Here is a 127,003-nt window from a genome sequence, read left to right on the forward strand (position 1 = left end):
CTAAGCCCCCTCCGCGCCTGCCGGTGCCCGCCTCTTAAAGCGCACGCGCAGCGCGCCAAGAGACCCCTCCCACCCCCGCCTGCGGGGCGCGCGAGATGACGATGTTGCGCTTTCCTTGCGTCTCCCCCATGCGGTCACATCCGGTAGGTGAGGTCAGGGCAGGGGCCGCCATTTTGGGTGGCAGGGTTGGGCGCGGAGCGGGGTACTGCGGCCGGCGGCGGCCCGCGGTGGGGGGGCAGTGAGTGCGGCCTGCGGGCGGGCGGCCCCCATGGCCGGGCAGTTCGACTCCGAGGACCGGGCGAGCTGGTACTGGGGGCGGCTGAGCCGGGCCGATGCGGTGTCGATGCTACAGGGGCAGCGCCACGGGACCTTCCTGGTGCGCGACTCGGGCACCATCCCCGGCGACTTCGTACTCTCGGTGTCCGAGAGCTCCCGCGTCTCACACTACATCGTCAACAGCCTGGGGCCGGCGGGAGGCCGGCGGTCTGGCGGCGAGGGCCCTGGGGCCCCGGGTGAGTGACCCCCAGGGCTAGTGGTGCGCCCCCAGCCCCTGCCGCCCCGGGGAGGGCAGCTGGGGCAGCCGAACTCCGGTGTGAGCTTCCCTGCGGGCGGCTCCGCTCTCCTCCCGGGCGATGTTTCAAGTCGTGAAGCTCTGTAGCGGAATTAAGTCGTGTTTTGCAGCAGGGACTACTGACTGAGCTGAGCCGTGTATCTCCACCTGACTTGCAGCGACCTAGTTGAAGATACACTGGAGCTGAGCGCTTATTGCAGCCCCCCCCGAAAGGCCCTGCAGCTGTAGCCCTCGCACGTTTTTTGTTTTCACAAACCAATTAACTATAGTTAATATATTTTGTATGTCATCCCAGCCAGGGGACAGTTCTGTGGAAGTGTCATCTAGAAGTCTGAATTCAAGCAAGTTAGTTTTGCTGTAGACGGCAGGGTGTCAGGCTATGTTTCAGGTCTCTAATCGGCTGTTAATGTGGGCAGTTTCGAATACTGGGAAGTCTTGAAGAAAGTACGAGCAAGTGTTCCTTGAAATCAGATGGGAAGTTGGATTTTATTTTTCCCCTGTGTGTTGAGAGGGAGGGTTTGATCTTCCTCATCAACCTGCCATCTACTATGAAAACTGTTAATGCATATCGAGCAGAAGACACTGGTTGTGTCAGATGGAAAACTGTACCATGTGAAGCAGCGTTTCTGCTGCTAAATGAACAAGAGCTCTCAGCAATGAAGTGTCCTTAGATGTGTTTGAACATCTCATACAAAAGCAGCAGTATCCCTGCTGGGGGCATTGCTGAAGTTGGTAGCAGAACTGCTCAAGTTTGGATATCAATGCTTGCAAAATGATGTGGGTGTGTTGGTGGCATCTCAGAAAGGAACTGCTACATCATTTTGAAGTGTGTGTAACAAATCCGTGTAATAAGAGATTTGGTGAACTTATTTGGCAGCAAAGTCAACGGTGTATGAATTGTTACAGAGACAGTCACTTCCTGACGGTAGGTCTATGGTTGGAATAAGAGGGATTTTTTTTCAGTCTCTGCAGAAACTGCAGTTGACTAAGAAGGAGATATTGTAAGAAAAAGCACAGCTGTTGTCAGTAAGGTTGTATTGTTACACGGTAATTTCCCCTGCTCAGGGGAACATTTCACATTGGCAAATTTGGGAAAGCCCGAAGTCATTGTGTTTATCCCAGGAACCTACTGCAGCTGCAAAGTGCTCTCAAGTCACAAAAAGCTCCTCGAGGTAGAAGTTAAAGGTGGCTGAAGTAAAGCGGAAGTCATTACTGCCATGGGTAATAAAATGGTTTGCCACAAGACCTGGTGGATTCCCCATGGCTTGATATCTGTGAAGACGGTTTTATTGCCACACGTAGAGCATGCAGAGGCTTGGTGCATGAGTTGTTGAAATGCATGACTGGTGATACACAGAGCAGGATAAGTTACCAGGATGGTTTGTTGTGGACTCCACCCTGATAGGATTTTAAAGACAGTAGTGAAGAAACCCACTGATACATGTGCCTGTCACTTCTGGGCAGTTTTTCTAGAGGGCAACTCACCTCTGGAAAAACTATTCTCTTGTGGTATGACTTTAGTGCATAGCCCTCCTCACTTTTTGTGTTACCTTTATAAGGTCACTGATGCTTTGTGGCATTCTGTAGGGCTGGTTGATGTTATGGATATTAAGTTTTGGTGTTCTTTTCCAAAATCACTAAATGCCCTTTAGGTAATTCTTATCTGTTTTAAATGTTTATGTATTTCAGAAGAGTAGCTACTGTTGTAGCTGTGTAGGCTGTTGGTGCAGTAGGTGTAATATATGCTAAAAAGCATAATTATGTTTGGGTTGATCTCATTTTTTTTTCCCCTGGATGTTATGAGGGTAGATGATGCATCATTCCTGTACCACAGACACTCCTGTACTGAGATTTTAGTAGTTTTAAGTAAATTATGCCCCCATGCTGACACTGCTCTCTCTTCACACTCAAACCAAAGGAGGTGTGGGGGTGTGTGTATATTAAATGAAACTAGAAGGGTAATTAAATTATTCTTTCAGTAAAAAGTAGGTGGGGGGATATTCTGCAGTGGGAGGGAGATGGAAACATTGGTAGAAGATTCAAGATGTTTGTGTAGGGGAACTAATGCAGTAAAATGAAGTAAATGTTTGCAAGTTGTTATGTGTGTTTATTGTGGTCAAGCTAAAACATTAGGCAGAACGACTTCATGTTTTTTAGCAGGTTTTTTTAGCAATTGATTGTTTGGTAAATGCCCACTTCTCTCTGGGAAATCTGAATATGTCAGATCAGGTTCTTAGGTTCATTTTTGTTAGTCTCAAGTAAGTGTGTGTCCATGTGCAGGGGATACTAGGAACTGAGCTTCATACAGGATGAATGAGGGGAGGAACTTTGGCTTCCCCTATATAAAAAGTCCCAGTGTCACAAACCTGTGATACTTTCTTCCATTATGAAGTATAAAATAAACTTGCTAACTCTTTGTTAAATTCACTTTTTGAGTGATGTGCTGCAGGTGATTTTTCTACCCAAGGGGAAAAAAAAATAACAGAAGTGCTTAAAACAGCTACCTCTGCCTGAAATGTTTTAAGGCCATTAAAAGAAAACAGGATGAATCACTGAATTGTGGGAAAGCAAAACACTCTGTTGGCAGTGGAGGTAAAGATTAATGGAATTGGAATTAGGGTAGCATTTGTGGAAAAATGTCACCAGTCACAGGCTAAAGAAATCCCAAACAAGATCAAGTGCTCCATGCAGGTGTTAGCATGGTCATGGACAGTAAAGCAAATCTGTGTCAAATTGCAGATTTCTGATGTATTTGACTGAGTCTATAGTAGAAATGCACAACATGCACTGCAACACAATGCCCAAAATACCCAAAGAGAGATATGCTTTCTATTCTAAGTGCAAAGTAATAAAACCAAAAGCCTTATAATGGTGTAAAACATGTCTCTAAAGTGGGGAAGTGTGACACAGAGAGGTGGTGTTTTCACTAAGTATGCATTTTAAGAACATGCTGCTTAACTTAAGGCTTTCAAGTCACTTCCATTGTGATTTTTAATAACTCAAACTGTACTTCCTGGGATCATATACATGCTATCCATACTCATCTCAGTATGAAACAACTTTAGATACTTGTATGATTTAACTCTTGACACTTGGCTGAGATTTTTGTTTGGTTTTTCTTTTCTATTAAGGCCTTAAAGTGAAAACTATTGGAAGCTTGAAAGGCGTGTGCATTAGACATCTGCTTTTCTCTCATTCCCTGATTATCTGCAGGAATGATAATATGTAACTTCTGTAAGAATATTTTCCTGGTGTGCTTAGAGCTCTTCTCAGGAGCCAGTGTGTGGAGTTTTACTGGTTTTAGAGGGCGTTCATGGGTGCTTGTTTGTTCAGCTCAGGCAAGAGTTGGGAGGTGCTTAAGAACAAGGATAAAAGGTGTCCCTATGCGGAAGGGTGGGACAGACACACAGGCTGGAATGAGCTGCCTTCATAGCAGAGTTCCCACATGCTCCAGGAGGGAGCTGCTCTACATCAACGTGATGTCTTTGAGATGAGAGCCAGTCTCAGTACCCTGCATGATAAGAACAACTTTTCTTGCCCCAAATGTGCTTTTAAGTTGGGGGGTGGTAAAGAATGCAGCATTACAGACTATGTCCAGAAACAAAAAGGAAAACGTGTATTTCCTGTAACCTGCTTCATTGGGAAGTCTTCCCTGCCCTGAAAAAAAAAGTTTATAGCTTAGGAGTGAAGAGGAAAAACTGCCTGGTGGCACTAACACAATTGGAGAGAAATGTGAAACCCCTGTGATGCCCAAGAAAGTGAGAAATTGTGCCCACACTCTCAAGAAGTAGAATATTTGGTGGTTTATGCCTTTACTTCCCCAGTACCTGTACAATATTTAAAACACATATAAGCAATCCTTTCCAGACTGACATGAAGCCAACACAGTGTGAAAGGGTTTTGTCAGAAAGGAATGAGCATCCTGAGCAGAGAACTGACAGGGTCCAGGTTTGAAACTTTCTTCAATTTTGGGACACTTTGGATTTTAACCTCTCCTGACCTTCCTGAAAACAGAGGTTTCATTAGCTGTCCTGACAAGCTGAAATGGATGGAATCAGGTGAAGTCCTAGCACACACAGAGCTAGGGTGGAGTAAGTAAGAAAGATGATACTCAGCCCTTTGTGCTTCTCATTCAAAGGACTCATCTTACAGAAGTGCCAGCTGATTGGGTTATTTTTCCTTCTGCTCTGCGGAGCTGGGGAGCAGGGAAGATAATTTCCAGTGCTTTGGTTGTCCAGCTTTAATGGGAAGTGACTAAAGTTCCTCCAGTAGCTAGATTTACCTTTGCACACCTGCTTTCTTCCTGAGAGCCCAGAGAAGATGCAGACCATGTGCTGCTCAGACTTGTGCCTTCAAGAAAACTGTTCCAGAATCATGAAGGAAAAGAACTCCACTTCTCAAAATAACCCAATTGCTTTGTTGCTGCCATTTTTTCTTGAGGTAGATCTTTCCTGAATTTTTCCATTGGCCTGCAAGTGTTTGTCCCATCAAGGATTGCATTGATCTTTCCAAACCTAGAACATGTTTGGAGTGTGTTTGCTCTCTCATTCTTCTTCACTTGTGCAAAATGTCTTTTAGAATAAGATTTTCCAAGCTACAGGACAGATTTCAGTCACTCCTTCCCCAATACCTAAGATTTCAATAGACTTTCCTCTTAGAGTCCAACTATGGTTTTATTCAGATACATTTGGCAGCTACTTCAGGCTGTTGGGCATTAATTCAAGAGAGTGAACCTGTTAAAAAATAAATAAAATATAAATGAAAACAAACAACAAAACTCAAGAAAATGTTCATTCTAGTGGTGATTCTGGTCCTGACCAAGGCTGATGAACATTACTAATGAACTGCTCATTTCCTATGAGTTTTAAGGTTTTTCTGTGCACACGTTGCTAGACACAGAGATCTCAGCCTCCTGGCTGAGTCAATTTGTAGCAGGTTTTACAGAGATGATTGTTTCAGGCTCTACATTTCTGTCATGGAAAATAAGTTCCATGTCAGTCAACTTCCCTGAGATTGTCTTCTCCATATGACTTCAAGGGTCTTTGCTTCCCTGGCCCTTTTGAAGTGTCTGACTTTTTCTGGTGTCTGTATAAGCTTGAAAGGTTCACATCTAAAGTATTAGAAGATGTAAGCTCATGGTTCTGTCACCAAATTTGTCTGAAACTTGGTGTCTATACCACTTGTTGTGAAGCATGGTTTCCCACTTCCAGCACTACTGAAGTGCAGCATTCCTAGGTTGTCTTACATGGTTATGTAGTGCCCTGAAACTGGTTTGAAGTGGTGTAGGGGTGCTGCCTGTGTGGCCAGAAGTCATCTCCTGTGAGACCACAAAGCTAAGAAGAGCCATTGAGATGAAATTCCAGAGTTCTTGCTAAGTCTAGAGCTGTTATATCTCATCAACAAAAGTTGAGGAGATCTTGCATCTTTTTAACTTTGTGCTTTAGGAAAATAAGGTAGAATCTTACTTCTGCTTTCATGCTGTATTCTTATTTCGTAATACTTATTTTAGCTTCCTTTCCTAATACTTATTTTAGCTTCCTTTCCTAATACTTATTTTAGCTTCCTTTCCTAATACTTATTTTAGCTTCCTTAGATACTGATCATGTTGATTTCTGGGGGTTTTTGTAACTTTTTTTTTTAGTTTTGCTTTTGGATTTAGTCTCACTGCATTTGTGCTCATTTATTTTGAAAGTCTTTTGGGGCTGTTAATCCATGCAAATGTGCATTGCCCTATGACTTGGTTCTTTAAATTTCCTGTAACCAGCTTCAGTAATGTTTGGGTTCCTTCAGAATATTTTAAAACTTAGTTACTGAGTATTTGTCTATGTTGATCTTACGAGTCTGCCCTTTTCTGCAGTGGAACCCCTTTTTACTCTCTTGAAAGAACTTCTTACAATGTTAGCTTTCCATGCTGACAGTGCTACTTTGAAAGGAGTTTTGGATCAGTGACAGCTTGAAGAACTCTGCTAGCTTTGTACTCCAGAGCTAAGTCTTAGAACTGTTAGATATTCCCTGCAGAGAAACAGACTTGCAAAGTAAGCATGTCTTTCTTGCTAAAAAGAGTTACTCATTAAAGCATGAATCCTTTCCTCTCCACTACCCTCCCCCAGCCTTCCACAGTTCTTCCCATTACTGATTACACAGCCTATGGTACATGGTGGAAATAGAACATCATGTGTATATTTTTGCCCAGCTAAGCTTGAAGAACATAAGTTGGAAAATGTGCAGCACACAGACTGAAAACTGCAATGGATATCTTCACTTTGGTACTTCTGGTGACTTGAATATGAACATCATCTGTGTTTTCACGTGTTTGAGGTTCAGATTTATAGCTTAGGCTGTATCTGACAAATGGCAAAGAAACAACAAGGCTTGAGATGAGAAGAGGGAATTATCCTCATTATGAAAACATATTGTTGCCTTGAACTGCATAAAACAGACATTTTCTCTAACTGTACCTCATATCAAAGTGAAAAATAACTTCATTTGCTCATTCATGTAATTTGTTTGCTGCTGTTCTAAGGGCCTTTCTGTCGTGTCCAAGATACATTACAACAGGTAAAAAACCATTATTGCAGTGCTGTCCTGTTGAAATAAATTCAAACTGCAAAAGAGAGTTCCACTTCCTTGAAATTGTGCCAAAATTTCATTTGATTCCTAGATTTAGAGTGTAAAACAGGAGAAAAGGAATTGTCTGTGGCTGAAAATTGTATAGCCTCCTGAGAGACTTGGATGTAGTGAACGTTTCAATCTTGTTTGGTCCATATAACGTTCAAGGAAGCAAGGCATTTTTTTCCTAATTCAGGAAATTTGGCAGTGCCAAACAATTTCTTTTTTCCGTCTTTGCCAAAACCTTTAAAAATAATACTCCATGCTCACAATCATGGTAGTGCTGTCTTTCATTAGAAATACACAGAAGAGCTGAATATTATGCATGTTGATCTAAAGATGCCCAAATTCAGTATCAAATGACTTAGCTGTGTGTTTGTCTTCTCACATGTTTAATTTGCAGGTTTAGCTGTGGCACGCTCTCTTTGACATGTTGCCTTCTTCTTTCAGGGTTGAGTCCCACCAGATTTCGAATAGGTGACCAAGAGTTTGATTCTTTGCCAGCTTTACTGGAATTCTACAAAATACACTATTTGGACACTACAACCTTGATAGAACCAGTTTCCCGATCCAGGCAGAGTAGTGGTGTTATCCTCAGGACGGATGAAACTGAGTATGTGCGAGCTCTCTTTGACTTTAATGGCAATGATGAAGAAGATCTTCCGTTTAAGAAAGGAGACATACTGAAAATCCGGGATAAACCTGAAGAGCAATGGTGGAATGCAGAAGACAGCGAAGGAAAGAGGGGAATGATACCTGTTCCTTACGTCGAGAAGTATAGACCTTCCTCTCCCACAGTATCTACTCTGATTGGAGGTAACCAGGATAGTTCCCACCCACAACCACTGGGTGGGCCGGAGCCAGGGCCCTATGCCCAGCCCAGCATCAACACTCCGCTCCCTAACCTTCAGAATGGCCCTATTTATGCCCGGGTTATCCAGAAGCGAGTCCCTAATGCCTACGACAAGACAGCCTTGGCTTTGGAGGTACATAATGGGCAAAACATAGCAAGAAGAGATCTGTTCAATGGATTTCCCTTTCACATTGTAGTTTTGTAGGAATGAGAAAGGGAAAAGCGTTGTAATACTGGTTTTGCATCATGATTAATGAGCTTTAAAAAAAAAAAAAAAGTGACTAGAGTCACTCATAGACTAGAATTTGATTATAGCATGTTTAGGCTACTGAACCAATATCATGTCTTTTGTCAAACATCACTAACATAGCTGTTTTCCCATCCTTGTTTTCACTTCTGAAGTCTTTGAGTTTTAGGGGGGAGGGAGGGGGAGCACTTCATAAGTTGTGTGTCTGAACCTGTCTTTACTGTTGTTTGCCTCACCCCAGTCTTTCAAAGGTGTGCTGGTTGGTTGTTGTTTTTTATTCCCAATCCGTTTAAAAGCAATCAGTGGAAACATTGAGAGTCACTTCAAAATGACACAGACTGAAATGATGATGATGATCACACACAGGGTTTTGTTGTAACAGCTGAACTTCAAGCAGATTACTTTGGTTTTTCGTTTGTGAAGCAGAACATAGATGACAATTCATTCAGGAGGTCTCGTGTAAAGCAGTGATTGATGGGGTATGATTTATAATAAAGCAGTGAGTTTCCTGAAGGTTGATTCACTTCCTGATATCAAGTACTTGTACATACCCTTTTTGATTGTTCTCCCTCTTAAAAAAGAGATTAGAGTGCTCTATCTCTGTATCAGATAGTTATCCCCTAAGTTACATTTGAGGAAATTGAGACTAAGGTACTCTCAGTAGCAGACCTTTGCCTTAGGATGATATGTAAATAGTATCCTTTAATCTAGGCTTTCTTTGAGCTAGAGGCTCTGGAATTTCCTGATACCTAATTGACTTCCTGTTTATATAACATTTTAAGTACTTGGGAAAAAACAGCGTCTGTGCTGAGTCAGAGCATCTCCTCTTCATTCTGAAATATTTTATTTAATTGTGCAGAGCACACAGTGCACTTCAGTGATGTGGCAACTATAGTATGTGTCTTTAGTACAGAACTGGTAAATGCAGCACAGGATTCTATAGGTCTGATAGCTGACATGCAACTTGGGAGATGTGATTTTTTTCCCCATTGTGGGTAAGAATTATAGGGAAGCAATGTGAGTATAATCTGAGTTACTCGATGTTCTATTGCATTTCTGAATCAAAGGAGAGCCAGGATATAAAATGTAAATTTTTAGGTTGAAAAACATATAGAAATTCATGCCAACTCACCAGATTTCAGGGAAACCTGCAAAAATTTTAACCTTCAGCCTTTCATGCAGCCTAAAATGCTGTCTGTCTTTCCCCTTTTTTCCCCACTCTCTCCACCCAACCACCTCCTGGAGCTTGGAAATATTCCTGAATGTCATTATGGACTGCTGCAGTTACCAGATACTAGATTTTCTTCAAGCCACTGGATATTATGTTGTATCATATTTACCAGAACCCTTTTTGGTTTGTTTTCTGGATTTTGTTTTTAAGCTTTTATTTATTAGTGTGCTACTAGTGCTCTCTTAAGCTAAACTTTGCATTTATTTTCACTTAAAGCACAACCCCACAGCACTGCCCAACTCACAGTTTGGTAGCATGGAGTGAAACAGAGAGTGGGGAAAATACTGACAATCCAGACCATCTTAAAGTAACTTTGAGGGAAAGCAAAATGCTTTACCCACTGAAACACAGGTTGTGAATGCCATAGTTCAGTCCTCTTCACTAAAACTCATGTGCTCTGTCAAGTATACTGTGCTTTAGAAAGTGTAGATTGATGGAGAGTATCTCCTGAGCTAGCTTGCACCACTAGTGTCTTTTACTAACTTATGGTAATAGGCTAGAAAGCTGAAGTGTGTGGGAGGGGGGGGACTGAGAAGAGTGTAGGCTCCTCTCCTATGCAAGGGTGTAAGGTTTAGATTGGCTTCCTACCTTTGTGTTACAATGGCTTTTGTAGGCCTTGTAAACTTAATTAAATACTAGGTGACACGTTGAACCTCTTGGTTAGGATGATATATTCCTGTCTTGCTACAGCTGTAAGGTTAAGAAAAGCAATAGCAGTGGTGTTTCTTTATTCTGTATATAATACTGGGAATTTTAGATTTAAAACATGAACCATATATCACTGCTTCCAGTAGGCCTTCCTGGCTTCTGTGCAGCTCTTACCATTTCGAACCACAATGTTGCTGAGTTGCTTTCAATGTCTGTACAGGAGAAAATAAGAATATACACTTTCTCCCAAGTTTTGTTTTTTTTTTTTCATCCTGTCTATTGTTTCTTGTTGTCTCCTTTTTTTGCACTCCCTTTCGCTTCGTGGTGTTCCTTCTCTGTTTATTTAGAGATCTCTTCTTAGATAACTTAGTAGAAAGCATTATGTAAATCTTACCAGTCCGTTTTTGCCCAGACCTCTTAATAACTACAAATATAGAAAGTGGAGTTCTTTCCAAATGAAAACTCTTATCCTTAAATCTGGCAATGTTCATGGCTGGGGGCGGCTCCCACTGCTTCTCTCAGGAAAAGAGATTCTTCTTAAGTTCAAACATTTTTGGCCCAAACTGCAAACAGAATATCTGTACTGTTCTGTTATTTTAAAACTGACATGGGTTTGAAGAGCTCAGGGGAGGAGGATCAGAGCAGATGATGTTCTAATAAAGGCTGTGCTGTATTATGGAAAAAAAGATTGAGGAGAAGGTAATTTTTATGTTGCTTGTCACTAGATTTACTCAAGGAGTTGTCAGTCTGTATTAAGAGAATAGGGAAGCTGTGTGTGGTGAATGACTCTGAGATCGATCGATTTATTTTTTTTCTTTGTAACAGTAGCAGAACTCTGCCATCTTGACCTCACCAAAGAGGAGTACTTGGAATAAAACCACAACATACAGAAGTCTTCACATGAACCTTCAGTTTTGCTTTGAAGCATATGGGATATATTTAGTTGTAAACCTTCTGATGAAGACTGAAACAAATCTGGCTTTATAGCAGGGTACAGTGTTGTTTGTGAGGTGTTGTGCTTGGTGGGATGATGCACAATAAACTCGTGATACCATAAGTAAATGTAAAAAAGTGAAGAGAATTCAGAGAGAACATCCACTTCTAGTCTGAATGGTTTAGAAGTCCAGCACTTGTAATAATAATTTTTTTAAAGGTTCTCCTTCAGATTAATATGCAGAGTTTCAAAGTAATGTCTTAAGTTATTAAGGAACTATTTAAGCCATTTTATCAAGCCAGCATTTATGAAATGACCCATGCTTGCTTAGCTCTGCTTTGATAGGTGAAAAAAAAAATCAGTGAGAAGGTACATATAGATGAAATGTGGATGAATGATTGCATCAGAGAGAGTAGTTGCTAAATGAAATTACCACAATGATAAATAAGGAGTATTTAAGCTCAGAGGTCTTTCCTATTTTAACAGTTACTGAAATGCAAATTTTAAGTGTAGCTTCTTGTGGTAAAAATGGGTGTCCCTTTGCTGCAATGACACAGAGACACCCCTGAAAAGCAAGCAGCTGCAGGATGCTTCTGAGAGAGAGGGAGTGTCCTAAGCATCTCATGTTCTAGCTTACTGTTTGCCCTGTTGAACCCACCTTTTGCAGGTGAGTTTCTCGCAAGTTACCCAAGGTAAACTCCATTTGAACATAGTGTGTGATGTTCAGTGAAAGCAGAGGCCATCAGTTCAAGAAAAATATCTTAGCGTTAGCAAGATCAAGAGCAACTTGTGCTTTTTCTTTCTGAGCAGCTTGGAGGTTGCATACTGTTGTGCTGCAGCCTGATAGGTAGATTATAGCCAGGTCTGAAGCAATTTAAAGTTATCTGGGATAGTGTTCTTGTAATGGCTATGATTAGGAAATAAGATTTTCTGCTTCTAGTATTGTCACATCTAATCTTACCCTTGTTAAATTAGAGCTGATGTATTGTTTTGGTCAACAGAGTACTTTTATTGGGACAAGCCCCCAGTGATTATTAGCAGTAGCAAAATTAGACATACTGCATGATTAAATTCCTAAAGAGCTGAAACTAGCATCCAGTACTCAAGGACAGCTTCCTTTTGCCTGTAGCAAATACATAAGATGATTTTCTTCAAAATACAATTCATTAAAATGTCTATACTAATGACTACAAAAGGCAAAAATAAAGCTACAGCAAGAGTCCCAAGTGTGCCTCTCATTACAAGATAAGTAATCATCAGAGGTATGGGAAGCTTAATTAAATGTCCATGTAGTGGTTTGAATTTATGAACTGTTAAAAGCTGTTCTGGCAAAAGGTTCCAACCGTTTAAAACCTGTAAAGTTAATGGGTTGGTAACATTTTAACATTTTAAATTGATTTCTTTGTTCTTTCTTCACTGCTTAGAAAGTGAGAATAATGAGGTTCTGGTTTAGATGACTGTGAAACACAGTAATGAGCACTTCTGGAGACCAGTTGCTGTATGTTCAGGGCATTTCTGGAATATAATGCAGAAAGGCTCATGGCCATGCCATGAGAGTTTGTTTACAGGTTTAGTGAAAGAAAATCCTGCACAAAGGGCTGTAAATGGGTAGACTGCTTTTCAGTCTCATTTATTAACTGTCCAGTGACTTTGCAGTGTAAATCGTGCTTTCTTAGGTTGTTGAAGTGCTACTTAAAGTACTCTTCAAAACTGAGATTGATTAGACCTCGACTGGTGGCCTTGACTTACATGACTGCACACCTTGGGAAAGTGCCTGCTGTTCAGTTTTCCACCTTTGTCAAAGGGAGACAATACCTTTAGAGCTGGTTATGTGAAGATTAGGTTGATTAGAATCTGAGCTGTATTCCTGTGCTCTTACTTAGTGTAGTACCTTAGAAGCAGATCCTTTTAAACTGCAACAGGTTGTTTCATTGGTCCATAGGAACTTACTTTTCCAGTCAAACAATTTGTGTATAAGAGGGAGAGGGCATCAATTGTCTTTACCCATGGAATTTATTTATGTGAGAAATCCATGATGGGTAAGACCTGAAATACCATCTGGCCTTGCCTCTGGTACTGGCTAATTGTGGATGCTCAGAGTAGGAATGGAATGGCACTATTTACTCCCTCATATTTTCCTAATGTTTTATAATCTGTGGCTATATATATGTGCACACATAGAGACCCCACTTATCCAGAACTTTCTCAATACCACCTGAAAAGCATTTAGTGGAATTTCTTGCCACTCTGTAGAGCTTCAAGCCTCCCCTCCCTGAGGGAGGGTGTGGATGGAGTGTAAGCAGAGTGCGAGCCTCTGTCAGTTCAGCAAGATGCAGGTCCTGTGATAGCAGCCAATGTCAAGTCCCAGGAGTGCTCTGGAAGATCGGTGTAGGACTACAGGCTCTTCAGTTTAGGCAGTTCACACCTAATCTAGGTAGGCTTCTTTCTCTCTGTGCTTTCTTCAGGAATGAGTAAAGGGTGGCAGGCTGATGTATCAGAAATGGTCAAGACTAAAACTGCTTTTTGTAGAAGTGTATCTGGTACCCTTGGGTGCTATCACACCAGAGGGCTGGGGCAGCAGCTCATCCTCTGTTTTTATGAATTCTAACACTTCCTTATTTCTAATCCTGCAGGTCGGTGAGCTGGTAAAGGTCACAAAGATTAACGTGAGTGGTCAGTGGGAAGGAGAATGCAATGGCAGACGTGGTCACTTTCCATTCACACATGTCCGCATCCTGGATCAACAGAATCCTGACGAGGACTTCAGCTGAGTGTGGCTCAACAGTTGCGCTTACAGATGGGAACAATCTCAACTTGTTTTTATTGCAGATGCCATCAAGACTATGTTCTGACAGATGTTGAAAGCAGTATTGCTTGTATAAGCATTCTGATAACCTGCAAACCCCTGGGACTGAACACCACCATTCCTTAATCAAGGGTCATGTAATTCAGGGTACGACGGTAGATAACTTCTGTGTCAAGTGGCAGAACTAGTACATGATTTTAGGTTGTAATGCCTGCTTATGTCCATGTGCACAGCAGACTGGACCTTGCCAGCAGCAGCAGTTGGAGAAAGCAGTGCTGTAGATGTTACGATAACATTTATAGCTCTCTCCAGTCCTATTGCTTATGTTGCTTCTTCCTCAGGCAATGAACATCAACCTTAGACAATTCAATATATAGATAGAAATCTCATAAATTTATCCTGGAGCTTTCTCCATATTTTTTTTTCCCTATCCTGAATTCTCTGTCCTACAAGGGCTAGATAGTACTTTGCATGGTCAGTTAACTGTGCATAGTACAGAGCCCACTGGGGACAGCCTTACGATTTAGAGATGCTTACCATTTGAATGGTAAATGACAGATCAAATCAACCTCAGAATTCTAGAAGTTTGTGAACACTAGATTGATTTTTTTTTCTATTTTTTCCAGTACTGTTGATGCTTCAAACGTAGCAGCTGATTTTAAATTAAGAATTTCTATTAACACACCAATTTTTTTTGTTTTAAATCCACAAATACAAGGCTTACGGAAGTGTAAACATCCATATCAGTGCTGAAAAATATGTGCATAGCACTTTAATGCATAGCTTTAAAGCAGTGTTTGATTCACTAAATATACTAAAATATTGACACTGCTTTCCAATAAAATTTAATTATGTAGGGCCATTTTAATTTTTCTAGAATTCTTCAATACTCTATTGTACAATACTCTTACAATATAAATCAGTGTCAAACATGGTGAACTGACAAACCAAATATTACTTTTATTTTAAGGTTACTCTGGGGACTCTTCTGGTCTAATTCCCATCTGTAAAATATTTGATAGTGAAATCATGAGGATTTTATTTTTAATAAACTAATGGAAAATATTTGTGTGCTTCTGGATTGATTCTCAAAAGTCATAATAGAGTAAATATGGCTTCCTAGCTCATGAAAATCAGTGCATTGAACAGGTGGTATTATGCACTGCTTGGGTTGTTTTGTTTTTTAGTTTGTCCTTCTGTTTCTCTGGTTTTCTCTAACATAAATCAGAATGGATTCAGTAAGTTTTGTAAACTGAAATTAAACACTGAAGTAACTATCCCTTGCCTGTATCCTGGATTGTTTTCCAAGCACAGTGCTCTAGTGACCAAACTTAAGCAAATAAATTTTGTAACTTTGACTACAGTGTGATCCATACAGAGCAGTTTTTTCTAGATAGCATCAACTTTGAAAATGTTCTTTTATTTGATACAAAACCATGTGACTAGAATGGCTCATGGGCTGTAAATGCTGCGAGGGCTAGTTCCCACTGCAAAGGCTATTGCTGCAAGGCACCGACCCGTACAACAGAAGACTGGTAACACTTTACCTCAGAACTGTGTAACATGCTGGAAATGATAATATTTCTGTTATATTTAAGTACTAGTTGTTTTACTTCAAAACTAATCATCAGCGAGTCTGACTAATTTTCAGGTAATGGGCGCTCATTAACTCTGTAGACTAACGCCAATGTACGTTACTCATAGTTCTCCGTCACCAATCTCATAAGCACTACTGAAGATTATTAGGAAACTGACAGTTGTGACAGTGGTGTAAGAAGAATGGTAGCAAAGGAACTGCAGACCTATTCTAGCTTGGATTGCTACTCTGGTTAGCGTGACAGGCCAGTGATTGTGGGATCTCTTCTAGCTTAGTACAAAATTGAGAGAAACAATGAGCAACTAACTCTATGTTCTGTAACACACTGATTTCTTTAAGGCAAATTTGTATTTTTTTTTTCCTCTGATACCTACTATGACTGATTTTATTGTTTTTTCCAATAGCTGTACTCTAATGGACTTAATACTGAGTTTATCAGTTGCCCACATATGCTGATATTTTTCTTCAGGTATTGTGAAAGAAACATAATGAACTGTGTGTCTTTAGAGTAACACAGTTGTTCTAAAGTATTTTTTCCAGTGGCAGTTAATGAAAGCCCAAATGTTTGTACCTTTACAATCAGTGATTATTATTAAGATACCAAAAGAAAATTCTTCTTAAACGTTTTATTATGCAAATCTTGCCTTTTTAATATGAAAGGCATAAATTGAATTAACTAGCAAATACCCTGGAGATTTTGTAGATGTGTTTTTAAGACTGCATAAACTGCAAATATTTGTACACTTTGAAGGAGAAAAAAACAAAAAACAACTAGAGGAGTCTTAATAGCTGCTGTTGCACTAGAATCCTAAGTTCTTGTCAAGCAGTTTTTCTTAGTCAACTGATCCCTTAATGCAACTGTTTTTCCACTATTCAGTTCTAAGCCAAAATGTGATCTCGTTTCATAGGTGATAGAAGTTAATTATGTTTGCATTTGGATGAAAGACATTTCAACTTGTCAAGCTCTTAACGGACGATAGGTAGAAGATATGTTCATGGACATGTAGATTGAATCCTTTTGTGGCCTTTGTTTATCCTTTTCTATTTGTTCCCTCCCTTCTTCCCAATGCGTGCAAAAAATCATTGCTAAGAATATTGGTCACAATCTTTTGTCTCTACTTGGCTGTGGTTTTGGTCTCTTGTGCATAGGCAGGTGTTAGAACTAGAATAATCATTTCTAGAAATACACCATGAAAGCAGAATGCTCAATTACACTGTGTTCTTCTGGTGCATTTACACATTATATCACACTAAAAAAAAAAATACAACTGGCTGCTATGTTTTTTTATATATATTTCATTTTGGTAAACCCCAGCCTTTTTACTAATATTTGACCTGGTTAAATCTTGTTAATCTGTTTGAGTTGTATTTGTTAATAATGCAAATATTTCTAATCATCTTAAGAGTAAAACACTTCATTTTTGTTAATGGTTTTGGGGAAAGGATTCTAACCAAACCAGTTTGAAGAAAAATATGAACATGTGCCATTGTATTATAACACTATCCACTTTCTTGACAGTTAAAGTCTTTTTTTTTTTTTAATTATTTTTTTTGTAGCATGTAATGTATATGTTCATAGTACGTGAAGTAAATAAAAGTATACCCAAACCTTTGACTGGGTGTCATTCTCAATCAGCTGTCATTGCAATACTTGAATTTAATAACCTCAACCCAGAGCTGTGGGTATGGCCATTTTTAATGAGCCATGCTCCTCTGAAAGCAATGAACCTAACACCTGCAGAAGTTAGACAAACCAAGCTAAATGAAAGAACACCAGTGAGTGAAATACGGGGTTTTTCAAACAGGGTGACCTTCTGTAATCAGATGAGTTGCTTGAGTGGAGGGGATGGGGGAACAATTATATTCTTTCTGCAAAAGAGGACCCTTGAGAAGTGCTAGGATGACACTTTGTTGCTGTTTGTCTGACTTCTACTGACACAAGGGTCTCAGGAAGTAGTTTAGGGAGTCTTTGGATGGTCTGTGTCTGTTGGGAAATGTAAAAGGGTGTTTATTCGTTCTTGGAATTGTCAGTAAAAACAAACATTATAGAAATGAAAACTAGCAAGAATGGTTGGACTCTATGATCTCAAAGGTATTTTTCAACCAAACCAGTTCCATGATTCTAATAATCTGAGAGAGGAGTCCACTAATGGTTCAGAAGGACTCTGTACATGTGCTAGTGGGAGAGCAGTATGTCAGTGAAAAGCTGAGATGTGCAGTGTACTGTCAAGGGATGAAGCACAGAAAGGACAGACTAGAATGTCTGTATCCCACAGGAGTGAATGTTGTAACATGACTTTGCATTAGACCTACTTTTGCCATCGTAATCTTTAAAACGAGCTCCACACCAGTGGTTCCTCAGCTCAAGAAGATGTGGCATAGTTAATTATGGGTCAAATCCTCGAAGCATTCAAAAATCCCTCAAAGCATTTGGCCTTCTGGAGGTGCTCTCTAGTTCCACATGCTCTTGCTGTGTGGAAAAGGCCATGCTGTACATTCCCAGTTGAAACACAACTTCCTTGACTGGGTGTTGTTTCCAAAAGTATACAAGGATCAGTCTTGATAATATTAATACTGCTGCAATCATTTTTCTTTGCTGGTGGGGGCAAGGGCAACGTTTGTTTTCTTAATCACTCTGTTCCAGTGATGGTTCCTCATATTTTAGTTCATATGTATTCAGTTGGCTGCTTGCTACAGATCTGGGTCAATAGTGTTTCATGGAGTATTCAAGTGGGATGTTAATTGTAAATGAATGACTGCATTTAAGTGCACTGAGATGCCAGCCAAGTTTTCCCTGCTATGTCTCCACACAATAAAGATGGGGGGGGGGGGGGGCTGAAATAAATTCATAGGTAAAAATACTGCCCCCCAGCTTTGCTCCAGTGTTCATACAACTGGGCTGCAGCAGAGCTGCATGCAATCCAAGAGTGCCTTTTAATGAGATTACCCTAGATACTTTAAGAGCTCACTGCAGCCAAAGGGAAGAGGCTCTGTAAGCCTTTCCACACTGCCCTGATAGCCATGTCCTCCTGCTGCTTAACCTCAGGCTGGCATTTGCAGAATTCTCTGTGAGCTGATGTAACACAGGGCTTATGCAGAAGGCTATTGCCCCTCCTATCCTTTTCCCCTCCTTCCAAAAATGGGTTTTGGCTGCAGTGGTGATTTAATCAACTCTTTATAAAAGTCTGAGGGTGCAAGGAACAAAGACTGCATCAGCAAATTATGCTTTGAGTGTTTCCCTGCATTAAGCTCTTCATTCCTCCTGCTTTGCCAAATCTCTGACCAATTTCCAAATGTTTGTGTGCCATCTGTAACAAGCACATTCAAAACTATTTGAAATATTTGGACAATATGCTATAATTCAGTAAGAGTATCAAGCATGCAAATAAGTATGCCTAAAGTGGTCTGGTTTATTTATATTGTTGAGCTTCTGTACAAGTTGAGTGCCTGCTGAACACGAGGATCACAGAAAAGTTCCTAAATTGATGAAAATCTAATTTATTGTACACGGCTCCCATATGAAACTAAGCCTCAGTTGCTGAAAAATAGACTCATGGTAAAGATTTATGAAGTGCAAAGAATACTTGGAAGCGTCACAACCAGTTTTAATGTATTTACACAAATACATATTGTCTGTATATGCTGCTGGAATCTTTTGGGTGCATAACCAGAATTGTCTTGGTAATGGTAGCATGTATTTATAAACAATTCAGAGGTAAAGGTATAAAATGATTCTCAATTTCAACAAAATATGCATTTTATGGTGATATTTTGGCTAAATTTAACATTATTGTTGTTATTATCATTATTATTATTTGACCTTATAATATTTGAGCTTATCATATTTTCACCTTATTCCAGGCATGGCAATGTATTTATCATTTATGCAATTCTGATTAGATAATCCTAAAATCTGAAAAAGACTTGAGGCACAATTGTTTTTTTGTGGTAGGCAGTGATATAACCATGATTATTTTGTATTTTTAGATTTATTTGTAAGAAAACTACAAGGTTATGATAATTCTACATACCCTAAAGCTCTTGTTCACCAGCTGAAATACTGTGCTAAAATGAATCAGGGAACAACAAATCATTCTCATTTAAAAAGTGTTTTAAATGGTGCTTTAGGTGTGTACCCGCAGTCATATGAGGAACCCAGTAAGTGAGCACAGAAAGATAAACAGAAGGATACCTGACACTGTGACCAAGATGTGCCAGGGCCTGCACAATCTCTGCTGTTTATCAAAAGCTGCAAAGGTCTTTGTGCACTTCTACACCTTTAGGCTGCTCATCCAAGGAGACACTGGGAGGAAAAAAAAAAAAAAAAGATACAAGACTTCATTCACAGCTACCCTGAGCAAATCTTTGAGGATTAAATTTATGCCAGCCAAGCATAATCTCTTGTAGTTTTCTCAAACCATTCTGCTTTTGTGTGCTCCGTTTTGTCAGAAGTACTCTGTGAAGAGCTTGTGAAACATTCAGTTTTAATTTGTAGTTCTTCTAGCCTCTTGAAACTGAAATTATGTCCTAGGTCAGGCAGCATTGGAGGTGATGCTTTTTGCCTGAGTAAACGCCCTGGAGAGATTGCAAGGAACCTGCTAAATCGGACCGCCTGCCTTTCACCATTATGTATGTATGGAGCATACCCGGGGATTTGTACAGAAGGACACGGCGAGGCATTCAAACTGTATTGTCAGCCTCTGAGGGCAGCAGAAACACGTTCCCCGAGAGAAAGCGATGCATTGAGGGAAATGCCATTCTCCCCGAGCACCCCCCAGCCCGCGGCGCCTGGGCCTGGCTGCCGGCCCGCCCTCACGCCAGGCTGGGCCCCCCGCCAGCAGCCCGGCGGCGACCCGCCGCCTGGCCCCACCCCGCTGCCAGCGGCCCCGCACTTCGCCCCTCCGCGTCCCCCCTACAACGGCGTCTTCTCGGCTGCGACCCCACCACAATCGGGCGGATAGGACATGGTGGTGGGCGCTCCGGCTCCGCTACCCCCGGGGCTGCCGCCTGCCGCCTCCCGCCGCGCCCCCGGCCCCCGCCTCCCTCCCGTTGCCATGGAGCCGCCGTTGCCATGGTAGGCGGCACGGCGCATGCGCGCAGTTGCGGAAGTGCCCGGATGCAGCGGGAGGAGGTGCTGCCGCCATATTTGCCCGGAGAGCAGCGAGCTGGTAGCTGCTGAGCCCCCCAGACCCATCGGCTTCCATCCGCCCCGTGCAGTCCCCGACGCCGCCCCGCCTGCAGGACATGGACGATCGGGAGGACCTCGTCTATCAGGCCAAGTTGGCTGAGCAGGCTGAGCGCTACGATGGTGAGCGCTGGCTGGGAAGGCCGTGCAAGGCCAAGGGGAGAGGGAGGGAGCGGCCACAAAATGGCGGCTGGGCGGGGGAGGGGGGGCAGGGTCGGAGGAGGGGGGCACAGACAAAATGGCGACTGGGAGCGCCCCAAGGGGCTGGTAGAGCTGGGGATGGGGGGCCTGAACGAGTGGGTGTCTTGGGCCGGGGCGGGGCCCGGTTCGGGGGGCGGTGGCGGCAGAAGCCGGGAATAAAATGGCGGCCGCGAAGGGCGAGTCCCAGGGGGGGCAGGGGAGCCGCCCCCTCTTCGGGGGGCTCGACAAAGAGACCCCACTGCCTCTCTTGGTGCCTCTGGCTGGCGCGGCTTGAGGCGGTTCTGTCCGGCCAGGGCCTTGCTCACCTTCGGGCTTGGCCTCGCGGAGCTCGGCGGTGTGGGGCTGAGGTCGACTCGCCGCAGACAACGCCCAGTGCCGTGCTCTCCGGAAGGTGGGTGCCCGGCTCTCTCGGCCCCTCGGGAGGCGATGCTGGGGCAGAAGCTCGCTCTCTGTATTGGGCCCCGGGGGAGCGTGCTAGCGCTTTTCTTTCTCTTCCTTTGCCTTCTGTTGGAGATACAGCTGCCCCTGGCTAGCCCAGAGAGAGAGAGAGCTCTCACCCTGGAGAGGTCGAGTACACGATACTTCATTGCCTAAAGAAAATGCATGCGCTTTCATGATGTGGTAGAAATTATTACAGATAATTTTCCTTTTACAGCATCGTCTTTTCATTTTTTTTCTCCTGTAAGTTTGTATGCTATGCCTGATCATTTTATACGTGGGCAAAAGGGGGGAGAGGAGAGGCAACCCTGGATGGTGCCTCTTGCCCCAAAAATGTCTGTCTTGTGACTGCTTCTTTAAACCTGCTTCCCTTGCCTTTCATTTTTTTCGATGATGTTACTTTTCGGGGACTGACACCTTTGCCTTAAGACCATATGTTTATTCATTTAAAATGAAATAAATATCCTTGTATCTAAAAAGTGTGAATGCAGATACGCTTCATTTAGAAGTAGGGAAACACTCCCAATATTTTATGCTCATAAAATTTCTATACAAGATGACCAGATTATTACCAGACAACATATTTTTACTGAGTTATGCTTTGCCTCTGATTGCACTGCTGCAACATGTCTGAAAAATGCATGTTTTGGGGAGGAAAATACCAAGTAAAACAAACAAGGAAAGGCCTTAATAAGGCTGATTTCTGTGACAGTTCCAGTAGGGAAGTAAAGTAGAAATGAGAATTACATTAAATGAGAGGAGTCAGTCTCCACAATAACCGTAAGGGCTTAAAGAAAAAATGCTTCCCATTCCCCCTCAAAAAGCAGATGTTGGGGTACAGCTTAATTGGGCAGAGAGAAATATGCAATTCCATATTTTACAGTGAGTTTGCAACTTCTGGTGGGGGTTGGGTATTTTTACAGTATCTTATTGTCTGCCCTAAAGGGTATGAGATGGGAAGGCACTTTTTCTTATCTGTGACCCCAATTCCAATTCCAGCAGCATTCTTAAAGGTGGTTTGGGAAGTAGGGAGGAAAGGGTTTTCCACTTGGTATGGATGAGTCAATGTAACTGAAAGTGCTGGCTTTGGTTTGAGTGGAAACTGGAGTTGGATGCTTGACCAATATCCTGGAGGATTCATTATCTTTGGGAGCTTTTGAGGCATGTCTCTTTCTGATGTTTCCTTAAATCAGTGGTAAATCAGCTCTTCAGAAAACAATTGGTTTCTACCCCATTGTAGAGATCTGCAATGCATAAGAATCAGACTTCTTGTCAACTAATAAAAATCGGTTAGTAGGAATTGCTTTAGTGCATCACTTCCCTCCTTTGACTTTGTTCTACCAGTACCATGATGGTCTGCAAATCAAGCTGGCTAGATCAAAATGCAAAGTACTTACATCACTTCTGAATGGTGATGAGACTGCTATCGTTTAAGAGAGAGCACTAAACCTAAAGGTGTCCTGTTTAAATGGATGCTGTGGTTTTTAGACTTCCAAAGCTTGTTGGAGTAAAGATGCATAAACAAATTGAAGGTGCAGTCTGTAATTCTGCTAGCTGTTCTAAAGGCATCCTCATGTCTCATATCCATGGCCTGGAAGAGTATGTATTATAGATGTTTTAGCATCTAGTTCTGTGTTCTAGTTAAGCAGAAAATTAAAATTTATTGGCATAATTTGTTTTTGTTTATATGAAATACTGCAGCTCTGCCAAGATTGTAGCTGAGGCTGCTAAGAAATTCTGTGAACAAAATTGTTTGGGAAGCAGTATGGTGACAGTGTAAGCTAGTCTTAATTTTAGTCTTCCGTTTGATCTTTGAGATCCATGAACATAAGGTCACAGTTATTAGTTGGCACATGTAAAATGGTGTGATGGTAAGTATTGGCTACAAATATCTATGAGTATGAATCTCTTGTGTAACTTGAATAGAGCATGGAATGACAATATTTGTGTTTAGTGTTAGGATAGCAGTAAGATCTGTCCCTTTGTCTTTCTCCTTAAGACTTTGGTGTGTAGTCCATGGCACTTAGAGCAGCACTTAAGGACATCTGGCTGTAGTTTCTTTGGTGTTGTTTACCTGACCCACTTAAAGAATTTATCAAGTCTTCAAAGCTGTATTTATGAACTGTTGCAAATCCAGTCCTGTGTCCATACTGTCCTCAGTATGTTGACCCAGATTAAGGGGACAACTTTCTAGGTATTTCTGCAGTATAAGTAGCACATAAGTCCTGATCTTTAGAGATAGTAAGAGATTTTGATGTCTGAGTATCTTCACAGATTTGCTTAGGCATGTCATGACAAATCACAAAATGCCAGAAAGCTTACTTATAATACAGGAAGCTCTGTGAGAAATCTCACCTACTGCTGTTCCTACAGAAAGACTATTACTAATGGAATAATATATAACTCTACATTCTTTTTTGGGAGAACAATTGGAGTAGGTAACATGTTGGTTTGTGAAATTACCATGCTAACATCTGAGCTCTTTACATCAAGAGAATGGATTCCTATAGACTTGCTGAATGTCAAAACCAGTTCCTCTTTGTGGAAGCCAAGTGACATCTTTTTTTTTAATCAAGTGAGAAACCTGCTATGGCACAAGGTGGACTGTAAGCAGATACTTAGTGTAAGCAGTAGTTTTGTACTGTAGGTCTTGAAGCGTGTGACTTAAAATTTACAGAAGAGCGTAACATAGATGAGGTAAAATGGGTGTATTCCTTTTTTTCTACTGAAAACCATATAATAAGGTACAGGTAAGGAAAAAAAGCCAGCAGAAAAACAACAAAGACAAACCTACTTGACCCCTAATACAGCAAGCTAACAGCTGACTCCTGTGTTTTATGAAGTGTTTATCAGGAATATGTGTCCTCCTACTGAAGGCAGTAAGGGGTGCAGCAGTGGGCTCAAGATCTGAACCCTTTATAGAAGTCTTGAACTTACAGCTTAGTGAAGAATGAATAGACTAAGTCATAAATTAGAATTAAGTTGCATGTTGATTTTCAGGTTGCAGAGGACCTTTAGCTTTCAAGCAGATGTCAAGCACACTTAAGTTGTTTTTATGCTTTTCTCAAGGGTGACTACTTAAACCTAATCTAGCATATGGCTGCTCTGTTTTCGCTGAATTAGGTAGATGTGAAAGTGCGAAAAGGCTGAAAAAAAAAAATCTGTATATCCCGAAGAAATTTAGAAACCCAGGAGAGAGAGTATGGCCAAGATGGTGTTGAAGGAATTGGGTTGTTAATTATTTTAAGTTACAATTGTTTACATATTGGCCATAAAAAACTGACTTGTGATCTTGAGGAGTTGTATAAAGGCCTTTTTCTGTGATAGCCTTTTTGAATCTCCTGAGGTACCAATAACAACCAAAGGATACAATTAGACGATTTGGTTCTCTGCAGGGATTCCAAAAGCTGAGCTGATGTCCATTAAGTTCCTTGAGTACCTGTAGTAGAAGATCCTTAGTAACATGTTGTCCTCAAGCAGAGAAATGATCGATGAGACTCAGTTGTTGTATTTGCATATAGTTGTTTTTAAATTAACAGTTCTGTTACAAATACAGGAGAAACCTTCCTCTTCTGTTTAGAAAAGCATATGCTCAATGCATGGAGAAATGATAGCATTTCTTGTTACAAGAAGGTATTGTGATCATTTGTAGGATCAGTTATGTAGAAAATAACCACTGTTGATTGGATAATTTGGGCTTAACTCATCAATTTTTCCAAGTGCATAAAAGTGTGCTTTGTAGATCTGGGTGTTACAGACTTTGCAATCAAATGTTGGCTGCACCAGCTGTTACAAACCTTACACAAAGAACAGAAGCATAACCTCTTGCTTTCTTCACAAGATCATGGTCTAAGCCTAAGCCACTCTATGGAGTGGATATTCTTTGGCATTTTCCTCCTCCTGCATGTTAGTTGCCTTAACTTCTGGGAATAGTTGCCTGCTGTGCTCTAGATGGGGAGCTTAAGATAGGATTATCAATTTTTAGTACCACAGTAGTTGCACCTTGCTTTGACTTGCCTGTAATAATCTACTTGAGGTCGTCCATGCATGTGAAGACCTTTGAGGAAGAATTACAACAATTTATGTAGAGTGTAAGGATAAATATTGTGTTCATGCTTTTAAAACTAAAAGTGCAGTGCTGCAAGTGGGGTGAGCTAATTTGACAATGGAGGAATGACCTATTTTTCATGTTTACTTGGATTCTAGTCTGACCTTTTAGGGCCAGTTCAGTTCTCTAAATTATAAGCAAGAGGGGTTTTTGGTTTTGTTTCTGTTTTTTGTCCTGAGTAATTATTTTCTGAGCTGATGACCTGAATCAGCCAGTTGAGAGGTCAAAGTAGTGTTAAACTGGCATGATGGAATTGATATGGCTAGGGGAGAAAGCCACCTACCTCCCTCTGTGCAAGCTGCTGAACTGGTTTATCCATCTCTGAAGTCTTCCTTGCCAAATGCTGGATTTCTTAACAGGAAAAAAATTGGATGTGGGCAGTGTTGCAGTGTGTTCAGAGGACTTCCTAATGGGTGACAAGATGAGCCCTACCTTCTCTTGACTTTGGAGTTCATTGTTGGTAGTGATACCAGGTGGAGTTCTGCAGTTTGGGGTGGGGTGAAAATGCAATTTATGGGAATTGATCACCACAGTTACTCATCACTTAAGAAAATAGCTTTCCCCTGTTTCTTCAGCTCTTTTGTCTTTCTGTGTATTCTTAGCAGTTTGCTGCTGCTACTGAGTTAGTATTTAGTATTTGCTTCCATGCTTCCCAGCACAGATCACTGTGTGATTCCACTGGTGGTCATTCCACCTATTCTGAGCACTTGAGTCCTATATTCATACCCTGTTTCCTGTCTTTTCAGCAAAGTGTTTATCCATGTGAGGACTTTCCTTCCCATGGCAGTTGAGTTCCTTAAAGAACCTTGGGTGAGGGACCTTGTCAAATGCCTTTGGGAAATCCAGGTAGACTATATCAATCATGTCTTCCTTGTCCATATGCTTGATTCATTCAAAGCATCACAGATTTGTGAGGCATTACTTGTGTAAAGTTTACAGAAGGCCATGATCTGCAATATAGTGTTGATGCATATACCCTCTCATTCAGGCTTTTTAAATGTAATTCCTGTTAACCCTTTGTGAGTGTCAGGTTAATGGATTTGTAGTTCCTCTTGAGTGCCTGCTGGAACCCTTCTTAAAAATGGACATAGCAGTAGCAAACACCAAGTGGCTAACACTACTAAAGTCTTACCAGAGAAGTTATACACAACAATTCAGGATCAGAGATTTTATTTTGAGTTCTTGTGACTTGTTACAGATCATCTTTTGTTCATTCCAAGAATGAACAAGTACAAGACTAGTACTTGTGCCAAGTCTTATCTGAATACTGGTTATGGTGCATGGTCTTGTGTGGTGAACCTATGTGTTTGTTTGTTCTGCTTTATTTTTCACACTGGATGCTCACTTTCAGCTTTTACCTCCCGAAATGCTGAAATAGATACTGAATAGCTGCTTTAGAAGCTTGAAGATCTCGGTCTGTTTATTCCCCTCAGTAAGGGGAACAGAAATTACTTAAAACACAATTCAACTTTCTGAAGGGCTATGCTTCTGCTACTGTTAACTTCATAGCATTGAAGAATGCCACCTTTGGCTTTTCCTAAGGTTCATTTAGATTGGAGCCTTCAGTATTATGACCTTTAAGTCATCTCCACCCCACCTTTACTCAACAAGCTCTTTGTCTGTATTTAACAAGCTTTCTCATTTAAGTAGGTTTTCCTTTGGAAGTTAAACATGCCACTAATAGATTTTCTAGTTCTTTTTCTTCCTGCAGTAGTATTGAACCAGAGTGTGGTGACAAGAGATTGTTACTTCAGCAGGATGGTAGAAGTAGAATCCGTGAATTATGAAAATCACAAAGAGAGCCCTGATGTACACTAAATAATTAGATGCGTCATAAACCAAAAAAGTTACAGTGCAGCGTCATGGTTAGTGAGAGTCAAGCACTGTATGATACCTGAACTAGAGGTTGCCCCAGGTTTCCCTTCAGTGCATCAGCCTTAGCTTAGGTCAAGTGGTTTCTGTTCCAACCACAAGCATTTGGTAGGAGGTGTCAGATATTGGCTACTCCTTTTGTGTGGTCTGCTGTTGAAGTTTTGTATTCTATATTGGGAAGATTTTTGTCTTTCCACTAAATCTGTAGTTGATCACCTGTTTCCACATTTCCTTACACAGAGATGTTCCAATTCCCCTGAGTTGATTCCTGGTTTAAAAGGCAAAAAATAAGTTTCTCATCTTTATCTGGTAGAAAGGCATTTGTTACTTCCATGACATAGTAACTTCAGGTATTACCTGTGCCCTGCATACAAATTCTGTGGGTCAGTCCCTAGGGGATGGTTATCAAACAGAAGCAATGCTTGTAAACTTCCCCATTACTTTTTAGCTTACATTAAGGCATCATTCTTCAGTGTCAAAACAAACACACATACCCCCGATCCCAAGCCACATACCAGGCTGTCTTAAAATCTGTTGTAGGTAGCGCTCAGTCTAATGGCCAACACTGTCCAAATCCTTTGTGCTTTGCCAGCTATGTATATGTGTCCCTGCTGTTACTCCACAGTGGCCAGAGGTGAGTCAGCAATGTTTGCAGTTAGGAGCCAAGCATCTTCATCGTAGTAGTAAATGTAGTAACCTAAAAAATGGCATGGAAATTATTATGGTTTTGTAATATCTTGGGCAGTCTTTTTGAGTCTCAGTTAAGTGCTGCCTTTTACCTAAGAATATACAAACCTGATCAGGCCAAATATCTGTTTGTGATACTTCTTAGAATAACCAACAGCAGATGCCTGGGAAAGGACCTAAATCTAGGGCAGGTGTGTCATTCTCCAGAACATTCCCCTATCATCCCACTTTTGGGATTTCCTCTGATGGTGGCATCATCTGATGGTAGCATAAGATGACAGCCACAATCAACTAAAAGGTTCAGACTTAACCACTTAAGCTACAGTCTTTCTGAATCTGCATAACACTGCTTTTTTCATAACGCAATGTAAGCACCTCTGGTTTGTGTATGCAGTAAGTTGCCATTACTGCTGTAATCCTTCTTAAAAAAATGTAATCTCAGACTTGCATTTTGTCCTGAATGGTCTCTGAGCTTTTTACCTCCTTGTGGAATCTTCCAGATAGGTAAAGCTGCTCTTAGAATATGAAATACTTGTTCTCTTGGCAGGCATAGATGGCTTTATTTTTGTAGAGAATTAGTCTTCTAGTGGAGAGGATACACATAGGCTGTCCTCTTGTTTGTTTATTGCCTGAGTTCTTAACATTATTCATTAGTCTTAAACTTTCAAGGCTGGTTTATGGTTTTACTGTGGAAGACCAAGGTATATGCATAATATTACTGCATCTTGTTGAAATACCAGCCCATATTTTTGTATTATAAGTAAAAATTGGGCTCTTCAGTAAACTGGAATCCATTTTCTCCAACTGCTTTGTAGGTAGGTTGATAATGTTCTATCTTCTAGGTAAAATAATTGTTTATGGGTGGAATTCTAATCTATGGCTGTGTATTTAACTAGTAACAGGATTAAGATTTTGGAGATTTTTCTGTTCCTTTCATCGGTGTATTAAGAGAGGTTGTGTGAAGAGTTGGTGAAGCTTGAGGGTTTTGAGCTTTGGCACAAATAAAGACAACCTCGGATGCCTCCCCCTACCCTTAGCATCTTGATGACTGACTGTGACTTGGCAGAAGTGCTTCTTGTCTTAACTCATGGCTGTAAAACATCTTGGGGTGACAAGGCCTGGTAGTAATTCTGTGCAGCTGACTTTTTTGTCACCCTTGTTTGGTGGTTATGGTGGTTCTACAAGATGATGGTGACCTTTGCAGAAGACTGAAGTGATGCAGCAAGTCTAATTCTGTACCTGCAGAGGCTGTGATTCCTGTAGGACTGGGTCTTGGGTATCCTCTGTAAAAGCCATTGCTCAGCTTGCTTTTGATTTGGCCAGCAATGGATAAAATTCTGCAGAAGCTAAGCAATTTGAGTGAATTCTTTGAGCATGCTTGGAGAATCAGATACTCATTCACAGGGAAGAGCAAGCTTTGTATAGTGTTATCTTTTAAATTTCCACATTACACAAACTTGTTTCTAGGGAGGAGATTGTGAAGAAAACTGTAGTACGGTTAATAAAGCTTGCACTTTTTTTTTTTTCCCCTCAGTTGTTGCAGTTCTGTTACAGACCAGGAGATCTTGGAAACTGTTACTGTACAGGTTTTCAACCTCCACAAAAGTCTTGTAGTACATCTAACTGTAGTATGATTGAAGTGCTCTGTAGTTAATGCCAGTGGATAAAGCACGGAATATAAATACTCTATTTTAAAGACAAGTCAGATCTTCTCTAATCTGTGGTGTTGCATGACAGGTTACCAGCAGGCTGCATGAGGTTGTGACTGAAAAAGATGTGATGTACTTCAGAGAAGATAATAGAGTTACTCAGCTTCCTCTGGTTTTCATAACTTCAGAGAAGATGTAATGGGACGGTTAATGTGATCTTGGTTAGTTTAGTTTGCCCTATATCTAAATGTATCTGTATTTGATTAAAGCATAATGGTCAGACTGGGTCAAACCAAAGATCTTCAAAGTGATGGTTGATGTCTGGAAATGAGCATCACAGATGGCATGACTAACCCTTCCCTTTTCTACACTTGAAATCATTTGTATTTACATAACAAACTCTTCAGCTCATGAACTTCTGTAACTGATGATTGGAGGGCTCTGCATTCACAAGTAGTGATTAATTTCTTAAACTGCAGATGCAGTGCAGTTCCAATTAACTCCTCTTATCTGAGGATAGTTAAAGACCAGCCATGCATATCTTGCTGCAGCTTGGCAAAGATTCTCAAGTCACAGAGCCTGCAAGTCTTATTTCCCATTTGTCACCTTTGTTCACAAAAATCAGCAGTGTCAGACACGTTATGTTGGGGGTAGTTCTGCTGTTTAAATGGACTATAGGATATGAGATGACAGGAAATGTCAGTGCTTGCAATGTTTCAGTAGCGTATTCCAAGTATTGTACTGCCTTTAACAAGACTGCATGCTTAATGTTAACTGTACCTGTGTGGAGTGGTTTAGGAAAACCCTTGAGGTCTTCTGCAGTAGTAGGGTGGTGTTTTGTTAAAGTTTTACCAAATCCTTGGTGGATTTTATTATTACTCTCTGATGTGAAGAAGCAAAATGCTGGTAAGAATAGAGGCACTACAAAATTTGCCCTACACATGTGGAGACCTATTGGAGACTGATAACATTGTTCCTATCAGGAAAAAAAATTGAGCCTACAGTTTCCATAGCTGAAATAGCTTCTGGTGTTAAGGCTGTGAGGTTTGGCACCAGAGGAAAAAATTGACAGTTAAGCTTCATTAGTTTCCCATTGCATGAGGTAAAATGGTGGGTGGGCAAGGTAAATAGGCCACAGAACAGCAACAGCTAATATTATGGGATGCATAGCCTAATCATGTCGTCGTGCTTCTGGCGGAAGCCAAATATGTCGTTCTAGTTTTCCCTCTACCTGGCAGATAGCTATGAAACAGTTGTCCTGAGCAGATGGGGTGGTTGTCTTAGTCCTGTTCAGTAGTGGCCTTATTTTCTTATTGTGGTTTTCTACAACTTTTGGAAGCTGGAAGGCAAACGGTAGATAAACTGAAGCACTGTGTGGCAGGACAAAACCTGTGATTCTTGGATGTCTCCTGCTAGCTCTCAATTAGTGTGTATTTAACACTTTGGCTTTTGTTCTAATATGTCACAAGCAATCATAATGTGGTTAGGTAATGAAAGGATTATAACCTTCCTTAAGTAGTGCAAGCAATTGCTTCCACCTGAGTGTAGGAAAGCTGTGTTTAGTAATAGGTTTAGAAATACTTTTCAAAAGATGTAAGCTATAAATTTATATTTATATGTTGTGTATTACTTTTCAGTGTAAACAGCTGCTTGGCATGGGTAGATACAGTTACTATGTGTATCCTGAGCATGACTTTGTTACTTCTCCAAGCACCTAATTTTTCTCCTGATGATTTCCTTTTGGAACTTTGACTTGTTTCCCCAGTAATAGTACTTGCACTTCTCTACATCTGTTCACATCTGGATTTTTTGTGTGTGTTATTTGTCAACTGGAATACAGAGTAACATGGTAATCATTGGAGCATTCTGTAATGCTTCAGTTTATTCTTACTGTGCTGAAAGCCAGCTTACATTTGCTCATGCTTTTCTCACTATTCACTGCCTTTGAAGCACTTTAAATAACACATTCCTGTAGGATTGGACTGATAACTATTATCCATTGCGCAGAACGTGCTTGCTGCTAATGCTAAATCCTTTTTGTCTCTCTTAACAATTCTTGAGATTTTTTTTTTTTTTGAGACGCTTGTTAGATACAAAAGAGCATCAGGTACTTCTTTGTGTACCTGCTCATCGATTTGTTTGGAACACAGCAGTATAAAAGTGACTAATGACTGTGTGTGAAAGGAGCAGGAAGGCTGTTATCATAAGCTATCATTAACATGCAGCTTCTATTGAATGATTTGAAGGATGCTTTAGCTATGAGAATAATGGTCTAATGCATTCTTCCTAGAAATGGTTGAATCAATGAAGAAAGTGGCTGGAATGGATGTGGAGTTGACAGTGGAAGAAAGAAACCTGCTTTCTGTTGCGTATAAAAACGTGATTGGAGCCAGAAGAGCTTCCTGGAGAATAATCAGCAGCATTGAACAGAAAGAAGAAAACAAAGGTGGAGAAGATAAATTAAAAATGATTCGGGAATATCGGCAAATGGTAAGATATAGTTGGTGTTATGGCATAATGCCGCTTAGTTAAGGTCCAGTTTTGTTACTCTTGTCATAAAATGCCCAGATATTCTGGATTGCCTGCAGTATGGTGACCTGTTACAAGGTAATAATCATGAAAGGATGAAGTATGATCCTTGCCTGGAGAATAAATACACTTGGTGGAGAGGAGAGGTTGAGTGTTTTTGTGTAAACACTCTAAAGGTCAGTAGACTCCAAGGAGAAAGGCAAGGCTTTTCCTTCCGTGCATCTACATACTTGCTAGGCTTTTGAACTGTGCTGGCACTTTTCTTCCCTACTTAGTCAAATATGAGGCTGCACATATTCGGGCCTTACTCGTTCCCTTCCATCCTGGCATATCCCAAGCAATTTTTTTAGAAAATCAACCATGCCAAAGGAAATGTTTGGCTGTTAAGCTTCTACTGCTGATAAAGGTTGCTTTGGATCATACAGAGTTTGACACTTTATGCTATTGCAGTACTGTGTCCTATGGAGTTCAAAATACTAACGCTGGTAGTTGAAATTTCACTGGGGAAGGGTCTTCACTGTCCTAGGCATAAAGACAGGTAGTATAAAGCCAAATGGCCACTTTGCCTCCTTTACTTTTTCTTCTTAGCATTGTGAGAGTTGCATTTCATGTATATTAACTTTTTTCTTTTTTCCACTTTTTGCCCAAAAAAGAAAACTTGGCAGGAGTTGCTGTAAACTGTTCAGCAGTTGGGTAACAATGAAGAACAGTTGCCCAGTTAGCCTTGTACAGTTGAACTGGCAGACTTCTTATTAGCTCAAACAGCTATATCTGTGTTAAAATGACTGTAGAGAGAATATGGATTTTCTGACAACATCTAGTTCTCAGTGTAGTTTTTAAATTTTTTTTTTCCTTGTCCCTAAGCTGATCATTTACACTGCTTGCAGTTAAAGCAGCCAATTTGTGATGAAGCACTCCATGTTCCTGCGGTGAGGGTGTTAAGATGTCATGGTCCTCTCAAACTAGCATGTGTAATAACCTCAAGGGCCCTGCTATTTTCTCTCACTTGAGAGAGGGAAAAATTGATCCACATAACTTTATGCTGAGTCTAGTCAGTCTGTGCAACTTTACCTAAAATGGAGAACTTGGAGAGCAAGCTTTGACTTTCATCAGTGAGGGCTAATGAAACTTTCAGCTATTAGAACAGGGAGTTGTTGTTCCTCCCCTCCTCCCCCTTCCTTTAAATGATGCTTTAGCATGGAGAAGGCATGCTCCCGTACTATTTAAATCCCACACATTTCTGCAGAGACTTAAATCTCCATTATCTGAGGACAAGTGCCTCCACATGGTTCAGATCTTCACTGCCAGAGAAACAGTGGAGTCTATTATGTCACCTGGCACTGATTCATATACCACCAATGGAAATGATGTTGGCTTGGAAATCTTTTCTTGGGAATGGCTCTAGACTACGTTCTGTTGACTCACAGGGTTTCTGTTGCTCCATGGAATTGTTAAAGTTGTGAGTTTCTAATTTTATGCTGGCATGCTGATGGGATGAGGCTCTGCCAGTTACATACAGTCCCAAATACCATTTCTTGATGGGTTAATTTAAACTGTTTGTTACAGAACATATATAAGACAATAGCTTCTGAATGTTTAAATTTGTCTTAGAATCCGTACTTCCAGGTACTTTTGCACAACGTTTTCAGGTAGTCGCTATCTTATGCCAAAGATTCTTCAGTAGTGAAAGGACTTTCTTGGGTTTGAAGGGACTGTAAAAAAGGTGGTGTTCTGCATCTCTCCTTGCAAAGAGTAAAGGTACTATGGTGTGCAAGAAATGAATTTACATAGTCCTTGAAGTATTTGTCTAAGAGAGGCATGTGAAGTGCAATGCCATGCCAGCAGTGTCTTCAGCTGTTAAATCCTTACAGGGAGTAGTTGATACAGTTGCTTTAGGTGGAAGAGTGCTGTGGGAACTGTAATGTAAGTTTCCTGTACTGGAGACTCCAGTGTCTACTTGATTCTAGCCTGAGTTTACTACAAGGCTTTTGTGTTGTCTGCAGCTGAAGACCAGATCCTGTTTGTAGCTGCTGAGAGACTTACTATGAGCTAGCATCTGCTATAAGGAGCATTAATGGGTTTGGTAAGATAGCATGGGAGCAGTAAGGGGCTGAAGAATATGGTGTTAAGGTTTGTATGATGCTTCTCGCTGTCAGGCTCTGAAGAATGAAAAACAAACAAAAAGCCCCAAACACCAACATCTCAGACAAAACCCCAAACAAAATGCTGTTCTGGGACTGACAGGGCAAGTTTAAAGCCCTGAGGAGTTGGAGAGAACCAACATCTCTTAGAAGAACATCTCTTGCCTACCACCAGAACTCTTTCAGCTTTATAGTGCTGCTTGAATTGAAATAGAAGGTGTGCTTTGTGTAAAAGTAATCAATGATTTTGGTCTACATAAATATTTATCGTAATTTAGTACATGGCTTTTAAATGTTTAGAGCTACCAGCCAGTGTGACTTGGGGCAGATCTCAAGGGATGATGGTGTTGTCAGAGTAGGGCTGGACAGGTTTTGTCTGAGGCAAATGCTAGGCAATACTGAGAGATGATGGAAAGTATCAGGTTGTGCCTTTACTCGGACCACATAATATAAATGTAGCAAATCATATGTATAGCCACAGGGGGAAATACCACTTACTTGCTTCCTTTGTAGACAAGCTGCTTTTCTGGGTCCTGTGGCCATTTGGATACACAAAAGTAGAGCCTGTAGCTTTCTCATCTGGCTGCATCTCTGTAGATGAGAACATACTGAGGCTTGTGCTCTTGAGGAGCATCCTTGAGGATGAAGTAGGGTATGGCTGCACATGATGCAGTTCACTTCATTGCAGCAAGCCCAAATCCCTTCCCTAATGGCATAGGACAAGTTTTCACCTTCCTCTTACTGGTCTGGATTTGTGGTGCTTGAGAATGTGCTTCTGTTTCTCTGATTTACAACCTGGGTTGTGTTCCAGGTGGCTGCAAGGCTCTCTTCTTGGGAAGCTTAGGCTGTCAGTTGGCATAAATGTGGGTGGCCTGTCAGTTTGTTTCGTTGGGGATGGCTTTAGCAACTATTCCCTATTGTTCCAGTTTGGTGTTGCATCTCAGTTGTGAGGTGCAGCTGTTTTGGGGGCTACATATTAAAACAGGTCAAAGAACTAATACAGGCTCCCCTTCCTCTGGTTGTTTCTAATAGGTTCCCTTATTTAGATCACCAGGTGGTTTACAAGCTTTTGTATCTGCAGAGCTAAGGACAGTCTAGAATTTGATTAAGCCAGCACTGCCATTAAAGTAAGAGGGGCAGGGGGGACTGAGTGAGCAGTCTTCCCTTGCTGGTCAGAGCCTGCAGTACCATATGATGTTGTATTTGGAGCTAGAATGGTGATAGACCCTAAACCTGCCTTTTCCAAATGCTCCAAACAGGCTTAGTCTGGGCTCTTGTGCTGGTTTGCTGCTTTGTAGAGCTCATTGAGCCACTCTGTCTAGAGCAGATCCTTTTCATAAAAGAGCTTTGAGGATTTTGTTGTGGGTGGGTTTTTTTTTGTTTTGTTTTTAATCAACTTGATGTGTATTAAATCTTTTTAAAACTAAGCTTGGTCAGGACATTTACATTGCCCTGGACAGCAGCTGATCTCTGATAACTTGTGTGACTGATCCTTTAAGCAGAGTTGAAAAAGGCCTGTTTGCGATGAAATAGAAGTTTGTACATGTATGGTTATTTAACAAAAGAGGATTAGAAACTGATTTAATTCTTTGCAGTTTTGCTGAAGATCTCTCTGCAAAAGAAGTCATTGAGAAAGAGGATCAAGAGGAAAGAAGTTTGCAGGAACTGACTGCTGGCCAAAGGTTTTATAGCTTTTGTAGCCCAAGAATATATGAAATAGATTCTTTTCAAGTGACCATATTTCAGCAACCTCCTTAAATATTTGTCACATAACTTTAAGTACAGCATCTAATGCTTCCTCTGAATGTTAGGGTGTTCTGACATTGTTTGTACATGAAATTTGCTGTAAATTAATTTGTCTAAAGGAACTTCTGCAGATCTGTTCAGTCATTTTGTACAGATTGGGTGTGTATCTGTGCCAGTTCAACATTTATTTTGAATCTGTAACAGCTTTTGAGGATAGCTGTTGTGTTTACAAACTCTTAATAGTCTGGCATCTGTATGGTGATAAAAATACTACATGGTAAGAAAAAGTGTTTCAAGAAAAAAGGAAAGATGTGTGGGTGAAGGATAAGAAGGGATAGCACAGGGCTGCCCCTGTGATCCAAGACATGCAATTTCTAGTAGTTTCTTGTAATTGATGTTGATGCCTTTGCTTGAAAATCTCTCTTTTATAGTAGATAAAAGTAGCTTGAGCAGGAGTAGCCTTGAGCTGGAGCTGTGAAAGTTACTGTGAGATCGTGAAAGAGCAGCAATAGGTTGCGATCCGCATTTAAACAACCACTCCTACTGTGAACGACATGGGATGCTCAGAGCACATCTGGTTTTGGCAATGTTAACACCAAAACCCAGCTATAGCTTTTTCTTGGATGTGCTTAGGGTTTGTTTGGGTTTTTTTTCTTTTTTTTTTCTTTTTTTTTTTCTTTTTTTTTTTGCTTTCAGGTATGAAACTTCTTTTGGCAAAACCTGATTTTTATATGGAAGATTAGAAGAAAGGCAGATGATGTTCCCATGTTTGGAATTTTGGCTACTAAAATGCAGTTTGTTTCTAAATAGGGCTTTATACAATGGTTTTCTTTGACCATGGGTCTCAGTGTTAAAGTTGATTATTTCTAGTTGTGTATTTTGGTTTGTTTTGGGTGTATTGTGGGTTTTGTTTGGTTTTGTGGGTTTTTTTTTGTTTGTTTGTTTGTTTTTTTTGTTCTTGCAAGTTGCTGCATTTTGCCCCTTTTGTCTGCTTCTGAAGTCTGTCTTTTGGAATTTGCTTTCCTCTTGTGTCTGACCTTTGTGTTTGTGTGGCACATCTTTATTCGCTTCTGATACTCCGTGATTTTTGTCTTAACGCTCTTCTGTTAGAGCCAAATAATCACTAGAAACTTGTTCTGAAGGTGCCATTTAACTCAGAGGTGTAATGGCACTTAGCAGATTGGAGTTATTTGCCTTCAAATTGTTTCCTTCACTGTTTCTACTTTCAGGGCAGCCTTCAGGAACAAAAATGTAAAGAATCAGTTGTGCAAGTCTTGCAGATTTGTATCCTGAGACAAACTTAAGTGCAACTGCCTAGCAGGATGCCTTTCAGGGAATTCATAATTCCATTATTCAGTTACATATTTCATCATCCATCAGCCTGTGCCTGTGTTGTGTGCCAGATACTGACACAGACCTGTTTGGCTTAAAGCACCTGTGGAGCTGCTGAATTGTGTTTTGCTTCTGTCCTTTCCCTATTTGGATTTTTATGGTGGTGCCTGTTTGATATTTGGATATTTTTTAAATGGCTTCATGTGCTAACTTAGTAGCCTCTTTTCATTTTGGGTTTGTTTTTTCTTAGGTTGAAACTGAACTGAAGTTAATCTGTTGTGACATTCTGGATGTACTGGACAAACACCTCATTCCAGCAGCTAACACTGGCGAGTCCAAGGTTTTCTATTACAAAATGTAAGTATCTCCTTGTGAGGACAGGACCTCTTGCTGTATCTGAACCAGAGACAAAGCAGCAATCTGTTTTCTGCCCACTCAACCACAGTAACTCCTTTAGGAAATGGGCGGTTCAGTCATATCTAACTAATACCCTTTTTTGGCTACTTTTTAATTTGTTAATGTCCTGATGGTGTGGTTTTTGGTAGATGTTGCTTGGTATAAGATCGTGAGAACTTCACGTAAGATGTGCAGCTCTTAGATACAAGAAACAACCATTTTCTTTAATTGACATAATGTAGAAATCACATCCCTGCTTTGGTGTTTTCTTGTGTGAGCTGTACGCTCTCGAAGAAAATGAGGTAGATGGATAACCATCATGGAGTGTCAGCTTCAGAACTGCATTATGAAATGAAACTTGGCCTTGGAGTATGTTGCTGCAGGCACTAGTTGGATGCATGATTTGTACTTTCTGAAGCATTGTTGAAATCGTGAAATGATCAGAGTACTTTCCCCCATACCTAAATGATTGGTATCCTTCAGACAGAAAACTCATCTAGTTTTGCTGAGAAAAGAGTTTTCACAGACAGTTGGGTGGTGGCAAAGGTAGTACTGTAATTTCATATCCTGATGCACTGTTACGTAGGCAGTAATTCAGCAGCAGTGTCCTTTGTGAATATGTAAACACCAGGTTTGGAACCAAGCTGTTGATTTAGGAACTGGTAGGGGAATAGTCTAATGACTTCTTTCTGTTTCTGCTTTCAGGAAGGGAGACTACCATAGGTATCTGGCTGAGTTTGCCACAGGAAATGACAGGAAGGAGGCTGCAGAGAATAGCTTGGTGGCTTACAAAGCTGCTAGTGATATTGCAATGACAGAACTCCCACCAACACATCCTATCCGCTTAGGACTTGCGCTCAACTTCTCCGTATTCTACTATGAAATTCTTAATTCTCCTGATCGTGCCTGCAGGTAGGTAGTGATGGAGAAGGTAGGAATCTTATGTGAATACCAAAGAAGGCAGAAGTGGTTGGTACTTGGGTAACTGCTTTTCCTCAATGGGAACACTGGCTGGCTTTCTCCTGCTAGGATTTGGTGGCTTGCTCTATTTGAGGTCTGATCACTGGAAAGGTTTTCAACTTCAGCCACAGAAGCTGATGATGTCTTGTATCCAAACTGCAGGTGTTCTGAGGCACAGCATTAACTTGTGTGCTTCTGGGATCTGTTGAGCAGTGTATGTTAAACCTGATCTCTTCTGTGCTCACAGGTTGGCAAAAGCAGCTTTTGATGATGCTATTGCAGAACTGGATACACTGAGTGAAGAAAGCTATAAGGACTCTACGCTTATCATGCAGTTGTTACGTGATAATCTGACACTATGGACTTCAGACATGCAGGGTGATGGTGAGTAAACTTCTCTGATGTGCTGCTCGTCCTCAACCTCTGCCCAGAAAAGAGTGCATGGAAATGTACATTGGTTTGGTGTTTTACTTTCTTTTCTGATTGACTTTCCTGAACGTCTTTCTTGACACCAGAAAAGTTAACAGGGGTGGCACTAGCTAGCTGGTTTTGGGAAGCTTTTCAGCTCTCACATGAAGGAAGGAGACATGCAGTTAGTTACAATTATTGTTTTTCCTCCCCACCTGGCTGTTTAGGTATCTGTGATTATTTCATTTGGTTCAGCTTTTCTTTCTTATAGGTTGTCATGTTCATCTGTGATTGTCATGCCAACTAGACATGAATTTCCAATGCAGGAGGAAGCATTGCAAATGATGTAGTTTCCCCTCCTTCCCCCCCTTCTTTTTTTTTTTTAGGTCATTCAATATTTCTATTGACTTTTCAGTGGAAAACTTCTTGCCATCATACTAATCACTTCATCCTGCAGCACTTTCTGTGTCTTCTACCCTTGTTAAAAAGAACTGAGTACAAAGAGGAAGTACAAAAGGAAAAGGGCTTTTGTCAAATATTTGCTGTTAGAGACATTTGAAGTATTTTCTTCTAATGTTCCAAAAAATGCCAGGCTGTGACTCCTGAGGTAGGCTGTTATGAGAGCAAATACCTAAAATCATGAGTGCAGTTCTTCAGGTCCACAACCCCCAGGGTGTTTAGGCATAGGTGCTAAGTTAAGTTTTCTCATTTCCTCATACCACGCTGAGTGCATTTAAAACTGCTCCTACTTTCTAAAATGGGAAACCCTTTAGAGATTGGTAAAGGTTGCTGGTGGCACCAAGGTCACCACAGTTCCCAGTTCCTGAGGGGTGGGGAGACTTGCCAAAGGCTTGTTCTGTTATGTTAAGCTTGTGCCTGCTTTGATTTCAGTTGTGTAGGCTGTAGGGAATGAGTTTGTAAAATCAGTGTTACTCAGCTGCTACACTCTTCCATCTCATTGACTGTATCTTTTAACCGTGCCATGGACAAGCTGATTAGTTTATTTTCACGCTTGTAATGTTGTCTTCATGATTCCTGTTTTCCCCTTCTTTCCTGCTGTATAGATTCCTAAAGGAAAGTCCAACTGTTCATTTCCTAAAACTCTACTTTGTAAGTCTTCGTCATGGCTTAATGAACTTTGCAGCGCCAGTTTTTTCCTGATCACTAATCATGCTTGCCTCTGTCACTCTTGCTGCTGATAAATGGCTTGTATCTCTGACTCCATTCCAGAGCTAAGCAATGTTCTACCACTTTGTGACCTGTTCCCCCTTGCCTGGGTCCAATACGCTTGACTAAGATCTAAAGTAACTTGTTTGAGGATTGAGCTGCATACCTGGATGAATATTAAGAATATTTGGGCATGAAAAGTACTTTCCTAGTCGCCTGTTAACAGGAGTATTTGCTTCAGTGCATTAGCTAGAGCATGCTCAGATCTTTTTAATCATCTTCCTGGGTTTGGGCCTTTGCTTTCCTCTCTTCAATGATCTCTTCTGTCATTTTTCATTTAAGTTTTATTGTTGGATATCGGATGTCTTGTGTTCCTAGGCCACCTCTTCCAAAAGTTATCTTCTGTTGTACCTGCTGGTAATTCTGAATCTGGACATGCTCTGAACAAGCATTATATGCTGGAAGTCATTAGTTTCATTGGATTTTATTGCCAATTATTTTGCTTGAATGGGTAGTGTTTGCTTATTGCCCTTAGGAGAAAACTGTCTCACATGGTTAAGTCTAATTGTAAACAAAGCACTTCAGTTTCTCTTCTCAATTAGCATTAATCATGCATGTGTTATAGCAGTAGCTGATGGACCTTCAACTTTTCCCTGTTGAAGCAGGAATTGGGCAGAGAGGTGCAGAAGGTGTTGCATGTATGTCACCCAGGGCAGCTGAAGTATGAGCAGACACCTCCTGCAGAAGTCTTTCTGGACAGGCTCCACTACAGTCTGTGTCAGAGCCTGGTTGAATAGGTCCGAATGGGATGGTTTTTATTTGAGAGAAATAAAGGAAACCATTTTGTGGAAATTAATAACCTCAAGCCTAGAGTTTCTTACTATATTGGACTTGAAGGAGGGACATCTTTTGATGCTTGTTTTGGTACCTTTAATAATCCATTCCATCACTGTTAGTTTATAAAATTGACTGCAGACCTTGGCTGTCACTGAGACCTGAGTGGACTTAGAAAAATGTTTAATTTCTGAAAGCTTTTTGGTTTCATCTGTTCACTAGCAGAGTGTCCTTAGTTCCTTTCTGGAGCAGAGGTTAAGTTTTTTGGGAAGGTATTTTCTGATTTAAGGTGGTTGATCAGCAGCCCTTTTGATGAACTGTTTTGTCTTGGCTATTCAGCTCTTGATCAACAGGAGCAATCCCACGTGCAGTCTGTTCTCAGAACTGGTGGTTGGTTTGTCTTTCTGACAGAGTACATCTCTAATAGGCTATGCTCTGGTTTTGTGTGAGATGTGGTGAGGTGGTTCTGAGGCTTAATTTCCATGGAAATGCTTCACTCCAGAACTGGCTGTGTGGGGGGTGTGTGATTTATGCAAGCGAGTGAGTGTGTGTACTTGCATGAGACTATTAATCTCTAGATGATTGTTAAGCCATTCTGCAGGTCTCATTTTTAAAAGCTAACCTATTCCTTGCTTTCCAACTTTATAGGTGAAGAACAGAATAAAGAAGCGCTGCAGGATGTGGAAGATGAAAACCAGTGAGACACAAAGGCCAACAAGAGAACCCATCTCTGACCACCCTTCCCCCTCCCCACAAAAACCCTCAGTGTCACTCTGAGAACCACCAAATCTGACTTTTACATTGGGTCTCAGAATTTAGGTTCCTGCCCTGTTGGGTTTCTTTATTTTTATTTTTTTTACACAGTTTAAAAGTTCTTAAAAGGCAAGAGTGAATTTCTGTGGATTTTACTGGTGCCAGCTTATAGGTTCTTTAAGACACTAACAGGACTGGGTCAAGGCTCTTTCAGCATTACTGTCTTGTCTCCTGCCAGCTGTGGCAAGGTTGCCATTAGCAGTGGATGTTACACCCAAAGGCTGTTAGACTGGTAGAGGAGAGATTTGTTCTGGCCAGGTAGTGAGCATGTGGTGGCATTTTTTTTCTTTTTCTTTTTTTTTTTATAACTGTTTAAACTGAATTTTATACCAATGTTTAAACTTAGTTGGGTGTTTAGCTTGAAGTTACAGGTTGCATTGGGACATATATTGTAGTGGTTTTACTGTATAAAAAAAAAAAAAACACACAAAAAGTTTCCAAACTGCTGAAATGTTGCTGAAAATCATGGTGCTGGTAACAGTTCAACAATCCGTGGCTGCTCATTCTTGCCTATTCTTTACTCTTCCTCAAAGCAGGTTAGCATTGAAGGTGGCATTGATAAGCCTGCATGCGTGTTCAATATTTTTTCTTTCTCCCTCCCCTCTCCCCATCTCCCTTCGCTCGCTCAACCTCTTTTGTTCAGTATGTGTAACTTGAAGCTAATTTGTACTACTGGATATCTGACTGGAGCCACAGATACAGAATCTGTATTGTTCTTACTGAAACACAGCATGGAATTAACATTAAACTTAAATAAAACAAACCTAAATTAAAAACGCCAAATATTGCAATGACTTTCTTTGACATTTTTCTTTATTTTTCAGCAAGAATAACTTTCCTTTGTTGCTTGTAATAGGAGCATGTGGAGGGGGAGAGAGAAGTGACAGCCCTGTTCTTCACACACCAGATAGAGTAAGATCCTGGTCTTGCGTGTAAGTAGTGTAGCTGAGAGCAGCCTCCCAGCCCCCAGCCTGCCTTGCAGACTCAGCTCTTTGACACCATTTATTCAGCCTTTTCTCTGCCCAGATGCACAAAACACCATTATCTGGTTGGTGCATTCCTGTCACTTGCCCTCACAGCTCTCATCATCCAGGCAGGGGGTTGTTCAGCCTTCAGAAGAGGAGGCTGAGGGGAGGGAGGCCTAGTCACCCTCTACAGCTACTTCAGAGGAGGTTGGAGTAAGGTGGGGGTTGATCTAATCTCACATGTAACAAGTGACAGGATAAGAGGAAATGGCCTCAGTTTATGCCAAGGGAGGTTCAGATTGGGTATTAGGAAAAATTCCTTCCCAGAAAGCTTTAAGGCCTGGAACAGACTGCCCAGGGAGGTATGTGGATGTGGTACTGAGGGATGTGGTTTAGTGCTAGGCGCTTAGCAGTAGTGGTGGGATTGTGAGCTTTAGGTGAGCAGTTTGGACTTAATGATCTCAAAGGTCTCTTCCACCCTCACTTGGAGGATTCTAAGATTGAGCAGGGCTGTGAGATAAAGGAGGAAATGAAAAAAAAAAAAAAAACCATCCCCTCCCTTGCTGAAGTTAGCAACATGATGAAAGTTTGTACAACAGAGACAAGGGTGAGTGTTTTGTAAAAATTTATTGAGCGTAGTCTTGAGGTTATAGAGGAGCATACACAGCATTGTATAGCGTCTACACTGCAGCAGAGGCAGTGGCAGGCTGCAGCTGCACTACAGTGTATACAGCGTTGCAGGCATCATGTCAGAAATCAACAGGGAGACTGAGCTGGTCCTGTGTGAGTGGCAACGAGGTTGGCTATCTTTTGTTTAGGGCTTGCTGCAACTGGTGGTGCTACTGCTTCAGGATAGAGGTGGAACACGCAGGATTTGTAAGGCAAGTGGAGTGCAAAGTGCACTTTTTGAGGTCTAGAACATGGAAATGGAAGCTGGAGCTGGGACTGCAGTCAGCAGTTGTTTGACACAGAGCTGTCCACCCTGTAGCTGTTTGGGTTGTTAAGGGAAGGTGCTTACTATGAACCTCTGTGACACAGACCAGTTAGCATTTGGAACAGGTGTCACTTCCAGCTGTGGGTTAGAACTGGAGTGACACAGCTTGCTTAGGAAGATGTTTCCATGCAAAGGAGCTGTCAGCAGTTGGTCAGTGATGGAGGCACTCTCTTCCTCTTTAAGGCAGTTCTAAGAGGCATTTAGATAAACATTGTGGAGCTTCACTGTGGGAACTCAAACTTCCAGTTATGGCTAAAAACAAGGGGAAATGCACTTTTTTTTCCCTGAAGGTGCTGCTCTGAGCCTGGTGAGCCATGTGGGGAAAGGGCAGTGGTGTCTCCCAGACAGGTACAAGGTGGGAGGGAAAGCTCATGTGCACATTCTGTGGCCAAGGACTACAGGTTTCATTTCCAGCCTAGAGCAGCATCCAAGCTGTGATAACCTCTGCAGTTGGTATTAACTTGTTTTGTCTGGACGTGTGGATATGAAAAAGTTCCTACAGTATAAAAATATCACTATAGAGCAAGATACGGGACAGGTGCCTTCAAAAAAAGCTAAGTCTCTGAATCCAGATCAGTGAAGCAGTTATATGATAGGTTTTTTTCCTCAGGTTAATAACCTTAATAATCATAACCTTAATAACAAAAAAAAAAATCCAAATCTAAAACATAAAAAGTTTCCACATCAACTCCATTTCTTGTAGTGCATCTCTCATAGTCAGCTATAAAGTATTTACAGGGTTTTACTCATTTACACAATATGGCTTCAATCTATCATAACACAAGAGCATCAAAACATCTCAGAGCAGAATTCTTCATCGTCAAACATTAAGATAAAAGTTTGGCATTTTCACCATTTGGCTGACGAGGCAGCAGAGTTACTTGGCTTCTGATTGTGCTTTTTGGATGATGGCAAGCACAAAATTTTGGTCGTTTCCATCAGGCTTTTTTAAACTCAGCAACAAGAGTCAGAGCTACCTCTCCCTCAAAGCCCAGCTGAATGTTTCATCAGCCACGGTTCCACAGACGTTGGACCCATGCGTTTGCCACTAAGGTAAGGAAGAGAAGGCCTTGCTTTTGGAACTTTTTGTATTAAGACAAGAAAGCAAAATGTATTTTGTGTTTTTTCTGAAAGTGCAGGTCTTTGGTAACAATAAACAAAATGAGCAAAGCGAGGAAGGAGGGGGAGTTGTGCTGGGAATGATGTCCAGCCAGTTTAGAGGGTACAGTCAGAAGACAGAGGAGAAGGTCTTGCTGTGGCACGTTTTATCACCGAGAATTCAAACGAGGAGCAACCTGCAGGAGAAGGATGACAAGCTAAAAAATGTTGGAAGCAAAGATGCCACAACAGTGTCAGGTCCTGAACACCTCTAAAGCACTCAATAGACTGGCTTGTAGAACTGTTCACGCAGCCTGTGAAGATTGTTCTGCTGAAACCTCAGCAGGGAACAACAGCAGGTAGCTGGCACCTGGGTAAGTTGGAGAGGCCACAGTGTTCCTACACCAAGTGCCTCTTGTATTGAGACATTCTCCCTACGTCAGCTCAAGTGACTTTCCTTTCCAGGGTCCCTTCCAACCCTTTCCATTCTGTGATTCTGTCAAGGAGCAGGGGACAAAACTGGAAGAATGTTCCTAGGGATGTTTTGAAAAGGTACAAGGTAGAAAAATGTGCTATGGTTCTTCATAGTCCCAAGGAGTTGGTTTGCTGTTACTCATGGCAAACAAAGCAGCTTGATCCCCATTTGAGCCTGCTCGCGCACGTGGACAGGAGAAAGAAATCCTGTGGCAGTGCTGCTCTGGTGGCTTTTGTAGGATGGACTGTTTGGAGAACAGAGCAGAAATGATTGATTGCTGTGCCCAGGCTAGTCAGGTTGCAGCAGGCTAGGGAAGCTCACTGTTTGCTCTGGTGGTGGTAAGGGAGTCCGAGCAGTCTCGAATGTGTTCTGGGTTTAGTTCTTAATAACCTTTACTCTGACAAGGCTTAAAACCAGCTGCATGACTCTATCCAGCTCACAAGGAAACTACAAAGGGAAGAGTGTTCCTTTTTCTTCCTGTCTTTTTCCATATCTTTTTAAATTTTGATTTGTAACAGTATGGCAGTAGCCTGGGTTGAGCAAACCTGGCAGTTACTGGAGACTGCAGGAGAAGGGGGAAAAAGCTGAGAGAGCAGCAGGAAAAGGCAGTGGACAGTGTCCATCTGCTGCAGACAGGGTTTAAGGCCAAACCGGGGTTTGGATCCACTGAGGGAACTGTGATTCTTTCCCACCTTCAGCCTCTACTCACCACTGTTAGATGGCCGTTCTTGGCTTTGGCTATGAGCAGTTCTGATCCTGATACGAAGTCAATGATGCCTTCTTTGCCTTGCCCAACTGTGAATTTTATGCTGCAAGGAGAAAGAGGCAAGAACACATTTGAGTTGTGACCTCTCCCACTAGCTTAGTTTTACCCTTGTCCTGTGTAAGTGGCTGCTTTGGATGCTGAGCTCGTCCAAGGCAGTGGAACCTTGGCTCAGCTGAATTATGTGCATTTTGGTGTCTTGTAGGTGTGGTTCTGTAGCTGTGGGCTGCTGAAGCAGAGCTCTCTTCAGAACCAACAGAAGGAAAGATGAGCAGCTCCCCAGAGGGGCTTGGCTTGACTCACCTGCCCTGGTTGATGTTGACATTGTTGACTTTGTCTGCCTGCATGGCTGTTTTGGTTAGTGTCTCGATCACATGGTCACTTTGGAGCACAACATCTCCCTGGGAGGAGAGAAAGAGGCAGTGCTGTCAGTCTGCCAAAGTGATGATGCTGTAATTAACTATCTCTGTAGGTTAGCATGGAAAAGCACTTCTCTAAGCAGACCAGGGCTTGGTAGAGGTCTCTGGGGCCTCTGCTGTGGGTCACACTGCATCTATGGCAGGTAAGTCATAGGGGGCAAGAGATGGCACCAGTCCTGCCAGGGAATGAGTCACTGTAAGCACAAGTGAAATGCTCTCAGAGCTGTCACAGAGTTAATGAAACACAAGTCCTTGTGTGCCCTCCCCTCAGCTGGGTCTTCTGCTCTTTGTGCCTTTAACACTTCTAGAGGTGGGAGGGGAAGTGGTGGCCGAGCCTCATTACCTTCTGTTTGTTATCCTCACAGTGCACATGCAGCACGAAGAGGTTATCGCTGAGGCTGCTGACGGAGATGCCTGCAATGGAGAACGGTCATTTGACACCCAACACAACGCTGCAGGAGTCTTGGCTGCATCTCAGAACCTCTCCCAGGAGCCCAGCAACTCTTGTTCCCACACCAAGAAACCCAACAGCTCAACCCACACCCTGTGGCTGGGGTGTTGGTCCTTGCAGGGTAAGTCTTGAGCTTCTGCAGCTTCTCAAATTCAGGCTCTGGATTCAGTGTTCCATAGCCTGAGTGAGAGGCTTTGCCTCTGCCATGAGTGGCTCATATTTGCAAGATGAAAAAATTCTCTCTCTGGGTAGGTGGGCAGGGATTAGAAAAGGAGCACTGTGCTGTGTCTCAAGGGTGTCTGTTTGTTTGTAGATTGTTGTTGGACTTCAGTGTCCTGACACTGATACAAACTGGATTCTCTATTTCAGTTGAGCTGGCCCAGCCCTAGCATAGATGATCGGACATCTCTTAGAGGAGGGGAGTCACAGAAACCCAAAGCAGTGTTGCCCCTGGACAGCACTTCAAATAGTGACAGTTAAAAATGCAGGAGACAGTTGCATCAAGCTAATGCTGAGAGATTAGAATCAAAACTTGCTGTAGCAGAGCTGGATTTGAGGCTGTGAGGTGAGGGGTTGCAAACAGAGCCGAACAGTGACTGTAATGTACCCAACAGACTCAGCAGTTTGTCTCTGACAAACATTGTAGATAGTTAGAGGGCTGAAAGCTGTCCCAGTGTCCCAAGCAGCTTCTCTGTCACAGAGGTGTGCAACTGGGAAACTGCTTTGAAGAAGGGGACTTGGGAAGATGACTTGAGTCCTTTTTATGACAATTTGATTGAGTTACATTTAGAAAAGCTCTTACAAGGTATTAGAGACTTAAACTGCTTGTATCTGGTACCCAGTCTTGTCCAGGGCAAGGATAAATCAGTTATTATTACTTACTACTTTGTAGCCAAGCGAAGCCTGGGGTTTGGCTCACTTGACTGAGGTCATTCACAGCCCCTCTCACCTGTCAGGTTGGCGTAGTCGATCCTCTGCTTGATTTTGGAGTCCTCAACGATGATGGCTGCGTTCTGGGTGAGGAGCAGCTGCCGTGACCTTGCTTTGTATCCTTTCCGGTCGTACTTGACCACAGGAACTGCATACTGAAGGAAGGGTTAGTAGGGCTGAGAGTGCTACCTCCCCTCTCGCCTGGAGAGCATGCAGGAGGCACTGACCAGTGGTTGGTAAGATAGGAATGGAAACAGCTCTTAAGTCCTACTCCCAGTTCTGCCACAGCCTAGAGAGGTTCTGAACAATAACCTGATGACTACATCTCTTTGGCTGGGGTCTTGTCAAATCCACAGCTGAGGTAGGCTTCTCCTTTCTTCTCCAGCCATGCCAGCTGCAACCCTTCTCAGTTCTGAACTGACATAATTAAACTTGCCCCTAACTCCAAATGCTGTTTCTGAGCCCCCAGCCCTTCTTCTGCTATCTTGTGAGGCACCACAGGCTCAATACTATGTAACATTCTTGCTGCATTTCCTTCAGAAATATCTTCTGATATTCTGCTGAATTAACTCTAGAAGGTTGACAAAAGTCTTAGGCCACATATCTCACCTTAATTGCTTCATTTTCTAAAGCCTGAAGGATTTTAGCATTTATCTCTTCATTACCTACATTAAAACCAAAGAGGTGAGGGTCAGAAAGACGTTCCTAGCAGAAAAGAAGTAGATTAATCTCCCCCCTTCCCATTAATCTTTGCAGCAGCTACTCACCAAGTCGAGTGTTGATGAAGAGCCTAGGAACACTCTGAGGGTAATTGTCTTTTTTACCCTTAAAAAGCTCACTGGCAATTACTTTTTGTTCCATCTGCAAGGACAAAAGAGGTCTGATTGTTCAGTATGAAATTTCTCCTTAATAAAATGAGAGGTTTGTCTTAAAAAGAGATGTCCCCTCTTTGGCTTTTTTTAAGCAGTTGTTTAGCTCTGAGTCTTCTGCATCATACTAGTCATGGGGTTACCCCAAATATTCCTTCTGTCCTGTTTTCAACAGCTACCCCTTCAGGGAGGAAAAGAAGTTCCTTTTCTCTTTTCTCCCCTTTAAGCTCAGAAGTGTGCATCATCAGGTTGGACTTGATGATCCTTGAGGTCCCTTCCAACCTTCTTGATGCTATGATTCCCTCTTTCCCTTTTAATCTGGACATGGCACCTAGTCCCTGGATTTCAGTAATGCTCATGGTTAAAAAGTCTGCAGCAATTCCTCAGGAGGAAGAGGTGAAGCCAAACAGTTGGGTTCTCCTGCTCTGCCCCATTTGGGTTTGGTCCTGTTTCAGATTAGTTCCCCTCCCACTCTGAAGCCTTTCAGCTGGTCAGTATCTGAAGCTCTGATACAGTCATGTCCTTATTAGCACTGACACACTGCAGCTCTCTGATCTCCTTAACCTTCTCTGCCTTATCCTCTGGCAGCACAACTCAGTTCAGCTGCTGTGCTGCCCTGGGAGTTCCTGTTGAGACAAATTAGTCACCATCAACCTTTGGGCCCTTTGACAGTGGCAGCATTCCAGGGTACAGTCACCCTGCACTGTAACTGTGACCTGTGCTCTTGGCTCCTAACTTGTGCTCCTGGAGAACAAAAGCAGTGAATGGAGCAAACAAGACAGCCTGTGCTTTATTTTGGGCAAATCCAAAGTTCTGGGTGCTGTTCCATGGTGTGAAGTACCTGAGGTGATTTACAGGCTCAAATGTGGACAGGAGCTCCTGTTATTGGTGAGTCTGGTTTGCTGGGGAAAGTGTTCTGCTGAGTCTCTGCCAAGGGTGGGATTATTCCTGTGTCCCTAATCACAGGCTCAGCCACTAGGCTCAGCTACAGCCTTTCCCTGCATGTGCTTAAGGCTGTGCAGGCCTTCCCAGTGAATACAGAAAGCTTAATGGCAGCTATCACTGTGCTCACTTGTTCCATGCTTACATTTCCTATTCTGTCCCTTCACTAAGCCTTTTTTAATGTAAAACCCCCCCCTTCCCTACCTTTCCATGGACTAAGATGAATCATCTCTCAGTATCATTTTCATTCTTTTTAGCTAGAGCAGCAGCTCTCACTGTTAGTGTAATATCTCTGTTTGGAAAATGACTGGTTCTGTGTTTGCAGAGTTCTTACTGCACTGGAATAAGGCAGCTTTTGACATTTTTCTCTCTCATGGAAAGAATAACAGGGCCTTGCAGTACAGAAATTACACAGGGGCATGGCTCTACAGGACTATTTAAGTAGTATGTATTGAAATAGGGATAGAAGGGGGTTGTTTTAGACACATTCTAATATTTTAGGGTTTTGGTTTTAATCTAACAGATAAATAAATCAGTGTTCTTAATTCAGTGAAGAACGCAGTGATTCAAGAGCTCCTCTACCTCCCCACTGCCTCTGTGACTCCCCTTGTAGCAGCACCCTTGTTCCTCCCACCCAACTCCTCCTTTCCTTCGTTTCTTACAAGAGACTCTCCCTCCAGTGCTTTCTAAAATCATGTCAAGTTGCCTCCTACCTGCTGCTTCCACTCAGGGCTGATTCTCTTGCAGTAGGTCCAGACCATGTTCTGCATGAAGAGCTGTCGCAGGAGCTCAGAGGTCTGAAGAGGAAACAGCAGAGAAAAAGAAAATGACCCAAAATGCCAAACAGACCAAGTGCTGCTTTCAAGTATTGTTTCATTACTGAGAGTTGCTTTTAAAATGAAATAATGGAAAGTTTACTTTTGCCCCACAACATTCTCCCAACTGCTTTAGAATGGAGAAAGAAAACTCCATTTTACCCTGCTGTACCCTTCCTTGCTTCCAGCTGTACCTGCAATCCAAACAAACAAGGATCCTGGGATAAGAGAACTCTGGGACTTGCTGCAATATTTTGTATTGCTCAGGTAGAAAAAACCCACTGCTGCCAGATGCAGAGAAATAAGAGAAGGAAGGTCAGAATGTTCTTCATGACGTCACTACAGCCAGCTCAGCCAGCCAGAGGGAAATTAAATTGTTCAGAGAAAAAGGGAAGAGAATTTCAGAAAACCTGTAGAAACTGGTGCTGCAGCAGCACCACACACTGAGGAGCTTCTGTGCTGCAGCTTTAATAATTTTACAGATATGCTAATTAACACCTGTTTGATGTTTGGAACCTGAACCAGAACCTACTTTATTCTTCCCTAATAGGAGGTGGCTCCCATCAGGCTTTGGGTGGCCCTGTGGTCTTTTGTCCTGCCCTGAGCCTCATCCACCCTGCATGTCATCCACCTGCTGCCCTTGTGCCTACCTGACGGAGTGATGGAGGAGGAGTTGGCCATGATTTGTCCAAAACATTTTTTGGTAAATTCCTCTTGAGGTTCATGAGGAAGGAGAACCTGATGTGATCAAGGAAGTACTCATTCTCTGGGCAGCGAGGCCTGTCCCGCCACATAAATCCTTTAATGAACCTGAGGGAGAAGAAAATTAGGTTAGAATATTAGAAAAGTGATCAAACTGAGTGATATTTAGAGATCCTATAGTGGTATTAGGGGATCTTCCAGCTGGCCTTCCAATACCTGGAGGGATCCTACAGGAAGGCTGGAGAGGGACTTTTCATAAGGGTGTCTGGCAGTATAGGGCAAGGAGGAATGGTTTGAAGCTGAGGTTTAGAGGGCATCTTAGGAAGAAGTTCTTCAGTATGAGGGTGGTGAGAGTCTGGAACAGGCAGCCCCAGGAGCTTGTGGATGCCTCCTCCCTGAGAGCATTCTGACTTGGCCTTCAGCAGCCAAGTCCAGTTGAGAGGTGTCCCAGCCCATACTGGGGAGGTTGGAGGAGATGATCTCTGAGGTCCCTTCCAACCTAAGCTATTCTATGATCTCTTCCAGTACAACCATTATCTGGGGTTAACAGTAATGAAGTATATTCTTCTCATCTCAGTGATGAGAATTAAGTCCCCATCTGATGGTTGGGTCGTTCTTTACACACCTTCTGATGGTCTCTACTGCCCACTTCTTCTTGGCTGCTTTTCGGCGCCCGAGGGTTCCCCGCCACCAGGACTGGATGGCTATTGCTGGACAGAACACAGAGATTGAGCACTCAGTGAGCCTCTCCACACCAACCCTGACTCCTACAGACCTGGCAGCACAGAGAGCTCAAGAAAGGCCGCTCTGGAAATAGGCAGCCTTCAGCAGGCCATATGGGGATGGTCCTCTTTTAGTTCTTAGCAATATGATAGAGAGGCTGAAGGTCAATGAAAAGCAGCAGCAGCTGGAAACTGGTGCCTGGAGGCTGCTGGGTGAACAGGAGTGAGGGCTGCTGCTCTTCCTCAAGACTCACACACACTAAAGGTGGAAGGAGGGGGAGCCACACCAACATCTTCCACTCTACTTCCAGCAAAGCTTTGACAACATTTCTTTGCACATCAAAATCATCTCTGACAACAAGGCTGCTTCAGACCAGGCAGTGCCCCAGCCCTGCAGTTCCCTTACTCCTACCTGAGTGTTTCATGTGCAGGAATTTCTTCCGGCGGTAGAAGCCTCTCCACGTGGCCTGCATTTTTGTTGCTGAAAGGGCAAGAAAAGCAGCAATTTGAGATTGTGACCCAGCAGAGCTTGGTAGAAAAAAAGCTCAAACTTCTTCAACAGAAGCCCTTCCTGAACAAACAGCAAAAAAAGTAATAATAAAATTGGAAAACAGGCAGCTGACTGTCCATGAAGCTCCTGCAGTCTGGGTGACTCACCCAGACTCTGCTTCCTCACTTCCAGGGCATCTTCCGTTGCAAACAAGGTCTTGGGAAATCGGATAAAAATCTTTGTTCTAGAAATAGAAACGCAGAATTACGTGTAACAGGCTGGAGAAGTTTGCTTCCTGCCCTTAGCATCCCCTTGGGGATCTCTAATCTTTTCCTCACCCAGCAGACAGAGGAGGATTATTTAAAAGCAGTGACATGGATGTCCAATGATTCATAAGCTCAAAGAGAAAAGAGAAGTCCTCACCTTCCCATTTTGTATTCTTCCTGTTTGTAGCCCAGGTGCTTCACCAGCACAGCCACCCCATCGTAGGGCCGCCCGTCCCACGTGGGCCACGTTTCTGGACACAGAGACTTGTACCTGTCAAGGGACAGCACAGAAAACCTCAGGGAGAGCAGTCCAGCCCCCACAGGGCCATGCTTCTCACTCCCACAAGAAAATAAGTGTTTCAGGGCTCAAACAGCTCCCCAGCCTCACCATCTCTGGGACCAAGACCATGGGCAGGGAGCAGCAGAGAGAGAAGTCCAGGGCCCTCCTACCTCTGCAGGAAGACTTCATATTTTCTTCGATAGGCAAAGCCAGCTCTGCGCACTCTGAGGTTCTCCATCAGCCCCAAGTATTTCACTTGGTGTCGGATTATGACTTCATCAAATCGATCTTGAGAGAGCACCACAGGAGAGGCCATGGTCAGTGGGTGGCTGTCCCTCAGCATGCTCAGTTCTTGGCTATACCTTACACAGTCAGCTTTCAGCTCTCACCCATTCTCACAGTGTGAGTCCCACACCACTCTGTGTCTCCTGTCTCCCTCCCCCTGTACTAAACATTTTTATTTAGTTCCCAAAAAGAAGTTCCCCTTTAGGATGTTCTATGTGCACAGGAGGAAGAAATGGGGGAGAATTAAAGGTCATTAAAAGGAAGTTAGATTAATTAAAGATTACTCCACCCAAGACCAGGGCTTCCATTCTGAGTCCTGGCTGTTGGTACTGCCACCACCTCCCTACAGGAAGCTCTGGCACAGACCCAAAATGAAAAGATCTTGCAGGATCATTTGGGCTCCTTGCTGTGCCTCACTGGCTGGGATCTGGTCAGCTCTAGATATAGCTGGCATAGGGGGGAAAAAAGAAAAAAAAAAAAAAAAGAGGAAGAGTGCCCAGGGCCTTACCAGCCTGTTTGGCATCGTTGGGTTTAATGCAGCGAATGTAGGAAGGTTCTTTGGACATCAGGATCTCCATGAGCTTGGCGAGGCTGTTTTTAAACTGAGTTGCTGCCTAGGAGCAAAGAAAGGAAACCCTGTAAGAAGCAATGGCTCAGGGCTGATGCTTGTGACTGCAGGACAAACAACCTGTCTCCCAGCTTTAAACGTGAGAGCCTTGTGTTCAGATGATGGTGTTAGACAGGACATTGTCTTTGAAAGAGAGGAAATGGTCCTCCTCCCACCCAGCTCTGCTGTTCTTACCGTTTCTGGTCTCTTTTTGTCTGTCAGCTCTGTCCTGTCAAAACACTGATTTATGATGGGATTCTCGGAGTTGCACATGGTCTGCAGAGAGAGAGGTTGTCAGAGAAAGTACAGGGCACTCTTCAGAGAACTACCCAAGAAACATGGGACAAAACTCTGTAGGGTAGGGGGGGAAGGGGTGGTTTTTTCCCTTTGCTGTTTAATAATAAAATGAACTTTGGCACCTCAATTTGTCTTTTCATAGTGCAGCCCCATGGACACACATTCTCCAGGAGCCTAGAAGAATCTTTTCCCTCAGGTGCCACCACCCCATTTTAAACCAGACTCTTTGTTCTGCTGAGTATCCTTTACCCACACACTCACCTCCTTCAGGTTCCGAAAGAGAAGGTCATTGTTTTTATCTAGGAAACCTGGAATAGAAAGAAACCACTCAGGCTGCCACTGCTGCTCTACAGGAGCGTCACAGCAAGGCAGAAATGGAGATGGGAAACTCATATCCTTAATCAAATGATGTGTGGACATAGTCTGTGCCCAGAGCTTGCTTTACTGCATAGGGAGCTGCTGTAATTCAAAGGGCAGAGGCAGCAGAGCTGATGACTCACTCACCTGCCACACTGTAGGTGACATCCCCAGCATAGTGCAGAAGCCGAAACTCCTCCCGCCCCAGGGACTTGCGAGTTTTTTGGTCAGCAAGTTTGTGCCTGGAAAGAGAGAGGAAATTTCCTGACAAACCAACAGTTTGTTTCATGAGGAGATTCGCTTCAAAAAGCACTCCAGGATTTGATCCCAGAGCAGGACTGTGTGAGCACAGAGGCAAGGCAGGGAATAAGTCTGACTTGCTGACTTCCAAGGCCAAAAACCAAACAAAGTTATCAACAAGCAAATCATAAAAATGCCATAAAATGTATTTGTGTTTATTTCACTTTATCTTCCTGCTGAGGTGATGGAAGGGTTGTGTGCATAGGAAATTAGAGGCAGCAAGCAAGAGGGCACTGAAAGGCTGGCAGGAGGCTGGCACACTCATGAGACACCACACGGATCCTGATCCGAGCACAAATGGGCATGCAGTAAGTTATCTGAAGCTCCAAAACTGCAGTGAACAACCTGTGAGGTGAAAGATGGAATGCACACCCACTGGGCTGGAGGGGTGGCAATAGGGGCAGGTTGCCAAGGTCAGAGGAGGATATTCATACCCTCTGGGCAGCAAACGGGCACAGAGGTGAGTTAGTGCAACATGAACCTCCCCATTTGGACAGCACCAGCGCTGCTGGTGTCACTCTAATGCACACACACCTCTGAACACACTCCAGTTCTGCTCTGTGTTCTGGTTACTCCCAGACCTCAGCTGAGTCAGCAGTTGCCTCGTCAGCAGCCTCATAAAGCAGGAGTCTGACACACCTGAAGTACTGAGCCAGGCCTTGGAAGAGCCAAGAAGCCACAAGCCTGCAAATTCCTTGGATTTATTAGCAGTAGGAAGCCAGCAAAAGACAAACTTGCTTATTCTGTATCACCTTTAACTCACAATCTGATCTCTGGCAAAAGAAACCACAATCACCTTTTCAGTAGGATGCTACAGCCACACACGCAGTGAGTTGCAAGGTTCTCTGGGAATAAAGCTCTAGGCTCTGTGCCACACACGGCACCCACCAGAGGAACTGCCCTCAGCTATGGGAGCACTCACGTGACAAAATGAGGGTGGTTCTTCACAGTTTCCTCCAGTTTCTCCAAGAAGGTTGTATCTGTGGCATCCCCAGGCCTCAGGCACTCTTCATCCTACAACACACATCACAGTATGGAGTTCTTGCTCAGTAGGCAAGAACTCAGCACACAGGCCCCAGCTCCAGTTCTGTCTCACTGAACACTTCCCCAAGTTGACCCTTTGGCCTTTAACAGGTAGAGCAGCTCCTAGGCCAACAAAGCAAGAATATTGAGCTGAAAAAGAAAACATTTTGCTCTTTCCAGACTGACTGGACTGGAAGCTTCCTTCCCAAGAGCAAACGGAGGTGCTACAAGATGACTTTTAACAGTGTCACTGTTCAGGGCATCGCAGCGCTTCCCACCTTCCCAAACAATCCAAGGAGAAGCTTGGACCTTTTTTCCCTTGTTCTTGCCCTTGTTTTCCACTGCACTGCCCCAGTTTTTTTAAACCATGTAAAAAGGTGGTGTCAACTCACCAGAATAGAAATGATGCCTTTGAATTTCTCTTCCACCAAATCACAAATTATTTTGTTATTGAAATACTGAACTGGTTCCCACTACAAAGACAAGAAATCACACTTGGGTGAAAGCCTGGAAAAACACAGGAACACTTGAGAACATTTCAGATAGCACCTCCCTTAAACACAATGTTCCTGTCAGATTGCAAACCAAGCTTTCTCACTCATCAATTTCGCTTTCCAAACATTCCCTTTACAAAGGCAATTTTTTCCATCAGAGACTGGTATGGCATGACTCACTGCCAGCTCTATCACCAGAGTGTGTCAAACCAAGGGCAAAGGAAAGCTCTTCAATTTGTTTGCTTTGCAGACCATTAGCACCTCTTTTTCTAATTATCTGTCCCCTGGCCTGCAGGAGGTGCTACAAAGGAGACAGTGGAAGTGATCATAGGATGCTAGGGGTTGGAAGGGACCTCTGGAGAACCCCTCCCCGCCAGAGCAGGGCCTTATCTAGCACAGGTCGCAAGGGAACACATCCAGAGGGGGCTTGAAAGTCTCCAGAGGGGAATCCCTTTCTGGGGAGCCTGCTTCTGTGACCCTTACAGTAAAGTTCTTCCTCATGTTGAGGTGGAACTTCCTGTGCTGTAGTTTCCATCCTCTGCCCCTTGTCCTATCACAGGGCACAAGTGAGCAGAGGCTGTCCCTGTCCCTTCCTGACCCCCCCAGCCTTCAGGTATTTATAGACATTGCTCAGATCCCCTCTCAGTCTTCTCCGCTCCAGACTAAACAGCCCCAGGTCTCCCAGCCTTTCCTCACAATGCAGTGCTCCAGTCCCTTAATCATCCTTGTAGCCCTCTGTTGGGCTCTCAAGTAGATCCCTGTTCCTCCTGGGGAGCCCAGAGGAGACGAGAGTGGCTCTTACCGCGATTCCTTCTGACTCGTACTCCTCCTGCTCTGACTTCAAGGTCAGCTCGATGAAGAGCTGCTGCAATTTTTCATTACAATAATTAATACAAAACTGCTCAAAGCTGCAAACAAACAAACAAAAAAAAAATCAGATAGATAATCACTCACACTGTACCACAGGTCAAAGAAGCTATAATCAGTTGGGCAGTGGCATGAACAGATCTCTGTGCAAATCAGGAGCTTTTGTGAAAGGTTTCTTTACTGAATGCATATATCTACTAAGTTTATTATTTAGAGTTCCAGGAGGGAAACAAATGGACATGAAACGTGGAACACAGAAACTTTTAAGCAGGGCCAAATAACACTGCAAATTTGAGAGTCCCAGTTCGTTACACTCTACCAGTCAGGGTCCAGGCTCTGACACAGCTGAACTTTCATAGCTGTGCTTTCCCAGCCACACCAATGTGGCCAGATGCCACAACAGCCACCACTGTGCCAGAGAACTGGACAAAGGCATAGTTCAAACTGCTGCATGAACATGCCCCCCAAAAGACAGCAGGCTCTTTAAAATACCAGGAATGCTAAATGTTAGCTGGATGCCCTGAGCCTGAGGAGCCCCAAGTTATTCAACCCATTTCCCAAAGCAGAAATGTCATCTCTTTAGCTAGCTAAGAGCACCAGACATGGAATAAAGTCTTGTTTCACAAGAAAGAGAAAACAGCATCATGAGTTTACTTCACAGACACTGAAGCAAACCAACCTGTTGTGCTGGAAAACTTCAAACCCATAGATATCAAGCAGTCCTAGGACTGTTGTACTTCTCCAGCCTGGAAACTCTCCTTCCTGCAATAGGGCAAAAGAAATCTATCACAGGCCCTTAGTCGTTTAATTCCCTCCTTATCCTCTTCTTAAAGGAAACCAAATCAATTTAGGAATCACCATGCCGCATGGAGCTTGCTCTTTCTCTGCTTCACAGCTAGATGATTTTAAAACTGCTTTTCACACAGCAAGCCAAAGGTTCACTTACCTTGTAAGCAAGAGACTTGTTAACCTTGTTCACCAGCCAGGAGAACGTGCGGCCGTATATCGCCTTAGCCAGCGCGTCCCTGGCGTAGGCTGCCTGCTCCAGGTTCAGAGGGCTGATGAGCTGCATGCAAAGGACAGAAAAGCCACTCAGCAGCCTTTCCCCTCAGGGATTAAATTTCCCCAGTCCATACTTAATCAAGAGCTGCTCAACAGCACCCTGTCTGCCTCAGCTCACATCACTGTCTCCCAGCTGTCCAGGCAGCCAGTTGTCATTAGGCTGTGGGACTCCTGCTCTGACAACTTCCAGTGACAAGTGAGAAGTGAAGAGGCTACTTTTGGAGACAGTTGATGATGTATCACTGTTTGGTTTAATCCCACATGCCTCCAGATCCCCAGTCCATGTTCTTACCTCTTCCCCTTTTGCTATGATCTTCTTGTGGATCAGCGCATCTCGAAGAACAGAGCCCTCGACTGCTAGGAGCTGCAAAGCAGCAGAATATTAATTTCTGAAGCTGTAGGTTCAACTTATTCTTAATAAAGACATCAGAAAGGCTAACTGCTGAAATGCAGTCCAGTGAAACAACCCTTCATTTCCCACTGACACTTCAGGAATTGCAGCATCAGTCCTTCCCTTCCTCCTTCCTGGCAGTGATAACCTACCAGATAAGCTGCCTGGGTTGTTGTGGCACAAAGAACTGACAAAGCAAAGCCACAAAGGTTCTTCCCTGCAAACCTTTCTCTGGAGCAGCTCTATTCCCACCACACTGACTGAAGGTGAAAATCTTAAGCCAGTGGTGGATCAAGTGGCAAATCAAGAAGTTGTCAAAGAGTTTTGATGTTAACATTTGCATTTTATTTAGGTCAAATAAAACAAATGTATGAAAACCTCTAAATCATATTCCAGTATTATATGATGTTCAAAACAGGGAAACCTCTCTAATTCATAGAATGGCCTAGGTTGGGAGGGTTCTCGGAGATCATCTACTCCAACCTCCCCACTATGGGCAGGGACACCTCTCAACTAGACTCAGCTGCTGAAGGCCTCATCCAACCTGGCCTTGAACACCCCCAGGAGGATGCATCCACAACCTCCCTGGGCAGCCTATTCCAGAGACTCACTACCCTCATACTGAAGAACTTCTTCCTAAAATCCAGTCTAACCCTGTTCTCCCTCAGCTTCAGACCATTCCCCCTTGTCCTGTCACTAGACACCCTTATGAAAAGTCTCTCTCCAGCCTTCCTGTAGGATCCCTTCAGGATCAGGATTCATCTAATTCCTCAGGTAATGCATCTCCAGCTGGTGATACTCACCCTGGCCAGGTATTTGATCTGATTCTCCGTGGTGACCTGAGCATTTCCTTGTTCATCAGCAGCAAACTGAACATTGCCCAGATGCAGCACACTCGCCACAATGCTCAGCAAATCCTAGGATGGAAGCAAGAGGCAGAAACCAGGATAATGAAACCAATGCCCAGAGACAAAAAGCAGTGAGATTTTTATGGGAAGTAACATTTTGTGAGAGTAACTTGGGGCAGGGGGGGTTTCAGGATTTTGGCACAAAATGCAATCATTCAGGCTTTGGCCAGAAAAATTCCTTTGGTGTAAGAAAATCATCTGTGCAAAAGAAACCTCACCTCCACCTCGCTGTCGTTGAAGCTGATAATGGACAGGGCTCTTCGCACTACCTTCCAATCATTTTTATCATTTATGGAACTGACCCTTGCACAGTGACCCTAAAATGACACAGAATCAAGTGAATAGCTGTCCAAGATTGCCATGCTCAGAACGCTTCTGCCACAGGTTTCTTTTCACAGAGGTCATCTCAAAGTGTTATTTTTTTGAAGTGAGGGCAGGAAACTATGAAGCTGGCTGAGGACATCTCAGTCTCAGACTGCAGCAGTGCCATCAGAATTCCTACCTCAGGCTCACCTTTACTAAATAGTGATACTGCTGTGGGTTCTTCTCGAGGCCCAGCCTTCTCAGTAAGTCCTCTTCCCCTCCATCTAGCAGCTGGTAGAAAATATGGAAGTTTCTCTCTCCATGATTCTGGTGGACGACTCGGGATTTCTCCAGGAGGTAGTTCAAGATGTGGCCCCCGACAGGAGCCCCCTAAAAATCAAACCAGATACATTGAAAGAGTTCATCAACACAAAGGAAAATATTTCTGCTGCTTGGTGGCCTCTTCAAAGACAAAATGATACTCTACAAAAAGACAGAAAATTATCTGTCTGTTTTGTATCACCATCTCTATTTCCACAGAGTGGCAATTTGAGTTCTGAAGTGTGTGCAAAATGAGCTATCAAGTGACAGTGACACAGCATAATACAGATCACAGCTACAGCACACACTGAATGGGATCTTGACTTCTGGAAAATTCCTTCTCAGAAGGAATTCAACACAAGGAAAAGCGCTGTGGGTAGGGAGGGACTGCAAGCTGAGATGTTTAAATGACTGCAGTATGCTGAGCTACTTGTTTCCTGCACTGTGCTCACCTTCATGGTGTGGGGCAATTTGGATCAGAATTAAATCAAACACTATGCAAAGTTACACAGGGCAGAGACTATCTTCAGATCACAGCTGGCTTATGGGCATTTAGTTTGGGAGTATCCAATTCCATGGTACACATATGCCCTAGATACAGGAAGAGTTAATCTCACTGTGTCCATATAGAGAGAAAGGATGGAAGAAAGAAAGGGAAGTGTGTACTGTAAAATCCTCTGGAACCAAACTCTACCACCACAGACTCTGCTCAGGCAAGAGAAGAGAATGCAAAGCAGTCACTCCACAAGCACAGCAGTACAAGAAAGCACAGGCAACAGAGAACCTGCTGTGGCTGGCACCAGTTCTGAAGTGTAAAGCAGATTGTGAGTTACCCTGTAATCAAACTGCACATCCATGTATTTCCCAAATCTGCTGGAGTTGTCATTCCGAAGGGTTTTTGCATTTCCAAAGGCCTGAAAGGGAAATGATTTAGAGAAAGATAAATAAGTATAAAAGGAGATTATTTATAAACACTGTGGTGAAACTGCCAGTTGTTTGTTTATAGCCATTAAAGCCTGTGTTGTCCTTTTTGCAGGGAAAACCAAGAAGGAAACAGATTGCTACCCAAATTCTAATGCTGATCTTTGCACCCAGCACAAGCACTGCAGATGGAACATGCCTCTGCAAACATTTCCAGCCCCCCATGCAAGCTTATTTTCATGCCAGTTCACTGCTGACAACATATGTCACGTCTGACAGTCTTTTCAAAGCTTCCTCCTTTATCACAGCTATTTGCTTGCAGCTCCCTGCAGCTCCGCTCTCAGCAGGCGCTCTCCTGCCTTCCCCTTTTGGCCAGCACACCTTTCCCAGGCACATTTGAGAACAGAGCAGAAATATGGAAGGGAATGGCAATGACAGCTCAGGACTGGACACTAGAGGACACCACAGCACCAGAAAATGCACCCACAAATGCATTTATCAGAGAGCAACGCAGCAGATGTGTCACTTGTGGCTTTGCAGACTTAAGCAACACAGCAGAGCTCATCCCACACCCAGCGCCTGCCTCTCCCTGCAGCTCAGCCCCTCCAGAACTGCTCCTGGTGAGCTGGAGAGGGCCAAACGAGCTCAGAAGCAGCCATCTCCTTGCCTTAGAAGCAAACAGAATTCCACTGCGTACATGCAAACATATCTGCCCACATGCCACGACCCAGCGCTCCCAGGACAGATGATCTGCTGTGCGCAGACAGCTGAGCCATGCCCAGCAGGGTCCAGCTGCCCCCACCCCCTCAGCTGGAAAATGTGAGTGCTGCTGGTATGACTCGACGTCAGCTTTCCACGCTGCAGGCTCTAGAGTTACCTCCAGGACGGGATTGGATTGTAACAGTCGGTCCTTCACGGTTTCCACCTGCTGACTGGCTGGACAGGTCATGGCGTAGTACTGCAGGATCTTCTTGGTGGCCTCCGTTTTGCCGGCGCCGCTCTCCCCGGAGATCAGAATGCACTGATCCCTCCGCTCCGTGCGCAGCGAGCGGTACGAGTTGTCTGCGATGGCGTAGCTGAGGGCAGGGAGAACCAGCCATCAGTTTGCTTCGCAAGCCAAGGGCACAGGCTCCTCAGCTAAGGCTGTCCCACAGTGCCAGCTCTCAGCAGAGACACCTCAGAAGCAGGTGTCCATGGCCTGGGTCCATGGCATATTGCCTCTACGTCATTTCAGTCTGGAGAGGAGAAGACTGAGAGGGGATCTAATAAATGTATGTAAATATGTGAGGGCGGGCAAGGAAGAAAGGGACAGCCTCTTCTCACTTGCACCCTGGGACAGGACAAGGGGCAATGGATGTAAACTACAGCACAGGAAGTTCCACCACAACATGAGGAAGAACTTCTTTGGGCAGGGACACCTCACACTACATCAGGCTGCTCAGAGCCACATCCAGCCTGGCCGTAAAAACCTCCAGGGATGAGGCTTCTACCACCTCCCTGGGCAACCTGTTCCAGTGTCTCACCACCCTCATGGGGAAGAGCTTCTTCCTAACATCCAGTCTGAATCTACCCACTTCTAGTTTTGCTCCATTCTCCCTAGTCCTATCACTACCCAACATCCTCAAAAGTCCCTCCCCAGCTTTCTTGTAGGCCCCCTTGAGATACTGGAAGGCCCCAATAAGGTCTCCTCAGAGCCTTCTCTTCTCCAGACTGGACAGCCCCAACTCTCTCAATGCTGGCAACTGCTTACAGAGGGAGAGAGGAAGAGAAGGACCAGAGAGATGCAATGGAAAAGGATCCAAGCCTTTCACAAAGCACTTCACCACGCTCTTTTCAGCTGTCTTACATGTGTTGATCAAACAGATCTCCTGTCTTCATACACTTGACAGCCTTTTAATAGCTTTGCCTTTTAATTTTTTTTCCTTCCTTTTATTTTTTTTTTTTTCAAAACTCTCATGCTGTGAAATTAGTTAGAAATTATCACACCAAAATAACAGCCTTGGCCTTCTCAAGCCTATTAATACTTGGTGCTAAGGCAACACCAGTGAGCTACCTAGCAACACAACTGCATACCTACCCTTCTAAAGCCACCAAGCCCTTCTCCTCCCATCCACATTCTGCCTCTGGAATATTTTGGAAAACAGTTGAAAATGCGAATTTGATTTAGAGAACTGCCCCTAGGTTGCATGCCCTTGCTGGGGGATTTGATGGTCCTACAAGCTCACTCAGCTGACAGTCATGCAGAATTCACTTCACTTAAAAGATGCTTAGGGTCCCATTTAGAATCACTGAATTGTCACGGTTGGAAGGGACCTCAAGTATCAGCCAGTTCCAACCCCCCTGCCATGGGCAGGGACACCTCACACTAGATCAGGTTGCTCAGAGCTCCATCCAGCCTGGCCTTAAAAACCTCCAGGGGGGGTTCACTTGAAAGATGTTTAGGGTCCCATTTGTAGCCCACATCTCTGCCCCCCTGGCAGGCTGTGAAGAGGACAGGGTGTGACAGATCACTTTGGGAAGCATGCTGTGTTGCAAGGCCATTGGGATAACTTTTCTCCTTTGAATGACTGCAGGCACCACACTTCTCAGAGAACCCAGCACTCAGGCCTGCCCTTACAACTATTTTGACACTGGAATAGCAACCCTGAAGTATTTTGTCTTTCTAGAGTCAGTTCAGAATTAGAAGAAAAAAGGACACCTGAAATACTGTAAAAGGAGAAGCAGAGAGTACTACACTTCAGTGCTCCTCAGAGTATTTTAAAATGCATAAGTAATCAAATAATGGAATGGTTTTTCTAATGGAACAAGAAAAACAGTTCACAAAACCCCCACTGTTTCCCCAGCTGGAGCAGCACTGGCATTTGGTACTGAAGCTCTCAGGAGCTCAGCTCTCAGAATTTTTAATTCTTAAGGGATGAGTTAAAGCAAGAAAAGAGAGAACAGCCTAAGAAATCATCAGCTGCTTTGTGATTTAAGTCACTTTATGTGGCACACGCAGGAATTGAAGCATATCTGCTTACTGCTCCGTGTTGTACATGAGCATTGCCAGCATGCTCAGTCCTCTGCCTCCTGCTCACAGACAAAGGTAGCCACAGCCTCAGTGATTTTCCACAGTCACAAAATTCTCCCCTGAGAACAAGACAGCCCTCAGGAGTGCCCTGATCACAGGTAAAAGTAGCTGCATCCAGGCCAAGTCTACCTGGAAGGCAGGACTGAAAGTTGCTGGCAGTGCAGCTAAGGCTGGGGTGAGGCTGGACAGCTTCAGAGCTGCTGCCTCTGCACCTCTCCCAGGTCCTTCACCAGCAACTGCCCAACACTGGTTGAAGCCACTGCTGGTTGCTTTCTTGGGGCAGTTCTCTTAGCTGGGACACCTGCATGTAGACAGGATGATCTACCTAGATGAAGAAGAGAACTCAGCAGGTTTGAATGCAGGTTTTTCCAGATTAGGTCCACACAAAAAACCTGAAATGCTACAAAAATGACATTTTTCTCCCAACAAACACAACTTCCAAGCGTTCAGACTTTCCCAAGCAATGGTGTTGCTCTTTCTCTCCATGCTTGCAATGCATTCTGTTTTGCTTACTCTCCTGGGCTACATGCCAGTAATAAGAAACAGTCCAAATAGTTTGCTCAAAAATAATATCATTTACTCTTCCAAGATCTGCTTCAGAAAAAAAATAAAACACAAAACAAAACAAACCCCAACAACAAGCAAAAAAAAAAAAAAAAACACTCCAAGAGGTGCTCAGAATTTGGCCACTGGTTCTGAAAAAAAAAATATTTTGGAGGCAAATGTCCTCAGCTCTCAGTCTTCTTTCTCTTTCAGTCTGACAAAAAAAAAAAAAAAAACCAAAATTGAAATTGCTTTCAAAAATAACTTTAAACCTCAAACTTTTTTTTTTTTTAATGGGAAATTGGGAATGTTCACCAGGCCAGAGCATGTAAATAAATACATTCCTTGTTCCAACGGGCTGATGGTTTCTTAGCAACGAGGGAAATAGCAGATAAATATTGGTCAGGCAGTAACAGCAGAGGTAGGAAAGAAACCACCACACATACAGACACACTCTTTCCCCCAGTTAGCCCTGTGCTGAATGAGCAGGGGAAACTCACAGCCCGGACATGCAGACCCCAAGTAACCCTGGAACAATGAACTCCTGTCCTGCCAGGGCTGGGTAGGCAGCTCTGTTCCTCCAGCCAGGAAGGAACCAACTCCCTTTCCAAATACTGCTCTAGCAAAGGCAACTCATCCTCTTTGGAGAGAGGAACAGGAATAGAAAGAGCTGCACACCACACCCTCTGAGGGATCCTTTACATCCCTGTGACTTTTGGTGCTGCATCTTGGGCTGAGGAGCAGTGCTGCCTGCTTGTTTCCACATGTCACTATTGCACAGGGCTGTGTGGGAACAGCACACACTGCACAGTTTACCCACAGGCCACTCACAGGTGAGGAGAGACTTCATAGAAGCTGACACCACGGTATCGCTCCATGTTCTGTTTGCTGTAGATTTCCAGGTCTTTGTATGGATTCACAGACACCAGAACTGAGCCAATGTATGTCTGAAAGGGAGAGCAGAGGGCAGAGAGGTTACAGAAGGTCTGGCAGTGGAGTCTCTGAGAGCCCAGACTTGTTCTGAAGGCTGTTAGCTTGTTGACAAGGGCTGCCTGCATTGGGGATGCTGCTGAGGGCTTCCAAAGAGGCCAAGGGTGCTGAGGACATGACCTCTCAGTGCAGTGAGAATGACTTTGCAGGAGTTATGCTAGACAGGTCATCCTTGCTGAGAAAACAGCACCCACACACAGTTGTAACAGGCATGAACAGTGCATTATTTCTGATAGACCATTTGGGAATCAACTTCAAGCCTGGCATTGCAGAAAGCCTGCCGCAGAGTGAACCCATGACCTGGAAGAATCATAGAATCACTCAGGGTTGGAAGGCACCACAAGGATCATCTAGTTCCAACCCCCCTGCCATGGGCAGGGACACCTCACACTAGAGAATGTGGTGAGAGAGTTGGATTTTCAGTGCTGGCAAGACCTGTAGAAGCCAGCAGACCTCAAGTGCAGCTCTGGAGTGAGTCCCCACATCTGTCCACGTGACAGTACCCCAGAGGAGTTCTGGCACGAGCAGCCGTGGCCTGTTAAACTTGATAGCCCCATCCCCACGGCCAGCCGCAGAGCAAAGCTGTGGGAGGTCTTCTACAGCAAGCACCCAAGTCCAGGTCTCTGATGGACGCTTTGGTGGCTGCCCCTCTGCTACTCACATAGATGAGGTTCTCCTTGAAGCGCTTCCGCAGGTTCTCAATGAAAGCTGCTTCGCTGGTGAAGTTCTCCAGCAGGACAAAGTCCTGCACCCCCACTCGGTCGCGAGCCGTCAGGGCGCTCTCCATGGTCAGCCGGATCCCGTTAGTCCCTGCTCCCTGCAGCCAAAAGCAGAGGAAGGTTGGGACATCTTCGAATCACAGAGCTGTCAGGGTTGGGAGGGGCCTCAAAGATCAGCCAGTTCCAACCCCACTGCCAATGGCAGGGACACCTCACACTAGATCAGGTTGCTCACAGCCACATCCAGCCTGGCCTTAAAACCCTCCAGGGATGAGGCTTCCACCACCTCCCTGGGCAAGCTGTTCCAGTGTCTCACCACCCTCATGCTGAAGAACTTCTTCCTAACATCCCATCTGAATCTCCCCACTTCTAGTTTGCTCCATTCCCCCCAGTCCTGTCACTGCTGACACCCCAAAAGGTCCCTCAGCAGCTTTCTGGTAGGCTCCCTTCAGATACTGGAACGCCACAATAAGGTCTCCTCTCCAGACTGAGCAGCCCCAAGTCTGAGTCTCCACAGGAGAGGTGCTCCAGCCCTTTGATCATCCTTGTGGCCCTTCTTTGGACATGCTCCACATCTGTGGCCTTGTCCACAAGAACCATTAACCACAGTTGCCTATAAACAGGAGAGGACGTCAGAACAAGCCCACTACTACTGCTGAACACACCAGTAGTGTGCACTAACACTTTAGCAACTGCTTTAGATTAATTGCTTTGCTAGAAGGCAAGCCAGCACCAGGGAAAAGTTCATTCATAGATTCATAAAATGGTTTGGGTTGGAAGGGATCTTAAAGATCATCCAGTTTCAACCGCCCCTGGCATCAGTGGGGACACCTTCCACTAGAACTGGCCTGGCCTTGAACACCTCCAGGAAGGGGCATCCACAACCTCCCTGGGCAAACTGTTCCAGTGTCCCTGTCTAGTGTTCCAAGCTATTGCTATACATCCAATAATTTTAAATCAATCATTCCAGCAAACATTTCATAAAGAGAATAAAACTTGGATTTCCTTTCCCAGGCATCCTTTAGCAGCAGTGAGACTGAAATGTGTTCTCTCTCTCTCATTTCATCACAGGAACTCATTTTGAGCTAAGGAATCTTTTATGACTAATGATGATTCATCTCATGAGCAAACAGCTTCACGTTGGTGACCAATTTAAAGCTTTAGCAAGAAACCCAATGGGAAAATTCTGAACTAATGAGAAATGAGTATTTTTGCACTCCATGCCACTGCATTTAGACTGTGACACCAGCACCTATCCCATGCACCAAGCCACTTCTCTTTCCTGACCCTCTTTTAAAGGTGACCTTTTCAACACGATGTGGTTCAGCAAAACCACCTCTGGAAAACACAGGTCTGCTGACTTCTTCCCTCATGTACTAAAAGAGGGAGAGGAAATGTGCACCAAGTGACTCAGTCACAACTTGGAAGGGAAAATTTCCACACAGCAGACAGATGATGTACAAGACAAAAGATGATGAGAGACACTACAGAAACCAGAGACAGGAGACACCATGTGTTAAAGCATTTGCCTCACATCTGCCTGCGTTTCCTTATCATGTTCTTACATCCTTCTTTCTTTGCAAGCTCCTCAAACCAAGCACCCCTCTCCTAAATCACTTCCCTAAAGCACTAGAGTGCATCTCAGAGATTCATGGAATGGTCCAAGCTGGAAGGGACCTCCAAAGCTCATCCAGTCTGAGCTCCCCACAGTCAGCAGGGACATCCCCAACCAGATCAGGTTGCCCAGAGCCTCGCTGAGCCTCACCCTGAGTATCTCCAGGGAAGGAGCCTCAACTACCTCCCTGGGCAACCTGTTCCAATGTTCCACCACCCTCAGAGTAAAGAGCTTCTTCCTGATATCCGGTCTAAACCTGCCCTTCTCTATTGCCCCTTGTCCTGTCACTGCAGGCCCTTGTAAACAAACAGACTCTCTCCATCCTTCCTGTAGGCCCCCCAGGTACTGGCAGGCTGCTATCAGGTCTCCCCAGAGCCTCTTCTCCAGGCTGAATGCCCCCAGCTCCCTCAGCCTGTATCATAGCAGAGGTGCTCCAACCCCCTGATCATTTTCATAGCCCTCCTCTGGATCCTCTCCATCAAGTCCATATCCTTCCTCTGTTGAGGGCTCCAGACCTGCACACAGTACTCCAGGTGAGTTCTCACCAGAGCAAAGTGGTAAGAAGTGGCAAGAAGCTGTTATGTTCTGGGATGTTGCCATCCCTGGCACAAGCATCACCACTGCTTGTTCCTGAAGCATCTCACACACTAACAACAATTCCCAGGCACCCTCTCCTGGAGCAGTGTCACAAACTGGGAATGCTGGAGCCCTGGCTGCAACACTGTCATCCAGCCCCAAAACCCTGCACAGTGATGTAGATGAATTTCTTTTGCTGACTCACATTGTAAGGTAGCTCCTTTCTGCTCCTTCTCAAGATATAATAGTGGTCAGAGGACAGGGGCTGATGGAAAGCAGGGAGGAAAAAATAAAAACAACCTTGGTCAGAAGAAAATTTACCTTCAGTTTTGTTAAGCAGAAATAAAGGCAAGACCCAGTGCTGGACCCAACCAGATGCAAATTCCCTCAGTCTGCAGTTTTGCCTATTTCTGTCAGCTAGAACTGGCTTCCTTCCTGAGAGCCCAGTGCTTGGGTAAAAAAGTGGTTGCATGAAACTAGCAGCTTTCAGAAACAAAAGTTAGCTCCTCCTGGAAATTTCAAATCCAGATCCACTCCAATGGCTCAAATACCACAAAGAGACAGCATTTTAATTTCCCCTTTTTATTCCTTCCTAAAGTCTCATGGCTAGAAGGTCAGATTTATAAATTTTAGAAGATCCAGTCTGGGAGAAATTCTGCAGATACTGTTGTTAAGGAATCTTTTTTTTAAAGCCCCCAAAACTTTCCAAGCCAATTCCTCCACACCTTCAGCAAAGTGTTTTGTTGTCTTCTATTACCCTCTTTGCCAAGGTGAAGAGGAAAAGGGTAAGCCCTGGAGAAGGAAGGTGGTGAGGTAAAGAACAACATCAGCAAAAAAGAGAGAGATGAATCACATACAAATAAACTCTGCCTAGAAATCAGAATGCTTCTATCAGAGCAGTGCAGTCCTGGAGCAGGTTTTGCACAAGGGAATGGGAACAAAGGCAAAACCCAAAGAAGATCACTGGTTTTCAAGGGGGTAAGTTTATGACTACAGTTTTAAAACACAGCTGCCTCAGAAATGACTGAGGAGAAGCTTCCACCCTCGCACAGTTAATCCAAGTTTATATAATGCTAAAGACTTTCACAGAGAGTGTCACTTAGCAGTTTCAGCAGCTCTTTCATCAGCCACTCCCTCCAGCTCAGGACAAACTGATCCCAGCTGCACACATCCAAGCCCAAGGAAGGAGCAATCCATCCTGCTCAACACAGAAAACTGCACTTGGGCTGCCTCCTCTGGGACAGGCATTTAAGGCCAAGCAGCTTCCAGTTTCCTCCACACTTTTTTTACCCCATTCAACTCCAACCTCTCCCTGTGAGAACAAAATAACTACCTGGATTTTTCAGTTGGCTTTAAACCAACCCCCTAAATGCAATTTTCCAGCAATAATTAAATGTGCCCAGGCTACCCAGCTGATGTGATGCAGTCAGATCCTCCAGAACATAAACTTCAATCACAGTGTTGCACCCTCCCAAGTTCAGTGCAAATACATCCATCAGTCATAAACCACAGCTGAGCAACAGGCACTTCTCTGTGCCAGCATTTGCTCATTTGCTTTATTGCTTATGACCAAGGCTAACACCAACTGAAAATGTCCACATTAACTATTTGACTGCCAATAACTTGCAACAGATGCAATGCACAAGGAGGTGAAAAAGAAATCCTTTCTACAAAATGGAAATAGAACAGTAATGCAGACGGAAGAAAGTGGGGAAAGATGACACTCTCAGTTCAGTTGTGGTCCCTGTTACACAAAAAAAAAAAAAAAAAAAAAAAAAGAGGTGGACAGGTTGGAAGGTGTCCAGAGAAGAGCCATGAGAATGATCAGAGGACTGGAGGACTTGTCATGTGAAGGAAGGTGGAGGGAACTGGGTTTGCTCAGTCTTCAGAAGAGAAGGCTTAGGGGAGACCTTATTAGCATGTACCAGCACACAAAGGGTGGCTACCAGGAGGATGGAGACTCCCTTTGTGGAAAAGGCAAGGGGTGAGGGGTACCAGTTACCCCTGGGGAGATTACTATTGGACTCTAGAAGAAAATGTTTCACCATGAGAACAGTCAGACACTGGAATCATCTCCCAGGGGAAGCGGTGGATTCCCCTGCACCGGACAGTTTTAAGACTCAGCTTAGCCAGGATCCTTTCAACCAGGCTATTACCTAGAAAGGTTGGACCAGATGATCCTTGGGGTCCCTTCCAACCTGGCATTCTGTGATTCTATTTAGAAAAGAATAATCACAATGACCATATGTGCCTACTGAATGATGAGGGTGACAGTAGGGCACTGAATACATTAACTGTTGGTTATTTTGTGTTACCAGGGAGACAGCAAATCTGGTGGCTGTAAATTAATGCCAGGAAACCCAGACAGGAGGGGTTAAATATGGTGCAATGAAGATAATTACCCTCTAAAGCAGTTTGCCTATGGACAGGAGTGGCTTCTTCAGTGTCTTTGCAGTGGACAGGATTTGTCTGTGCCAAAACGCCTCCGGCTGACGTGCAGCTCATTCACAGCATCCCCTGCAAGAGCCCAGCTTGTGGCAGGGAGCACCTATTCCAGATAATTAGGTGGACATAGGCTGGGAGGATCTGATTAGACCCTTCCCTGTGAAAATCAGTTTTTCTGGAGGCTGCTAGGAGAGCACAGTGGCAGAGGAGCTGCTCTGACAGCAGGGACACAGGGAAAGGACCATCCCTCCCATCTGCCCTCCATGCAGCTGCACCCTTTGGCTTGCACTGGTTCCAGGACTTGTGCAATAAGCTAGACTGGAAGCCTCTCATGGATTAAAACTCAGATCTTTTTGTTATGATTTTAACCCAGTTCGTTTCCCCAAATGGGTTCCACACATCATCAGTCGCAGTGGCCAGCAGACACCAGGGGCACAAGACTGGGAACCAGCACAGAGACAGGCAGCAGCTGCCACTGCAGCAGCAGGAGCAGTCCCTGCTGGATTTTAAGTGCTTGTGAAACCAACACCAAAGAGGCAAGTTAGGTGCAGTCTAAGGCCTCACCACCACCAAACTGAACACATCCCCTCCTTTGGACTTTGCCTTCCCGGCAGGTGTTACACAAGCAGCTACCTGCCTCTAGGCCAGAGCAATGCAACTCACTCAGGCAGCAAAACAATGTCCAGGAAAAACAGAAGCTGCTGTGTTTCTGTCAGTGTAGTGAGGTGAGTCACCTTACCATGGGACCAGGTGAGTGACAGACAGAGGGCAGAGAGGACAGGGAGCACAAGTGCCCTTTTGACAGCAGCAGGTAGTTAGGTTAGCTCAGCCATGTGCAACTTCACCCTGCCTACAGGAGTCAACAGGAGGCCTGGGCTAAGGATCTAATGCCACACCCAGCACAGGCTACCACCAGGGAATTGCAAAAATCTGAGCAATCTCCACCTGATCTTGGTGCCTGTGGGTTTAGGAGTGTCTGTGCCTTCTCTCTCAGACTCACCTTTCATTCCGTACTAAAAATCACTGCCCTGATGGTCACTCCTGCTTGAGTGAGTACAAGCTGACTCTCACCACCGGGTTTCCCAAACCCACCCCGAGGCAGAGTTCCAAGGGACTCATTCCCACACTATTTTAACCCACTCCTGCCTTCTAATCTCTTCTCCAGAGCCACTAGCACAACAGTGGCTCACTGCCAGCAAAGGAAAAGCTGCCACTCCTGAATGGTGGGGACCAAGCCAGCCCCCTACCAAAGCAGCACTACTTCCACAGGGCTTTTTCTCCCCTGTGACTGAATTTTGGGAAACACTTGGAGCTGGTGCAAACTGGTGCTGCTGAATGCAGCCTGCAGAGCCAGGTTTAGGTTGGCTGGGCTTCCAGCCTTTCTTTGTATTCATGCAAGAGTCAACAAGACCAGAAAATACCCTTCACAAAGAGCTCCTGGGAGAACAAAAGCACTCAAGACTGTACACCAAAGAGTTTCCTAAACTCAACTAGTAAGGCTCTGATGTGTTATTGTGAAGGTGTAAACAAATAGTTTTCTTTTAAGTGCTGCTAAATGCCAAAGTCTGATAAAGACTTTGCTGTGCTTGGGATGCTGAGGACTAATGCATCACAGAAATGAAAACCAGGATCTTTTGGTCTGCACAACAAAGGCCGAAGTACTTGAGTCAGTCAGTCTGAGCACGTGGGGGAAATTTTGTTTTGTGATGGAATATGGAGGGCAGCTCTGCCACGAGCACAGGAGTTCAGGGCTGATGTGAACTGAGCATGAAACTCCCACCACTGGTCTGCCCATCAGCTGGTTTATGGCTGTGCAATACCCAGTAACCCAATATGTGTGCAGGAAGGAGTCCTTTGCATCACATTTCCCAGTCTTGATTTTCCCAGAGGGGTATCTGAGCAGTCAGTGATGGCACAGCAATTCCAGACACACAAATGCTGTCTCTTGCTGAGAGAACAGGCAGCAACTGGCAGCTTCAAGTATCTCCTTCCTGGAGCATCCATGAGTGATGCAGACAAAAGCATCTGGAGCTCTCCAAGTGAATGACCTTACATGAAGCAGGAAAGCTTTGTAACCAACTAATTTAGGAGCAAGAGGCACACAAGGTAAACAAGATGTCTGCAGCTAAAATGGATGTTTTGATACTGTCCTCTGACAATGCACCTTTACAAGCAGCTTGTGTCCATTCATAGACCAGCAGACCTGCACTGAAATGACCACAGGAAGCTGGTGCCCTGTGGAAAGAGGCAGGCATCTTTATCTTGGGATCAAGTGAAAGATGATTGATCTGTGGATTCCACAAATAGTTACAAAGCCGGGAACGGAAGAACAAGCAAGAACCACATGTGAGTGGGAAGGGAAATTCAGATTAGATTCTGGAAAACAATAAGAAGTCTGGACCAAGAAAAAAACTTCTTGTGGGGTGGTGGCAGTTAAAACACATTTGTCTCCTGGACAGTATGACATTCTGCACTGCCATGCCAAAGCTGCAGGAAGGGAAAAAAAAAAAAATCCAGTGATTTTCACTCCATTCTACAGCCTGGGAAAAGGTCTGGACAGAACATGGGCTAGACAGCAAAGCAGACAAAAATCAACTATTTCATCCAGGGCCTCAGTTCCTGAGGTGCAGAATGGGAAAGCTCTTCTTTTCAGAACACAACCATGAAAACAACTGAGGTGGACCTGGACCAAAGGATCTTAGTCAAGCACTTGCTGCCTGCCAGCAAATCCCGGACAGATTGAAGTGCAGCCACTTACGATCCTCCTTCCCTTTCACCACACTGAAAATCTGCTGTGCATTTTGGACACAGAAAACTGTTAGTCAACAGCTGGGCTGGAAAGAGCATTCCCTGAGAGGCAGCTCCAGGTCTCATGTGAAAGTCTTCTGCATCAATCACATGGATTTATCTTGCTTTGACAATCATTTATATGACCCAAACCTCATTGTGCTGGGCTTGTTTAATGGAAAAAAAAAATACTTAGTGAGAAAAATCAAACATTTAATTTTGCTTCTCAGGATGCAAGCCCAAGGAAGAGTGCAGCATTTCCCACAAGGTGGATAAGCTGCTCTGAACAGGCAGCTTGAGAAAAATCAGAGCTGTCAGATCACACGGGATCAAACCCAGAGATCAATTCTGACGACACAGCCCAGCAGAGTTAAAGGGAATAACTTCAACTGGAGGGGAAAAAAAGTTACCCTGTCAGCTGCTGCCACTCAAGGACCATTTATAGCAGAATCAGTTTTTATTCTTGCTTCTTTTAGAGCAATACATCTCCACCAAAGGAATGTCTGGAGTCAGGGAGCACTTGCTCATGCTCAAAACCTGCTTCTCCCTCTCTGATGCTTCCCTCTCAATTTTAAACCACACATTGAATGGATTCAGCTATAGAATGTTCAAAAAACCACACTGAGGAGAGAGAATTGCCACTTCCTTGACTAATTTCTGCAAACATTTTGAAATCTTCCATGTCTGAAGTAGGGACAAGCTGGAATACGTTAAAACATGAAATAACCAGAAATAGAGGGTAAGCAAACTTACTCTGCTCTCACAAAGGTTTGCTGTGTCCCTACTAGCAAGCTGTCTAGAACTTACAGTTCTGCTTCCCTCACTTTCCAAGCTACAAAGCCATTTAATCTCCCACCCTAAAAAGCAAAGCAGAACGGGAAATACGAGCAATGTATCACTCTGTGCATTATTTTAAGTATCCATTAATGCAGGTAGGTCATGGGGAGTTAGAGCTGTGAAAGCAAAAAAGTAATCTTTTGGAAAACAATAATCATAGAATCATTAAGACTGGAAAAGAATAATGCAGGGTGTGGATGTTGTTGCAATTAGTTATGACTCTTTAATATATTAACCAATGACATTGGACACTTGCAACATTTACAGTAGTGAGAATCCCTAATAAGGAGCTCAAATGTGAACCAGAAATGCAAATGGTGACAGACCAGAAGCCAAAGCAAGCCATGGAGGTTTGCATGGCAAGCAGGTAATATAATTTGTTCAATTTTTATAGCTTAATTACATTTACCTTTTCTCTCTTTTTTTTAATAAGTTAGGAAAACAGAAAAGTTAGCAATGGAAAGAAAAAGCAAAATAATTATAAGAACTGATCTGAAGGACAAGAAAAATGTTTAGCCCCAAGAGGGGATGCTGATATTTCAACCAACAAGCTAAATGCAAAATAGCAGCAAGAAAAATGAAGTAGGCAAACCAGAAAGAGCACCAAGGCTGGAAAAGTAAATACACTGAATTTCTATATTTAGGGAGCTGACATTTTTGCTCCTGAGCAGATGTCACAAGAGTTGCTTGTTAAAAGATGTTGCTGGTCACAGTACACATAGCAGTACTACCTGAGACCTCAGCCACAGGTCTCTGCTTCCCACAGGAGCTTCAGAAAGTGAACAGATGGCATAAAATAGCAAAAACTCAGATCATGGCCCTTCTAAGTAAGCTTCTCTCTTGACTTCCAGTGAGATGGGAACAGAAACTCCAACACTGGCCTACAGAGAAGAGTCAGGGCATGCATGTGCTCCCCACCTGCAGCAGCAGGCACTGACCCTGCACCCCCAGTCGCTGCTCTTTACAGTGAGGGCGGTGAGACACTGGAACAGGTTGCCCAGGGAAGTCACAGATGTCCCCTCCCTGAAGGTGTTCCAAGGCCAGGCTAGATGAGGCCTTGAGCAACCTGGTCTAGTGGTAGATGTCCCTGGCAGGGTAGTTGGAACTAGATGATCATTAATAGTCCCTTGCAACCCAAACCCTTCTATGAATTGCATGAAGCTCTCTTACACCAATACTGTGGATCTCACACTTACTTTGCCCTTCCCCTCTCCAGATATTCCCACCTTCTCTGCTGGATTCCACACACCCTACACAACCCTCTCAGACTATTCTGCCTTCCAAAGATAGTAGAACTTTCCATACAGAGGGAGCACTCCAGTACATTCCTAGGGCATGCGGAGGGCACTTCCACACCCACATGTTCTCTCGCAGAGTATCAAGCACCACCCTAGCCATCATCACATGGATCAAGCCTACAACCTTTTCTCTATGTCCACTGCTGTACAGAGGTTTGCTGGCTTCTGCAGCCCTCCATGCTAACAGAAAAACAAGATTCTTGAGCACCATCTGCTCCACCTTCAGATGCGCTGCCCCAGGGAGGCACAAGGTTGGTCCTCCAGAAGCTCTACGCTTTGCTTCATCCCCAAGATCCTTTCTTAGTCAGTGGGAAACGCTGGAAAACATGCAAGGATCTCCAGGTTGAGGAGGTAAGGGATACTCCAGCCCCATGCTAACTCTTCTTGGACAGTCAGAACTGCTTAAGTCTCCAGACATGACCTTTTCAATCCTTTTCCTAAATTGGGTAATTTTACCAATTAAAGCCTTGAACGTTCTTAGCCAGGCAGAAACCTACACACAGGTTTTTTTTCATAAGGCTCCCTCATTCTCAACCTCAGCATCTTCCAGTACTAGTGAATCCTCTGGCCCAATTATGCACTGTATTAAAATAACCTTTGCATCTCTTTGGCAACATCTAACTTAACTCAATGTCCCTCTTTGTGTGTCGCAACACAGCAAAAAGGAGCTCACAACCTGCCTTCTCTGAGGCACTGTTGTATGTCATTTCGTTTTTCCTCCTCTCTTACTCATCTCTTTTCTCAGGTAGCAATCCCAATCCTTTCAATCTTCTGCCACATGCTGATTTTCCTAAGCTCTGGGTGGTTGTCCTGCAATATAGAGCACCAGACCCAGGCTTTCTAGTCGCTGCCAAAACATGGACAACGTTTTGCTGAAGCAAATACACCCCGGGGGAACTGAGTGCTTAAAAGCAGGTATTTCCTGCTGTTCCCCAGGGTGATAGTCACAGAGGAAGATGCCCATGTCCCTGGGGAGGACACAAGCAGAGCCCAGCACAATGCATTCACATCCTCATACCCCTTCCACTCAAGCAAAAGCTCCACCCTTCCTTCTCCCCTAACCAGATCATGCCTTTCTCCCTCTTTTCCCACCTTCTAAACTCCTACCTTGGCTTCCTCCTCAACACATCTATCCCCTGGGGTTTCTTTATCCTATTTCAACCCTTTTCACACGACTTTCCAATGAAAAGGACTCTTGCAGAGCAGGCTGAAACATTTCACTTTCCTACTGAAACTGAAACCTGGCAAATTTCTCTCCCTTCTTCTCAGTCTAGCTACATCTGAAAGCTACAAAGCCACCCAAAAAAGCTGACTCAATCTTACCGCGGCTCTGAACCTCATCTCTGCCTCCTGTCAGCTCCCGCAGCGTTTGCAGAGATTTAGTTTACGCTGCTGCAAAAAGCAGGATCCGAGGACGAGTTCTCTCTTCTGTCAGTTGTCCCCTTTTTTTTTTTTTTTCTCTCTCCACAACATTTTCGGTGCTGTCAGAACTCCCTCCCTCCCACCAGCTCCTACTGGAGCCTCCTGGAGAGGGCGTTTTCCGAGGAGGGAGAGGAACAACTCCCCTCCCCTCCCCTCCCCTATTGGAGAGACCTACACACACACACACACACACAGATGGTGAGAGGCAGTCCAAGAGAGGAGTCAGCTGTCCTCTGCCTGCGGAGTCCCGGCTGCCCAGTGACAGGGAAACACGGAAAGAAAAGCAATCACAGGCACTGGAAAAGCTGGTGCAGAGCCCAACATGCAAACCCCACAGCACACAGGGCAGGAAGCGATGTGTCCCATCAGGCAAATGTTTGCACTGCAACAGCAGCAGCAGCCCAGGGCTTCCTGAGCCGACTCCCAACTCATCCCAGCCACCACAAAAATCTTCTGGGCTTGCCATTAGCCTGGTGATCGCTCTCTCAGCGAATCCAAGGACCACAAAGAGCCCAGGGGCAAGGTGTAAATTTGCCTTGTAAGACCTTCCAAGGACTTACCATATTGGCTCAGCAGTATTTTATTCCAGAAACACTGAGATCCCCCCACCCTTAAACACCCACTCACTCCACATGGAGGCCCCTGAGGTCCTTACCACAAAACAACCTGCACTACACCAGGTAGCAGCCTGCCTCCTAGGACACAGTCATGCCACTGTTGCCCTCAAGGCTCCATCCCAGAAGCTGCAGAAGCAGCATTTTTAGCTGTCTGAGGCCATTGACATCATATTTAAAAAAAATAATGGTCATAGCTACATCAAGAGTGTGAAAAACCACCCCCACCACCCAGAGCCAAGGGCATTCTGACCAAAAGCACAATGTCCATGCAGCCTTCACTCACATTAGGTGGAAAGTGAAAGGACAGGAGATAATCTACACAAGCTGGAAGAAGGGAAATTCCAGTGAGAGATCAGGAAAGTTCTTTCACCACAAGTGCTGTCAAATACTCAACTAGGGGCCCTGAGAAGTTGTGAAACTCCATTCCTGGAGTTATTCAACACTCAACCAGACAATGCCTGAGGAACCTCATCTAAACTGGCCCTGCCTGGAAGCAGGCTTGGAACAGAGAACTCCATAGGTCTTACAACTTAAAATTATTCTCCAACTATGTGAAATATTTTGCTCCTCAATGGTCCCAAGCTTGACTGCTGATACTTCATGATGGGCACTCTCTGGAGTCAGCTCTGCTTAAAGAGGGCTGTTAGTGCTATCTTATCAAAATGCCTGGTTTTCAAATTCTATCACAGAAAGGGTGAAGTCAAGCTTTAAAGTAAAAAGATTTTAAATCAAAAGCTGCTTGCTTTTCTTTGAAGCTTTCTGAAGTAAAACAAGGCCATGCATGGCCACTACTCAGAAGGGAGGCTATTTAAAACCCCAGAAACATAGCAGATGTTGTCAGTGGTTCAGTGCAGCACTCCTCTCTAATTAGCTGTGACCCAGAGATCCTGTGCTGTGGTGGATGTCATTCGGCACAAGAAGAAGGTGCCAGCAGTTACAAGGATCTGTGATGATGCTTGGATAATGCTTCTGCAGAGAGCTGTGGTGCCACTAGCTCCTCTGCCCTCATTAGATCCCATTTTGAAAAATTACTCACCAGTGCCTTTCAATTCTTGCACAACTCTTTGGCATGATTCTTATTCACTTCTTATCACCAACCAGCCGAGGAGGTGGGTGAATTATTAACAGAGGCAGCCTCAGGATACATTTCAGAGGTGGGTTTAGCAGTGGTTTATTTCAGAGCATTGAAAGAAGCAGACAATACTCCAAAGCCCGGCTCAGTGCAGGAGCACAGGTGAGATCAAAGGTAATCTAAGCTACATTTCCCAAACACAGCCACATTAGCCATTGCTGAATCACAACAGCAAGCCCTGAGCCAGGAGTTTTCCAAGTATAATTAGAGCTGTAGACTGGCAGCTCTAGTTCTTCAGGAGGAGAATGTCACTTCTCCAGCATCATTTCCCCAATCAGTTTAGTTGTAGCCAAACAAGAGAGTCAATAAAACTCACATTACAACTTTATGTTCCGTATCAGCACGGAACAACTTCACCCTTCCCCCAGTTCCCATCTCCTAACACAGCTCATCACTGAAAATGCCACAGAAGAGGAGAAAATACAAGAGCCCAGTATTCACAAGTACACTTTTTACACACCCTCCTTAGCTTTTTTATTAGGTAGGAAAATCCCTTTATTTATTTATTTATTTGCTGGGAAGCCCTTTACTCAAAACATTTTTTGTAGTCAAACTACTGCACAGCTTTTGATGGTGAGGAAAATACTCCTGTGTGAGTTAGCCTAAATCAGGTGGGGGCAAAAAAAATAATTGGAAAGCAGAGATAACCAACATAATTCTGATTTAAAAGACCTTGATCTCAGACTATTAAAGAGAGAAAACCAGGCACTTCCTTTCCAGCAACAGAGCCCAGCCCTTGTCTGTGATTTCTGCTGAGGATGGCTGGCTAGGTCTGTATCACTACTACAGGCAACTACAGGCAGAGAGGTTTGAATCAAGTTTTCCAGGCCTCACCAGTTAGAAGTGACTCATATAAATCCTGGATTAGAGCACTGGGATTGCTCTGCTGGTTGCTGATAAGCAGCTGATTCCCTGCATACAATTTCACATTCAAAGCAAGGGGACTGGAAACCTTTCCTGTCAGCCCTGCTCCAGCAGGCTCACAGAGCAGTGCGTGACTTGCTGAGCTACACCCGCAAGCAGCGCCCTCACTGAGAGAAAAACAACAAAGAGTTTGGCCCCATGACACTGGCATCAGCAACCAGTCTTCTCTTCCCCTCTGCTCTGCTCTCAGTACAAACCTGGAGGTGAGAGATACTGGCTTGGCTTGACACTATTCAAAGATCAGTGTGGATCACATCTATGTTATTCCAAAAGCAAAGGACTGCAAGTTCATCCTATCAATGCCTAATTTCTTTTTCCTGGATTTTTATGTTATTCATTATTTCTGTCTTGCAAAAGAACTACAGAATAACACACATTCCATAATTAGAAAGCACTTGGCAAAGATACCATGGGAAACAAACCACCCTAAATAGGCCAGGAATTCGAGAGCCCTTCCTCTCACAGGTCAGAGGAACATCTTAGAAAACAGAAATTCCTTTAACCTGTCACATGTGCCCTGCTGCCCAGACTACACTGCTCTAGAACTGATTAAAATGTTTCTCATTCATAACCTGCAGCAGGAAGTGGATGTTCTGAAGGACATTTGGCCCATTGCTTAGGAAAAGCCCTGTTCCAGCAGGGAACGAACATCTGACGTGCAGTAACTGGATAAACCAATGGCCTGTCCAAGAACCAACACTAAATATTTCAACAGGCTCCATAATGGGGCAGAACCTCTTCCCCATGCCACTAAGCTCTGCTAAGAATTGTCTCTTTCTGTTCTCTTTTTTTGCTTTTATTGATACATCTCCTCTTTCCCCATGCAGACAGTAGCCAGCTGTCCCCCAAACAAGTAGGGAGGAACAGAAGCCTGGACAGAGAACACTGATCCCTGGAGATGCAACATTCCTGGGTGGTTATTAAACCACAGATCTGTAAAGGTTAAATCCAAAGCCCATTATACTCACTCAAAAACTGTCTCAAGATGGTATAGTTCTTTAATTTTACTGCAAACTTCATGGCATCACAAGTTCTCTGAGTTCTCAGACTCTCTGGGTGTGTGCTAATAGACAAAAGCTGAAAAATACATTAGGTGTGGCCAAAAGGGTTCAAAACCCAGAAGACAAAGAATATTTAAATGATTTTTTTTTTTAATTCTAATTGATGCTTTGTAATGCCTAAAACTCTCAATACTGGTTTTGTTTGTTTCAAGAAAGCTTCAACAGTGTGAACACCAAATATCTTTTCTTCCCAAGCTCAGTCCTTCACAAATAAGCAAGAATTTACCTGATAAAAATGGGTTGCAAAAGATGAAGGTGGAGATGCACACCTCTCCTTGGACTCCTGCACTCTCTCTGTAAGCACTGCTCACTATCTTGATACCTCTGCTGACAGATGCATTTGAGGAAGAGCAGATTAAAAAGCACACATACAGTGCTCTTATTTAGTTCTGGCTCCCGCACACACACAATAATTCTGGGTCTGTGACGTGAGCGAAAACAGAAACTGGGTTAACCTAACAAATCAAGATAAATTTTCCTTGTTGTTGCTCTCTGCTGAACCAGTGAAACAGAAATGGGTGACTGGCTCAGACAGTGACCATCAGAACAAAGTCCCACTTCATAATTACCAGATGCCCTTAATATGATGCCAGTTTGTCTCATGCATGTGGCTGCTTTTCCTCCATCCCACTCACACACTGCCCTGCGTCACAGCTCTGCAAGACAGTCACCTCTTCAGCTGATTTTACAAACACACCCTACCCATTCTGAATCCAGCAGTAATTGTTGAACTAGCTTCAAGAGCAGAGTTTAGAAGCAACAGTTAATTCAGTCTGATTGCTTTGCCCTTACTTTTGATACAGTCATTTTAAGCAGCTCCCCTGCAGAGTCCGTGGCAAGAACAAGAAGAGCTGTTCCGAGGAGCTGTTAATACAAACAGCCTGACTCAGTTCAGCTGATGTGCATTCCTCCCAACTGACTTTCTAAACAGTCACTCCCAGTGGCAGGACCTACATCTTCCTTTTAAGGGGAAAAAATGTTTTCACAGGAAAAATTAAGTGTTCAAAGCCTGTACATCTCTCTGTACTTTTGGTGACCAATCTCTCCTTAAAAAACCCATCCTCACTGCACGCAAAACAAAACCTTCTCCCTGCTTTATATAAAGCTGTTCCTCTTTTTTAACATAGCCCTTTGCTTTCTACCAATACCCTGGGCAGACTCAGGTGAAACACCCCATCATAGGACTTTTTTTTTTTTTTTTAAAAATACATGCCAACATGAAAAAGAGAATTTCCAAAGCATTAGGAGAGAGTAAAACAGGGCTGAGAAAGCAGAGGCAGAACTCACAGGCTGCAGACAATGCTCTGCAGCTCACGTTGGTGCCTAGCAGTTCCTATTCCTTCAAATTTCTTTTCCTGTATTTCTGAAAAGAGGCTTAGTGTTAGAAAGGGCTTAAGACTGGAAAGCATATCACAACAAAAACTTCTTGTTCTATCGACACTAGATAAGGAAAGAGTGAACACTGGTGCTTTGCCTGCATGTTAGATGAAGGAAACAGGATTTCCCCTCTGCTACTCCCTGAGCAAGATCCCAAGGAAATGTTTCTAATAATAGGAAATTACTATATAAGGCCAGATCAGCACTAAACTGTTTGCAGTCTGGAAAAGAAGAGCATGCAAAAATACTGAGGAGGGACACAACTGGCAGAGGAGGACTCTTTACACTGATCATCAGTATTCTCCAGGAAGGCAGCATGCAGTAACCTGAGGCTCTCCTCCACAGAAACAGACAGCACTTAACCTGTGACTCTTCTCTCCTGAGCAACCCAAAATAGAAAACTAAAAGTACAACTCAGAGCTGCTATATCATTTTTCTATCATGACCTTGCTTTTCTTCACAAGAGGGGAAAAAAAAAAAAAAAGCCAGAAATAACAGACTTTGAAATCTACAAAATAGCCCCTGCAAAGCAAGGCTGAGCACATCTCTGATTTGGAAAGGGTAGGAAAAGGCACAGCCATGTCCTAAAGCATGATGTGGGCAGTGCTGATGCAGAAGGTAGGCTGGCAGCTCCCCTACCTGCTCCTACCATGGAGCACGACAGTTTGCTGCTGCGTTTTATGTAGGTCTCAGCAGAACTGTCAGACTGACTCCTGTCTGCAGCTGTAATTGTAGCTCCAATGCACACTTCCCACTGTCACTTCAGAAGACACAAAACCTGAAAGCCCAGTTAAAAGACAGATTTTCCTCCTTCTTACACAAATGAGAGGGAGTTCCTGCAACCACACCATAAAGATCTCGTTTGGATAAAGTGATATAACTGGAAAGTTTCCCTGTGATCCCCAGTGAGGGCTATCTTTCGATCTCTGCTTTGTCTATGGATAAGGACAGAAGCCCTCAGCTCCCAGTACAGAGAAGCTTGCTGAGCAAACACAGCCTGACACAGTCCCATAGCTGCCACAGATGTGTACAATATAAATTCCTAGACAGATTTAGCACCCACATTTTGTTTCTGACAGCAACAGAAGTTTGTGACAAAATGCACAAACAATTTTGTAGGCTGTTACATACACACACCCCCTCCCGTCTGCAAGCACAGCCCCTGCAGACTTGCACAGCTTCTAGATGAACTTGAGGCCAAATCCAGGCCAAGAATTTCAACATGTTAGCTGGTAACATCTCCTTAAGCTGAAACAGTCAGCTTGCCACAGTCACCTTAGGCTGACTGCCTTAAAAAAAAAAAAAAAAAAAAAAAAGCAAGCTAGAACAGAGAGACTCATTGATGAGACATGAAGAGTTCTGCCTGCAGAAGCACTCTTCTACATCACACCATTAGGAACCACATCATCCTGAGGAGAATGTGGCTGAGATTTACAGTTCCCTGGATTGTATGGCCTCCAGTTGTGCCAAGGGAAGATCAGGTTGGATATTAGGAAGAAGCCTGATGTCAACCTAATACCATCTTGGGTATTAGGAAGATAACCCTTCCCTGAAAGGGTTATCAGGCATTGGAACAGCTTGCCCAGGGAGGTGGTGGAGTCCCCCATCCCTGGAGGTATTTTAAGAGTGGTGTAGATATAGTGCTTAGGGATATGGTTTAGTCAAGGACTTGTCAGTGTTAGGCTAATGACTGGACTCAATCTTAAAGGTCTTCTCCAGTCTAGGCAATTCTGTGGCTGTGTTCCAGAGGATTGCCCCAGTGTAACCAGGCTGTCACGTACATTCCTCACCAGTTGCTCATTCCTTGCCCCTCTCCCTGTACCACTTGGCCAGAAGGGAGAGCGCACTCAAGGGCGTGTTGAGCGTTCCGGGGCACGCAGCGATTCCGCCCCAGGAGGATGTTTCCTATCTGACTTATCTTTAGGGACATCTTGATTTCTGAGGAGCTTTAAAGTGACCTTTAATTTTTGTCCAATGAAACACGTCACGTTCTTGCCTGTGCAGGGAGAGGGAGAACAAATGCAGGCAACAGGCAGGGTTTTGTTCAGAACCAGTTAACATAAGTGGTAATGACTCTTAGAGAAGACCAACTACAGGAAAGCATTTATGTTAAATACCCTTATGGCTCTTTTCTCATGTCTCATAACTGTTCCATGATAACTACAAAGCAATTCAGAAAGATGGCCTCTGCTGGCATTGCTTATGGTCAGTGATATCGAAAAGTTAATTAATCTTAGGGAAAAAAAGAAAATTGGGGAACTAGTTTCTAGGGCATTTACAGAATCAGAATTGTTTGGATTGGAAAAAGACCTCTAAGATCTTAAGATCTAAGATCATCCAGTCCAACCACTGGACTAACACCACCATGGCCATTAAACCATGTGCCGAGTGCCATGTCCACACACTTCTTGAAAGCCTCCAGGGATGGTGACTCCACCACTTCCCTGGGCAGCCTGTTCCAATGCCTAGGCACTCTTAAAGCAAAGCCATCATTCCTAATCTCCAACCTAAACCTCTCCTGGAAGGCTTAACTCAGTACAAAGACTCAGCGTTTAAGTCTGGACCCCAAAGCTGTTGTCTTCTCTACTTACTTTTCATGACAAAGCCACAGGATGCAGCCAGTAAGTTGTGTGTTCAATTTCAAGGAGTCTGCTCCAGGAGAAATAAGATATTTGTCTTGGCTTTACAAAGTGAGGAGAATCACAGGTATGAGACTAGGAGTCTGGAAGCAGAAATCAACCGTCCCTACTGATGTTGGACTCATAGGATCTCCAAAGTTTCCTCCACACCACCAATGACAATCATTAAATCTTTCTTGAACTGCAGGAATTGTCTGTTTAGAACTGCTGACACCAGAACAGTAAGCTTGAGCTGATTTTCTTAAGCAGGCTCAAGCTGGAGAAGGCAATCTCTGTATGATGTTATCCTTGTGTCAACATCTATCATTTTACAGAAACTCAAGCAACAGATTTATCTCCTCTATCTAGACTCCTTTATAGGAAACAACTGAACTTGACTGACTTGTCAATTAAAAGACAAAAAGGACAGCATAGGACAACTTTCATCAATGCAGTTCTGCATTGAAACAAACCACACCCAAACCCAGACCATTTGGTACTGTGAAAAAAAAAAAAAAAAAAAAAACCCCACACAGTTTAAAAAGGAAACACCTCCCTCCAAAATAGCCAAATGAAATTGTTTATTTTGTTTAACCTGAAGCTTTTCCTTTCCATGAAGTCTAAACAAAGCCAGTGGTGAACTCTTGGTCTGCTGACCAGGACATAGCTTTTCTGCTATGTGGAGATTGAAGCACAGGTAGTATCTAGATTTTCTTAGTATATTCAAGCTTCTAATGTCAGAAAAATAAAGATCAAAAGGCTAAAACCTGCCTGAAAAGCACAGGAGAGAGATCACATATGGAATATGCTTCCTGAAATCCTAGGGGTTTTATAAAATAGCTTGTAAATGAGTGATGCCCCAACAACTCCTCTTACTCTTCCTGTTAGTGTTGTAACAAAATCCCTAGTGTGGAAACTTTACAGCAGCATACAGATGGATAGATCAGGATGAGTTGTCCCCCAAGTTCAGGGAAATGTCACAGTGAGCAACATTTAATATTGCACAGTGGCATCTGTCACTATGGGTTCCTTTAGGAAAGAAAATCCAGGCCAATCCCCAAGTATTCTTGTGGCATTCTGTTCTGATGCCAGAAGCAAGTGATACCTGGGAGAAAGGAGTTCTTATTTTCCTTCTGGGTGTGACTCTTTTTCAATGCAATCTTAGCAATGCTGTAAGCAAACTACAAACCACAAAGCAGAGCCAAGTTCTGCAAGCCCAGAAAAAGAGCACATTCAATCCTTCAGACATTCAAACAAGTGGAGTCGTTTTTGAGTTGATGATTTATAAGTGTAGAGTTTACAGGCACAATTTGTATTCCACCACTTTCTTTTTCCTCTGTCCCAAACTGACTTTGCTGGCCTAAGGCAGGCAGTTATTTTGGGACAGTGAAAAGTTCTAATTAAGTTCTAATAAAGCTATTAGGAACACATATGGTACTGAACTTCTTTCAAACCCCTCTTTGTAAGGGAACAAAGACCATTTTGCACTTATTGTGATGGCCTAAGTCCCCTATGAAAAGTTTAAGGAAAGGGTCTCAAAAACAGTCTGGAGTAAAACTGGATCATGAAGCCCAAGTAAGAATATCCACTGATCCTCAGAAATTCCAGATTGTGCTGAAAGGAATGGCCTTCAGCAGCTTCCAAAAGCAGAGGGAAGAAAAGTAGACACAGAGTGCAGACTTGGCTATTTGGCAGCATGTCAGATTTGAGGCCTGGCAATCAACAGGAGCACGTGGGCAGATGATATTGCAGCTGGCTTATGTCTGAACTGCTTCCCTTTACCCTGCCTATGCTGTTGCTTCTGAAAAGGAGGGTAAAAGCTACCAGATGAAGGGTATTGTCTGAGGTGATCTCCTTCTGACCAGCCTGACAGCATCCCCATCAGCCCAGAGTGAACAAAGGTTTCATTATGAATTGCAAACATTTTTATCCTAAAATAGATATATTCCTCAATTAGCAGTAAAACAGGGAATGAGGAGTTGCCATCATGTTGGCAAAAGTATTCCAGGATGCCTGGAAAACACAGACATAATTTCAGAAGGATATCCCATATGCATCAGCTTGCACTGAAATGATCCAGACTCACAGAATGGGATCGGAAGGGACCTCCAGAGATCATTGAGTCCAACCCCCCCTGCCAAAGCAGGATCACTTCAGGCAGGCTGCACAGGAATGCATCCAGGGGGGGTTTGAAAGTCTCCAAAGATGGAGACTCCACAACCTGTCTGGGCAGCGTGCTCCAGGGCTCCAGCATCCTCACAGTAAAGAAGTGTCTCCTCATGTTGAGGTGGAACCTCCTGTGTTCCAGCTTGTACTCATTGCTCCTTGTGCTGACACTGGGCAGCACCAAAAAGAGCCTGGCACCTTCACCTTGACACCCACCCCTCAGATATTGATAGACATTGATAAAATCCCCTCTCAGCCTTCTCTTCTTAAGACTAAAGAGTCCCAGGTCTCTCAGTCTTTCTTCACAGGAGTGATATTCAAGTCCCCCATTCATCCTCATAGCTCTCCACTGGACTCTCTCCACTAGATCCCTGTTTTCCAGCATTCAAAAAATGGATACTCCTATTCAAAGCTACATTAAGATTTTTTTTTCCAAGTAGAAGTAATCATTTGAAATAAAAATTAGCCTCAACGTGATTGACTTGCAACTGAATCAGCACCCTTTGAAGTGTGAGCAATATCTGATCTCCAACACCCTGCTTGCTCAGGAGAGCTGCACTAGCCTGCTCACAGCATTCTCAAGGATTTCTGCATTATCAGGGACATAGGTTTAATCAAAACCAAAGACAAAATACACACTAAAGAATAATCAAGACCCCATTCCTTCGTGGTTCCCAGGAATGCATGTTCCACATCTGGATAAACATGGGCCTATGCAGTGAATGGAAACATTCACTCCCCAGCTGTGGCTAGGTCCAAATCCTTTCTTTTTTCTCTGATTCACTTAAGTGTCCCACACAGGGTGGCCTGAAAAACTGTAGGAATGCTGCTGAGGCTGACCAAACAGGTAGTCACAGGAAGGCTCAGCAATCTTCCTGCACCTACCATACAAACAAGAACTTCCCCTCGGCTGTGATATCCACCTCAACCAAGAGATCCTGAAGGAATCCCCAGAGCTTCTGCTACCTGGGTACAATCAGCTGGTTGTGACAGTTGTGGCATTAACAGAAATACCACCTGTCCCACAGCACTCTGCTCTCCATCTGCAGAGGAAGACTGGCACCCCTAGGAGAGCAGGAAAGGGGATGCATCCATTTGTGCTGATGCAGATCATCAGCACATCCTCATCAAAGTGCAAGATCCTTCTGCCTTGAGGCCACCCCTGTGTAGGTGGGAGTCCTTCCCACACAAGGCCACATCCTGCTAGAAGTGCACAGATTTGGAGATCTCATGGAAGTTGGATGTCTTTTGATCTTTCATTCTGATGCTGTCTGAGCAAACCTTACTGTCCATGGTGACAGGAACTGTCAGAAGTCCCATTCCACTGGGAAAACAAAGACTTTCCTTCCCCTGATTCAACAGCCATAGATTCTCTAGGTCTCCCTGGGGAAAGTAAGAGATCCAGGGCCATGAGGGCACCCAAGCTCCTCCCTGACAGAAGGGTCTGAGAGTCTCAAAAACAGGTATCTCCCATAGAAAATCAGTACATGACATCAAAGACTAGAACATAAGAAATGCCTACAAAATCCAGGCAGCAGCTTTGAGTCCTTTGCTTACATTTTCTGTTCTGACAGCTCTCAGACACTGCCAGAACAGCATCATTTACTGTTGCAGAAACAACATGAGCCCAGCCTTAGCCACTCTGCAACAGTGAGCCTGCAAAAAGAGAGGAGAGCTGACACAGTGAGCACACAAACCCCAGATTAACTGTGCTTCACTGTGGGCAGTGGGAGCTCTGCCATCAGCTTCAGCTGTGTTGGAGTACACCTGTGGCAGGGGAAAGAAAGGTTAAGCTCTTTTAAATCACTTTAAAAAAAAAAAAAAAAAAGCAAAGCATCAAAACTTGAGAGGTTTGTTTCAGGAGCGATTGTTTGTATTGCTGAACTAGAAAAACAGAGGCCCACAGGAAGCTCATCACGGTAAATTATTGATCTGCTGCTTTCTAGACATTGAAACTGGTAATTAAACAAATGGTAAAAAGATACTTCATCAATTATAGAGCTGTCACTTTAAATTACACTTGCTCCAGGATGAATAAAACACAGAGGGTAAGTGCTGTGGGTACTTCCTCACTCAGGCTTCTTGTTCAAACTCCTTACTACAACACTGATTCTAACTCTCTAACAGCACTGCTTCAGAGCTGCAAGCTCTCTGCACATCTATTAAACTAGATAAGGGGAAACAAGAGGTTTCGTTTCACCAATCTTTTTCCCACAATGTCCAGAAAGCACAATCCCCTGGACAGGAGAGAAGATTTGGAGAGTGATTGCCCATTGGAATGTGCTGCCCAGGGAGGTGGTGGAGTCGCCATCGCTGGAGATGTTCAAGAGGAGACTGGATGAGGCACTTAGTGCCATGGCCTGGTTGATTGCTTAGGGCTGGGTGATAGGTTGGACTGGATGATCTTGGAAGTCTCTTCCAACCTGGCTGATTCTATGATTCTACGAGATAAGCAGGATCCCCACTGCTGCTCAGCAGGATCAGTTATTTGACCAGAAGTCAAGGCCACAGCCCCTGTGGAAACAGCTCTCCCTCCAAAATCAGACAAAAAAAGTTTTGTCCACTAACAGGCAGTTGTGAAATCAGTGGAGTACAGGGCAGACATTTGATACTGGTTTGTAGAAAATGTATACAAGTACACACCCTCCTCCCCAGCCTGAAATAACACTGGCAAGCTGCTTCTGAAACAGGATGAGAACAAAGACACCCCTTTAAGGAGAAATCATGTCACAAGCATAATGACCACTCTGATTCCTGAGAGATTTTTCTATCAGGGTGCATGCCTCACTGCATCAAGCATAAAATTATCTCAATTTCTTGTTTTGAATATTATGTGAATGTAAAGATGTGCTTAGCTCTAGTACTCATTTTGAAACAAAAGCAGCTAAAGAAGATCTTGGCCACCTTGCAATCACTGGCACAGACAGCCTCTAGAACCATTATTACATCTCTCAAACAGGTTTCACTCCAGGAAAATGTTTATTGAATGCTGAGTTCAATTGATTGAGATAGGTCAGGGAGTATAAATGCTGCAGCACAGGCAGACAGCTTAAAAGCACATGCAAAAAAAAAAAAAAATCCTCTAACAGGGGGATGCAGTTGGCATCCTGCACTGAGCAGAAGCAGCAGTGAAACAATAATGTCAAGAGGCAAGATCAGAGAAACACAAATTGCTGCTGGAGTCAGAACAATCCTAGAAGTCCAACAACTTGTGCTTGCCATGGTGAAGTGGGGAAGAATTGAAGGGACAGGAAGATGAGAGTTCAGTCCAGAAAGGAAAGAGAGAGGCCAAGGTGATGAACCACAGGAACATGCTGTGGAAGCTGGAGACAAATGCATCATAGCTGATGGACACAAAGTGGGAAACAAAGGCTGGACAGCAGAAGTTCTGCGAAGGAAAGAAGCAAGGCTCCTGGTAGCAGGACAGAGGAATCAAAAGCTGAGCTGACTCTCCCTGCTGCTCCCCAAATAATGAGGCTGAAGCACAAGGAGAGCAAGCTCTCCTGTGGGCCTGATGCCAGGCACTCTATGAAGTTCTCCTCACCTGTTCTGAGGAGAGTTACACAACACAAGGCTTTATGAATAAGTGCCTGATGGCGTCCTGGGTACACAACAGCTCCTACCAGCAGAAAAGTGTTTGTGGGAAATGCTAGGAAGAGTGTCTAAGAGAGATAAAGCCTTTGAGTTGCAGACGAAGCTGCCAGTCCTCATTTCCAGCTTGTCAGAGCAAGTCCTTCTTGAAGTCAGCAGCCTGGAATGAAGAGAATCTGGCACTTGTGCATGTATGTATGGCTCAGACAGCCCGGGTGGAGCGGCTGGCTTTAATCAGACTTTCCACAACGGGGGCAGGGGGGAAGTGGCGAAGCACCACGAAGGGATGGTCCTTATCAGCCACAGACTCACAAATTCCTCCTCTTTGACTCTGTATTTCAAGCCTGACCTCCCTTCCTGCTTCCACTAGCCCCCGGAGGAGGAGGGGAAGGGCGAGCACATGGAACTGGCGTTTGAGAGTCCATCACATTCTCAGGATTCCTGGTGTCTGTGATAGCAGGAAGGCAGCACACACTTGTCTGGTGATCCGACAAATTCCACGTTCTGGAGAATTACTGCAACAGCTGATGGCTCACAGGGGCAGCTATGTGCAGGTACTACCCTTCCCTGCAGAGCAAACCCCACTATTCCCAAAATTCACTAGCACAAGAGCTAACCTATTACTGCCTCTGCCGCTCCAGCTCACCTGCTGGGTGATAACCTTTGTGTTCAGTGCAAACATTTTCAAGTTACTTATTTTTTTTCCCCCAGAATATCTCTTTTCTGGGGAAAATAGCACATCTACAAATATGAGCTTGAGTTAGCAACTGCCAAGCTTTTGTAGCTTGTTATGAAGCCTCTTTAAAAAGAGTGCTCTGTGGCATCAAAAAGGAGTAAAGCTCTGAAATAGTTTAATCCAGCTGCCCACCACAGTGTCAGCAACAATACTCTAAAAGAATTCCAGTGCAAACCTCTTTTGGTTGCCTTCTCCCCTCACAATGAGCCTACAGTCCACTAAATCACATGGAGCTTCAGTTCCATCTAGAAATAGCCTCCTGAAGTTTCAACTGCAGGATGGAATTCCTACATTTTGTTTACTTGGGTGCCACTGCTGGTGGTGACAGCAATAGCAGGTACAAATCACAGGAACCTGCATGCATGCCCAGAAAGGGCACAGGTCCAGACCCAACCTCTCACACGAAAGGTTTTGGCAGCAGAACAAATTCCTTCTCCTCACCCTTTCTGCCGGTGTCGATCACATCACGCTCAGATACCACAACACTGTAACCCTGTCCTGCTATCCCACACCAACACCTGGTTAAAAAGTCCCACAGGGCCCAAAAATCCTTTAAATCTTTAGACCTGCTGCAGAGCAGTGCAAAAGTGGGCATCCCTGCATGCTCAGCTAGGCAGGGTGCCTCCAGGCCCCCACTGCACTGGCTCTCTCCCAGCACCCTTCCACACAGCAATGCTCTGGGAAGGGGCAGAAGTGTATCTGCTCCAGAGAGAGCAAAACACATCACACATCAATGCTAAAATGGACCCTTCTGACCTGGGTTGTGCTCCCTGCTTCAAGCCCCAGCCACTCTGCATGCTGCTGAGGCAAGAAGAACAGGGAGGTGGTGGAAGCCTCATCCCTGGAGGATTTTAAGACCAGGCTGTATGTGGCTGTGAGCAACCTGATCTAGTGTGAGGTGTCCCTGCCCGTGGCAGGGGAGTTTGAACTACATGATCCTTGAGATCCCTTCCAACCCTAACAATTCTATGATTCTATAACAGGCACCAGCTTCTCTTGGCTCAGTGGCTGTGTTCACCCTGGCTGGCTAGTACAACCAGGGTTTATCAGTCAGTGCCCCTCTGGTCCTGCCCTGATGCCACCTTACTGTGCAGCAGCAAGGCAGGCACTCCATGGACTGATGCCCATTGCACAGTTTAGGAGCTGTCATAGGTATTATTCATTTGGGAATCCCCATTACAAGTGCTGGAGTGGAGATAGTGTGGTCTATTAAATCTTAATACAGCCAACATTTAGAAGACAACTCATTACCACTCATGTTCCCAACAGCTGGCCTAGCTCCACATCCACAGGCTGGGAGCTTTGAGTGCCAATCAGCCCACACACCAGAGCACAAAAGTCACACAGTATGACTGCAGAACCTTCTAGCAACCTCAAACTTGTCCACACTACCCCTGACTTCAAGGATCTAAACCCAGTAGCCTAAGAAGAGAATGGCTACACGAGCCACCATTCCCACAGCATTACATCACAGGCACTTCCCCAAGCTGAAAAGAGCACAGAAATTGTCCTCTGAGCTGCCAGAACAGCAGTCCCAGGCTGCTGTAAGTTGACCTCAACAGCTGATGTTACTGTGATGCAGTCCATCCTCTGTCCTTAGCTGTGCTTGTCCTGGCCCTCTCCTGTACTGGGAGTGAGATCTGTTCAACTCTGATGAGACACTTCAGGGAGATAAGCAACCAGAAAACTTTATCCTCCTTTTTTGTTTGGTTTTTTTTTTTTTTTTTTCCTTCTTCACCATTGTTCTCCCAAGTTTGTTTCAACTGATTCATCAAAGGGCCAAATGGATGCTAGTTCAAGTACAAGGCAGGGAGCAAAACCTATTTAAATAGAACTTCATGCCAGTATAAGCTTGACTTAGATACTGGGAGGGCATTTCATTGAGAGTGGCACAGATGGCTGCTTGCTTCTCCTCTACCCTTTACACATACACATGACTCCAAACATTTAAACCCTTGAGCAGTGATGCACATAGATCATCAACACCTACAGCAGCCTCCAGGACAAGCCCAGGAATGACACTAGAGGCTACAGTCAGCTGTAAGTATTCCACCATCAGGCAATCAGCAAGAGAATGCCCTAACCTGACACATGTGTCTATCTGTGTCACATCAGACTGGCCAGCAGAGACATGCCTGGGTCCTGCTCTGGTTTTTGACAAGACTGTGAACAACAGACACACTTTTTGGCAGGTGTTTCAGAAATAAGGGCTGATGGCTGCAAGCACACAGGAGGATGAAGCTCCTGGCACACACTCATCACTGTGCCACTTACTGACCCAAATGAACCTTCTTCCCTGTCCCTATCAATCCACAAATCTCAGGCCAGCCCACACTAAACACAGTTTGATTTTCTACTCCAACGAGTGCTGTGTCACATTTGTGTTGGTTAACCATCAGTCCAGGTAAGTGGTTTGCAATTAAGATAATTTGGTGTGGGGCCAATGAAAGGATGGCCTGAAAAACACTTTGAAGAGTTCAGCACAGTGCTAGAGAGATTAACCAGAGAAATTCACTGCTCAGAACAGAAAGCTGGGTACCAAGCCGACAGCTACTTTTAGATCTATCAGAATTTACCTTTCCAGCACGTGGAAAATAAAAAGCAAGATTTGTCACGACAAAACTTCTCCTTGGCAAGCAATAGCTTGCTTGTGCAAAGATTTCTTTCCAGACACATGCACTTAACCTGTAAACACTGATTTGCTTCCACTCCCCATTCCCACTCAGGTGGCAACATGATCCTTTCACAGACGCCACCTCTTTCTGATGACATACAATTAGCATTTCAGCAAAAAGATGCTCAGTGGCAAACAGTCAACTTACCTGAAGCCTCCTGAAGAAAACCAAACAGTTACATGAGCACAGCTTTAGAGTTCCATGGGCTTCAGCGTGGACATAGCTCACATTCTCATCCTACACAGAGCCATGTGCAGAATTCCTCCCATTGCAAGCTGAACTAAGAAAGTGGTTTGGATAGCAGTGGTTGCAGGGCTGGAAGAAGCTCCCTTATGACCCTACCTAGACACAGAATGTCAGAGCAGAAACAGCCCCTTGGCAGCTCACCAGGTTTCAGTTTAAAGAGACACATCAAACACCCCCTTTAGCTCTGCAAGGGTTTTTTTTTTTTTGCATACAGGACTCCACATCCCTTGCAACATTTCCTCTTCACATGGTGCCCTCATGACCAAGCTGCCAGAGCAGCACAACCTCTGCACCTGGCATCCCCTGCTCTGGTAGCTCTCAGCAACATAATCAAGAAAGGTTTCAAGGTGATCACTGTCTACAGCTATCTCCAGGAAGAACAAATCATCTTTGACTTCTTGTTTGTTTGTTTTGCTCTCCTTTATACTTCTTCCTTCTATCAGGACAGAGTAGTTGATACTGGAGACAATGTCTGAAAGCTTTACTCAAATACATCAATGGCCCATAACCATCAACCCAAGAATTCTTTAATCACAGCAGGCAAAAAGAAAAGCCATTGTGCTCCCATCATTATGTCATCACATGCTTTTCTTCAATAATCTAGGGACTCTAACACACCTGCTTTAGAAATACCTCATTAAACTCCATAAATTACCCCTTCTATTATCCCACACCCCTCCCAGCTTTCTCCAATCCCTGCATAAGCACTCATGAGAGCTCTGTTTCTTCTATGAATTGAGGAGACATCATTTTGGTGATCTTAAAGGACAGCATTTTAAGGCAGCCACCCTCTTACTGACAGGCAGCACTACAGCTCCTCTGTACTTCTGTAGCTACAATTTAAATAAATGCTCTCTGCTGGAAAACAAAATTGTATGTGCTGAAACTAAGCACCAGTTGAAATGATGAGAGCCAAGATAATAGGCATTTGTCCCTAAGTTATTACACAAGGCTGAACTTTAATTTTCTTCAGCTAAATAGTCTGTGGATCCACTAGTTCAGGAGGATGCAGAAACAAAAACAGAGAAAAATAAGATTGGTTAGATCTATGACACAGGCTTATTTTGGCCTCCCAAACTTCTCCTGCCTTCCATGTCTCTTTATCCTCCTCCAACTTTTCCAGCCTGCCCTTCTTGGCCTCTGTTTTTCTTGCTGACCTCCCACACCATTTTGGCCTCCTACTCCTTTTAGGTCTCTGCTTTTCTTATTGGTCTCCCCCCTCCTTTTCAGCATCCACTTTTCTTTCTGGCTTCCCACACGTTTTCAGCTTCTAGTTTTCTACCAGACTCCCACCCCTTCAGCCAAATCCCCTCAAGGTTAGGAATATGTAAGTTCAGTTACCAATCAACACTGTCTCACCTCAGTATGTGCGTCCATGCTTTGACTTCTTCTGTACCCTAGCTGACCAGAAACAAGCTCACTTTCAGCCAGACATCCCACAGCACAATTTCATGCCCAAGCAAACATGCATGCTCCCTCCCTCAGCAACTCCAAATCCTGGTAGGACTCCCACTGCACAGTTAATTGTGTTAGTGGAGGTACAAAACCAAAACACAAGAAATTCTGAGGTGGTAAAGATTAGCATTCCAGAGCAACACTTTTCATAAAGTTATGGGGAGGTGCAAGCCCCCACCATGCCTATTTAAACAAATAATAGATGTAACAGCTTCATATGCTACTGTTCCCAGTTCCTATCCACCAGCCTTCTGGACACAAGATCAGCCAGATTAAAGTTAGAAATCATCTGCACTCCCTCAGTGTGCTGCTATCAGGCACACAAAAACACATTCTGTACATCTCCGTCGAACTTCCTTTTGTTCCCCTCCCTCGACTCAAAGAGCAACAAAACTATGCACAAATCAAATGGGAAATTTGGAAGTCACATCTTTTGTATTTGCCTTCATTTTCACACAAGACCTTAGTTTCCCCCAGTCTACGTTTGAACAAAAGTGTGGTCAAAAAAAGCTTGTGGCTTTAGAAGAAATCAAAAATATACATTCTGAAAACAATATTCAAAAGGAAGTGTTTGGTTTATTTGAGAAATGTCATCAAGACATTTTTTTGTTGTTGTTTTTGGAAAGGTGCAACAGATATGAAAGCAGCTCTTCATTATACATGACTGTGCTCTTCCAGCAGTCACATTGCTCTGAATCTTCTCTAAACTACACTATTTTTTTTTTAAATTATGTGGCACTCAGCAGCTCTGAAGGAAAACAAGAGAGAACTGGCCACAAAATTCAGAAATGCATAAATTCAAAAAGATATTCTGAAATAGCTTCAAAAGTTACATTTTAACAGTCCAAACATTCTTCCCACACTGTCCCTCCACATGCAAGTCAGGCACCCTGAGCTGCTTCATTCCCAGTGGATAAACTCTGTTCCACTCCACCCTGTGCACTTGGTGGTGTTTGTTCTCTAGAGGAGAACAAACAAACAAACAAAAAACCACCAGCCCTTTGTACAAACCCTGATCATTGCTATCACCTTAAGAGATGCAGTGGGTGGGTTGGAAAGCTACCTCTAACATCCCTGAGAAAATAAGGTACTAACTCAAAACAGTCAAGAAAAGGTAAAAGACTGCTCAGGAGTGAACTTCCGTGCTCACGTAAAATAAGGCACAAGAAACATCTGGTTTGCTGTCTAAGTTCCAATTCTGTAAGAGAGAATTCTTAGCTTCCTGGTGCAAAGGTGTGGCTTTCCCTCACAAGATGCAGAAGAGGCAATTTTGAACAGACTCCAAAAATCCTAAGTGTAAGACAACCTGTTATTTAAAACAACAAGATGTGTGGACAGAGAACAAGGCTTGCTGGCATCTCATTTGGAAGGGTCAATAAAACTCTAGGGGGAAAAAAACAAAACAACCAAACAACAACAACTTTGTGCAATAATCTTCTCTCTTCTCAAAACTGCACCACTGGGCACATGAGCCTTTGCTGCAGATCAAAATCTGAATTGCAGAAATGCTACTTAGAAAGCAACTTTGTGTGGTGTGGCAAATGTGTATCAATTTTTGTTCTGAAAGAAAACCACCCTGCTGATGACAGTGTGCTGCCTTGTAATGTGTGGAACTGCATATTTTAGTTATTAAAGTTAGCAAACAAGTCTGGCTGTTGAAAGTCATTTCCCTGAGTAAACAATGACTCAGTGTGGACTGTATAATGTGGAGGTTATTAGTTAGCGTTAGCAAGTTTAAAAGACCCAACTCACAACTCTTCTACAAAGACATACTTCAGAATAGAAAATAGTTCTCCCTCCTACTTCTATGCTCCCAGTTAGACTGATTCAGTGGAATTTAGTTTTCTAAAAAGCTAAAGAGATCACTATCTCCTTATTATGTAACTGGACATTGACTTAACTGGCCCCTTCAGCCACAAACGATAAGCACAGGGAGAGAGCTGAGTTTAACCTCTTCTATGTTCTCAGCTTCTCATTATAACTCTGAAGCAAAGATGATTCTTTCTTGGACAGGAACATCCCATCTAGACCAGGAAGCAGGTGATAATGAAAACAGACACAAAGACAACCCTCAAATATTGGTAATGAAGAAGGGGAAAAAAAACAAAACAAAACAAAACAAAAAGCAAATGCAAGCTTACCAAAATCCTGTGACAAACACTGGTCTCTAGTTGAATTACAGCTCTTTCAATAATCCTCCTCCTCTTCATTAGTAAAATGGCCAAATACACCTGGTGATTGTCAGCTGGCATAGAGCCCTGCAGATCACTCTAACTAATGAACTGCAACCTCAGCTGCTGAGACACAAAGGTTTCCCTCGAGTCTTAAAATCACCATAAAGGTTATTCTCCAGCTACAAGCATGTGCTGGCTCAAAGATTAGGACCACATCTCTCTATTACCTTTTGTGAGGGTGCAATCTCTAGTCAGGTGTAAGAGCACTACAAGCAAAGAGAGTCAAATATCCCTGGTGAACTTTTACTGAAAAAAGTGCCTCTAAAACAAATTACCAACATAAATTGCAAGGCCTTTTAGAGCAGCTACAACTCATGATGTCCAGCCTGCATGAAAACAGCAGGCTGAATGCCATCATAACTGTGGCTTTGTCCACACGTATCATTTTGTTGAGAGCTATTTTAGAAAGCTCTTTTATGGAGAAAGAAAAAAAAAAAATCAAAACAATCTGTTTAGGACAGTGTGGATGGAAGATTTTTTTTTTTTTTTTGGTCATTCATAGATTATCCATTTCCTGGCAAAAAAAAAAAAAAAAAATCAGCACATACTTTGACATAACATTCTTTGCCATCAACATGGACACTGCCCATTTATTAACAAACCTTTCCAATTGCTGCAGGCTGCTGTATCTTTCAGCTCCAGGACCTTATCACCTGGAAGGCAAACACCACAGCACTCCAAAGGTGCTGCCAAATGCTGAAAAGCTATGTCCATTTATTATCAGCTGCCAAACTGAATCACAGGAAGGGCTGTGGCCAAGCTGGACCAAGGTCACTGTACAGGTTAAAGGGCTGCAAGTGTCCTACTGGTCATTCACATGTGCTAAAGAAAAAAGTCTGACAGGGAGAACTCCATGCATGCATGAATGTCACAGGAGTTCTCAATACTGACCTTTACTGCCTTCCAGTATGGGAATTTAATATAGGACAGGCTACACTGAAGATGTATATTAACAGAAAAGGGACTGGCCCTGCTGTTCCTTAATGTATTAAAGAGTATTTAAATAATGCAGGGCAGGGCTTTAAAGAATACAAGGCCTTCCACCCCCACAGAACATGACTCAGTTGCAACAAATTACTTAGAAATTTCTTCACTCAGAACCTTCTGAAATAACAAACTTTGTCAGCCTTTCTCATCTACTTACACTGCTTGTCTACATCATTATTAATGCTTTCTGGGAAGTGCTGGCCAACTGCTCCACTAATGCACCAACAAGGAGTAAAGCATGCAGGGGAGGGGACAAAATACAGAGCAGGATATTTTCCAGCAGGGAGATCATTCAATCCAGACAGAGGCACAGTGAAAGCACTTCCCTCTGGGCAGCAAAATAACTGTGTTACCATCTCCCAGGAAGACAACCCATGCAAACCTCATCCGCTAGAAAGGCTGATAGAAGGTTAGATGTATGGTTTCTGTTGAAGTCAAGGATAGCAACCCTAGTCAAAGCCAACCACATCACTCATGAGTTGGTTATGAAGCAGTATGTAACACAGAAAAACCTCTGACGGAAGACAAACACATGCTGTAATTGCAGTTGCTTCATGCCAGTACAAAGCACTGCTGCACCAAGAGAGCAGCCCCCACCTGACCCCAACCATTTCCTCCTGTGCCATCCCATTCTCCATGCAGGAGAAGTTCACGTGCTCACACAATGAGCTGCACTGGGAAACTGCTCCAGATCATTTACTTACTTGTTTGTTATTCAGTTTTGAGTGGGATGGGTTCTGACTTGACTGTCATCAATACAGGGAAGGCAAAGCACAATATGAATGGGTTTCCCCACAGCAACAGTTTAGAAGCACACAGATACACCTTTACAAACGGTTCTTTAGCTTGTATGAAAGAACAAGTGACTTAGTTCCATCTGCATCCCTTACAAAGGGCAGTAAGACACACCAGCCCTTACATGTGGTACATAGGTTCTCTCCTTTTCTGTAGCACCAGTAACAATTTGCATTCTCCCATATATAAATCTGTCCCACAGAAGGCATTAGTTATTTGAAAGCACCCTGTGAACAGTCCTCACCCATCACTCCTTCAAACTGGGAAGCAGTGCTCCAGACCAGTGATCCTCAACATTTTGCATGCTGGAACTATTCAAAACCACCAGGTTTTGAAACCAGGTAAGAGCACTGGGCAGAGGGAAGGGAAATGGACTGAAACGTGTAAGAGCTGTGGTTTATTTGCTGCTCTGTGACTGTAGCCACCTGCTGCAGCTTGCTTCTCCTGCACGTGGTGCAGACAGTCCCTTCTGAGAGGGGTGGGGGCATCGGTGCAGTTCCTAGAAAGCATGCAGCTCCCACACAGACAAGCAAGGTCCTACAGCAACATGACATCACAAACAACAGGGAAATTCCAAATCTCTGAATGGTACCAGAAGAAGACTGAGACCTTTGTATCAAGGCATCCATAGGGTTTGAGCTTATTTGTAGAAAGAAACACCATATTTAATCTGTTATTAAGCATTCTTGGCTCCCCAGGTTTTTAATATCCTTCCTCTACTGGGCTTAGATCAAAATGAATAAAAGAAAAAAAAAAGTGTGGAGAATTTTGTCAGGATCCAGATAGTTACTATAGTTAGTTCTGGTTATTATAAATTCTGAAGATGTATCATTAATCACAAATTTCTTTACTATTTAGGTATACAGAGAACAGACATTGCACACTCTGAATCCCAAGTCAAATAGCATCTCACACTCCTTTACTATACTCATGCTTTTTTTCTCATTAAAAAAGAAGATCTATCTTCTATGTCATGATCAATTAGGATAGCATGTGTACAGCCTAGCACTCCATTGGTCCCTGCCAGGCAGAACAGGAGACAAGATTTATGTTTACACAGCCCCTCCCTAAAGCACGAGATTATATCCAGTATCAAAACTGAATATCCTTAAGTGTTATGACAGTGGTTGCCATATCAGGGCCTACTGTAAAAATTAAGAGCTCATCAGTTCTGCAAGCCTAAGGCAGTTTCTAAAAGAGTTTTGAAAAGGTGCTGACAACTGGTAATTGTCTATTGCTCCAAAAGCAGATGAAAGAAAAGTGCCTTTCTTCCCAGTTACTCTAAGATGTGGTTCTCCTCTCCTGGCCTGTCCCACCAACCAAGCTAAATTTTTTCATTTGTCATTTTCTAATGCTGTCTGTCTACAGGTAGTTCTGGAGGAGCCTTCCACCTCAAGCAACTGTCACAAAAAGAATAAACACCAGAATAATCTCTGTATTGTACCTCAGAATCATTTTCCTTCTGTAATCCTCCCAAACATGAGGACACAGACCACAGATCTTACTTGGACAGTTCAAGTTACAAGAATAAGACATTCATTCAGCAGTCAGACTCCTTCCATAAATCACTGTTACTTAAAGAAACTAGTTCCAGGTAGACTGTCAAAGGGGAAAAACTGGCACAGAAAGTGGCATAACAGATGAGGACCCCCGAATTTTAGCGGGCACACAGACCTGTGGTGCAAGCTGGAGTAGTTACAGTGTTTGACAACATCTCCACGTAGAAGAGAGGACTAAATACCAAGGCCTTTCTCATGAAGTGCTGTTAGGCACCTGTGCAGCACTGGCAAACCAGGCTTACTCCAGGGAGTACTACGGGAGGATGTATCCGCAGCAGGATGTATCACCAGTAAGCACGCAATACAGAACAAGTTATGTATGTACCGAAAGTCATTCTTCAGAAGACTAAGGATGGACCTCTCTGGCACACCGGCGGTGACACGGCCACGTTTCAGCTCCGGAGCAGGCTCTCTCTTGCCCCCACGCCCAGCCACACCCTTTCTCACTCCAGCCCCGGCTCCCTATGCGAACCTCGGCAGGATTCACCCCGTCCCGGGCTGCAGCCCGCCCGGGAGTTCGCTGCCGTGGGGTAACAATCAGGGAAGCGTTACCGGAGTGTATTCGGTAACGTTACGGAAGGGGAGGGCCGGAGACACGCCGTGCAGCCGGCATCCTGCCGGCTGCTCTGAAAGGGTCATTTGTTCGTACCGTGGAAATTTTAAGTTTCCGGGAAGGTCGCTGACTTCGCGGGGAACGGCCAAGCCGCGACTCTCCGCCCTCCCCGGGGCGCCGTCGGCTGCCGCTCCTCGCTTCCCGTTGCACCTCCCGGTACAGCCCCGGTGCCGGCAGCGTGTTCCTGGCAGCCCGCGGCCATGTGGCCCCAGCCCCGGCGCCTTTCGGCGAGCACCGGCGGATCACGGCCGCGGCTACCTCCTCCCTGGGGCTGCAGCCGGCCGGGCCCGGCTCTGCCCTAGGCACGCCGCTGTTCTTCCACTTCCCCCCAGCCCCGCTCACCTGCGCTCCGCGCCCACCCCGGGACGCGCTATACGGGGCCCTGCGGCGGCTCCGGGAGCGCCTCGGCGCCGACTGCCCACGGGAGCCCGCGCCGCGCCGCTATTGAGCATGTCCGAGCGCCGGGCATGCGGAGTGCGGGCGGGAGGCCGCGGCCCTGCCTCCGCCCTCACCTGCCGTCAGCTTCGCGGGGCGGGCCGCGGAGACCGGCAGCTTGTCCCCTTCTGCTCGCCAGCTCGCGGGGGGGACCCAGAGGTGGGGAGCGGGGAGCGTCGGGTCCCGCTGCACCGCGACCCCGGGGCAGGAACCCGCTGGCAACGGTGACATTGCTCGGGACAGTGGCATTCCTGCTACCGAGCGGCTCCACCGCACCGGTCCGCGGTCCTGCTGCTCGGACCGACAGACGCACCTGAGACACCGATGATTTTACCGTCCCCTCCTCGCTGACGCCTGTCTGTTGGAGCCATCAAAATCGCATCTTTCTGAGGAGGACACAAGCTTAAGTTCACTCTGGAGCGATTCCCCAGAACCAGAATGAGCTCTGTCACCAAGTTCACCTAACCATCCATCCACACACCTTGGCTCACCTCAAGTACATGCACAGCCCAGCCCAACAGGCAGCCCAGCCAGGATCCACAGAGAACTCTGCGTGTGATCTAATCCTAAAAGACTGCAGCATACGGAGCTGAAACAGCAAAGCTCTGCTCTTTCCGTGCCTGCTGCAAAGTATCTCCAGCTATAAGCTTGTTTGTATCAAAGCACAGAAACGACTTCTTTCTGGCCATCTCTGCAGCACCAACAGTACTTGACAAAACACCAACTGCTGTTCCCAAAGTAGCAAATTGCAATTTTATGAACTGCTAATGACTATTTAAAACTTTCTAGAAAGCTGAACTAAAAGCTTTTCTCTCTCTGATGTCTCCCCCAGGATCCTGGCACATGCTGTTCGGGATAAGGTTTAAAGTAACAGTTCCCTCTGGGAAAGACAAATCGGTTCCTCCAGTGTCCTCTACTGTCACTACAAATAAGTCAATAACATTCCTCTGGATCATTTACTGAAAACTAAAGAGCACCAGAATTACCATTATCTCCTCTTCCAACAAGGCAAAGCTCTCAGGTTTTTCTGAGGTAAAATGACACCACTGAACAACTGTGCAATCCTCACAGTCAATGTCTTAGCTAATTTTCAGATCGAGTTTCAGATTACTTATTAGAAAGACAATGCTAGGAAGCGGCAGCAACGTGCACAGATGTGTGCTTCAGAACACCATGGCTCTGCCCAAAGCAAGCTGCTAGCAGAATTGAAGGTCTGTTAAAACACTTTGCAAGCATCTATTACAGATACAAATTTTTAGGATGCATTTAAACATAAGCAGGATTCACAAAGCTTTTTGCACAGCTCCTTCTCTTTAGCTCCTCGTTCACAAACCCAGTTAGAAAACACTCTGAAGCAAACCACAGAGAACAGCCACTTGTTCCAAGCACTGAAAACTGAATCTACTCTTAGAAAATTACTCTTTTTAACTATTTCCAGCTACCATGTCAAACCAGAAATAATCTGCTCATGGATTTCCCACTTGCTTAACGCACAAAACCTGAACCCGGGTCGATAAAAGTCACAAATTAACAGAGTATTCAGTTCCTCCAGATGTTAGTAACAGTCTGTTAGCATGACTCTTTACCACTGATTTTTTGATGTGTGAATCTTCCTTTAACATTCAGGGCATGAATCCAGTGGCAACATGGGCAATCAATACTGGAAAGGATCAAACACTCTCTTCAAAGCTCTTTTCCTCCCTTTGTAGTTTGAAAATGCTTCCAGAATTCTGACTGAATGGAGGCAGCCAGGCCAAGCACCAATTGCAGGACATCCCAACTGCAGGACACTGATGTATTTCTACAAGAAACACACTTTAATTATTCTCTAAACTCCCAGTCATTTAACATTTATGGCTACTAATTTCACTCTAGTGAGAGAAAACTGTTCACAACACAGGTACAGCCAGTCACTCCCATGACCAACCAGTCTTGCTGAAGCCTTGTATTTTTGCATGGGCATTTCTCAGGTCAGGACAAGGGTGACTGAGTTGGTCATTGTGTAACTAACACAACAAGAAGGGAAAAGAACAAGAAAAACCAGGCTTACAGTCTTGCGCTGTCCACTGCGATTAACCACGCGGATGATTTCTCCTGTAGGAATACGTTCAATCTGCAGTTCCATCTTCCCAAGGTAAGTTTGTAAATCTATTTTTTATGGGTAGTTCCAATTTCAAAGCACAACATCAGAATTCCCCAAGTAGGCTGGGAGAAGACCGTGACTAACTGCAATCTTGGGTTCAGAGCCCTGTTGTGAGAGGAAGAGATGAACCTCTGTATTTATACTAAGTGTAAGTGTGAACTGAAACAACAATTAAGTTCAAGACTAGCTTCCAGGAGTTACGATGTGTCAAGACAGTTCCAAGAAGCCTAAATTTATGTTGGTGTTTATTGCCTGGACTTTGTTGATGTTCCACTTCAGTCCCAGCAGACTGAGAAGTCAAGCAGTAGCGGATGCAGTCTCATAGGTATTAGCACGAAACAGCCACACCATGGACTTGACAAAGGTACCAAGAGATTTTATGTAGAAAACATTCTTCATCTTCACCTCCAAGATACTTGGTTTAGAGACAGAGAAAATTCTGATTGCTCCCGTGGTAACTACAGGAAGTTCTTCAAATTGCTGCAGAAGGAAATCATTAATTGAATCCTTGAATAGCCAACTAATCACAACAAAAGGAAATTCACTTGCAAGCTACTGCACAAAAATTCCTGCTATGAATATGATAAAAATAATCTGGTGAACACTGGTGTAAGTGCAATTGCTGAGCTTTGCTACAGCCATGTCATCCATGAATGCAGTACTACACCTATGACCCCTCCATATACCCTCCATCATCCTGCCTGGGACTGGGGAAAAAAAAAAGATCAGACTAAATTTCAGGTATTTTAAGGTTTGCTGTTAAGGGACATTTCCTTTGGTCTTCTTGGAATAACCAAATTTGAATTTTGGTTCAACCCTACTACAGGTGACAACTGCTTGTCCAAAAAACTTGATGTTAAGATCAACAAGCACTTGGCCATTCAAGAGCTGACAGAGAACACCACTCTGCTCAGTAACTGGAAAGAAATGGCCTATCACTGTTCTTCCTGTCTGGAATTATACTTCCCCTAGATGTTACATACAAGATCATTCCAGTCCAAGAATTCTTTCCTTCACCCAATATAGGGTTCTACTGAAAAAGAGATTTTATCACATTAAAACAAAAACCCCTCACTTGTCACTTCCCTGCTCCACCCTACTCAGTAACAGTATTTAGCCTATCTTATCTACCCTCCCTATACAGAGTAATTGCAAAGATTAGTAGTCCAGAACAGCAGAGCTGGGTAACGGGAATGAGTTCTGTGACGCAGATAGAGAAATAATGTGCAAAAACATATTGGTCTCTGCCAAGATCAAGCAGCACACTTTAAAACCAATGTTGCAGTAAAGCTTGCATTTGATAAATGATGCTGAAACTCTCCCTGCAAAGGCTGATGTCTCTGCTTTCAATAACTGTCAGTAAAGGATGGTTAACAGGTTACAATGTTTGCCATTATATTTGTCTTCTTTTTTGTGATGCCAGCAAATTCTTATTTTCTGAATTGTTCCTGCACCTCTGCATTTCCTCTCACTAGTCTGCAGTCCCAGATTTTATCCTTCCTCCAACTTCACTGTTTCCCAACCTGGCTTCCAATGCTCCCACAGAGATTGCTCTTGCTACTTTCTAGATTACACAGCTGAGATGTTCTTTTAACTGCAGAGATCCTGTAAGGGGAAGATGACAGTTCCACTGTAACACAGGGAGGTGGGAAGTATGCACACAGATACATGAGGGTTTTTAAGCTGATGCAATAGACAGACCTGTTCAGTAAGCTTCTGAGCACATCTGTTTCCAGAGTAACTCCATGTGTACTGCATAGGTTCCTCAGGTGGTGAATGCCACTGCCTTGGCTGAACAAAACAGCCCCACAAAAAAGAGCTCACTCCGCACTGCTGTGTACAGCCCAACTCTCTATAATGTTTGAGCTTGTGGCTGGAAGTATGGTTAAAAACAAAAGCAAGCTGTCCATACAACTGGCCTCAAACACTTCCACCTTACACAAAAATCTTGCTCTCTATTCTCTTTCAAGATTGGTATAAAGTAAAAACAGGTATAAGAAAATGAGGATATCTGCTTAATGCATGAGCTGAAGTTAAGTAACATTGGTATTCATGCAGTGATGAGTACCAGGAATTTCTTGTGATCTCTACATCTTTTTATCACAAAAGAAATTGCTTCAATTCAATCACTTTGAAATAGCAAATCCCTACATCCAAGGGCAGATAGGGTCATCGGAAGTATTCCTGTTAATAATGCAGAGCTCTCAAAAAAGGTTTCATTTCCTCTCTCAAGGAAAGCCTAATTCAAGCTTTGTTCAGCTGACCTTTCCACTGCAGTATATTAATTAAGACAAGTTCATCTGAGTGTCACTTGGTGTCCAAGAGCAGAGAAGGAAGTAGTGGTAGGAGAAACAATAGTCTTTATCATAACGTATTTTTAGGGTCTAGCAAACACGCAAAGACATCTTAGAAATATTTCCTGTTTACACAGAGCTGTACTATCTGTGTGCAGTGATACACTGCACATCCTGAGGTTAGTGAGGAATCAGAAGTATATGGCAGTTAAATAAGGCTCTACTGGACAACGTTCCTTGGGAGACACATTTCCTATTTTAAAATAAATTCTCTACCAGCAGGGGATTATGAAAAGTGACCCTTCGATGGAAACGATCTGATAGCAAATTTATAATTAAAACCTACAGAATTGAAAATACGAAGCGTAACGCAGCAGATCTTTCTTAGAGATAAAAAAAAAAAAAAAAAAGATACCTCAAATCACACTGTGAAAAATTCACAGTGAAAAAGTGACATGAGAAAAACCTGTTCCTAAAAATTAAGAAAGCCATTTAAGTGGCTTGAGTGGCAGTGGCTTAGCAGTAGTGGTGGGATTGTGAGCTCTAGGTGAGTGGTTGGACTTGGTGATCTCAAAGGCCTCTTCCTACCTCAACAGTTCTACTATTCCATGTTTTTTTCACAAGGTAAATATCAAAACCTCCTCAGCGGGGCAGGTAGAACAGAAAATCCAACACAGAAGTCCATTTAACACTGGATTCATTTAAATAGGAAAAAAAAAATAAAAAAAGGATTAAACTGCTTTGTCCAAGAGAAAAATGGTATTTGTCCTTGCCCTTCTTTTGCAGCCCAAAGCCCTACCACATATGCTATTACTGACACATTTTCCTTCTAAAATACTGCTGTATCTGTGCATTAAGCATGACCAAAGGTTCTTGGAGAAAGGTTCCCACACAGAAATTGGTCCTCCCCACTTGAACCAATGTGTTTGTTCTCAAATTCAAAGAGGCCATGTAGAACACTTCACTGTCAGGATTTATTTTAGTGGTACATGAAAAGAAAACACATGAGTATAAAAACATTTCCAGTGATTATAACATCCCGTTAAAGGTGTTTTAAGAAAGATAAATTTCATCAGAAATCGCATCATTACAGGTCAGGGAATAGTCTGAAAAGCTACCATAGGTAACAGTAGTAAACAAAAGTGCCACTGTGTGCATAATACTTAAGAAAGAAGTAGAGAGTTCTGTGCAGCGTCCTACTAATGCACAAGCAGGTTCAATCACAGCTGCTGTGGGTATCTGCAGTGAAGTCCTGGGGTTCAAAGGATTGGTTTACAAAATGCAGCTTCTGTGTCCAGTGACTGAGAGAGTTATCAGCTCTCATGCGTTAAGGATCTTGAGTTTCTTGCCCACATAAAGCGGCTGTATGGCTCCCCCTCTGAGCTGCTCATGAACAGCAGATGCACCCTGATTAGAAGAAACTGGATCTTGGTCCACAATGAATGAGCCAGCTGTGGTCTGGAATTCAAAGACCACTGTTCTTTGAGCTCTCCACAGAATCTCCTTGCATGGAGTACAGTCATACAGTTACACAAGCGAAATCCAAACCAGAGTCCAACTCAAGAACTGCAAAGGTTCTTTGCAGATCAGTAGGGATTTGTCTGATGCACTAATTGCCACCAAAAAAAAAAAAAAATCACACACCTGAAAGATTTAGTGCAAAACAAATTCTTGTAAGACTGGTACAATTGTGAAAATTGTTCCTATTATTGTTCCAAAGTGTAACAGGAATGTACAGACTTGAGACAGTCCCGATCCATGCAATGAACACACAGTATCCTCTGAATCTGTCCTCACTACTTTACTACTTTACAACTGGAAACAGTTCCCAACACCAAGCACTAAGCTGAGATACCACTAACTAAAATGTAGAGAGGCTAAGCGTTCTCAAACCCCACACTGCAACCATCCAACCAGTTAACATGTGCCATAGTTTCCACTGTATACAAAGACACCTGGGACTGCAGAAGACTTAGTGAATAAGCAAGTCATTGTAAAACAAATGTCACACCAAGATGTTAACCTTCTGTCTCAAAAGAAACCTGAAAAAACTAAGGCTTTGAGGAAAGAAGCAAAAAGGAAGCAACCCATTCAATTCTGAGGCACTTTTCCGATCTAAGGACACCAATATCCTCTGCTTTTCCCACTTGAATTCTCTCTTTTCCATCCATAACCAGCAGTGATTAGTAACTAATGTTACTCACCACACACAGTAGGGAGCTTGAAGCTGTGTAGCTAGAACATGGGATACTCAGAAGTGTTCTTTCCCAGCATGGCAGCCTAAGATTCTGGGAAATTTTGGTGCCTCTTCCAATCCTTTCTGAAGATCTCCATTTCCTCATCCAGAAACAAACTGATTTCTAAAGCTAACTACCTTCCAGGTTTTTAAAGGTACATGATCCTTCCTATTCTACCTCCACCCTCAAGTGCACAGGATATATTAAGGTCTAAGCACCTCTAGAAAACCAGAAATTTTGCAGATCAATTTCTATAAATTGAAGAGATTTACAATTTTGGTATCATAGATTATACTGTAAGAAAGAATCTGTTCCACTAAAATTCCGTATTTATAACTCATCTCTGTAATAACTGTAGTAATTATTTGGCAGGATGGTATCAGGGAAGTACTTAAGTAAGGGTTTAGTTTCCCATATTCAGTATGACAACAGAAAATCAGGGATCGTACCACAATCATTAGCTCTTTGCCAGCAAGTGCTTCATGAGCCTGCTCATCTACATTAAAGCATTGCTCAAGTAGGGGATCCTGGTTAACTCTGAACCAGGGACTAGTATAAAAATGGTTTTATTTTGCTTTCATTAAATCAGAGGGATAAAAAGCAACAGACAAATTGCTAAATTGTTTTCTAAAAGAAGAACTTGGAAAAAAAAAAAAGACAGGGGAAAGGGTGTTTTGAGAAATATATCTCAATGTGGAAAAATGTGGAATAGAAAATCCTAAGAACAGTCACCAGTAAGGCATGAAGGAAGGGATCTGCTACCAAAGGAGAATTTACACTCCAAAGATTTTGTTTTCATGTGACTTGCTGCCACATGTTTTTCCCAAAAGGTAATTAGCTGAAGCTTGAAAGTCCAATAAAATTTAAAACCGAGCTAACTAGCTGTGTCTAATAAATAATTGTTTAAATAAATTCATTTAAACTCAACATCTGGAAATCAGTTGTTTAAGTGGCTACACGGTCAACATTGTGTAGTAAATAAAATATCTTCTACAAAAGAAAAAAAAAGAGCAAACCTAAATATCTATTGCAGATCACAACTTAATTTAGGTTAAACCACTGTATTAGAAATCTATCACCTTCAAACATAAAGCATTTATTAGGTGCTTTTTTAACAGTTCTCATCCAGTGCAAGAGACTTGCTCTCCCTGTAACAACAAAATATCTGTTTCCACAATAAATTATCTTCTAAGAGCATACAAAGTTTCTGAACAATCCTACCTGTCTTACTTGCACTGTCTGACTCCATTTTCTAAGAGTAAAAGCTTATAATGACTAAAACAATCATCTGACTCCTGAACCAGGACCACTAGATGTCCCCTTCTGCCTTCAGAACTCTTCCCGCGATTCCAGATTGTCCGGTTTCCGTGTCCAGCTGTTCTCCTCCTGCCTCAGATCCCTTCCCATGAACGTTCTGTTGGGCTGAATCTAGAAGAGAGAGTAGTTCACCAGTTAACACACTCAGAAACAGTGTCTTGCTCTAGATTATCAATACACCAAAGTCTCACACACTTACTAGAAACTTGATGCATCCATTCAGCAATTACGAAATAAATACATAAATAAAAAATCAATCCAGTACAATCTACTAAATCGATATCAAAACATTAAATGCCATGCAAAAAAGAAAGGGCTATGGTGAGCTGTATCCACATGCAACTGACAATCGTCCTGCAGAGTTTGTGGCAGATCTTAAGCTCACAGTCAACAGAAATACTGGACAAAAAAATATGAATAGTGTCACTGAGATCAGTGATACAGTTCAGTATCACAGCCCTACTGTATCCCCTAAGGTAACATAGTGTTATAATCTTCCAAAAGCCCTTTATCCATCAACAAAGCAGTGTTTCCATTTTCATCATTCCACAGCATACTAGCATAGCCATGACAGCATGGAAAATCATGCACAAATAAAATGATTTTGGCAAAAAATGCTTGTGTAGAAGCAGCAAGGCCTGGCTGCTTCACCTGGTCTGTGCAGGTGAAGTCACCCCTTCAGAAATTAAATGAAGAAGCCTGTTAAAGAACTTGAGTTCAGGCTGCCCTGTCTTTCCCAGATTCAAGTGACTAAATATACAGGAAGCATTTCTGTGCAAGTCTACCATAGACTGGAACACAAAGAGTTCACTTAGAACCTGTCAGAAACTTGCAGCATTTGAGATGAGTTCTCATCTTTACAGAAACTAGGGACCTAACTCACAGAGCCTGAAGTTCCAAAAATGAAGGCTGAGATAAAGAAATCTGTCTTATTTCATTCCAACAGTGTCCTGCCATAATAGCTGCTCAGTCTTTTAGCATATCAGCAAATTCTTTTATGGGACATGAGCCAGCACATATCCTTTCTGCAATTACTTCTGCCCACCACCTCCCCCAGGATGAACAGCACACACCTATGTTCAGTGACCTATGAAAGCAAAAGAAATAAAGATCACATCAACATTAATCAAAGCTTCCAAATATATTACCTGGAAAGGCTGGCTGATACCAACTATTGACTGCAAATTATTGCTGTAATAACAAAGCACAAATTCTCCTCCTATATCAGGTATTTCTGCAGCACTCATGTAAACCTGTCAACAAGAATAAAAACAGGCAATGGGCAATCTCCAAAGAAAGCAGCTTGCAAATAAGCACATCTCTGTCACTCAGGACACCATAAAAATCAGGGTTTTGTATTTACATGCAAGCTTTAAAATGTGAGTTAAAAAGGAGGACAGAAATAAGTCAAGAATCCATCTGAAAACTGAGTCAGGGCAGAAAAGTGAATATCCTTCACTATGTTAGCAGGCTGACTGTTTTCAGCAAGGAGCAAGAACCACCCCTGAGTTGTTGGAAGGGAAGTGGCAAGGCCACCCAAGCAGCAGGCAGGGAGATGAGCTGCCTCCTGGTGGCAATATAGCCAAGCAAACCCAACACCTCAGTTCTGAACTGTCCTCAAGATCCAGGGTTCCTAAACTGCAGCCCACAGTATCCTGCTGAAACAACACCAAACTACTTAGATTTCTAAGATCAGTGATAGGAAACCACAATATCAGAGAAATTTTGACATTCAGAGTATTGATACAATACAATCTGGGCTCCTGTGGTAAGCTTGGTGCTAACATAAAAAATTCTCTAACAAAAACTAACAGTTTTTCATTGTTGTCTGGAACATCTCATCCATCCTTGTACTCACTGCGTCCCCAATATCAAATTTGAATTTCTGTTTGTTCAGACAAATACCTCTGGAAACAGGTAGTTTGTATTAAAAAAAAAAAAGGAAAGAAAACAAAAAGAAAAAAGAAAAAGCTTTGTTTGTTTGAAATCACTTTAGGCAATCGTTACTAGAAAGCTATGTGTGAGACAGCAGTTATTAATGAGGGACCAGAACACTCAATAGCCAAAATGAAGACAAATCTAAGAAACTCTAATCTGCAGCTTTTATTAGATACCTGGAACTAATTGTGTTAGTAACATCAGGTACTTACAACTGTAACAAAAATCACACAGTAAATATTTAGGATACATTAAGCAAGTTTGACAATCAGGTTAAAAAATAGCCAGGTACTTATTTTCAGTGGCAGCACTAGACCAAAATATAAAACGAGAGTTGTTTTTTTAATGCAATGAAAAGCCACAAGAAGAATAAATTGCTTTTCCTCATTTACCTTAAGCAATATGATCAAACCTGAGAAGGTACATTAGAGTACCTGGAAATTAATGACAATTAGGAAGAGGGACTTTAAACAATAGTATCACTCCCAGTTAGCTTCAACTGGCAAAGAGGGTACTGAACCCTAAGAGAAAAGGGATGTGTTACAAACAGACCTTGAATGCTACTCTATGGGAAGCTACATTAGAAAGAAATCCATCTGGCTTACTTGTTTACTGTCTTTGTTAGAAGAAATTTCATCATCTTCTACCCAAGCATAAGTCACATAGTCATTCGCATGCCTGAAAGTCACCTGCAAAGAAAGATACAAACCATCAGCCTTCTGAAGGAAACAGAGAGATGATGTTTACTACGTCACTGAAGGAATTAAAACACTTCACTTTTAGCATCAAAACATTCTGGGGGCATGTACAAATATTTTGTTTCTGGTGTGTGAGTGCTCTGTTCTCTCACCCTTCCACTCACTCTCTTTTATTATTATTCTTCCTTTGCTGTATAAATCTCCTGAACTTCAGGCATTAGAGAGGAATTATTCCTTTTCACAGCTTCTCCATCATTTTACTCAAATATATCACCACATTATCTTAGCAGAGAATTTAAAGGGTGTGTAAGAGCTTGCATGCCATGCAACTAAACTGCCAGCATACAGAACCTAATAGCATTTGAGGATACACAACTATTTCAGAGAGTTCTGCACTCCTCTGGTCACATTCACCATCTTCACCCAAGAGCCATGATGCAGCAACATTACCTTGAAGAGTCCAATCCAGTCCCAAGCACTGCTTGGGAATTCAGGCACTGCAGAATAGTTGATCAGAACATCATGTTCTGCACTCCACTCACCCTCAGGATTCAAAGTGACCAAAGGTTCTGATAGAAGAGGCTTCAACTAGACAAAAGAACAGAATTTAAAGTCAGTCAAGTCAATTCTTTCATTTATTCAAGTCACTCTCTGCCACACCTGCTGTGGGACACTTTAACTGAATGGAAATAACCTGAAAGCAATTTGCTGCCTCCACTATAATCAGAATGAAATAGAGATTATAACTCACAAAGTTTAGAAAACCAGCTTCTGTAAGGCAAGACTTAATAAAACAAACTTTTTCTTAACAACAGAACTGGGACAGCACCTCAAGCCCAAAAGTTCCTGTAACAGGTTTGTGGTCGCTGATGCCATAGCTCATGTGACTGATATAATTATTCAAAGTAACAGAAATTGTCTGCTCTTCTTCAGAGAACTGGCCTTCTTTTGCTGCATGCTGGCAGAGATGTTTCACTCTCCAAAGAATTCTATCAGTCCATGCTGGCTTTCTTTTCTTCTCACTGCAAAAGTGTTAAGATAAAAGTGAAACGAGAAGAAAAACATTTGCCAAAAGCTAAGAATATTGTGAAAAATCTACTCAAAGTTGAAAGACTGTCAGAGAAATATTAATAGAAGAAGGCAATCACATTCAAGCTTCATTTTACATCTCTGTTAATATGCTTTACAGCCAAGGTTTCCTTAATTTGAACTCAAGAGCATTTACCAGGGACAAGATTCACAGGTTTCTGAAAGAGGAGTAAAATGAAGGGGAGAAGGGCATTTCAATGGGTTAGTCAGCTTCATACAGGAAATGATGCTTTCTCCTACAGCACTCCATAAACACATGCAAGAACACTGAGACAATACAGCAACTGCCCCAAGCTTCAAATGTATAGTTATTCTGAGAAAAGGGGCATGAAGTTAAGGGAGATGTAGAAAAGAGCCTGAATGATGTTTGAAATTCTTCAAAACATTTGAGAACAAGTTTCTTTTAATAAGAAAACCCCAAGCTCAAGTAGCTTATACTAATCACAGATGACAGAGCAATCACTTAAAGTTTCTCTAACTTGCACTAGCCTGCATTTCAAGGTTGCAAGCTATTGCTCTCTCGGAACAGGCGGCTTTTAAAATTCCATAATGAAAAAGCTGTGTCTGCAACTTGCAACTGTGCTATACATCAACTGTAATCAAAATTCAGAGGTTCCTTTTTATACCATATCAACAACAACAGAAGACATGAGCCTTTCGTGGTTCTCTCTGTAGTGGGAGGAAGACTTAACAGCACCTCTCTGTATGGATGTGGCCCTTCAAATTGAAATGGAGAAAAGATCATACCCTATGGAAGAGGAATTAGAATGGACTGGATTGAATTATAAAAGTTAATGAGCAGGCTATGTGTAAGGAAAACTGTCAGTTTAATAACTCTGAATATCAAAATCATCATAAACTGGAAATGCCATTTAGTTTAATATTTAACATAATTTTGGTTTACCCCTTCCCCATATGCAAGTCTGACTCACCTTTAATAAGGTGGAAAGTCATATTTTAAATGACTAAGGGGCCATACCCCACAGACTCCAGTGATTATATAAACCGACAGAGATCTTTATGAGCTGCCGTGTGTCTGCTCTGCTGTGCAAAAGAACAGCTCCAGTTAATTCACTCACTTTTTTGAAGAAAATGGCATACTAAATGGGAAACAAAACCTCAAAAATCCACACTGGAAAAGTATCAAAGATAACAAAATACTGTGTGCTTGCCTTGAGGTCTACTGACCACCACCTGTCCAATCAAAATCTCTCTGCTAGCTTTACAACAGCAGAGCGCACACGGGACGCATCAGCATACTTTTTGTTCTTTAAATGAGCCAATATCCAGCCACCCAGGCTATGAATCATTCTGAGAATGTCTAGGTTTGGATTATTAGAAGTATTTTTTGTTAAATGGATTTACTGCTGCTCCCATTCCATCTTTTCAGCTCAATTAGGGAGCAAAATGTCTTCTGATCCAATTGAAGAGATTCCAATATCCAGTGCAACAGCAGAGTAGGTAACGCTACAGCTTTGGGACAGGTTCAGAAAAACCCTGAAGAAAATCAGCTGTCATCTGATTTTCAAATATTTCCACAAAAATCAAATCAAAAGCTCAGGAAGGAGCATTGTTTTGATTCGGAAATATTTACAAGTCTATGAAATCCAGAAAGTTTTCTTCTTACTTAAACCAAAAGAAGGACTTCCGCTCTCTGGAAGCAAAGAAAAAGATCAGTACAAAACCCTGTCTGGACAGGAACTTATTCTTCTTTTAAAATAAGACTTATACTCAACAACAAACATTAGTGTCAGAGAAAAGCTTTGGGAACTTAAGCTATTCCATTATAAATTATTTTAAGTTGAAAAAGACATTTGAATTTATTTTCAAATACCAGCAGTATCAAATCAAATGCTCAAACAGAGAAGGAAAACAAAAATGGCAGACAGTTAGTCTTTTCCTTCTGCGTATTTCTGACAATTGATGAGCACTTTTAGTGTTAAGGAACAAAAAAGAGATTTAAACAAGTGCTGGCTTATTCTGTTACTCTAGTCTTTCCCAAAGGAAAGGTGGGTGGTTTCACTACTGCCCTCACGTAATCAGCACACCCGGGCTTCTGCATCCAGAAATATTCACATCCTCAGATCTGATCACTCAATGAGCTGAAGAGCTCAACAGCCCCAGTTACCCTGCACATTCAAGAAATCCAGGTTTGCTTACTAAAGTGATATGTAGTCAAGCACCACATTCACCCTAATATTTGATGTCTAAACTCATGTTTTTATGCTCTTACCTTGTATCATACACATCTGAATACAGGTCAAACTTGTAGGTGGGTTTAAACTGCAGAGGACCCTCCATGAATTCCTGAAGAAATGCTTCCTTCTTTTTGGCCATATTTAACTGCAGAAATAAAAAGTAGCTTTTAAAGATTATGCTTAAAAATCAGAGCTGAAAGAGCAATTGGGTAAGGAGATGGAAAGCACATTCCAAGAATTCAACATCCCAGTCAGTACGACGGATTTGGAAAGGTCACTTCAGAAGTGCCTCTCTGTCACCGCAACAATTTTTGATGCAATGTAGCAACCCTACTGCAAACCAATTCCATAATAAGGTTCTCTTGAAAATAATTCTTGGAGAAAGAAAAAAAGGAGGAGAAACAAAGATGAGGGACAATTCACAAGCCATGAAGTTCAATGAAAGCTTCAATCTGAGACGAGCATGGCAAATGAGTAAGAAACTAAACAAAGAGCAGAAGTAGTTTGCAATTAATTGAGGCTGTGACCGAGAAGTGAGCGAACAGTGGTAAACAGTGAGATTACTCAAGAGCTAATGTTAACTACCTGTTGTATTTGCATGCATTGAAACAAAACAAACCAACAAAACCCCCAAGCAGATTAAAACAAGATACCTGGTCCTTTTCCCACAACAAATTGTAACGCTTGTTGTTTATCGATTCACGGACAAAATGTATGCCATAATCTGCTATCCGGAAATTTAGATCCCCAAACCAGAAGAGGACACTTAAAAAAAAAGAAGATTTGTAAGAATCCATTAACACAAGGGAAGAACTCAATAGTAGAGAAGTCATTACACTAATTAGGTGCTCTAATCACTTACATCACTTAATCTAAACGGGTCAAAAACACACGTTAAGTAGTTCCAGATAAGCTTGCAAATGAAAAACCTGCTGCTAAACAAAACACTGAAAGGAACTGAAATAGTAAATTAAGTCTTTTGCATTCTTGCCACTTGCTCATTACTGCCTGGGTATTAACTCCTCCTGCATCTCCTGATGACTCACATCTCCATTACAGACAGATTTAGAATTAAATTTTAACAGCAATTTACAAAATTCATGACCTACACACCAGTTGTTTATGTTAAGCCACTAACTCAGAGCTATGGTTTAGTGCCTCGGGAAAGCAGGAATACGTATTGGGTGTTCTGTTGTTATCAGGAAAGAAAATTATTGTTATGATGCCCTAGAGTGTGAGATCATGAATGTTTTAAATTGAAACATGTCCTTTCAAGTGAATTATCTTCTCTTTGAAAATCCTTGCTTCCAGCATTTGTTCAGGGGAGGATACCCCAAACTTGTTCTCGGGAAAACAAAAACTTTTCTTTTAGTGCCATTCGTAATTTGCATTAGAACGAGGTCTGAACAACTCACTCGTGATCCAATGTACTTGGAATGTTCTCTCCTTCAAACTGCATTTCCAGAATCTTCTCAAAGTCATCCAGTCTTTGCTCTGTGTTCTCCATGTGAGCTGGCAAGTGGCAGTTCATGAAACAAATGGTATGGCCATAGAGGGACATGCGAATGGTGACTCCTCCTTTGTTCCCCTAGTGTGGAAGATAAACATTCTCTGAAACTAGTCAACAGCTGCAAACCTAACTAATAACATCTCCTAGAAATGACTACATCTGGTTATTTAGATTTAAATGGATTTCTTCCTATGTAAGTTGCTGTGGATCAGCTAATAAACTGGCAAACTTATAGTCTGTGCTGCAGCCTTGCATATAAGGTCCAAATAAATCTCACTGCTTGAATGTTTATTCATTTTTAAGTGAACCATGTACCCTCTTCTCCAACCGTGAAGCCATGTGGAGGGTCACACACCACAAGCCTGACTAACCAAGTGTGTCGGTGTGAGCTGAAATTCCCGCCCCACCGACAATAACCAGGCTAGCTCAGTCTGGAAGCAAATGAAAAGCTGTATTTACAAGCAGATGAAATGCAATGAATATGTACAAATATACAAAATTCACAACATTTACAAATATATACAATCAACAGAAAAGCACAACCGATCTCCCTTTGCTTCCCCCCAAGGGGACCCTCCCAAAGGGGCCTCCCTCTCCCAGGAGCTTCCCCCCCAGACCCCCCTGGACAGAGAAGCAGAGTTTAGTTAGAGCAGAAAGTTGTTAACTTAGCTGCCAAGGTCAGTGTGTTATCTTCAGCCAGAAGAGAAGAAGAAACAGCAACCAGACAGCCCAGCAACTGCCTCCACTGCCGAACGCAGAATGTGCCGAATGCCTACTTTGTTTTGGGTAATAGTTCTTAAACATTTCTATCTATCCAATGGAAGTGTTTAGAACAATCGTTATTTTGCTTTCTTACACCCAATAGTGACTTATTTACATTTCTTTCACTTTCTCTGTTCTGAACTTTGCAAGGAAAAATTAAAAAGACAGTTTCAAACCACCACACCAAGGTGGATTCCATCTCAGATCCTTCCTTACCCAGTATCCATAGAGGCCTGTGCGTGTGTAGTGGGTATGAACATCCCGTATGAAAGGAAGGTGGACGTGCTTCACAAAGATCAGCAGCAGTAATCCCTGCATGCGAACGGAGGAGAGCTGCAAGAGATATGAAAGAGGGCATGGTCATTGCCAGGGAGGTGTTTGGAATTCTTTAGGTCTACTTCATAAGAGCTTTTAGGTGAAGGACACCATAGCAGAAGTCATGCCTTCACCAAGCCTGGATTCAATATTGTGATACAGGAAATAGGTTGCCCAGGGAGGTGGTGGAGTCACCATCCCTGGAGATGTTAAAGAAATGCGTGGACATGGCACTTCAGGACATAGTTTAATGGCCATGGTGGTCTTAAGGTGATGGCTGGCCTCAATGATGTTAGAGGTCTTTTCCAACTGTAACAGTATACTGAAACCATGGGTAACAATTCCTGCATATGCATAAATATGTATCTGATCAGACATTTGGTGCCTACCAGTATTCTCCTTCCCATGGTTATGTTAAGGAGATACCAAGATCTTTCAGTCCCTTATTTGCTACATTTCCTTCTGCTGTGGGCCAGTTCACAGATGTTTCTCAAGATCCATATGAAACTTGCTCTCACTGTAGATCTTGAATATCAGAACACAGTGTATCCCTTCTCTGCTGAAAGTAGCACTAGGCCCACCAACAGGCAGCACCAAAAGAGAGAACATAATTCTATTCCTGGTGAAAGAACTGACTCCAACCAACTTACTGCTCTGTAAAAGGCCCTTGTTACAGAAGGGAGAATGTCCTAGGGACAACAACTACCCTTCTACACCCAGCCTTGTCACAGTTCAGCAAAGAGAGGATAACTGTTCTTTCCTCTTCAGCCATCCTCCCAGATAAATCCTAGCAAAAGACCTCCTTACTGCCTGGTTTGATTTTGACCTGGCCTGACAGTCCCCTTTTATTAGAGCTAATCGAGTCCTGCCGAAAACCTTTAGGTGGCAGCATCCATTCATTAGTGTGTCCAAAGTGCCACATCTATAAATCAGAATTCAAAAGCAATCATGCATAGGGCTGGAATTTTTCTTAACTCTCTGTATACAGGGCCTGAATGGCAGCCCAAGCCACATTTTGAATGTTCATCAGCAATGACTTACACTAGAATGAACAATGTGGTTTTTTTTTTTTTTTCCTTTTTATAATTCCCAATGGGTCCTTTGTTCTGTTTAATTACAGTTAAAAGCATGGCAGGACTACCAGGTCTGATTAGCATGCAAATAATACAATCATCTCAGCAAAATCACCCTGAAATAATGCTTGATTTACAACACCAATACAACACTCAAAAGGCTTTTAATACCTCTTTAGAAGAGAAATTTAGGATATCCTCCTCCATTTATTGCTTGCATTATTAAAACAGCTGGTACTCCAGCTGATCTTATGCCCCAGATACCACAAAAAACCCCTGTTATTTAAACTACCACACAATGTCCTAGGTCTTGAAACAAAAATGAAGTCCTCAGAAAATGATATATGTAATCAGAATTTTAGTGGGTGTACACGCAATTTATTTTCACCTGCAAACAAGTTAAAAAAAAAAAGAAAGAAAAAAGGGAAAAGAAACCTTAGCAATCTTAAGGAAAATCACTGCCAGTGCTTGGGATAGCTACAGTGAAAGCAGGTACTTAGGCAGACTACATTAGAAGCATAAAAAAAAAGGTTTCCCAATTTTGTACAGGGCAAAAGAAATATTCTGCAAAAAAGACAGAGCCAGGGACATTGTGTCCATAAGAAATATGCTGTTCAGTCTGTTTGCATTATTTCATTTTCAACAGCTTTCCCTGAGATTGTATTTTTATTTTGATAGGAGTGTTTTTCTACTCATCAGATGGTTCTGCACTCACAGGCCATGGCCAGTGTATCTCTTCATCATCTGAGCAGCAAAAGCATCAAAACTCCCCAATCAGTCCAAATGAGAAGTGAAAAGCTCTGTCCAATTTTTACTGCTAAAATCAAAGGTATTATCATTAATAGTGAAAAATTAGAATTGCCTTTATCAACAAACCAAGAATCCCTTCTACTGTGTGTGTACCTATGGAAGTGACTGACATCTGCAAAAATCATCAACTTACCTTTAATGGAGAGTTTGAGGAGGGGAAAAAAAAAAGTCTGAATGGAGCTATGACACTTAAGAGATGTAAACAATTACCTTGATATATCCCAATGGAGACAATACGGTCATGAAAAAAATGCTCCATGGATCATCAAACGCCAAATCAGACAGAAAATTTGTGATCCTTGAGTTCACCTCCTGCAAGCTGAATACATCAAGATTATTGACACCGTATTGCTTGGTTTTGACAGAATTCATAGAACCTTTTCAGCTCACAGAGCCCAACAACCTAACAGATCTCTCTCGGTGCAAGTCAGAGATTTCTTGCTGTTCAGTTTCTTGTTTACAAGCAGTTTAACCCATCCACAAGTATAACACATCAACGCTGAAAAAAAGCGAAGTTAAAGAAGCTTAGATATACCTGAAGAGAGAGTTTGAGACAATGCTAGACTCTAGACATGTCATGACAAATAATCTGACTGTCAGGTCTTTAAAATTCCAAGAAAGTTTGGAAAACATGATGGCAGATTGTGCCTAATAAGCTTGTACTAATTTCTTTTAAACACGATGAATTTTGCTTAACTTACGTATCAAAATAAATATGCCTCTAGGTGCCGACAAAGAAAACAGCAGCCAAAAAACTATGTGTGTGTGTTTAGAGAAAAAGATATTCTGTACTTTGTGAGAAAACAACATCACAGAGAAGCTTCTCTTGCTGTAAATCACCTCTGTTCTAAGTCGCTAACTCTACTCTTCCCCTTCTGCTAGCAATCATGTTAAACTACCTCCTAGGCAGCGCTTCACTGTGCACAGTCCTCCCACACAAGGCAAGAAGCTGTTGAGATTTAGCATTTTTACAACAAATTCAAAAAGAAAGCCCTTTAATATATACTTACCCTACAACATACATATCCATAGATGGGCCCAGAGAATCGAGCTGAAGCAAACTAGTGACATCAGGAGGTGGAGAAGCTGTGCCTACATTCCAGGTAACTAAATGTAATCTATAAACAAACAAAACCCACACAAAATCAATGCTAAAATTGAAAAATGAACAGGTAACCAATTCTAACAGTATTAGGACAAGGGGCAATGGATATAAACTACAGCACAGGAGGTTCCACCTCAACATGAGGAGGAACTTCTTCACTGTGAGGGTCACAGAGCACTGGAACAGGCACCCCAGAGAGGTTGTGGAGTTTCCTTCTCTGGAGACTTTCAAGCCCCATCTGGATGCATTCCTGTGCAACCTGCGCTAGATTCTATGCCCCTGCTCTGACAGGGAGTTGTACTCAATGATCTCTGGAGGTCCCTTTCAACCATTAACACCCTGTGATCCTGTGTAATTTCCCCACAGAATTTCTATCTAGAGAAAATGAAGATTTTTCTGTTGCTTTTCATCAATGAAAAATCTACATATTCGCTACCATTTAAAAAAACCAAACAACCCAACGCTACCACGAAACCAATCAACTAGAAGGAACAAAACCTGAATTCTTGCCACTTATCCTTCATCTTTTTCCCCCAGAGAAGGAAAGCTTCATCTAGAGTACGAGACACTTCTTCATGGATTTCATCATCGGAGCCGATGTCCTCTACACAAGCCATGAGCTGGGCGACTCGCTGCCGGAGCTGCACGCGGCCGCTGGAGCCTGTGCTGCTGACGCTCGCCGAGCGGCTGCGGAAGTTCTGCAGGTTTTCTAAATCGTTTAGGGACAGGGCTGCTGGATCTTGAAGAGCATCTTCACCATTGAGGGATGCCATTTGCTCAAAAGAAAAGAATAACTACGCTCTGAAAGACCGGCCCATGAAAATCCTCAGTGTAATAGAAACAGATGAGAAACTCATGCGAAATTCAGCGTTGCCTCTAACTCAAAAGGTCGCTGAAAAAAAACACAGCAGCGGCGCCACCACGCTCAAGGGCTTGTTACAAAAGCTGCAATCACATCCCACCTCACACAGTGAATTGTTTCTTCATAATAGATTTCATGTGGTTAATTCTATAAGCTCAAGATTTAAAAGAATTCATTGTTGATTCAGATCAACCATGTGCCTCCATCTGTAGGCTCCTAGAAATACAATCTCCAGCTCCCAGCCATACAAATACAGAGTTCTGACCAAAACTAAGCAGAGCTGCAGCTCCTCTCCAGCACTTTCAGAAATATTCTAGTGTCACAGGACTTATCAGTTGTTGCTTTATAAAATGGTAATTTCCTATCAGGAGCTTCCAAAAAAGGATTCACTTTACCATTAGTCTTGTTACATGCCAGGCAGGTAAAAAAAAAAATAAATTAAGCTGTTAATTTTCCATCCATCTTACGGTCCTATAGAAACATTGACAGTTAAATAGTGAATACCACCCATAGATCCATTACTAGAGCCGTATTTTTATTCCTCAATCAACTGCCTGTTCAAGGTGACACATAATGTATGGGGAAGAGCTGGAAAGGGACCTTGCTATGTGATCTGTAATTTCTCTCACCAATAGTTTCTCTTTGTCAGACCACACTGAGGGCAGCCAAGAGCTATTATAAAACAAATTCCTAGGGGAAACAAAAAAAAGGGGGAGGGGGGAGAAGAGGGTATATGTTCTGCAGATCTACAATTCTACCAATTCTACCATCAGAAACATACCACCTCGGAACACTCTCGTTACTAATTTTACAAGACAACTTTCTGATTAAACGAAGCTGAAATAATATTGAAGTCATCAGGAATTAAATTCCTCCAAGTGCCCAGTATCCACATGACTGACAGGAACACAGGAAGGACTGCAGTGCTAGCATGTACACAAAAAAATATTTGCAAACGTTTCAAGAACATCCTTAATAATTCAGTTTCACTGTAGATTATGACTGTGTCTGATGGAAAAAAACTTCACGAGGAATTTACCTGCATCTGCAAAGCAACCGACAGCATTATGCAATCCCAGAGGTCTGATGCTCCTAACTACTTCACAAGACTGTACAAGTACTGCCTTCAGTAAGGAGGGGAGACTAGAGCAATACCAATTTTCATCTGGTGCTACAAGGAGCCTTTAGCAAAGGGAAGAGGATACTGCTCAAACTGTTCTGGACGTTCAGTACCACCAGAATCCAGTCTCAAGTACGTTTTCTGCCCACACATTCCTAAATACAAAGGAACTACTAAGGACAGTTAGAGTCGCTGGCTCCTGAAATGATTCAACAGCAGAGATTTTTTTCGGGTCACAGTGTTTATAACATGGCATTAAGATGACTTTCAAGATATGTGAGTAAACATTAGCACTCAGAGATTTATTACTTTATTTTCCTGTTGCAGTTTCTCAAGTACTCCTCCTCAAATAGAGCTCTCTGGTAAACCAAGCCCACAATGCGAGACACCGCAGCTTATCAGCACGGAGGACACAACGTGAAGACACGATGTAAATAACACCGTAAAAGCAGAAGCCAAAGGTTTATTCGAGCCTCCTTCGTTCTTAGAAAAAGTGACAACATTTGAGGCACCAGGTACACTGACAACAAGTGCAGATCTTCTAGAATTGTTCTGTGATTCTGTCTTGCCCTCATTAAACGTAAGTAGGTCTCTGGAAAGTCCTCAGGACCCAAACAATACTCAGTAAGCCTCCCTGAAACGCCTCCAGTACCGACGCTTTCAAATCAGCTTTTCTGCTCTCTTTCATACGAGTACGTAACATCGCCAATTAGTATTAACTCCCTGTCAATAAGCACAAACATAAGTTTCGCTAATTCTGAGCTAACTGCGTAACGACTTAGCTACTTTTTTTTTTCTCCAGTACCGGCAAAAGCTTCCCCTCAGACCCGTGCCTCAACGCCGAGCCGCCGCCCTCCGCCGGCTCACCTCAGCTCCCTCAGCGCAGAGCGGTGCGCCGGGCCCGCAGGCTCCATCCCGAATGTTGCCGTCAGGAAGCGGTGCGAAGGGGAACGGCAGCCGCAGCGGCCTCCCCGCACGGCCCGCCGGCGGCCTCCTCACGCCCCTACACCGCACCGCGTCGCACCGCGCCCGCTGCCGGCAGCGCCCCGCGCTCGTTGGCCCGCGTGACGGGGGCGGGAACTGGGCCGCAAAAGGAGGGGGCGACCGCCGGCTGGTGGCCGGGAGGACCGCGACAGCACCAAGCGGGCTTCTGCACCCCCAAAGCTCCCCGTTCCCCCAGCCGCACCCACAACAAAGGAGACGGAGGCACAACGCTCTCTCTAGTATTTTATTAGATTTCATTTCCAATATGCCTGTATTGGAAGATTTAGGAGACAAAAAAGGCACAAACTCACATTTAAAGAAACAACAAGATAATCTAACCCATTCTACAAAGTGTGTGTTGCCAAAGGAAAGAGCGGGATGAACCCATCAGAACGCGTCGGGAAGGCCCAGCGGGGATGAACCCAGAAAGGTGCAGGGGGGGGGGTGGGGGTGGCAAGAAGCCTTGCCAAGGCCTGACCCAGGCTGTGGCAAGGTACCTGCCTCTGGCCCCCCAAACCCACCCAGCATGGGTTGGAGAGAGGGGCACAGCACAACCATCGCCCTAGAACAGACAAAGAGCCCAGCGGTCACCCCACTGGGCAGGTTGAGGGGTTCTTGGCAAAGCTGATGAAAGATACAGCATGGAAATGCTGCGTGATCTTCACTATGCTCACTAGCAGGAACCAAGCATCAAGACTAAAAGGTCTTTATAGGATTTATCTATCCCAAGGCTGAAGGATGCTTTCACTTTGGATTAAACTGGAAAGAAAGAAAGCAAGGGGCACAGGGAGGGGGGAAATATTCAGGCCGGAGTTCTTGGGGCTTTTTTTTTCTCCCCAGTTTTTCCACTAATCAGGAAAGCTTTGTGTAAAAGCTCTTACTCTGAAACCAGAGGATCAAAAAAAGGATTGCATGGTGGAATGTAACAATCTGCTTCCACAGCGATTAGTGTCATCAGATAGAAAGCCTGTTGGATAACACCAACTGAAAGAACAAGTGTGCTATGTGCATTTGCAGGTTGTCCTCAAGTGTAAGAATCCCTCAAAATGGAACTGACAAACATGAACAGAAGTCAGTGCATAAATTCTGTTAAAAATTCTTTAAACTGAAAGAACTAGAACTGGGGCCTACACCCTACACTCCTAGAATACTTCTTGAACAGCTATAGAAGATGCCATGAAACATCCTGGTCCCAAATAATCCTCATAAATTAAAATTTAGTTTCTTCATCTATTTTACAATAAACGTGGTGTTTGTTTGTTTGTTTTTTACATCTGCCTGGTGAGATTGCTAAAAATCCCTCAAACCCCACCCCCACCCCACAAAACCATCTGAGGTCACTGAGAAGAGCCTGCCAGAGTTACTGGTACGATTCAGAGCTTATTGCACTTAGACATGAGTAAGGCAAAATAAACTAAAAACAAGGGGATAAACTGCCCCCTCCCCAGAAACCAAACGCCATCCTCTCCCCTCCAGAGCACACCTCATCTTCCCTCACACTGAAAACCACTCAGGTCCCAGCACGTGCTTGCCCAGCATGGCATGGGATCCCTTCAGGATCTCCTGCTTGCAGTAACGTGAAGGGCTGAAGGAGTTGGGTGTATTACAGAATGTCAAGACAACTCCTCAAAAGTGGTGATACACCCACGACCATGTTTGGCATTCGGTATTTCATGTTAGTGCTGCCAAATACAGAAGGGGAAAATAAAGTTATTACTACTAGCAAAAAAAAAAAAGGAAAGAAAA

General features: G+C 43.4%; 4 protein-coding genes across 7 annotated transcripts; 2 read left to right on the forward strand and 2 right to left on the reverse strand.

Moving 5' to 3' along the window:
• Nucleotides 1–268: 268 nt before the first annotated feature.
• Nucleotides 269–16,763, forward strand: CRK (CRK proto-oncogene, adaptor protein). Its single transcript, XM_054394169.1, has 3 exons — nucleotides 269–512; nucleotides 7,631–8,166; nucleotides 13,727–16,763. Exons 1-3 carry the CDS (start codon nucleotides 269–271, stop codon nucleotides 13,862–13,864), a joined length of 918 nt encoding a protein of 305 aa, XP_054250144.1. The 3' UTR covers nucleotides 13,865–16,763.
• A 3,890-nt stretch (nucleotides 16,764–20,653) lies between these two features.
• On the forward strand, nucleotides 20,654–42,736 carry YWHAE (tyrosine 3-monooxygenase/tryptophan 5-monooxygenase activation protein epsilon). Of its 3 annotated transcripts, none has more exons than XM_054394500.1 (6): nucleotides 20,654–20,804; nucleotides 31,927–32,126; nucleotides 37,635–37,741; nucleotides 38,486–38,692; nucleotides 38,988–39,124; nucleotides 41,798–42,736. In XM_054394500.1, the coding sequence occupies exons 1-6, from the start codon at nucleotides 20,741–20,743 to the stop codon at nucleotides 41,848–41,850; spliced, it is 768 nt and encodes a 255-aa protein (XP_054250475.1). In that variant the 5' UTR covers nucleotides 20,654–20,740; the 3' UTR covers nucleotides 41,851–42,736. The 3 variants fall into 3 exon arrangements, with proteins under 3 accessions (XP_054250475.1, XP_054250477.1, XP_054250476.1); XM_054394502.1 differs by lacking the exon at nucleotides 41,798–42,736 and adding an exon at nucleotides 40,213–40,231; XM_054394501.1 differs by lacking the exon at nucleotides 20,654–20,804 and adding an exon at nucleotides 26,254–26,274.
• Nucleotides 42,737–43,546: 810 nt separating this feature from the next.
• On the reverse strand, nucleotides 43,547–102,740 carry MYO1C (myosin IC). Its single transcript, XM_054394466.1, has 32 exons — nucleotides 102,710–102,740; nucleotides 66,544–66,699; nucleotides 65,724–65,839; nucleotides 62,157–62,355; nucleotides 61,192–61,272; nucleotides 60,248–60,427; nucleotides 59,953–60,051; nucleotides 59,630–59,743; nucleotides 58,728–58,799; nucleotides 58,320–58,439; nucleotides 58,053–58,135; nucleotides 57,309–57,414; nucleotides 56,405–56,485; nucleotides 55,912–56,003; nucleotides 54,837–54,931; nucleotides 54,594–54,640; nucleotides 54,231–54,311; nucleotides 53,937–54,042; nucleotides 53,314–53,431; nucleotides 53,021–53,134; nucleotides 52,765–52,841; nucleotides 52,520–52,588; nucleotides 52,011–52,095; nucleotides 51,334–51,493; nucleotides 50,582–50,665; nucleotides 48,825–48,918; nucleotides 48,667–48,722; nucleotides 48,077–48,212; nucleotides 47,020–47,090; nucleotides 46,561–46,658; nucleotides 46,204–46,303; nucleotides 43,547–45,216 (listed from the first exon to the last, which is right to left on the reverse strand). The coding sequence occupies exons 2-32, from the start codon at nucleotides 66,667–66,669 to the stop codon at nucleotides 45,190–45,192; spliced, it is 3,087 nt and encodes a 1,028-aa protein (XP_054250441.1). The 5' UTR covers nucleotides 66,670–66,699; nucleotides 102,710–102,740; the 3' UTR covers nucleotides 43,547–45,189.
• A 7,779-nt stretch (nucleotides 102,741–110,519) lies between these two features.
• Nucleotides 110,520–125,160, reverse strand: INPP5K (inositol polyphosphate-5-phosphatase K). Of its 2 annotated transcripts, none has more exons than XM_054394222.1 (12): nucleotides 125,141–125,160; nucleotides 122,197–122,304; nucleotides 121,397–121,505; nucleotides 119,205–119,321; nucleotides 118,132–118,304; nucleotides 117,370–117,481; nucleotides 116,752–116,861; nucleotides 114,259–114,451; nucleotides 113,880–114,017; nucleotides 113,337–113,420; nucleotides 111,942–112,046; nucleotides 110,520–110,904 (listed from the first exon to the last, which is right to left on the reverse strand). In XM_054394222.1, exons 2-12 carry the CDS (start codon nucleotides 122,214–122,216, stop codon nucleotides 110,806–110,808), a joined length of 1,260 nt encoding a protein of 419 aa, XP_054250197.1. In that variant the 5' UTR covers nucleotides 122,217–122,304; nucleotides 125,141–125,160; the 3' UTR covers nucleotides 110,520–110,805. The 2 variants fall into 2 exon arrangements, with proteins under 2 accessions (XP_054250197.1, XP_054250196.1); XM_054394221.1 differs by lacking the exon at nucleotides 125,141–125,160 and adding an exon at nucleotides 122,790–122,852.
• Nucleotides 125,161–127,003: the final 1,843 nt, after the last annotated feature.

The sequence above is a fragment of the Indicator indicator genome, chromosome 30, assembly GCF_027791375.1.
Source record: "Indicator indicator isolate 239-I01 chromosome 30, UM_Iind_1.1, whole genome shotgun sequence".
NCBI classification, from domain to species: domain Eukaryota; kingdom Metazoa; phylum Chordata; class Aves; order Piciformes; family Indicatoridae; genus Indicator; species Indicator indicator.

What these genes read in the sequence shown, in the direction of transcription:
- CRK (XM_054394169.1), top strand. Translation starts at nt 269, where the DNA reads ATGGCCGGGCAGTTCGACTCCGAGGACCGGGCGAGCTGGTACTGGGGG. An exon ending in CGAGGGCCCTGGGGCCCCGG is followed by an intron (nt 513 to 7,630) that starts GTGAGTGACCCC and finishes TTCTTCTTTCAG; the next exon opens with GGTTGAGTCCCACCAGATTT. An exon ending in AGACAGCCTTGGCTTTGGAG is followed by an intron (nt 8,167 to 13,726) that starts GTACATAATGGG and finishes CTAATCCTGCAG; the next exon opens with GTCGGTGAGCTGGTAAAGGT.
- YWHAE (XM_054394500.1), top strand. Translation starts at nt 20,741, where the DNA reads ATGGACGATCGGGAGGACCTCGTCTATCAGGCCAAGTTGGCTGAGCAG. An exon ending in GCAGGCTGAGCGCTACGATG is followed by an intron (nt 20,805 to 31,926) that starts GTGAGCGCTGGC and finishes CATTCTTCCTAG; the next exon opens with AAATGGTTGAATCAATGAAG. An exon ending in TCTCCTGATCGTGCCTGCAG is followed by an intron (nt 38,693 to 38,987) that starts GTAGGTAGTGAT and finishes CTGTGCTCACAG; the next exon opens with GTTGGCAAAAGCAGCTTTTG.
- MYO1C (XM_054394466.1), bottom strand. Translation starts at nt 66,669, where the DNA reads ATGGAGAGCGCCCTGACGGCTCGCGACCGAGTGGGGGTGCAGGACTTT. An exon ending in TCTTTCGGAACCTGAAGGAG is followed by an intron (nt 54,312 to 54,593) that starts GTGAGTGTGTGG and finishes CTCTCTCTGCAG; the next exon opens with ACCATGTGCAACTCCGAGAA. An exon ending in CTCCTCCATCACTCCGTCAG is followed by an intron (nt 50,666 to 51,333) that starts GTAGGCACAAGG and finishes TTTCCTCTTCAG; the next exon opens with ACCTCTGAGCTCCTGCGACA.
- INPP5K (XM_054394221.1), bottom strand. Translation starts at nt 122,815, where the DNA reads ATGAAGGATAAGTGGCAAGAATTCAG. An exon ending in CAGGAACTTTTGGGCTTGAG is followed by an intron (nt 114,018 to 114,258) that starts GTGCTGTCCCAG and finishes TCTTTTGTCTAG; the next exon opens with TTGAAGCCTCTTCTATCAGA. An exon ending in GTATCAGCCAGCCTTTCCAG is followed by an intron (nt 110,905 to 111,941) that starts GTAATATATTTG and finishes TCTCTCTTCTAG; the next exon opens with ATTCAGCCCAACAGAACGTT.